Source organism: Lepidochelys olivacea (genome assembly GCF_965140295.1).
Source record: "Lepidochelys olivacea isolate rLepOli2 genome assembly, chromosome: 1".
Taxonomy (NCBI): Eukaryota; Metazoa; Chordata; order Testudines; family Cheloniidae; genus Lepidochelys; species Lepidochelys olivacea.
This window is the reverse complement of record NC_140411.1, coordinates 21327863-21472041: the sequence shown is the minus strand read 5'-3', so window position 1 is coordinate 21472041 and position 144179 is coordinate 21327863. Positions and strand designations below refer to the sequence as shown.

The following is a 144179-nucleotide window of genomic DNA, read 5'->3' as shown; positions in this document are numbered from 1 at the left end:
TAATCGCTGGTGACATCCATTCCCTGTTCCAAATGGCCTCTCTTCCCCGCCCCTCCCCGGAACAACTGAAAGCAACTGTAATTTTGTCGGTTGTTTTTCTTCCCTGTGGGATCTGGAGAGAAAGGGAGAGAGCTGCATTATTCTGACATTATCACTGTAACTGCCGAAGCCCAGGATTGCTGAAATACTTTTATTCTCCCTTTTGTGTTTATGCACAGATGTTGCAGATGATATTTCCTGAATTCCCCTGAAAAATAGAGTGTTTTTATCAGTATTCCCCAAGTGTCTAATACAAATGCAAATCAGCTGTGGGCGGTAAATGTTGTTTTGGCTTTTTATTGGCTGCCCAGCGTTAACTGGCTGATCTTTTCTCACTTCTCTCCTTTCACTCCATTTCCTTTAACCAATGTGTTTGAAGTGAGCTCCCTCCAAGGTTCTGAAATATTCTCCCTTTCCAAACTTTTTTTTTCTCCCTTTGGTCAATGCATTTGTTTAAGGTTGTTTGTTTATTAACCCTTTACAAGTTTTCCCCCCTGTGCAGGGTATTTTGAGCTAGCTTGGAATTCTTTAAAAGACTAACAGAATTCCAAACAAGACCCATTTGCATTTGATATTACTGGCTCATTGCCTGTATTCTTTACCACGCTCTCCTCCTTAGTTGAATCAAACAAGACTTCATGGCCAAAAAGACAGCTCCTGTCCCCATGCAAAGAATCAAGTTCTGAGAAAGGAGGTTGTTTCTGACCTCACTTACTGCTTCAAATGTGCTAAAGCTTTTCCAATTAAAAACAATGTGAAGAGCAGAATCATAGACAAAATTGTCAGACTCGGGTGTTTAAAATTAGGCTCTTAAATCCCTATTTAGGGAATTAAATATGTGTCTTGATTTTTCAAAGGTGCTGAGCCCCCAGTAGCTCTCCCTGAGATCAGGGGGAATTATAGGGGTGTGTGTGCAACACCTTTGTAAATTAGGCCAATGTTTATGTAGGTGCCTAAGCCCTGTGGTGGCTATACCTGTATTTTAAGCGTCCGCATGTAGATGTTGGTCCCTAACTTAAGCAGCCAGGTTTGAAAGCATTTGAATCTTTACTGTATTTTGACATTTCTTCTTTTGGAATTTTCAAGTTTTCCTACTCGCTCCAATTTACAAACAAACTCTCTAGACTGCCAGTTTCCCATTGTTTGTGTTTGTTTTTTTTTAGAAATGATTTTTTAGTTGTATTTGAAATCTCCAGTAGAACAAACATGCAGGTGATGTAACACGCATAATAGATCATTACAATGAAAGAAAAAAATTAAACATTAAAAATCACAGTTGCCTTAATGAGCAACATTCCGTTTTAACTCCTCAGGGTTTGTTGAGAGGCGAACAGTTAGTACACGGCAAGCTGGGGTGTAAATCTACCTCACACTCGCCTGCTGCACCCTAACCGTCCATGTGGACCCTGCTGCTGTGCTCTAAAAGTTCCGTTGTGTGCTTTGATCTCCTCTGCTTTGAAAGGGGAGTACTTCAAAGTGTGCTAGGAAACTTCTACTGAGTGGCAGCAGGGTCCATATGGACAGTTAGCACACAGCAGGCTAGTGTGAGGTAGATTTACCCTCAGTAAAATATAGTGTAAGGGCCTGATCCTGCGAACAAAGACGCTTAACTTTACTACTACGGATAACCCCCATGGCCCTGATCTACACCTAAATACGTGCTTAAAGTTAATCCCATCCCTATTCAGCAACATACTCTAATCTTGTGCTTAATTTTAAGCATATGCTTAAATCCCTATTGATTTTAATAGGATTTAAGCACATGTTTGAAATTAAACATGGGAACTGGGTCCTTTGCAAGTAGATCCAGTGAAATCACAGTATCTGCTTGTATTCTAAGGCCCAGATTCAGCAAGGTACTTAAGCACATGCCTATCTTTAAGCAGTTGTGTAGTTCCATTAAACTCATTGAAGCGAGGCTTAAGATACTATTCAACGTGACTACAGGTGACAAAATCTGACCCTAAATAAGAATCTGACCCACATTTCATGATGAAACATCTAGAGCAGTTGTTCTCAACCAGGGGTACATGTATCCCTGGGGATACGCAGAGGTCTTCCAGGCGGTACATCAACTCATCTACATATTTGCCTAGTTTTACAACAGGCTGCATAAAAAGCACTAACCAAGTCAGTACAAACTAAAATTTCATACAGACAATGACTAGTTTATACTGCTCTCTGTACTATACACTGAAATGTAAGTACAATATTTATATTCCAATTGATGTATTTTATAATTATATGGTAAAAATTAGAAAGTAAGTAATTTTTCAGTAACAGTGTGCTGTGACACTTCTGTATTTTTGAGTCTGATTTTGTAAGCAAATAGTTTTGAAGTAAGGTATAACTTGGGGTTACACAAGAGAAATTCCTAAAAGGGGTACAGTAATCTGGAAAGGTTGAGAGCCACTGAACTAGAGAATATCTATGCTGATATGTTCTGGGCTGATGCACAGACTTACACTGGGGTGGGGTGGAACCACATTATCCCTCCACAAATGCCTTCCCAAGCTTCTCATCACATATGTGATGAGCTCTCCTCTGAAGCAAGCAGTTCAAATGAGTTTAAGGACTCCTGACTAGGAGGTCAGGTGAGAGCAGGCTCTCTGCAACCTTTCCTCATGGCACATCCATGCAAGAGCCAGGCACAACTGGGCCCTTTTTGTTCAAGAAGAACACATATGTCAATTCCCTTTGCCTATCCAGCTCAAGCTGGCAGTGGGTCCTTTATCCAGTGCCTCATTTTAAATAGGAATGCAACGTCCCACAGTTATGCCATACATTTGAGTGGCTTTTTTACATCTCATGCCTGCTGCTTGCTATGTAGCTTGAAATAACCTTCAAATAAATCCAGAAAAGGCCATTTGAAATAGCTGCTGTTTCCATTGTTAATTATTGTTTTGAAATTCTATTTTAATAATATCTAGCACTTTAAAAAGGACTAATATTTATTTCACAGATGGGGAAACTGAGGCACCAGGAGGGGAAGTGACTTGCCCAAGGTCAGCCAGCAGACGAGTGGCAGACCTGGGACTAGAATCCTGGTTTCCATCCAGTACTCAAGGCACCTGGCCAATCCTTCAAAATACATCCTCCCATTCAGGTACTCTGAAGTTAAATGCAGCCTCTCTTAACAGCTATTTCCACTATCAGACTTGTTTTTCAAAGCAGAAAACTATCCAGAGCAGATTACTAGCACTTCCATGACAACAGCGTCTACACAGCTTGTTTTGTTACAGAGGCAAAATAGTGCTTTGAGGGTAGCCTCACACACCCCCCACATTTTCATAGGCTAATGGTATGGTTCTGTATTAACAAACCCAGAAATGAAGCAGTTAATGGCTCTACTGGGGAGGAGGAAATTTCTTGTAAAAATCCAGAATCTCATTAAACAATGCACCCTTTTATTTTTCAGCCTTGGAATCAAGCCTGGCTGCCCGTGTAAACAAAGAAAGGAAAGAATCACTGAACCAACCCAACACATAAAAAAGTGACCATGTCTGTCTTTGAAGGTCCCTTTATGTTGCTTGGAAAACTTAGGATTACAGGGGTTTTTGGAGTTTTTTTTTCTTTTTTTTTTTTTTTTTTAAAAGAGAAAGAGAAATGGGAGTTAAGGGAAACTTTCTCTTAAACGGAGCAGAAGTCATTAATTAAGTATCCCATTCATTCCTCTGGCACTGGCTCATCAATCAGATTTCTTATTAGCATTCTGATGACCTGTATGACCCCCAGTCTCTGTACTGTCTGCATGACGAAACAGACTATCAGACCACACACCAAACGGGGGAGGATTATTCTACAGTTTTCCTTGCTCGGGACAATGACTCAAGTTGTTATTTTGGTTTGGGGCATTTTAATAAGCAGGCCGGAAGAGAAGCCATCAGGTATTTCAGAGTCCGCTTAGAGAATATTTCTAGTGATTTACAGATTTATAAACTGCTCTAGTTGCAGCAATGTGAGAGATTGAGTAAGTGAAGTCCTGAGCACCAGGAACTGAGTACCGCTGAGATTAGACTAGAGGAGCACAATGGTCCCTTCTGGCCTTGGACTCTATGAATAAAAACTCTGTGCCAGCACAGTGTCACAAGAAGAGTCCCCTTGGACTTGGGTGATCTTCACAGGGCCAGAGATGCTGGCTTTAGGGCATCTTGAACATGGGTCAAGAGAGGCATGAAGAGTCCAAGGCTGTACAGGAAGTCAGCAGCAAAGGTGGGAGTAGAATGGCACCTAGTCCTGCACTCGAACCACTAGTTAACTTCCTTGTCGGAAAATTGATTAGCGCCTGAAAAATGCTGGTAGACCCCCCCAAATGGGCCTAGTTTTAGGGTCATTGGGCTGGGTTATAAGTACCACAAATATAGCAATCTGCTTAGTTTTTACTTCTTAGATTATTACAGCCATAAGTGATAAAATATTTTGAAATCTGCCTTACGAAAAGGGCATTTACTTGTAAAGCACGTAAGGGAATAATAATGATGATGATAATGACAGTGCTGTAAGTGCGCATTGTGCTTAACAGACAGTTCAACAACAACAGAGCCCTGCTCGCCCCAGAAGCTTACACTATAAGACACCACACAGCAAGGTTTGGCACGAAACAAAAGGCAGGGAAGGAGTTTGTTATGGCAGCAGGAGGGATACAGCAGTGAAAGATCATGAGACGCTCCCAAGTACATTTTGAAACACTTTATGCAGAAGTGCATTTTACAGATGAACCAATCAAATGTGAATGATTGTGTGTGTGTGTGTGTGTGTGTGTGTGGTTTAAGTGATGCTAGAAACAAGACCATGAACACATAGTATGTGCCTGAGTCTCTGGCTTGGGGTGAGCACGGATCTTTGGAAAAATAGCATGGACTTGTGGACCAAATCAGTGGAAATGACTGGGGGTATAATTCCATATGATGCCTACATTAAATTGTAACTTGAGCAGAGAGCATGGGAGGAGTGACCTTTATGGTGGGGTTAAAAGAACAAATCAAGTATTTTATTATTATTTATTATTTATTTTTATTTATTGGAGCTGATCATTTTTTATGTCAAAAATGACATATTACAAATGAAAACTTTGTATTTTTTTTTAAACGTTGAAGGTTTTTTTTCCAACCAAAAAGGAAAATTTTTTGTTTTTCATTCTCCCCCTATTTTTCTTTTCATTCATTTTTTTCTTTTTCCACCATTTTTCAGATACCAAATGGAAAAAAGGGAGGAAAAGGAGGAGGGAAAAAAAGGGAGGAAAAGGAAAAAAAAACAAAAACAGAAAAAGCTGGTAAAAGCATAGTGAAACTTTTTGAAATCAGTTCTTTCTGACAACTTTCAAAACTTGTGAATTTAGTTTTGCTTTTTGACCGGCTCTAATTATTAAAGGTTTTTATTCCAGCAGGTGCTACCTATCTACCTAACATCTCAGAATGTTTAGTGTATTTATCTTCACAACAATGCTTTGAAGCAGGGTAGTGCCATCAACCCGATTGTACAGATGGGGAACTGGGGCACTGACAGACTAAGTGACTTGTTCAAGGTCACACAGGAAGTCTGGGGGGAAGAAGAGAGGGAATTAGACACTGCAAGGTCTTTCGAGTTCCAGGCTAGCATCCTAGCCACTAGGCCACCCTTCCTCCTTGTGCTTTTAGACAGGGGGACACAGTCCCTGCCATGTACCTAAACAATCCATCCCCTGTCGCCCATTCCCCTCTGGCAAACAGAGGCTAGGACACCATCCCTGTCCATCCTGGCTAATAGCCGTTGACGGACCTAGCCTCCAGAAACTTATCCAGTTCTTTTTTGAACCCTGTTATAATCTTGACCTTCACAACATCCTCTGGGAAAGAGTTCCACCGGTTGATTGTGCATTGTGTGAAGAAATACTTCCTTTTGTCTGTTTTAAACCTGCTGCCTATTAATTTCATTAGGTGACCCCTAGTTCTTGTGTTATGAGAAGGAGTAAATAACGCTTCCTTATTTACTTTTTCCACACCAGTCATGATTTTATAGACCTTTGTCATATCCCCCCTTAGTTGTCTCTTTTCCAAGCTGAAAAGTCCCAGTCTTATTAATCTTTCCTCATATTAACAATGGCTGAGGGGAAGTGGCTGGGGAAGCAGGGTCCTAGACCTGCAGATGCAGGAAGTGCATACAAGATGAGGAGCATGGCACACTATTTGTGGTGCTGAAGAAAGTATAACCAGAGCTAATGGAAGGGGAAATGAGAGAGTGAGGGTGAAATGGGGCAGCGGATGCAGCTGCCCCATTCCTGGCTATTCAGTCCCCAGATCTGCCCAACGGGACCTCCACTTTCAGCTGGTTCTTCCTCTTCCCCCCATCTTGGGGTCTTTGATTTCCTAATATAGGGCCTTATCCTGCTGTAATAAGTATTCACTATTATAGTAGAACCCATCCTCATGTGAGCACAGCCTGCAGGGTTGGGCATCTGGCTGTTTTTCCAGATGCAATGAACAAGACATTTCAGTCAGTGGCAAAGTTTGCAGCTGATACAAAATTACTCAAGATCATTAAGTTCAAAGCAGACTGAGAAGAGTTAAGAAGGGACCTCACAAAACTGGGTGACTTGGGCAACAAAATGGCAGATGAAGTTCAGTGTTGATAAATGCAAAATAAGGCACATTGGAAAACATGCTCCCAGGTATACATACAAAATATGAGTCTAAATTAGCTTTTACCACTCAAGAGAGAGATCTTGGTCTCACTGTGGGTAGTTCTCTGAAAACATCCACTCAATGTACAGCAGCAGGCCAAAAAACCTAACAGAAATTTAGGAACCACTGGGACAGGGATAGATAATGAGACAGTAAATATCATAATGCCACTATATAAATCCATGGTATGTTCATATCTTGAATACTGGGTACAGTTCTAGTCATCCCATCTCCAAAAGGTTATATTACAAATGGAAAAGGTACAGAGAAGGGCAACAGAAACGATGAGGGGGGTGGAACAGCTTCCACATGACGAGGGATTAAAAAGACTGGGACCGTTCAGTTGGGAAACTAAGGGGGGGATATGATTAGGGTGACCAGACGTCCTGATATTATCATCCCCTCACTGGGATAGTTACCATCCCAATATTAGGGGGGTTGTCTTATATATACAACTAACACCCCCCCAACTGCCAAAGAAAAGTGTCCCAATTTTTCACATTTACTATCTGGTCACCCTAGCTATGACCGAGGTCTAAAAAGTCTTGACTGGTTTGGAGAAAGTGAATAAGGAAGAGTTATTTACCCCTTCTCATAACACAAGAACTAGGGGTCACCCAATGAAATTAATAGGCAGCAGGTTTAAAACAAACAAAAGGAAGTATTTCTTCACACAATCAACCCATGGAACAACAAGAAGGTTGCCAGAGGATGTTGTGAAGGCCAAAATTATAACGGTTCAAAAAAGAATTAGATAAGTTCATGGAGGATAGGTCCATCTATGGCTATTAGCCAAGATGGTCAGGAATGCAATCCTATGCTCTTGGTGTCCCTAAGCAACAGACGCTGGGACTAGACAATAGGGCAGGGATTGGCAATCTTTGGCATGCGGCCCGTAAGGGAAATCCGCTGGAGAGCTGGAATGGTTTGTTTACCTGCAGCATCCACAGGTTCGGCAGATCACAGCTCCCACTGGCCGCAGGTTGCTGTTCCTAGCCAATGGGAGCTGTGCGAAGTGGCGTGGGCCGAGGGATGTTCTGGCCGCCTTTTCCTGCAGCCCCCATTGGCCTGGAGCCGCAAAGCGCGGCCAGTGGGAGCTGCGATTGGCCAAACCTGCGGACACTGCAGGTAAACAAACCGTCTCGGCTCGCCAGCAGATTTCCCAGACAGGCCGTGTGCCAAAGGTTGCCGATCCCTGCAATAGGGGATGGATCACTTGATAATTGCCCTGTTCTGTTCATTCCCTTTGAAGCACCTGGCACTGGCCACTGTCGGAAGACAGGATCCTGGGCTAGATGGACCACTGGTCTGACCCAATATGGCTGTTCTTATGTTCAGAATGAAAACATTTATTTTAGTCTTAGAAAACAAGAAAGAACGAAAGTAAAGTCACCATGAGAGAGAACAATATGTACCTCTTCTTTGACAATCTGTGCTGAATTGAATACAAAGTGGCTTTCTGTCTCAGTAGGAAGCAGAGTCCTTAGATATTTACGATGCAATAAACAGCAAATAAAGGAGATCAGTTCCATAACTAAATACACATATACAGTGATTGGAAAGGAAATTAAGAGAATTACATAAATACATTGACTGTATCACAGAAATAAAAGGAATATAGTTCAGCTCTGCACTGCTGTCTAGAGTGGCTGAATTTTTAGTTTTTACGTTATAAAGTGTCTCCAGAAATCATACTTTCTCTGTTTGTAATAAGGGCTGGGAGATGTCTTAGCATCTGATACTCTTTTCATGGTTTTCATTAATCATTTCTGAACACAACTGGTTAAGGTCAGAGAACAGATTTTGGTGGAAAAATTGGCTGTGTCAGATAAACATTAGTCCTGGTGATTATCTGCCAGCAAATGTAAACAGGCTACAAAGCGATAAGAGAAGCTGCTGGTGCGAACAAGTCTGTTTACATTTTTGGCATGTACAGAGAATTTAATTTATTCAGGCTTTGAAAACAACATCCGATCACCATGTCGGATGGTCCATCAACAAATCAGCAATTTCCAACCTTCCACCCATAGAAACTCACTTCACAATTTACTGCGCTGGGTGGAAATGGAGGGGATATGGCCCTCACTCCCTACTTGAAGATTATAATTTGGCTTTTCTGTGCACTTTTTAGATGTATGGTGTAGCACGTATCATCTTATCTGCTTCTCTTTTGTAACATTATCTACCACATGCAACTCATCGATCTTCTCTTGCAGCTTTTATTTGCTTCTTCCTGTCAGCAAGGCCACTTGGTTGGAAAAATGACATCATCAGAGAAATATCCAACATTTTAGCTGATCTAAATTCAAAGTACACTCAACATTGAATAGCATGGCGAGGCACACAAAGACAACTGACAGTCAGACAACTGACAGTCATGGGACACAGAGGTATACTTCAGAGAGGAACAAGATTGATTGCTACTTCGGTTAACAAGGACCCATGAAGAGTAGACTTAATTGTACATATCTAAGCCAAACCTGGATCATTTTCTTTACCCATCACCTACAATGTTTAATGTCCTTCTGGATTGCCCAGCTTCAAAATACATCCCAGTAAAACTAAAAGGCTGTGTCTGACCTTGTATGGGTTCAAGAGTCTGGGAGGAAAGGGCAGTTTCCATCCCTCCTCCATGTGTACAGAGGACAGGCACAATCTTGGTCTTTAAACTCTCATCAGATCAGGGCCAACAGCAGTGGGACAGGGAAGGCAGGACTTCCTTCATCAGGACTCAGTCAGATCATAGGGAAAAGTGAATTCCAGAACCAAGGGCATTCCACTGAGAATGCATTCACCCCAGCTTCTGGATCAATAACTGGTTAAAAGATAGAAAACAAAGGGTAGGAATAAATGGTCAGTTTTCAGAATGGAGAAAGATAAAGAGTGGTGTCCCCCAGGAGTCTGTCTAAGACTGGGATTAGTGCTGTTCAATATATTAATAAATTATCTGGAAAAAGGGGTAAACAGTGAGGTGGCAAAATTTGCAGATGATATAAAATTACTCAAGATAGTTAAGTCCCAGGCAGCCTGCGAAGAGTTACAAAGGGACCGCTCAAAACTGGGTGACTGGGCAACAAAATGGCAGATGAAATTCAATGTTAATAAATGCAAAGTAATGCACACTGGAAAACATAATCCCAACTATGCATATAACATGATGGGGTCTACATTAGCCATTACCACTCAAGAAAGAGATCTTGGAGTTATTGTGGATAGTTCTCTGAAAACATCCACCCAATGTGCAGTGGCAGTCAAAAAAGCAAACAGAATGTTGGGAATCATTGACGAAAGGGATAGATAATAAGAAAGAAAATATCATATTGCCTCTATATAAATCCATGGTACGCTGACATCTTGAATACTGTGTGCAGATGTGGTCCCCCCATCTCAAAAAAGATATATTGAAATTGGAAAAGGTACAGAAAAGGGCAACAAAAATGACTGGGGTATAGAACAACTTCCCTATGAGGAGAGATTAATAATACTGCGAGTTTTTGGCTTGGAAAAGAGATGACTGAGGGGGGATATGATAGAGGTCTATAAAATCATGACTGGTGTGGAGAAAGTAAATAAGGAAGTGTTATTTACTCCTTCTCATAACACAAGAACTAGGGGTCGCCCAATGAAATTAATAGGTAGCAGGTTTAAAACAAACAAAAGGAAGTATTTCTTCACACAACGCACAGTCAACCTGTGGAACTCTTTGCCAGAGGATGTTGTGAATGCAAAGACTACAACAGGGTTAAAAAAAGAACTAGATTAGTTCATGGAGGATAGGTCCATCAATGGCTATTAGCCAGGATGGGCAGGGATTTTGTCCCTAGCCTCTGTTTGGCAGAATCTGGGAATGGATGACAGGGGATGGATCACTTGATGATTACCCTGTTCTGTTCATTCCCTTTGGGGCACCTGGCATTGGCCACTGTCGGAAGACAGGATACTGGGCTAGATGAACCTTTGGTCTGACCCAGTATGACCATTCTTTTGTTCTTATGTTGGAGGTCCAAATCTGAGGACCATCTGCTTGAGTGTTTGCAGCTCATTTCACTTGCTAGTTTGAAGCATGAAGACAGATGTACCTTTTAAAATGCACTAGACCCAAAGATGCATATACACAACAGGGAACGTTGACTGGGAAAAACAGTGTAACTGGCTTCCTACAAAAATGCTGATCCAACACCTAATGAAGTCACTGGGAGTCTTTCCACTACCTTCAGTGGACTCTGGATGAGGCCCAAAGTGCTGCCAAAGTAAAGACATTGTCAGAGCAGGATGGTTTCTATTGTTCTGTTCAGTCTAGTTTTAAATGTCCCAGGTATTATGGCTGAAGGTCCAGCCATTTGGAGGTTTTAGGCAAATGACTTAATGCATTAATCTGGATACATTAATCTGGATACATTAATCCTTGTCAAAGACCAGAAATGTCCTGATTACCAGAATGCTGCCGCATGGAATGAGCTTTAGGAATGCAGGCATCCCCCTACCCCTGCTTGGCTCTGGCATTTCCCTGGGTTGGTCTCCAGGTAGCTCTGTTGGCTCCTGTTTCATTAGCAAAGTGTGAAGCTGAATGCAGGTTAAGTGGAAGACATGACACTTTATTAAACTCAGTGGGCTGCTCTATTCCTGTGGCTGGATTACTTTCAGCCTAACTCCCCATGTTCCCTGGTCCATTGCTGTCCCGTCAATAACAATCCCTCCAGCGAACATGGGCCCTCTGACTCCAATTCCACTAGTCATGGTACAGCTCTTTAAGGCTCAGCCCCAGCTGCTCTTTGTCCTGGGTTGGGTGGATAGCGGAGCTGAGTTTCTCGCAGGGCCGGCTCCAGGCACCAGTTTTCCAAGCAGGTGCTTGGGGCGGCATTCAGAATGGGGTGGCAGCCCGTGTCCCACGGTGGCAATTCGGCAGCAGCTCCGCCGCTCTTCCAGCCACAGCGGCAATTCGGCGGCAGCGACAATTCAGCGGCGACTGCTTGGGGCGGCAAAACTCGTAGAGCCGCCCCTGGTTCCTAGCCCCGGGGGGCCTGCCGCTTCATGACATCAGCGGGGGATGCTCCGGCTGGGCTGTGGACCCCCTAGCTCCAGCTGCTCCTTGCTGCTTGGCTTAACAGCCTGCCCCTCCCCCTGTTCATAGGCCAGGGAGAGATGGTAGGACACTGCCTAGCATCATTCTAGCGGTAGCTCTGAGTCTAAGGCCATGGCTGAATTGGGAGACTACACTGTAGGCTTTGTTTCTACAATTGGAGTGCTCCCATCCAGTATTTATGGTTAGAGACTCTAAGAGACAGCACCTAAAGCAACTACAACCATGGAGACATATTCTTGAGTGTCTCCCCAAATCGGGAAATTAAAGACCCCAAGACGGGGGGAGAGGAAGAACCAGCTGAAAGTGGAGGTCCCGTTGGGCAGATCTGGGGACTGAATAGCCAGGAATGGGGCTGCTGCATCCGCTGCCCCATTTCACCTTTGCTCTCTCCTTTCCCCTTCCATTAGCTCTGGTTGTACTTCCTTCAGCACCACAAATAGTGTGCCAGGCTCCTCACCCTGTACGCACTTCCTGCATCTGCAGGTCTAGGACCCTGCTTCCCCAACCACTTCCCCTCAGTCATTGTTAATTTGAGGAGAGATTAATAAGACTGGGACTTTTCAGCTTGGAAAAGAGATGACTAAGGAAGGGTATGACAGAGGTCTATAAAATCATGACTGGTGTGGCGAAAGTAAATAAGGAAGTGTTATTTATTCCTTCTCATAACACAAGAACTAGGGGTCACCCAATGAAATTAATAGGCAGCAGATTTAAAACAAACAAAAGGAAGTATTTCTTCACACAAAGCACAGTCAACTGGTGGAACTCCTTGCCAGAGGATATTGTGAAGGCCAAGATTATAACGGTTCAAAAAAGAACTAGATAAATTCATGGAGGATAGCCATCAATGGCTATTAGCCAGGATGGACAGGGATGGTGTCCTAGCTTCTGTTTGCCAGAAGCTGGGAATGTGCGATGGGATGGATTGTTTAGGTGCATGGCACGGACTGTGTCCCCCTGTCTAAAAGCACAAGGAGGAAGGGTGGCCTAGTGGCTAGGATGCTAGCCTGGAACTCGGAAGACCTTGCAGTGTCTAATTCCCTCCCTTCTTCCCTAGGCAGGGCAGCTGTCTAAATGCAGTACCCCAAGCTGTCTTGGGGGTAAGTCCAGTCTTGTGAGGCACAGTGCTATTGTTTCCACACATAGCGCAACATAGACTTCATTATCTGTTACAGACCTACCCCACTCTGTTTCAAAGAGGGCAAGGTTTCTTACTACTCTGTCATCTCCTGTGCAATCAGGCACGGGCAGTACAGTTCCTCATTCAAGCTACCACTATTTCCTCATTCAAGTCCCTCTTTCTATGAGGCCCACAAAAAGTGAGCTGGTAAATTAAAGAACTACCAAACAAAACCTAAAATCACTGCCATGCCCCACCTGAGTTTTGCCAGTGCATACCATCTTAGGTGTGCCATATCATAGACAGTAAGCTTTTGAAGGCAGGGACTTTCTTTATATGTATACTGCTCAGCACCGCTTAGCATTCTTGGCACTCAGCTAATAGAAAATACTTTGGTCTTACACCAGCGTAACTGAGATCAAACATTAAAAAAAGCAAGGCAAGAAAAGGGATTAGGTGGCTCAGGTTATTAGTAATAAGCTAGTTTGCATTTTATCTCTATGTGACTGGTCTGAATCCATCTAAATTAGCAAGGGCACATAAGCGGTTACTAGCTGGCGGATGTGTGATGGCCTCTGTAATATAGGCTTAGTGATCTTTGAGTGGCTTAGACCAACATTTTCAAAAGTGGATATGGATTTTAGGCAACGGTACTGTGACACCTAGAGCCTGATGTTCAAAGGTGCTGAACACCTGTGGCTGCAGCTGAAGTCGATGGGTGCTGCAGGTGCTTGGAACCTCTAAAAAGCAGGCTCAGCATGTCTCCATGGGCAGCCAAAATCACTGGGCAATTTTTGAAAATTTGCCTTTCAGTCACAAGCTGTTTGAGAACTTTCTGCAGTTTGTAGTGTCAGCCCAAAGGAAACCACATGGATGGCAATTTGAACATATTAAGCCAGAGACTGCATCTTTCAGCATTCCCACTGATGTATGGTCAAAGATATGATAGCTTGCCAGAGAATCATTCGCGCTTGAGGGGGAGGAGCCCATGGAATAGTATTTAAAGTGTGGTCTAACCTTTTCTGCAAACTGAAAGCAAGAAAAATGCTCATAAAACTGCTCTTTGTGCACAGGAAGAAGTCGGTTTTTATACTGTTGCTAAGTTCCTTATTGTTTTCTGGCTGTTTTTTGTGTTTCTGTGGCAGCCTTTTCTGTGGGGCCCTTTCAGTGACTTGGCTATATTGGCCTGCAGATAATTAGATCAGTGCTATCATTTTCACTGTCCTTTTTCCTCTGGGCCTATTTGCATAATAATGGCAGTTTGTGTTACTCTCTCTCTCCTCTCTTTTAACAAGACACCATTTTCAAACATGAAATAATTCATTGAATAATCTATGAATGCTTTGGTTAAGAAAAGACTGAAAACATCTGGTTAAGAGAAAATATTTTCAGAGCTCCATATTTTCTAATCTAAATATAAATATTTTCATTAGCTATCTCTTTCCTAGTGAGTTTATTTTTGCTGTATTCTTATTATAATCAGGATGTATTTCCTATAATAGTAATAAAATGCTATTATCCTCTAACATTAATTTAATTTTATACATGTATATGTCATGTGTTACATGAAGAAACACAAACTCTCTGTATGTATGTATCATAATTTAATTTTTGTACAGCCAGTCACTTTACAGACAGGTAAGAAGTTAGGTTCCCTGCCCTAAAATGCTTTCAGTCTAAATAGATTTCATGAATAGGATGGGATAGAGACTATTTAGAAGGTAACTGTAGCCAATAAGGTGGTTTAGGACAGGGGTTCTCAACCTTTCTTTTCTGAGCCCCTCCCCCCCAACATGCTATAAAAATTCCACGGCCCACCTGTGCCACAACAACTGCTTTTCTGCATATAAAAGCCAGGGCCGGCATTAGGGGGTAGCAGGTAGGGCTGCAGGGGGCCCCGCAAAGCTACGTTGCTCAGGCTTTGGCCTCAGCCCCAGGTGGCAGGGCTTGGGGCCCCAGGCTTCAGCACCGCACAGCGTGACGGCAGCTTTCTGCCTTGGGACCCAGCGAGTCTAACACCTCCCCTGCTTGGTAGACCCCCTGAAACCTGCTTGCGGCCCCCCAGGAGGCCCAAGACCCCTGGTTGAGAACCGTTGGTTTAGAACAATGTTTACTGTGAATTAAGGCCTCTGTCTAGGGTGACCAGATAGCAACTGTGAAAAAACAGGACAGGGGGTGGGAGGTAATAGGCGCCTATATAAGAAAAAGTCCCCCAAAAAAGGACATCTGGTCACCCTACTGCTGTCCAACAAAGTACCTTGAGCACGAGCCTGAAATCCAGGGGCCACTCGGGTGCTTAAGGTTAGGTGTGGGCTTAGGTAACTTTCTGAATTGGGGCCTATATGATTGGGAGTTTTTAACTACACAGTTTTTAGGGTACAGGTTATTTGAAGAAACATGTCATGTAGAAGAGGGGAGAGATGTGTCATCCTCTCTCCGTATCCTGGCTAAGTAGAGAGGACCCTGAACCTGTCTCATTCCTGAAGATCCTACCTCATCCTCATGAACACTATCCTTGTTATAGGAGAGAGAAGCTGGCACCTATCCCTGTTCCTGAAGGGAGCTATAATCTCCACAGCCTTCCCTCAGCAAGTAACCTATGGTGCAAAAATAAAGGAAATTAATAAAATTGATGCCGATGGGCTGTAAGGGCTAAAAATGCACCCAGCTCCCCTGAACAGCGACAACCTGAGCTACTGGGAGTGTGGTGACATCTGAGGAGAGACAGAGAGGAGAAGTGGGAAAGGGCCCTAGCGACGAGGACACCAACTGAGGACCCAAGGTGCTTTTGGGTGACGATGGGATGGATGAGGGGATTCAGGGGAGACTGTGCTATGCTTGTGATGTGTGTCTTTCCTCCAACTCCTCAGCTCAGGGCTGCTCAGTCTCTTTACTGTCTCTGCTGACATATCTCAGGGTAGAAGGCTCCCAATGCTGAGAAGTCCATTTGGAAGGTATTTGTGACAGCACAACTGACCCGGGGGCTTGTAGTTGGTGAGTGCCATCCAAAAAACAGGCGGTTCTAGTTGTAGAGGGACATGGCCACAGTCAGTGCAGCCCCAGGACAACCGCTACTGTAGGGGGGTCCCAGCCACAGGGTTAAGCTGCGCTCCCATCGCAATGGAGACCCAGTGTGTGATTGTTGTGTCAGAAGATATATTGCCTCTGGCGAGTTATTCTCAAATTCCAAATGAAGGCCAGGTGGACCTATTTTGCACAAAAAAAAAGTATTTAAAATCTTTTGCGTCAAGCAGTTCAGTGCTCCAGGCTCTGCTGGTTTCCTAGTGGCTTGGTGAAGGTGGGGAGCAGTGACAGGGTAGCAGGAGAGCATGGTGATTAATCTCACATTAACATCAATGTGTCTCATCAGCTTAAACCTTGAAAAGCTCCCAGATACCATGTTGATGGGTGCCGAGCATATGGCTGTCATAGCATTAACAATAATAATGTTTGTAATAATAAGATATTTTCTTCGGGAAGAGCCCTGATTCATTTTCTTTCTTTCTTTTTTTTTTTTTTTTGCTTCCCCACTTCTGCTTGGCTGGCTACGGATCTGCACTCCTGACATTTGAATGCATGATATTTCAAACTTAACATTGCATTATTGTATATGTATGGACTACATCCTGGTGAGATGTTGTGCGGTATAAAAAAGTTATCAACATGAGTTTGGAATGGGCTGGTTACACATGAGTGGCAGTCATTTCCAGAACAGTCATTTTCCAGAAACTAGTCTGTAAGACTGCATATTCCCAGGAGGAATGATACCATGGCATGACTAACCAGGGGTGGATGCGTGAGTGGGGATTTGAGGCCACTCCCAAGTGAATGTTTTGCTCAGAGTCCATAGCTAATAAAGCAAATCCAAGAACTTGATAGCCAATAGAGATGCAGCATGGTTTACCAGATAGGGCACAAGACTGGGACTCAGGAACCCGGTGTAAAATCCTTACCCCACTGAAGTAAGTAGCAAAACTTCCATTGACTTCAGTGGGGCCAGGATTTCCCCGAGTTCTGTTCCCAACTCTGCCTCTGATGTATTTGCATGACAGTGGGCAAGTCGCTTTACCTGTCTGTGCCTTTGTTTCCTCTCTCCCCCTTTGATTGTCTTATCTATTTGGCAGGGCTGGTCAAAATTTTTTGCATGAAGTTTTCCCCTTCCCCCCCGGAAAATGGCTTTAAAAAAATTTAAAAACTGAAGCCACCATTGTAGAATTTTTAAATTTTTTGTGAAAGATTTCTTGATGTTTTTAATCAACATTTTAATCCAAACCATTATCAAAATGGGTGTCATCATTTTTATATACTGAACGCCAGATTTTTGATTAACACAAAATTTTGTTTACTGAAAACCCAGTTTCAGAAAATTCAGTTTATTTTTCTAACCAACTCTGCTAATTAGCTGGTAGGAACTTTGTGCCAGTGTCCATCTCTTACTCTGTGTTTGCACAATGGAGTCGTGATCTTGGCTGGTGCCTGTAGGTGCTACAGTAACACAAATAAAATAACAACACAATAATAATAATAATAATATACAGGTGCTGAATTACCTTTAAGGAAATACTTGCTGCTGGAGATTCACAGGTTAAGAAGTAATCCTACCTACTTTGTTGCTCGCTCAGTCTGTCCATCCATCTACTTATGTGGCCCCCGTCGCTGTCATAGAATCATAGAATATTAGGGTTGGGAGAGACCTCAGGAGGTCACCTGGTCCAATCCCCTGCTCAAAGCAGGACCAACACCCACTAAATCATCCCAGCCAGGGCTTTGTCAAGCTGAGCCTTAAAAACCTCTGATGATGGAGGCTCCACCACCTCCCTAGGTAACCCATTCCAGTGTTTCACCAACCTCCCAGTGAAATAGTGTTTCCTAATATCCAACCTAGACCTCCCCCACTGCAACTTGAGACCATTGCTCCTTTTTCGGTCATTTGCCACCACTGAGAACAGCTGAGCTCCATCTTCTTTGGAAACCCCCTTTAGATAGTTGAAGGCTGCTATCAAGTCTCCCCTCACTCTTCTCTTCTGTAGACTAAATAACCCCAGTTCCCTCAGCCTCTCCTCCTAAGTCATGTGCCCCAGCCCCCTAAACATTTTCATTGTCCTCCGCTGGACTCTCTCCAATTTGTCCACATCCCTTCTGTAGTGGGGGGACCAAAACTGGATGCAATACTCCAGAAGTAGCCTCACCAGTTTCGAGTAGAGGGGAATAATCACTTCCCTCGATCTGCTGGCAATGCTCCTACTAATACAGCGCAATATGCCGTTGGACTTCTTGGCAACAAGGGCACACTGTTGACTCATATCCAGCTTCTCGTCCACTGTAATCCCCAGGTCCTTTTCTGCAGCACTGCTGTTTAGTCAGTCGGTCCCCAGCCTTTAGCGATGCATAGGATTCTTCCTTCCTAAGTGCAGGACTCTGCACTTGTCCTTATTGAACCTCATCAGATTTCTTTTGGCCCAATCCTCCAATTTGTCTAGGTCACTCTGGACTCTACCCCTACCCTGAGCATAATATCTGTCTAAAGCATGTGCAAGTCGATGCAATACAGTGAATCACATTATAGACATCAGTTACCCTTCTGGGAATGACATCACATTTCCAAACTATCAGCCGTTCAGGCACAGCAAAGCAATTCTTTCAAGAAACCACTTTTAGGAGCTATGTCCAAAGAATGACAATCAAATAGGGCAGTGCCTGCACTTGCTCAGTAATACTGGCCTCAAGTTCAAGAGCAAATCTACCATATACTCCAGGTCAGGGTTTCTTTGCTTGACCCAGATTTTCCATTTCTAGTAGTCAGCATTAACAATCCAGCTCGTAAGCCCGTTTTCACATAGTTGGAGTTGCGTAACTTAGGTCAACTTAGCCCCTTAGTGTAGACCTGCCCTTAGTGTCAGGAATCAGGGAGTCAGTCTCCAGGCTACCTAATGAGCGCAACTGGCCTGCAGGAATCTGCCTGATTGGCTACACTGTCTGATTGGTTGGAAGAGTCAGCAGACCATGCCCATGGTTGGTCCCAGCCTTGCCCTTGCCTTGGATCCAGCCTTAACTCACTCCAGGTTATCCAGCTTTGACCCTTGGCTCCAATTTCTGACTTCTGGGTCTGATCCTTGGCTGCGATTCCTGATTTATGGCTCTGGCCTCTGACTCTGGCACTTACCCTGGGCTCCTAATTCTTGCTACCGACGCTGGCTCCAACTGCAAGGCATGACTCCTGCTCCAAGCACTAGGCATGACCATCCACATCCCAGTCTCTGACATGCAGCACATCTGAAAATCAGGTCAATTAATGGGGAATCCAGCTCTGAGATAGGTCAATGGAGAGACTTACATTGACATGGCTGGGAGCTAGATTGAATCCTTATTTGGGTGCCACAATAATGATTTAGGAGCCTATTAGGCTCCGGTTTGTGAAAGTCCTGGCCTAGCTGTATAAAATGAGGGAGTGTGATCTAGTCGACAGAGCAGGAGATTGGGAATCAGGACTTCTGGGTTCTTTTCCCACCACCGCTATTGACTCATTATATAAATTTGGACATGGCACTTAGGCTTCCAAAGAAAGTGTTAGGCAGAGTTTTGGGTGCCAGACTTGAGGCAACTGAGGCCTGATTTTCAGAGGTACCGTGGATCATTCACAAACCCTACTACCTGGAATTTGTGGGGGCTAAGCACCTGTAATTCAGCCCTTCAGTGCGTCATGTTATTCAGTGAGCCATGTTTTTGTTAAGCAGAGGGGTTTAGCGTCATCCCCCAGTAGTTAGTTTGGGATAAACAAGCCAGCATTTTACATTAATCATTGGATTTTTCATTTAAAATCATCCCTTTTTATTTGCTACCCATTAAAAAATTTACAATCTAAGCCACATGCAAACAACAAAGGTAAGGCGAATGGGTTTCATCTCACAGCACATACATTTACATGGAAAGCTATGAAACTGTTCAAAAGATAGCAAATTTCACAGGGGAACCAGGGGGTGAAAATGAAAAATTCTCCTACGTTACAAAAACGCTAACAGTGTCATATCTGTTTACAAATATTTATAGATTTTTTTCTAATGAATATTTATCCTGCAGCTGAATGCTGCCCTGGGAGCAGGATTTACAAATCTGTATTAAAATGAAGCAGCCAGATAAAATAACAATGATTCCAGCCCCTAACACTCTTTTTTCCTAAAGGCAAATGGTGCTTTTATGCATCTCTTTGGTGGTGATGGAGAGCCAATGGCTAGCCATCGATGCCCTGAATTCAATAAAGCAGCCCACAAAAGTTATCAAATGCACTATTTTCATGGCAGACATAGAATTTCATGGTTTTGTGACTTTTGTGACATTGTGATTTATACCAGGCCATTTATAATTAAGCCATGAATAATTATGCAGACTCAAAATGGAAGATTTATAAAATAAAGCCAATATGTTCCCTGAGTTTTTGTGTTGTTAAATAGTTGGGTTTTTTTTAAAGTCTAAACAATTTAAAGCGGAGAGCTGGAAATCTATTGAAGTGGCCTTTAAAATGTTTCTTAAAGACAGAGGATTTAAACAAAAGTTGCAATACAATGCAGGAAGTGAACATAAATGCTTCTGAAAGGAAATCCTGCTTTCCAAATAAAAAGTTCATACAACAAACAGGCAGCTACAGACTAAACCAATGAAAAGGACACACAGTTTTTAGATTCTGAAATTGAGGTTTGCTTTCTCACAAACTTTCAGGAAATGCGTTCTTTACTACTGGATGTTTCTTTTGATTTTATTCTAGGTTTCCCCTCTAATTTCCCAAGATAGATTTCACTTACATAAGAAAGTGTGACAATTAAAAGCATGCACTAAATACATGATACGGGCATGAACTAACAGATATATGACTGTTCGGATGACAGGGAAAGACACATGACTAAGATGGAGAGCCTGATTCACCATTATATAACTCCAGTTTTATGCTGGAGTTATTCTATTGAAATTCAAGGAATCATACTGGTGTAAAACTGCAGTAGCTCAGGGTGCAGGAGGGGACAAAGCTGTGTCCTCACTTGAATTATGGATTTTGCTCCTCACCAATAAGGCTGAATATTTTCCCTCAATAGAAACTAGCATGGGCTCAGTCTTACATTCTTTACTCAGGCAAAACTCCCATTGGCTTTAAGGGGAAATTGCCCTTGAGTAAGAGCTGCAGGATCATGCGCTATAAATCCTAGGTGACTTTACAAAACACTAAAACACACAGAACATGATCTTGCACTGACAAGTGGCTGCATTCTCTGCACACCCGAACATCCCGAGTCCAATGGGAATTTTGGGTGTGCAAAGAATGCCAAATGCCTTCAATGACCTAGCAGGTCTTTTTCACTTCTAATTCCCATTTACTTTCTTTTTGTTGTATAAAAGAAAAAAAAAAGGAAGTCTGGGACATAGGGCCATATTCTGACATCCTTATTTACATTACCCTTACACCTCGAGCAGTCCTACTGAAATCTCTGGGAGTTACGCAGAGTATCGGTTTCAGAATCTGGCCCAACATGAGCAATAGTGTCCAAACCTAGCCCTTATATGCTCTTCTTGATAGAGTTCTGATCATCTACATGGCAGTGACTCAGGTTTAGACTTTGTCTTTATGTGGCTCGCGCAAATGTGATGTGCCGCTTACAAACACTCGTGTCACCCGGGCACAAACATCCCTTTCCCTATTCTTCTGGAAGGCGTATGTTCTGGGAAAACATGAAATGGGCAACAAGATCAAAAGGGCCAGGGAAACTGAGACAATGGCACCCAGGTCCCTCAAAAGAAAAACAAATTTTCTCCTTGCATATTGTCAAGTCTGCAGTACAACCCCCCACTAACTTATCCTGAAAAGCTGATCCACTAATAAAAGAAAAGCGTATATATAAGTGATTGTTTGACTTTAATGGAGCTACACTGTTTTACATCACCTAGGGAATGAAGCCCATATATATAAATATATACATGCACTTTCTACTACTCAGGTTAAATATATGCCCTTCAGCCCCGTGGCTAACTTAGTAAAGCATTTTATTGTGTCAAATACTTTCTTTAGTAACACGAACACAAACCCGTTGGTTTTTAATTTCTCTAACTGTTGCAAGTATAAACTTCCTGCAAATTTTAGACTGTTTGCTGAGGTTCAATAAATGAAGATTTTTTAGGTCAACATTTTCTTCTGGCAGACTGAGCCTGAAGTGCACTTTATTTCCCTTTAATTTAACAGCTCCAGCAGCTTTTCCAGTTAAATCGACTGTTCATTATTGAGCCCCATTTATGAAGGGCTGTGCAGTGCAGTTTAATGAATCCTTGGCACAAAGCTCCCTTTCAGTGTAGGGAAAGAATAGCTGCCTATTTAGGTCCTGTAGGGCTGTATGTCAAAGGCTGCCCATAATGCTTGTCAGGGAAGGGCAGAAATTCCCACTGATATAAGAATGTGCAAGAAATCAACTTTCACAACCAACTAGCAGATTAAGACACGATCAGGAAATGAGGCTGTATACTTAGAACAGTGACACCTGTTTTGGTAGAGAGATTTTCCCATAACTTGATAACCACATAGGTCTGTACAACTGGGGGAAGGGGGGACAATTCCCTCCCTGCTCTGCCACAGAGAATTTCCTCCTTTAATGCTGCCTTGCTGAGGCAATGGTGAAACAAAAACAAGTGCCATTAATTCCATGTACTGAAAATACCACAAACGTGATACTTAAAACTCTCAGGCTCTGATAGGGGATGGTTCTGCTAATAAGGGGCCAAATCCTGAAGTCTTTATTTAGGGCCAGATTCTGTTACCCCTTATTTGCGTTGTGTAGTATCTTGCTCTGTGAGTCAATGGGTCAGACTAGGAACTCTTCCCTCGCATTAGTGGGAGTGACTCTCAGAAGTAGCCCCACTGAAGTCAATAGGACAGAATCTGATACCTGGTTTTATAAGTTTGGTTTTATAAGTCCTTACTCTATAGCTTCAGTGGGGCTACCCATGAAGGAAGGTGCTACTCAGCATGAGTAACGATGCCAGAATCTGGCATTGCAAGGCATTTGCTGACACCTCTGAAGCAAATGGCAATATCTGCTGTCTGCTCTGCTAAACTCAATGCTCAGTTTTTAAGGACAACATTGTGACTAAGGGCTGGATTTATGGATTGTGTGAGAGAACAGCTACACAGCAGCTGGGAGATAAAATTCCCAGCTCCGGTAAACATATCTGCACTAGCTCTGTTTGAGCCAGCAGCTAAAAATAGAAGTGTACCTGCCGCAGTGTGGGCGGCGGCTTGGGCATGTACCCAGCGGGGCAGGCGGGACTGTACGTGGGTGGCTAGTCTGAGCTACTGCCCATGCTGCCATGACCATGCTGCTATTTTTAGTTGCTAACTTGAGAAGAGCTAGTCTGTGTACATCTACCCAAGGTGGGAATTACACCTCCTAGCTGCTGTACCCTATGCCACTGGTCATTGTGAGTTACGTATCCCTCTCAGTGCTCAATCCACATAGGATGTGGCCCTGTTACAAAGCCAGACTCTGAAGCTGCAGACACTCATGCTTTTAGCTCTGGAGGTTCCCCAGTTCAGTCCCTGGCGTTGGCCAAGATGGCAGTCATCACAAATGCACATGTGGAGGTGACTAAGGGGGGATATGATAGAGGTCTATAAAATCATGTCTGGTGTGGAGAAAGTGAATAAGGAAGGAAGCATTTCTTCGCACAACACAGTCAACCTGTGGAACTCTTTGCCACAGGATGTTGTGAAGGCCAAAACTAGAACAGGGTTCTAAAAAGAACTAGATAAGTTCATGGAGGATAGGTTCATCAATGGCTATTAACCAGGATGGTGTCCTTAGCCTCTGTTTGCCAAAAGTTGGGAATGGGCGACAGGGGATGGATCCCTTGATGATTACCTGTTCTGTTCATTCCCTCTGAAGCACCTGGCATTGGCCACTGTCAAAAGACAGGATACTTGGCCTAATGGACCATTGGTCTGACCCAGTATGGCCATTCTTATGAGTTCATCTTAATATGTTTCAGCAAAAAAACCGACCCAAAAAACCAAAACCCCAAATAAAACAAACATAAAACCCCATCCCTGATTGGGTTCCTTGCACAGGAAAGATGCAAGATTTGGGAGGCCTCACACAGGTTGCACACCCCTTGCACAGAGCCCAGCTCCTATATGGGGCTTTGAATGCTGTGAGATGGGCAAGGGCCAGAGCCAGAGGATGTTCTGCTACATGGCGTCTCTGGTCCTTGTCCTCCCTCTCCAAACCCAATTCTTCTGGAGGTCAGAAGAGAGGACTAGGAGGATGGTGGCAGTGAGTCAAGCCATTAGGTTGGAGCAGTGGTTGTTTTGTGGCTCTCCTCCTGAAGAGCCAAAGGGGAAAGCATTCCTTTCACCAGCTTCCCTCCGAGCAGTTTCCTGCACCCAGCTGGATTATCTGGCTGGATTCTGGGGTGAATATTTGAATCAGAATACAGGACTTGATCAGCCCAGAGTGACATGGGAAAAGCGAGAAACATGAGACAAGCATTGGCGTGCATAATTGTTATTAAAGAGAGGCATTTTGCAGGAATAACCAAATGACTATTTCCTTCCCTGAAACATCATTTCTTTGCAAGTTGTTGACATCATGTCGTTTAGCAAATTTCCCTCCTGACATTGCTCTACTGGAGGTAATCAGCTCTGCTTCGAAGAACAGAAAGAATATGCATGTTTAATGCAATTATGAGGGGGTTTTAATCTCCAAATCTTGCCTGTAATACGTAAATTCTGCTGCTTAGCACAACTAAAAGCAAACTTTGGTTCACAGACAGGGTCATTGTTTTAATGCTCTGCAATTTTTAGGATGTAATGAAGTCTTCCACTAAACTGTATCTGCATTAGTAAAGCTGTTTAATTGAATGAATCCAGCCTTATAGAATCGAATCTCGGGCTTTCAGCCTTTCTTTCTGATGTACCGGATATTCAGGCATTCTACATACAATGCCACCCAAACTCATTAAAAACCCTCTTTAGCAGGGGCTATGAAATATTGCTTGGATAATGCTGAAGCAACTGCTCATCTCATGATAACATAATTCTCACTCTATTTCTGAGCTGTCTCATGTCTGTCTGAAAGGAAATTGTCCCAAACTGGACATAGTCCATACAAAAGATCATGGCCCTAAATTTCCCACTGTCTTGTGCCCAGTGCAGTGCAATGTTAGTGCCAGGTAGTGGAGACTCAGGCTTCCTATAATTCTTTTCCTGTTTGCTGAAAGTGTTACATGAAACCCATGGACAGGTTTCCTGAGAGCAGGAGGGAGGAAGAGCACACACGGGAGCCAACTCTTCTCTCTGCCATGCCCCACCAGAGCCCTCACTTTCTGTTCCTCTCCACCAAGCAAGCCGAAGGGGCATGTGGACTTACATTCTCAGTACACAAGCGTGATACGGCCGACTGTTCTTTAGTGGTTGAAAGTTTTGATTGGTTTTTGCAGTCATCAGAAAGTAGAGATGGGACAGCCCACCTTGAGAGATGAACAGTCCTATAGTTGAGGGGATAGTGTTGCAAATTGCCCAACTCTTAGCTCTCATCAGAGTTAATGGAAGTTTGAGTGACTTTTACTGCAAAGTCAATAACTACTGCTAGGATCTAAGATAGCTACAGGCTGAGCAGTCCCCAGCTTCACCTCCACCGAGCCCCAGCCTCCGAGCCCCTTCTGCATGGAGGCCAGTTGAAGGAATTCTGCAGGTTCCAAGGGATGGGAGGACTGGGCTGCCACAGTGAAGAATTTGCAAGCCTATGAAAATAGGTAGCTTAGCAATCAGTTGGCAGTGCTCGCCAAAGAGGCCTGGAGACAGGAATAAAACATAGAGGACTTGTTACAGTAGATAGTGAGATACACAGACAGAGATGTATTTCCTAAAGCATTCTTTCCAAAAAGAAGGGACATTACCACGATAACACCCTGGGCCAAGTTTCTGCAACCAGTTACACCAGTGAGATTCCAGAGTACTTTCCCAGCCCTAGCTCTCTGTGGGAGCTCAGGCAGAATATGGAACAGGGTTTTGTCATAGGACCTAGGGAGTGATGGGGCTGCAAAGGATAGCTCAATGACAAGGTGAATCATTTGGTATCAAATCCTATGTCTGTGAGTCAACCCATGGGCTTTATCCACAGCTGTGGCCTGGGCATACAGGAGCTATGTGCTGTTGCCTCCAGGCTGAATCGAGGACTTTACTTCCATGCAGAATACTTACACAAAAAAATCTTCTGTTCAGGTTTTGTGTGAGAGACCAGGATTTCACCCTCAGTCTGTATTCCGACAAATGCCTGCCGATGTTAAATTGGAAGCTCTTTGGAGCAGGGATGGTCTTTTTGTTCTGTGTTTGTACAGCATCGATCACAACGGCGTCCTGGTTCACGAGAGGCGCTTCTAATTGCTACCACAATACAGAGAAATAATATTAATAATAATACAGTTAATGGGAGTTTAGCGGAGTAAGGATTGCAGGATTTAGCCCTAATTTAAACACCATGATTTATGTGGTTTGCTTATGAAACAAGCTTGTTTTTGTGCATTTCATGGAGCTGGGTTTCTGAAATTGTTCTCATACCATTTCAGTCTGAACAGAAATCACAGAACTCAGCCATGCTGACCATGTGGAATTACCTGAATTGTACATAAAACTATTGTTTACAACCTACTGGCATTTAAATGATATCAGTCTGGGTTGCCTCTTAGAGGCAGTAGGTAGGGGGCTAATTTTAGTGAGAAGTTTCAGAATGGGGATAATCAGTGTTGCTGGACCAGTTTTTAGAGTGAGGGTGCTGAGCTGTGCCTCCCCTTACCCTTGTCCGCGCCCCTCACCGGCCCCTACAGCAGCAGTTTTCAAAGTTCAGGTCGCGACCCAGTACTGGGTCATGGAATGCAAGGCACTGGGTCGCCTTGCTCAGCACCCAGAGACCCTGGCGGCTAGCCAGTAAAAACTAGTAGTAAAACTAGTAGTCCCCACCTGGAAGCGGCCAGCAGCAGGTCTGGCTCGTAGGCAGGGGTGGCACGGGGCTCCACACTCTGCCCCCGCCCTGAGCACCGGCTCCACACTCCGGCCAATGGGATATGGGGGGGCGGTGCCTGTGGGCGAGAGTCGCGCAGAGCCGCTTGTGTACCTCCGCCTAGGAGCCGGACCTGCTGGCCGCTTCCAGGATGCAGCACGGTCCGTGGTGCCAGGACAGGCAGGAAGCCGGCCTCTGCACCCCGGCTGTGCTTCTGACTGGGAGCCGCCAGAGGTAAACCCACACCCCAATCCCCTGCCCCAGACCTGAGCCCCCCCAAAACCCGGAGCCCCTTCCTGCACCCCACACCCCTCATCCTCAGCTCCACTGCATCACGGGCATCAACAATTTTCTTCAACTGGGTCACCAGAAAAAAGAGTTTGAAAACCACTCCCCTAGAGCTAGGGCCAGGAGCCAGGACATGGCTGGGCTCACAGCTGGCTGTGGGGGTGGAGCCCCAGGCTGGGTCTGGGTCTGGCGCGGGGCCGGTAACCGGGTGTTGGGCTGGCAGCCAGGGCAGGCAGCCAGGACCCCAGGCACGGGTCCGGCAGCTGGGACCCCACGCAAAACCTAGGGCTGCTGCAGCACCACCCGCATCCCTAGTTCCCGCGCCTATGGGAGTAATTTCAGAAAAATCTGTGTGGAGAAACAACACATGTAGAAAGGCAAATACAATAAGCAGCAGTAACTGTCTGCAATAGTCAGAATGCCTGAAAGCCACTGTATAGACTGGATTGAAAAGCACTCTAGAATTTAGCACTCCATTTAGCATTGTACCTACTAGAATATCACTGAAAGCTTCACAGATTCATATGATTTATCTAAGGATGAGACTGTTCAGCAAGAGAGTTTTCTGAGGATTCAGAGCAAACATAGAAGGCCAAATTCAGATTTGGTGACCATGAGTTTGCTCCATTGATCTCAGTTGAGTTGCACCTTCTTACACGAAGTCAGAATTTGAACCAGGATATTTAAGGGCTTGATTAGTTTTAATAATGAAGCTTCCTCTGCTAACTATAATTAACATCTCTCTAGGCACAAGAACCTGAGGACTAGGAGGAGTGAGTTTGCTCTCCAAATTGGGTGTTTCCCTAGCTCTCACAGTTTGAGTGACTGCAAATTCAACTAAATGGCAACTTTAACAAATTCACAAAAAAATGGCAGATGAAATCCAATGTTGATAAATGCAAAGTAATGTACATTGGAAAACATAGTACCAACTATACATATAAACCGATGGGGTCTAAATTAGCTGTTACCACTCAAGAAAAAAGAAAAGGAGTACTTGTGGCACCTTAGAGACTAACCAATTTATTTGAGCATAAGCTTTCGTGAGCTACAGCTCACTTCATCGATGAAGTGAGCTGTAGCTCACGAAAGCTTATGCTCAAATAAATTGGTTAGTCTCTAAGGTGCCACAAGTACTCCTTTTCTTTTTGCGAATACAGACTAACACAGCTGCTACTCTGAAACCACTCAAGAAAGAGATCTTGGGAGTCATTGTGGATAGTTTTCTGAAAACATCCACTGAATGTGCATCAGCAGTCAAAAAAGCGAACAGAATGTTGGGAATCATTAGGAAAAGGACAGACAATAAGACAGCAACTATCATATTGCCTCTCTATAAATCCATGGTATGCTCATATTTTGAATACTGCATGCAGATCTCGTTGCCCCATCTCAAAAAAGATATATTGAAATTGGAAAAGGTACAGAAAAGGGCAACAAAAATGATTGGGGTATGGAACAGCTTCCCTATGAGGAGAGATTAATAAGACTGGGAGTTCTCAGCTTGGAAAAGAGATGACTAAGGGGGGATATGATAGAGGCCTATAAAATCATGACTGGTGTGGGGAAAGTAAATAAGGAAGTGTTATTTACTCCTTCTCATAACACAAGAACTAGGGGCCACCAAAATGAAATTAATAGGCAGCAGGTTTAAAACAAACAAAAGGAAGTATTTCTTCACACAATGCAGTCAACCTATGGAACTCCTTGCCAGAAGATGTTGTGAAGGCCAAAACTATAGCAGGGTTCAAAAAAGAACTCGATAAATTCATGGAGGATAGGTCCATCAATGGCTATTAGCCAGGATGAGCAAGGATTTTAAACCATGCTCTGAAGTGTCCCAAGTCTCTGCCAGAAGCTAGGAATGGGCGACAGGGGATGGATCACTTGATAATTACCTGTTCTGTTCATTCCTTCTGAAGCACCTGGCATTGGCCACTGTCGGAAGACAGGATACTGGGCTAGATGGACCATTGGTCTGACCCAGTACAGTATGGCCATTCTTATGTTCCCAAACCAAACCAAATTTACCAGTTTAACTTTTCTTTGGAAACGCTGACACATGAACTCTCTGTTAGTGAAGTCATTGTTTTCTGCAGAAACAAACTTCACTATAATTAGGATATGAAATTTGGACATTGCAATGTATTTAAACAATTGAGGATTTTCATTTTACTCTACAAAACAGTTTCACTCAATCCAAAATTCACTTTGAGCAGGCTCTGCTGCAATTGCTTGAGAAAGATTTAAAGAATTGACACTATGATTTTGCAGTGAATTTAGTTTAGTCCCTTTGACTCTCTCAGGATATACAAGATTTCCCATTTTTTTTAAAAAGTCTTAAATAATATGTCTTTACCTGTTTTCTTTTAATGGAAAATTAAATAAAATTTTAAAAATAAAGATTTCAAGGCAGATCCTTTTGTACTTGAACAGACCTTTGAAATTATCCTATTTTATCTAATTTTTTAAATCTAGACTATTTTATTTCCAATGCTGAATGGATTTAGGCACATGCTTAACATGTAGCTAGTCCAATTAAAGTTTCTGTAGGACTGGGGCCTTAGAGTTTTCCCAAGACCTGCCTAGACTTGGAAAATAAGTCATGTTTAAAAACATGTTTCCAAACACACTTTAACTAAAATGCTTTAAAACACTAGCGTAGATTAGTGTAGCTCCCCCCATCCTTGTTGTCACTCTTCACACAGAGAGACCCTTTTAAGCTAGGGTTACCAGTAAATACATATGTAATGCTGCTTTAGTGGCGTTTAAAAGCATGTTAGCTAACACGTTTATAAACTCAACCTGTTTCCTGGGCCACAAGGGCCTAAAGCACCCCTCACTGTGATGTCCAACCACCACACAAACAATAAAAATTAGCTCGGGATGTGCCCTAAATGACAGCTGCCATAAGCGAATGAAAACAAAGGGTTAACAATCAGCTCAACTCCTGGTCCCTCCTTTTTTTTTTTTTTTTTACAAACACGGCATCATTAGCCCCCTCCTCTTCCACCTCTTCCAAGAACTAATGAACTCCCTTGGGGAGGGGAAAGCAAGTCGACCAGGAGCTGGTGTAGCGATCCGTAGTTTGCCTTGGTTGTCCCCTCCCAGGCAGCAGCAGGACCAAGGGTTTGCAGAGCACCCTGGCAGGACCATGACACACACACACGGGGGGCACAGCGGACAACCTTTCACCAAGGGCAAAAAGTAGCTTCCCCGCCCAGGCGCTGAACGCACCAGCAGCTGCAGCGGCCGGGGGCAGAGGAGAAGGGAGGCGATGGCTGTGCAAGCTGCTATCCTCAACCCCCATCACTTCATCCCCTTCTGCTTCCCTGCCTCCGGGGGCCTGGCGGACTATGCTGACCTTGAGAAGAGCTACGAGGACGGGGCAGCCGCTCTCCTGGGAGGAGGCGGAGGAGTGGGGGGAGGAGAAGACCCAGGGGGTTTAAAAGAAGCCACCAGGGACCTGCTGAGCTTCATCGACTCGGCGTCCAGCAACATCAAGCTGGCCCTGGACAAGCCGGTCAAGTCCAAGAGGAAAGTGAACCACAGGAAGTACCTGCAGAAGCAGATCAAGCGCTGCACGGGCATCATCGCCCCCGCCCCGGCAGCGCCAGCCCCGGCCGGGGGCCAGGAGCTGCCCAAGCGGCCGGCCCCGCCGGCAGGGGCCGCCTCGCCCCAGCCCTCCTGCCCGCCCGGCCCCGGCAAGCCCCCTGCCAAGCGGGAGGCCTCGCAGGCGGCCAGCAGCCTGCAGAGCAAGAGCCTGGCCGCCCTCTTCGACTCCCTGCACCAGGGCCGGGCTGGCGAGAAGGGCCCGGCCGCCGGCGGGGGCGGCGGCGGGGGCAGCGGCGGGGGCGGCCCCCGCAAGGTGCCGCTGCGGAACCGCAACCTGCCCCCTTCGTTCTTCACCGAGCCGGCCGCGCCGCCGCCCCGCGCCCCGCCGCTCAGCGCCAGCCCCAAGGCGCCGGAGCCGGGTGGCGGCAGCCCGGAGGCGGCGGAGTTCTTCGAGCTGCTGGGGCCCGACTACGGCGGCCTCCTCCCGGAGCAGCCCCCCGCGCACGAGGGCTTCCCGGCCCGGCTGCCCCCGGAGCTGGGCATGGAGCCCGCCCTGTACGAGCCCCACCTCCCGCCGCTGCCCCCGCACCTGCTCGGGGGGCTGCTCTACCCCGAGCCCGCCTGGAGCCCCCCCGCCAAGAAGAGCTCCCCGGCGGCGGCTCCCTGCAGCAGCCTGAGCCTGCCCGAGACCTTGCGGCCCCTGCCTGCCCTGGGGGCCCCAGGAGCGCCCATCTACCCGGCCAGCTCGGACCCGGCCCCCGCGGGCGGCGAGGAGAGCCCAGCCCAGCTGGCCGCCGCCTTTGCTCCCTACTTCCCCGACTGCCCCCTCCCGCCGCCTCCTCCCATGCCTTATGAGTACAGCGCCGGGTACAACAGGGTGGCCTATTCGGGCCTCTAGGGGAGGCTCGGGATGGAAGGCTGGGCTGGCAAAAAGCCGAGATCACTTTAATTCCCCCTCCCTTTACGCTGTTTGATTTAGGACAATAAACTCAGAAAAAAAAAAAACGGGAGGGGAGGAGGGGGGCGCTGTGGAATGGGGATCGCACCCACTTAGCCCTTAATCCTGGGGCTGGGTTATAGCTGATAATTGATAACCTGATGGGTTTCCTTCCATAGCTGGAGTTTTTTGGTTTGGTTACTAGTCCGGATTCTTCTCTCCTATACACCAATGTAACTCCATTGACTTCAATACAGTCAAGGGCCTGATCCAAAGCCAACTGAAGTCAATGGGTTGACTTTTCACTAACTTCAGGGGGCTTTGGTCCAGACACTACTGGCACAGAGAAAAAGGTCAAGCTTTCTTTAGCTGCAATAAATTTAGGGCCAGATTTTGCCATAGAGCATAATATCTTACTCTGCTAGTAGTCCCACTGAGAATAACACAACTGTTTCGTAAGAGTGGCAGAATCTGGTCTTTAGGGTTTTATTTGCCTTCACATTCTGAACAGTCTCCCCTCTCCTTGTTCGGATTCTATCACTGCACATAATAAAAATGTAAACTATTTTATTCTTTCAGGTGTTTTATAGTGCACAGTAACTACATGTTGTTAGCATTATTTGAGATACGTTTTTATTTTACTGTAGGCAAATACAGTTGATTTACATTTCTTATGTTACATTGCAACGGGGGCTGCTTTTTCTTTAAAGCAGCCGTGACCAATTGTGAGTGACTTGAGTTTAAAAGTAAAACTCAGTCAGCTCTTACAGTGTATTTAAAACCTTGATCCACACTTGTGTGCGTCATAAGTGCTGGCAGATTTTCAACAGAGGACACAAACAAGTGCAAAAATAATTTTAAAAAGTCAAGAAAACAACAAAAATAACTATAAATGCTGTTACCAAATCTTAGTGTCCTGAAATTCAACAATGTGTTGCAGAATATTGCAAACAGCAATACTATAATAAATAAGTTAATTGATGGCATAATGTTCTGGACAAAATGTACTGTAGCAACCTGATTCCCACAAACTGTGTTGGATTTCTTTCAGGAATGTGTCAAAGCATTGAAAGTGACAGATCCGTTCTATTGTGTACAGGAGATTATTTGATAATCATTTAAATTATGTAAAAGAGTCTATGATGAGTCCTATAAAAATAAAGCTGCACAATAGCTTAAAGACCTGTGGCTGTTACTACTGTTGGAACGAAATACACTAGAGTCTCTCCCACATCTTCATTTTTGGTAAAGTTCATTCACTAGATTTGGCTGGCAGAATTTAAGACAGTCTAGTGGTCACTTTTCTCTTTCCTAAATCCTCTGAAATGCTGTACTTTACCCTCAACAACCTATTCCTGTTTTGTGTTCTCTATTGAGTGTTTCAGTAAGATACTGGAATGACAGGAATTGTAGCAAATTATTATAAAACCAAGGGATCAACATACTTACTTTCAGGAAACTAGTTCAACAGACTGTTAAGTTTCCTTTTGGGGAGTTGGTTGGGATGCCTATCTTAAAAGGCAGCTCTGGATTTTGGCTTTAGGCCAGTTAGAATTGGATTGTTTGTTTTTAAAATGGGAGTCAGATGGACAAGAAGTGTGAGGTATGGTGGACCAAATAGTACTCCCAGGGATGGCAAATCATTCTAACCTATGATATTGAAGGGAATTAAGAATAAAATGTCTCTTTCATTAACAAGTGCAAATACCGTTTTTAATAGAGATTTATGGTTAAGAACATTAAGATGTATGGAAGGGGAAGTGTGACTTTAAATAACACTTTGGAAATAAACGATTAGTCTTTCATCTAACTGTTTCAGTAATGGGCTTAATTTTACTTTTAAACAACAAAAATAATAGCTTATATTTATACAGCACCTTTCATCCAAAAAGATCCCCAAGTGATTTACAAATAACCTACCCATGTATACAGGAATCACTTCACTGAAAAGCAGGCACACTGGGCTGATATGAGGCATCTGTTTAATAACTGCACAGTGCTGTATTGTACAATGTAAATTCAATGCACTTTTAAAATATTGATTTTACTATAGTTTATTTCACTAAGCTTAAAAGAATGTATAAAAAACAATGGACAGCCAGTCCAGCCTATGTAGATAAATAAGAGAACCCTGACTCCTTGGTCAATTATAGTACAGAGTAGTATCATACTATGTTTGCTCAATTCTGTAGCCTTTACTTAGGCAAATCTACCGAAAAGTCTGGGAGTTTTGCTTTTTTCAGAGTGCAGTGTCAGAGCCAGTGTAACATCATGTAGTTACATTTTAGATTGTCAGGACAAGGTTGATTTCAATCCCATTTGAATTGGTAAATTTTCTACAGTCTGGTAATGGTTTTGTTCTATTCTCTGTATGTGATTTTGTAGCAGTTTTGGACCATTATGTTTCCTCTTGGGACACTTCAGATCTAATGGCCTTGCACTGATATATTTAGCATAATATTACTTTGTCACTGAACTTTCTGACTTGAGGCATGATCCTGAATCCTTTGCACACTCAACACTCCCAGCGACTTAAGGGAAATTTTGGGTGTACAAGGGAGGGTTGGCCCATTGACTTTAATACATTAATAAGGGGTATGTTTTCACCTGAACTTTTTATTGAGCAATTTTATTTGTCTCTCAGGCTGCTGAAACCCTGCATATGAAAATTTATAATCACTGGAATCCTTATACTGTTTCAGGCAAAATTCCCACTGACTTCAATGGGAGTTTGGAATGGACTTTGGAAGAGAAGAATTACAATATACCAGTTAAAAGAAAAGGAGTACTTGTGGCACCTTAGAGACTAACAAATTTATTTGAGCATAAGCTTTCATGGGCTACAGCCCACTTCATTGGATGTGTGGAATGGAACATATAGTAAGAAGATATATATACGTACAGAAAATCATGAAAAGGTGGGAGTTGTCATACAAACTGTAAGAGGCTAATTAATTAAGATGAGCTATTATCAGCAGGAGAAAAAACTTTTGTAGTGATAATCAAGATGGCCCATTTAGACAGTTGACAAGAAGGTGTGACGATACTTAACATGGTGAAATAGATTCAATATGTGTAATGACTCAGCCACTCCCAGTCTCAATTCAAACCCAAGTTAATGGTATCTAGTTTGCATATTAATTCAAACTCAGCAGTTTCTCATTGGAGTCTGTTTTTGAAGCTTTTCTGTTGCAAAATTGCCACCCTTAAGTCTGTTACTGAGTGGCCAGAGAGGTTGAGAAGGTACTGACTCTCATTCTCCATTGCCCTGCACCTTGTGTAGGCATGGACATCTGTTCAAAGAGGGTGTAAAATGCTGACTTTGTAGCATTTTACACTCATTTTGCACTCTGCCCTTGTGTAAATGACTAAACAAAATGCAGGGAGATAGAAAATCAGTCTCATTGGGTCTGATGCTCCTCTCACATCAGTGTGAGAAGCAACTCTGTTGAAATGAGTGGAGTTACGAGTTATGCTGGTATAAAACCAATGTAGCAGCCTGATCTTACTTCTACTGAGGTTATAAAAGGACTCTTTCTGTTGACTTCAGCAAGAGTTGGATCAGGCTCACTGAGCCAAAGCTAGAAACACTTTTCTCACCTTTTACTCAGTCCATACTCAGGCAAAACTCCCATTGCCTTAAATGAGAATCTTACTTAAGAACTTTGGGATTTGGCCCACTGAATATATTTTAAAATTAGTGTTCACTTACAGTGCTAATATATTTCTGGTATAGAAGTATTTTAGAGGTAATCTGCACAACAGTTATTGCAAAGCAAACTGAGTGTCTGACAACACTAAAGCAGCTAACAATGGTTGAGTTGATCTAAACAATTGTTTCCCCCTGACAAAAACCAAACAAAGGACTTCTATGCAACTTTAAAAAAAAGAATTGTGTGCCACACTGCATGCCTTGAAGTGAAGGTGATTGGATCATTTCCAGATTGAATAGCGCCACCTACTGCAGCTGAAAGGCTGTGTTATGTTCTCTGCGTTTTGTGTGGGCTTTTATTTTTGCAGGTTTGCACAAGCTTAATAATATAGTCATAATGTAAATACCATACAGAAGCCCCATTTACACTTAAATACTGTTGGGAAATTACTATAACTATTTAAAAGCCCAATATTGAGTGTTGGTCCAAATAAAATTTTTTATAACTGAACAGGGTATTGTGTCCAATATGCTTTTACAAGAAGTCACTGTCTTCTTTTTTGAGAACTAAAATTGATCCTTTTTAGCTTTTGTTTTTTTTAAAGAAGTATTGTGTTCCTTTTAATACAAATAGATAGAGATACATTTCCCAGCTGGTTTTATTCTTCACTGAAATATATATGTTTCCTTATGAGGATCTATTATTAAATCATCAAAATAACTTTTTTTAAAGAACTTTTAAAAAGGGCCCAGGTAATACATCAAATTTGCAAAGTTCTGTTTTGTGGCTGAAATATTTTATGCATGTTGTACTGTTTGACCAAAATCGTCTCTGGAAATGAATATACAAATGGGTTAATTTTTATATGCAGTAAAGATGATGAAATAGGTGCAAAATAATAAGAACCCCTTTATTTTTAAATGGTGGAAACATATTTTTCTATAATGATGATTGACTGATGAGACTAACAAAGGGATCACAACTAATATCGAGTGTTTTTGATATCCCATGATTTAAAAAGTCTCGGCCTTATTCAAAGCACATTGAAGGCAAAGGAGTCTTTCCACTGACTTCAGTGGGCTTTGCTGGATTAGGCTCCCTAATGTCTTGAAGACCTGAGGCTGAAATTGATCTGATGCATTCTAATTATTAATTTAATAATGAGTCATCCATTTAATGTTAGGAAAAAAAAGGTACAGAAATAATTGTAAAACATTGGTTCTTTGCCTGTGAATAAACTGGTTTTGGCAACAATGCACAAATGGAAGGTAATCCTGCAGTTATTGACAACAGGAATAATAAAAATATGTTGGCTGATTCTTTAAAGAATATGAGATGGATAAAAATTTAGTGACATGTAAGCAAACATGTTGGAAATATCAGGGGTCCAATCTTGCATGCCCAGGGACTGGTCTGACTGGAATTTTCAGTATCTCAGACCAGGGCTTTGGAGCGGAGCCAGGAGCTGGAGCGTGGAGCTGCAGGTTTTTTCCTGGAGCTGGAGCAGAGCCGGAGCACAGCTCCAAAGCCCGTCTCAGACAATCATGTCCTACCAGCTCAAGTAAGGTCTCCTGAGTCCGGATTTGTGCCCTATCCACCAGACCAATATTTTTCATCTATGTCAGGTGGGCAACTCCTCATTCAAAGTCAAACTTCACCACTCCCTTTCATTTACTATGAAAATGTATCAATGATAAGTCTAAGTAATTTATTTGTGTCTGTGTTTCGAGAGCTTGACGAGACTACTTGATCTTGAAGAGTAAGGGTGTGCGGGGAGTGGTGGAGCAATATTTTTTTTTTGCTTTAGATCGGAATAACATTTTCAATTTGAACACCCTCCCCCCCACCAACTTGGGATTCATGACCCACTGGTGGAGAAACTCACTAGACCATTCTCTCTGCCCCACTAAAGCTTGAGTAAGAAGAGCAAGATGTGTCCCTAAAAGAAGAATATGAGGATGGAGCTGAGCAATATTTCTACTAAATTTAAAAGGGGCCGTGTGTGGGATTTTTTCCCTTTTCTTTCAAAAAATCTGTGGTGGTGACATACTTTATTTGGCGAAGAAGTTAGGATCTCAAGGGGAAGCAAACATTAACAGCCTGATCTTGCACTCCCTGAGTGTCCATGTCCTCCATGGAATATTTGGGTGTGCAAAAAATTCTGGATTGGCCTCCAGATTAGGAAGTAGGGTCCTGTTCAAGCTATCTGGTAACATTTTCTGTAGTATAACCATTGACATGGAAAGGCTATGTTTCATGATGCTGCTTGCTGGTATTTTAAACTTCCATCCCTTGGACTCCAAAGTTTCTTTTAGACCTCTGGAAAAAAAAGTTGTCATCGTGCTAAGAAGAAAGCCTTTAATTGTCACTATTTGCAAATAGTCCCACCAGGCCAAGAGACAGGCTTTGCTAACCAGGCAGGAAGAACAGCAGAAAAGCCTACAGGACTTTATAAGAGAGCAGGCCAGCGTGCACCAGCAACTCCTGCAACAAATGGTGAGTCCCACAGTAGGGGAAGGCACCTGGCCGCCGAGCTGGGACTCTGTAAAATGGGGCCAGTGGATGACCCGGATGCCTTCCTTGGTACGTTCATGCGGGTAGCCACGGGTGCCGGATGGGATAGGGCTACCTGGGCCCTACGTCTGGCTCCCTACCTAGCAGACGAAGCTCAAGCGGCCTACGTGGCATCGAGTGATGAACAGGCCAGGAACTATGAGGCGGTGAGGGTGGCTGTCCTAGATCGGGTGGGTTTGTCGGCAGAGAAATACCGCCAAAAGTTCCAGTTGACCCAATGGATGGGGGCTGTGTGGCCCCGGGCATTCGTCCAGAGATTGATGAACGGGACCACCCACTGGCTGAGGCCTGAGACGCAAATGGTGGGGGAAATAATGGACACCCTAGTCCTAGAACAATTGCTACAGGGCCTCCCTGATACTATCTGATTCTGGGTCAGGCGACATCAGGCAAGTACAGTCGATGCAGTGGTCAAGCTGACCAAGGAATACATGGAGGCAGACATCCCCCAAAGGGAGGGCTGACCCTATAAGCTCATAGAGTGGGGGAAGAAATCGAGGGAACCCCTCCCTGGGAAAGGCCTGGAGAGGAAGAAGGAGGAACCCTGAGGAGCTCCCAATAGAGCCGGTGTGATCGTTTGTTGACAGTGCAGGCGGCCAGGACATGAAAAGGGAGACTACCCAGACATGGAATGTGGGTGGGATGAATTTTGTGGCTGGACTAATGCTGGAGGGCAGGAAAGGGGGCAGAGGTTGTCCACCATCCCGGTGAGGGTAGGAAGGAAACCCCAGAGGGGCCTGGTGGATACGACTTCAGCCTGCTTGCTCGTCCACAGGGGGCTGGTAAAACCGCAGTGGATAATTCCAGGTGCACGGATGGCCCTGGAGTGTATCCATTGGCAGGAAATACTTTCCGATGACCCAGGTGCCCCTAGAAGTGTGGGGCAGATTTAAATGGAACTGGTTCAGGTAGTAGAGGGGTTACCATACCCTGTTGTGTTGGGTACAGACTGTGGCCCTCTCCCTGGAAGGAAAAGGAAAGGTTCCCTGAAGAAGGGGCTGGGGACCCCTAGACTTAGAAGCCCCGGTAAGGAAGAAGAGCAGGGTCCTTGGGGAAGCAAACACAAAACCCTAGGCAATAGAGCCCAGGTAGGATAGAAAGAGGGGAAGGAGGTGCGGGGGAGAACATAAAATGGCCATATTGGGTCAGACCAAAGGTCCATCTAGTTCAGTGTCCTGTCTTTCAAAAGTGGCCAATGCCATATCCCCCAGAGGGAATGAACTAACAGGTAATCATCAAGTGATCCATCCTCTGTCGCCCATTCCCAACTTTTGACAAACAGAGGCTAGGGACAGCATCCCGGTTAATAGCCATTGATGGACCTATCTTCCATGAACTTATCTAGTTCTTTTTTGAACCCTGTTATAGTCTTGGTCTTCATAACATCCTCTGCCAAGGACTTCCACAAGTTGACTGTGCATTGTGTGAAAAAATACTTTATTTTGTTTGTTTTAAACCTGTGGCCTATTAATTTCATTTGGTGACCCCTAGTTCTTGTGTTATGAGAAGGAGTAAATAATACTTCCTTATTTACTTTCTCCACACCTGTCATGATTTTATAGACTTCATCTTCCTTTAGTAGTCTCTTTTCCAAGCTGAAAAGTCCCAGTCTTATTAATCTCTCCTCATACAGGAGCCATTCCATACCCCTAATAAATTTTGTTGCCCTTTTCTGAACTTTTTCCAATTCCAATATATCTTTTTTGAGATGGGGTGACCACATCTGCACACAGTATTCAAGATGTGGGCGTACCATGGGTTTATATAGAGGCAATATGATATTTTCAGTCTTATTATCTACCCCTTTCTTAATGGTGCCCAAAATTCTGTTAGTATTTTTGACTGCTGCTGCACATTGAGTGGATGTTTTCAGAGAACTATCCACAATAACTCCAAGATCTCTTTCTTGAGTGGTAATGCCTAATTTAGACCCCATCATTTTATATGTATAGTTAGGATTATGTTTTCCAATGTGCATTACTTAGCATTTCTCAACATTGAATTTCATCTGCCATTTTGTTGCCCTGCCACCCAGTTCTGAGAGATCCTTTTGTAGGTCTTCGCAGTCTGCCTGGGACTTAACTATTTTGAGTAGTTTTGTATCATCTGCAAATTTTGCCACCTCACTGTTGACCCCTTTTTCCAGATCATTTATGAATATGTTGAATAGATCTGATCCCAGTACAACCCCCAGGGGGACACCACTATTTACCTCTCTCCATTTTGAAAACGGACCATTGATTCCTATCCTTTGTTTCCTATCTTTTAACCAGTTACCTGTCCATGAGAGCACCTTCCCTCGTATCCCATGACAGCTTAGACAGAGATGGCCAGCCCAAACCTCTTAGAGGGAGAAAAGGGGCAACTGGAGCTCCCCACAACGCAGCTCCCAGGCGAGGAGACACGGACCCCGCTTGGTGCTTGGGAGAACCTGAGGCCCGTGGTGTCCTGGAGAAGATCGGGACTGACCCCCAACCCCCTACCGGAAGAAAAGGGGATAAAGGAGAAGGGATGCCCGCAGGGGTGCGACTGGTGTAAGGACCTGTGGGTGGTGGTAAAGCTATGGGGGCATCCACCCCCTGCAAAGCGTACTTTTTGAGGGTAGGAGATGAAGGAACCCCTCCGAAATGATTCTGGGGATCACCCAAAAGAAGGGGAGAGACTCCCCTGGACAAACCCCGCTGGCAGGGGGCGGAGAGGATGAGGAAGGATGAACCTGGCAGTTCATCACAGGGGAGGTGTGTGACAGGGTGCTGGCTAAGGAAAACTGAGCCAGGCCTCTGTCACACCAGCTCCAGTCAAGAATGGGGAATTGGAGCTGGCTGAGTAAGCCCAGGCCTGATTGGCAAATGGGGAACTTGTTAGCCAGGGGCCTCATTAGCCAGGGGCTACATAAAGGCTGTAGGAAAGAAGCCAGGGGGAGAGTGGAAAGGGAGAACCCAGGGAGTTAGAGGGCGTGGGAGTGCGTCTCTGTAAGACTGAGGCTATTTGTAGCTACAAGGTTGTGGGACAGTAAACTAAATAAAGAGCAGGGGTGATTGCACCAATGCAGAGGTCTCTGGCTGGTTTGTGGGCGCAGCAGGGGCTAGAGGGGACCAGCTGCATCTCGTTACAGGACTATTGGATATCTGGACTATCACCGGCAAGTAATAAAGTTCTACAGGCCAAATTCTGCCTTGAGTTCCAGCTGCATTGTCCCATTTCCTTCTGGGGGTTTGGCAGATGAAACTCATTCGATTCTTAGTAAACCATCCTGTTGTCGATACCCAGAAAGCAATGGAACCATGCTCTTTCTCTTAGCTGGGTGCGCTCTGTAGCACTGAAAGGAGAGGGCTCTGAATCTACGCAATGGGCAGATCTGAGAAGAAGGCCTGGTTGGAAATTTTAGGCAAAAATTAAATTTCAATGAAAAACAGAAATGAAAATTTTCATGAGACCCCCCCCCTGTTTTCTCACCAGTGGCTAAGTAATAAGGTGCCATTTTTACATAGTGACTTTTCATAGCGGAACCCCACTTTACAGATTAGATACAGTTGCCTCTAAACACTTTAATAAAGAGATATAAAGCAGTTACCAGCATTTGGGGTGGTTTTAACAACCATGCTTGCCCTATGAAGAAAACCCACTCTTCAGTTTGATAGCCAGACCTTTAGCTTCTTTGTCTATTCATGTGCCTGGGAGGAGTGATTCAAAGTTCGTCATTAATTAGTGATTTTATCTAGATTTCCTTTTCAGCACCAAAAGGTCACTGTGCCCTTGAAGTGCTGGCAAAACAAATGTCACAGGTTTGCACAGTAAGTTGAGGACCGTGACTAAGCAGCCTCTGCGAGTGATTTAAATAGGAGAGGAGTAATTTGGAGGAACTGGTAGAAAGAAATTTCCCACTGCTTGAAGTGGTGCATTGTGCACTGAACACACATCTGAGCTCCAGGGCTGATATAATTTATTATTATTGTTTATGGTGCGGTTGAGCTCAGAGGCCCCTTCTCGCTATCAGGGCCCCCATTGTGCTAGGCACTGTACAGATGCATAGCAAGAGACAGCCCCTGTCTCCAACAGTTTGGTGATTGGGATAGTCTGGAACAGCTGGCAAGGGTATGGACACTTCCTCTAGCCAGCTGGGGCAGAGTGCTTCCTGACAATGGAATGACTTTACTGTGATGTTGACCCTTTCATTAAGGCTAGACCATATAGTACTATCGAAAAACCGCTACCACCTCTTGAGTGCCAAATTCTCCAAATTGCTTCCTATGCCTTCTGGGTCCCAAAAGCCCCGGTTGTCCTCCACAGCTGCCAAAACCTCTAGCTCCCTTCTTAAGAGCTTTTCCAATGCAGTTAGGCACTGTCAAAAGAAAAATCTGTGACTCATTGAAACTTGGAGCAGCATAAGACATTGATTTTCATATCAAAATAAGTACATCACAATGGCTGAGTCAATGGGTCAATTATTCATTTTCATATTTGATTTAACGCAAATCTCAATTTTGAATTCACCTGAGTCTTCCACAGAATTTTCATTTTGCTGCATCACCAAAACCCAGGGCCTTGCCACAGAATTTAGTTTAAGCTTGCCACAAGGTACGTGAGCTGTGTGTACGTCACGGATTGTAGAGGATGTGGAAAAAATAGAAAGTGTGCAGAGAAGAGCTACAGAAATGATTCAAGAGCTGGAAAAAATGCCTTATAGTGAGAGTCTTAAACAGCTGAATCTATTAGCTTATCAAGATCAAGAGGTAACTTGATTGCAGTGTATAAGTACCTTCACAGGGAGAAAACACCAGGTACTAAAGTGCTCTATAATTAAGGCTACATTTTAGTCACGGATATTTTTAGTAAAAGTCATGGACAGGTCTCGGGCAGTAAACAAAAATTCATGGCCTCTGACCTGTTCATGACTTTTACTATATACCCCTAACTAAAACTTGGATGGGGGGCCACGGGTGCTCTGGGGGGGGAGGTGGTCCGGGGGCACCACAGGTGCTGGGGGAGGTGGCCCAGGACCCTGTTGGTGCTGGGGGCGTGGGGTGGGCAGTGGTGCACGGCCCAGGACCCCCAATGGTGCGGGGGGGTGGGGGAGAGCCCAGGACCCCTGCTGGTGCTGGCCGGGGGAGGATTGGCAGGGGCTTCTTACTTGGCTCCGCGTGTCTCTGCAGCTCCTAGGCGGTGGAGGGGTCAGGAGGCTCCACATACTGCTTCCACCACTGGGCCACAAGCACTGGCTGCGCAGTTCCCATTGGCCAGGAACCGCAGCCAATGGGAGCTGTGGGGATGGGGCTTGTGGGCACGGGCTGTGCACAGAGCTCCCTGGCCCCTCTGTCGCCTAGGAGCTGCAGGGCCATACCAGTGGGAGCTGGGGAACCCCCTACCCTGAGGTAAGTGCTCCCGGACCCCCGAGCCCCTGCCCCTAGCCCTGACCCCCTACAACACATCCAAACTGCTGCTGCTGGCCCAGGGCAGCCCCTGAGTCAGCACTGGCTGCTGCAGAAGTCACAGAAAGTCACAAAACCCGTCACTTCTGTGCCTCCATGACAGATTCCATCCTTATCTATAATCTAGCAGAGCAAGGCATAACAAGAGCCAGTGGCTGGAAGCTGAAGCCAGACAAGACTAAATTAGAAAGCAGGCATAGATTTGTATCAGGGAGGGTAATTAACCATTGGAACAAACTACCAAGGGAAGTGGTGAATTCTCAATTCCTTCATGACTTCAGATGCCTTACTGGAAGTTAGACTTTAGCCAAACACAAGTTATTGGATGCAATTCAGGGGTGATCGGGTGAAATTCTATGGCCTGTGTTTTACAGGAGGTCACACTAAATGATCCAATGGTCCCCTCGGTCTTAAAGTCTGTGAATATATGAGAATATGTGGTGTGCAAACCAAGATCTATTTAGGGATTGATACCACGCTCATCACCATAGGCTCCAAGCAGCTAAAATTAATTTTTTTTTAAAGAAAAGCAAATACAGCTAGACATGACTCAAAGACATTCTTGGATTGCATGGTGTTACTATGGGAAGGCTGATCAAAGAAGTGAGTTTCAGATCTTGCTCGGAAGGTGCTAAGGTTTGTGCTTATCCTGGCTGCAGTTCCATGGCTCCAGTGGAATGTAGCTATTGTGGGAAGTCGTGAGCACACAAAGTGTTGTAAGCAAGACACAAGAAGTAATTCTTCTGCTCTACTCAGCGCTGATTCGGCCTCAACTGGAGTATTCTGTCCAGTTCTAGGCGCCACATTTCAGGAAAGATGTGGACAAATTGGAGAAAGTCCAGAGGAGAGCAACAAAAATGATTAAAAGTCTAGATAACATGGCCTAGAAGACTGAGAGGGGACATGATAACAGTTTTCAAGTACATAAAAGGTTGTTACAAGGAGGAGGGAGAAAAATTGTTCTTCTTAACCTCTGAGGATAAAACAAGAAGCAATGGGCTTAAATTGCAGCAAGGGAGGTTTAGGTTGGACATTAGGAAAAACTTCCTAACTGTCAGAGTGGTTAAGCAATGGAATAAATTACCTAGGGAAGTTGTGGAATCTTCATCATTGGGGATTTTTAAGAGCAGGTTAGACAAATACCTGTCAGAGATGGTTTAGATCAGAGGTAGGCAAACTACGGCCCGCGGGCCACATTATGGGACTTTCGTGCCCAGCCCCTGAGCTCCTGGCCCAGGAGGCTAGCCCCCGGCCCCTCCCCTGCTGTTTCCCCTCCTCCACAGACTCAGCTCACTCTGACGCCAGAACAATGCTCTGGGTGGCAGGGCTGCGAGCTCCTGCTGGGCAGTGCCGCTGCAGAGCCGTGGCCTGACCCGGTGCTCTGTGCTGCGCGCTGGCGTGGCTGGCTCCAGCCGGGCATGCGGCTGCCTGTCCTGGTGCTCCAGGCAGCGCGATAAGGGGGCAGGGAGCAGGGGGGGTTGGACAGAGGGCAGGGGAGTTCAGGGTGGTGGTCAGGGGGTGGGGGTGTGGATAGGGGTCGGGGTGGTCAGAAGGCGGGGAACAGGGGGGTCGAATGGGAGCAGGGGTCCCGGGGGGGCAGTCAGGAAGGAGGGGGGGTTGGATGGGGCGGCAGGGGGCAGTCAGGGGTAGGAGGTCCGAGGGTGGTCAGGGAACAGGGAGGGGTGGATGGGGCAGGGGTCCTGGGGGCGCTGTCAGGGGACAGGGAACAGGTGGGGTTGGATGGGGCAGGAGTCCCGGTGGGGCCGTCAGGGGGCGAGAAGCATGGGGGGTCGGATAGGGGCTGGGGGCCGGGCCATGCCTGGCTGGGTGAGGCACAGCCTTCCTAACTGACCCGCCATACAATTTCGGAAACCCGATGTGGCCCTCAGGCCAAAAAGTTTGCCCGCCCCTGGTTTAGATAATACTTAGTCCTGCATTGAGTGCGGGGGACTGGACTAGATGACCTCTCGAGATCCCTTCCAGTTCTATGGTTCTATGAAAGTGAGAAGGTCCTACAGGTAATTTGGGTTAATTTTATGCAGGGCTTTGACAGTCAGGGTCAAACCCTTGACTCTGACCTGGTTTTCTACAGGGACCCAGGGGACAGAGCGGAGTGCTGGGGCTGAGGTGCTCTCAGCAAGCTGCACGGCTGAGCAGGAGGCGCTGCCGTGTTCTGAACCAATTGCTGAGTTTTAAAGGTCAGTGGCTTGAAACTGAGGTGCGGAGAACTACAGAACTCGTACTTGGGCGTTATGAATGCATGAGGCACGGTGCTTAAGTTTGAATTGGAGAGGAGGGAATGCAGCATCCTCTCCAGTCATAGAAGCAAACAGGATTTTTTTTTGTCTGTGCAACCAAGGCTATTTGGGTATCCAGAAGCAGGAAGTCACCCAGGTGAACACCCAGACAGCTCCCCCAACCTGGAGCAAATATTCACCAGCAACTACACACCACACTTACCCAGGAACCAAACCCTGCAACAAAGCCCGGTGCCAACTCTGCCTGCATATCTATTCAAGGGACACCATCATAGGACCTAACCACATCAGCCACATCATCAGGGGCTCGTTCACCTGCACATCTACCAATGTGATATATGCCATCATGTGCCAGCAGTGCCCCTCTGCCATGTACATTGGGCAAACCGGACAGTCTCTACACAGAAGAATAAATGGACACAAATCAGATGTTAAGAATTATAACATTCAAAAACCAGTAGGAGAACACTTCAATCTCCCTGGTCACTCAATAACAGACTTAAAAGGGGAAATTCTTCAACAAAAAACCTTCAAAAACAGACTCCAATGAGAAACTGCAGATCTGGAATTAATTTGCAAACTGGACGCCATCAAATTAGGCCTGAACAAAGACTGGGAGTGGATGGGTCACTACAAAAACTAATTTCCCCCTGCTGCTATTCATACCTTCTTGTCAACTGTTTGAAATGGGCCACCTTGTTTACATTGGCCTCATTAGCACTATAAAAGTGATTTCCACCTCTTCTTGTCAACTGTTGAGAATAGCCCACTTCCACCTTAATTGAATTGTCTCTTTAGCACTGACCCCCCACTTGGTAAGGCACCTACCATCTTTTCATATGCTTTGTATTTATACCTCCCTACTGTATGTTCTACTCCATGCATCTGATGAAGTGGGTTTTAGCCCATGAAAGCTTATACCCAAATACATTTGTTAGTCTCTAAGGTGCCACAAGGACTCCTTGTTGTTTCTCCCTAATCTGCTAGTCTATGTACCAGTCTGATAAATAGGCAAAAGTGGCAGACAGAAGTCCTCTAGAGCCCTCAAGTGGTTTGCTTTGAATACTACGGCCTATTTACTTTGAATGTTCAGTTCAAAATTAGCCATGAAAATTGAGGCTAGATTTTGATTTCAGTTACACCAGTGTAAATCTGAAGTAATTCTGCTGATGTGAAATAGAATTATTCTGGATTTACCCTGCCATAATTTAGATCAGAGTCAGGCTCTTACACAAAAAGTTCCTCATCACTGGAGTTATCTTCATATCAATTGAAAATACCTTACCATGTTACTGAGCTATAAAAATGCTAGCATGTAGTAAGTATACCAGTATCAGTGTGGCTATGCCACATGTGTTCCTTATGATGAGCAAAATACCTGGTGTAAATAGTTGCAACTCCACTGAAGCCATTAAACTAGAGATATCTGTATGCATAACTGATGGAAGAGCAGGGGAAAAGCAATGTATTGGCAGATATTTTAGCTAGAACTTTGTACATTAGGAAGGGAGATGGGGCAAGAAGAGTTAAATAGTTCTGAGTTTTGCCTTCCTGGGGAAAGACTACGATTGCAGTTGTGTTAACAGTAGATGCAAGGGTTTTTGAAAAGGTTGTACATCAAGACCAGCTTTACTAGGATGAAATTAGCATATGCTTATCTTTAAGTATGTGCTTAAATCCTACTGGCTTAATGCTTTTCTGAATCAGGGCCTTGGAGCAATTTAATAGCTTCTTGGATTCTGCTCAGAGTAATGCCCCTTTAAAATTTATGATGTATTGTCACTTTATATTTTTCTATCAATATGGGGAATTTTAACTTCTGTAGGAACTTTTTGATGTCAGTTAGGACTATGTTGTCCGTTTGTCCACTTTTCCTGTAAATACTGTTGTGCTTTCTCCCATGCCACTGCTTTTACTTGGGAACGCCCCCCAGCAATATTCTCAAAGCCATCACCTTATCCTCTTTTAAATTCCTCTTTAAAATTTCCTTTTGCTGTGATGCCTGCAATTCACTGCCACCTGGCACTGGTTAGGCTGGTGATTGGTTGAGACTGCTGTTATAACTAATTTATGCTTGCACACCTGTCCCTAATCTTGTCCTCCCACCTCCCGATTGTCTGTTTATTCACCTGTTGCCCATTGTCTAGATACTAGATTGTGCACTGACTGGGGAAGAGATGCTCTCTGTGTTACAGTATTTATTTGTGCAGTGCCTAGCACAATTGGGCCCTGATCCCTGGCTGTGGTGTCTAGCTACGATTCAATATCAACAATAATATTAATTGTTGTTCCTGTACCTTTTATATCTATTAGCTTTTTCAGATGAGAAAAGGTCCAGTTCATTTTTAGTCTGAGTTACTTTCTACAAGAGTTTAGTTGTTACGGTGGCTCTCCCATGCCTTACACCTTGTGTAGTCATTTAGGCTTGTGCAAAGTTATGTGTAAAATTCTACCCTATTAGAATGGTAACATTCTGCACCCACTTTGTACTCCCTGGCCTGATTCTTCACTGTCCTGCTTTGGGTAGCCATTTATACCTATGCAAAAGGGATGTAAATACTACTCAGGACATAGGCCCTGATCCAGCAAAGCACTTCAGCACATGCTTAGCATTAAGCATTGGAGAAGTCCCATGGGTCTGATCTAACTGATTGAAGCCAGTGGGATACTTTCCAGTGGCTTTAATGGCAATTGGCTAAGCCCCATTGATTTCAATGGAGCTACTCGTGTGTAAAGTTAAGCATGTGTTTTAGAGCTTTTCTGGACTGGGGCCATGCTGTTGTTGCAATTTGGTTCTTTACTGGAGGCTGCTAGGAGACTGCTATTTCTGTGTCTGTTTTTGTGCTAATATTGGTCTCAGAGCTTTTTTTAAAGCAGAAATGTGTCCTGTGGGTGTTTCTGTGGGTGTTCCACAGCTCCATGTGGGAATGGAGCTAGAGGTCTGTGCTTATGCAGTTGAGAGGTAGGTCTGTATCACATGGTGCTCCCTGTCCCTTTGAATATAGTCATTCCTGGTGAACAGGAGCAATTCTTTATCTCATCCCCTTGGTAAAGAAAGGTAGAACTTTACAAGCAGATCCATGCTAGGTTCAAACTGATTAGAAGCTTCCACTTACTTAAGCTTTCACCCATCTCACCAACTGTTTTCATCCATACCATCTCCAGCACAGACCTATATCTAGTTAGAAGTGGATACTACTCTATTACAACTGTTCCTATGTGTCTGCCTTTAATTCATGGCAAGTTGGGGGAGAGATCTAGATGCAGATTTGATGGAAGCAATTGTGTTATGGAAGATGCTTGAATTGGCTTTTCTTTTTTACTTCTTAATCACAATTTTCCTCAATATTATTAAAATACATGTGCCAGGATAAAATGTTTTACAAGGATTTCTGCTAATAAATTCCACTGGGATTTAGCTAAAGCCTAATTACTTCCTATAATTGGTATGTGCCACATTGGGAGGCTCAGGCTAACTGCTGATTATGAATTGTCCTTACTTTGCTAATGTTTGCATTTTCTTTTTGGCAGGTAATATTTACTGAGCCAGATGGTGGCCATTACCATATTCATAATGTTTTGTGTAACTGCTGAAAAATAAAATCGCATATGCACAAATGGAGTTTCTCGCCGATGCAGCTACTGCCCAAAGTGACTAGACTGTCTGGAAATTCGTAAGAACCTTTTCTAAGCTCCTACTTTCACAAGTGTGAGCCCTCACGTTCCAATGGTGGTGTGGCACATGTGCGTACCACCATAGACGCACATTAGTTTCCTGGCGGTGGCTTGAATTCTGGCATCTGCCCAGTCTCGTTTTAGTGGTGCCCATTCAAGCGAGAGTGGGATATTGATGATCTTGTGCAGTATAAGTCGGGGATTTTTTTTGCGTGGGCTCATGTGCTCTCAGACAAGCACAACTTGAGTCCCCAGAGCCTGCAGCTCCGAATGTCTCTTTCCAGAATGTTTACGTGACAGCTTATAGAAACAGGAAAAAAAACGTACCATGAAGCCATCTCCTACTTGCATGTCTCTCTGAAAGACGTTGTGTAAGAAGAGCTATTAGAATATTTGATGATGGGGCTTGAAGGTGAAGAGAACTTCAGTCTTTATAGGGATGAAGGGAAGGCAATGAACTGAGTCTACACGTTTAAGGGTAATATTTTGGCAGTGGAATTAGGGATAGATTGGACAGGAAAAAAAGACATTGTGGCAATCAAACACCAGCATTGAGAGGAAGAATGATTTTGCATTGAAGGTACTAGACTGGGATGCAGTGGATCTACGTTCAGTTCCTACTTTTACAACGTTGAGTAAATCTCTCCATTCCTTAGTTCTCTCTATTCCTTAGTTCTCCATCGGTAAAATGTGGGTAATCATACTTCTTTTCCCAACCCTTTGTCTGCCTTGTCTATTTAGACCATGAGCCCTTTGGGGGCAGGGATTATCTCCTACTGCATGGCAGGTACAGAATCTAGAACCATGAGTCATAGTCTCATATGGGGTTTTGGGGTGCTACGGTAATACCAGTAATAAATAAAAGTGGATCAGAAAAGTGTCTAAGCATCAACTGCGTATAGTTATGTGATATCTGGTTTCTTTTTTTCTGCATCACCTACATCTGTTACAATCTTGAACGCAGTGACAAGCAATTGCTCTTACATTTTGTTTTACATAAGGTTAGAAGAATGGACAGACAAGGTAATATATGAAATGGAAAATAACATACACCATATTTTTCTGGATGAAAATTACTACAGGAATATTGGCAAATTGTTTCCTTAAGGAGCATTTCAGTGTATCAAGGAATGTGTTTCTTATGCTGAAAGAGAAGGGATGGCTAAAGGAGGTTGCCCTCCTCCAACAGCTGTGAGAGGAGGACAGTGCTGTTCAGCTGAGAGTTTTCACTGTTGCTAACTTGGACAAGAGGCCATTTCTGGCCCTACGTCATGGGCGGGGCAAGAATGAGCCAAAGAAAAGAAAGACCGGTCACTGACTATGTGTTTTTCTCCGTTTAATAAACATCTATGGAAAGTTATGTACAGATGTCACGCAGCCGCTAGCTCCTGCCAAATTGCCATTGTAGGCCTTGGTTTTGCAGTCTTCTGGGTATCCCTCTAGTAGAGCAAAGAAAAGGCCGGTGTGCAGCAGCAGCACGGCATGCAAAAAAGTCTGCAGAGAGCCCGGTCTGAGAGGTGTGAGTTGCCTCATTCATCTCTAAGTTTCAACTCTGATGCCCATTGATGATGATTTAAATTGTTAACTATTCCGTTTCTCAGGTAAGAGTGGAGAGGGAGGTTCAGAGAGAGGAGTGGTGAAAGTTTCCTAAAAGTGTGTGTATGGGGGGAGTGGTGCCTGAACTGTTGCCCCGCCCCTGCACCGCCCTTTCCTCTGAGGCCCTGCCCCACCTCTTCCCTTGAGGTCCTGCTCCCATGCTGCCTCTGTCCCCTGCTCACTCCTTTCTGTCCCTCCTCCTGTCTCTCGCCCTTATGGCCAGTAAAAAGTGATGGGGCTGTAGCCCTTTGACCCTGCCACTCCTCCTCCCCAGTTCGGGTGCTCCAGCTCACAGACCTGCACAATTTACTGAGTGATGTCTCATTGTGGTGCCAAAATTGAGTGGCATTTAGGAGATTTATTTTGTTTTATTTTATTTTATTTACTCTGTATTTTTTTCTCCACTCAAGAAGGAGCCAAGCCCAAGGAGCCTAGAAGAGGCCATGGACATGTTCAAGCCTCACGGAGGGCAAGTCCAGCTCAAGGAGCTATTCTATTGTACATAGGTTCTTATATCATGCTCATCACTGAAGTATCAGAGCACATTCCAGGAGTGCATTGAGCAATGTGACTAACACCTGTCATTTGTTTGTTCTCCCATCCGCTCTCCTTCCCCTGGCTGTCCAGGCTGTGCTAAATGCTCCCACAGTTGACACCCATGCTGTGTGGAGGAGGAAGTTGCTTGATTCAGATGAGCATGGGGCAAGAGGTGGACCTGGTATAGGGATAGTAGATTGAGACAAGTAGCTGGTGGGGGTGGGGGGCAGACAGGGACTGGGAGTTCAGGTGGGGGGCAACTGAAACTGGCTGGGCAAGGAGACTGGAAAAAAGGAGGTAGTGGAGAGAAGGGAACTGGGAATGGCTGGGTAAAGAGACTGGGACTGAGATGATAAACATGAGGATTGAAGACTTGGATTGGCTAGGTCAGGAGAATAGGACTGGGATGAAGAACCAGGAGTGGGAAAGAGGCAGGATTGAAACAGGGACAGGTTGGAGGTGACAGGGCAACAGGGGTAAACACTGGAAGAATGGTCAGAAGAGTTTGTGCTGACTAGAGTACACTCCCCTCCAGAGCTCAAGATTCTTGAGTCTTACGTTTCCTCTGTCCTCAGCAAATGTCTGTGAAACCCACTGGCAAAGTGTGTGTCTTATCTCCCTATATGGCTGGTCCACATAGAGGATGACAACCCACTGTTGCTATCAGTTACTCTGTTGACTGCCCTGGAAAATTGGATTCTATCTCTGCCTTGGCCAAAGAGTCCCTGTGGGATGCTAGGAAAGTCACTTAAACCAAACTTTTTAGAGGTGACCATTAATTGTGTGTTCCTCATTGTCTGGCTGCCTGACGGGAGACCCTGGGGCCTGATTTGCAGAAGTGCCGAGCGCTCCCAGTGGCAACTGGAAATCAATGGGAGCTGTGCTTTAAACATATCATGTGCTATATAATGCTTTGTACTCCGCAGGTGCTAGATGTCTCAGATTGGGCACCCACAATTAGTGGACACTTTTGACCTTAATCTCCCTGTCTCAGTTCCTCATCTGTAAAATGGAGATAACACCACTCCCCTCACCTCACAGGGAGTTAAAAATAGAAACCAATTAATGGTTCTGAAGCACTCAGGTACCAGAGGGATGAATGCCATAGGAAAGTCAATGAGAAAATTATGAATTCTGTCTTCAGAGCAGAGATTGAACAGTGTGCAGTAAATATGGTTTATGGGAACACATCGAACAGTGAGGATACAAGCAGATACCGAATAGCTGCTCATTAAATAAATCACCATCCATTCCATGGACTGAATGAAGCAGGAGGAGTCCTATGGAAAAAGTAGTATTTGAGCATGTAATAAAAAGATTGTATCATAATGAGTATGCACAAGGGGGCTGAATTAAGGTTGCACAGATAACCTAAATTCTGGCATTTCCTAACTATTCAGTGCTCAACTCTGCAACCTTAGTAATGTTCTTTTAACATAGTTTTTGTGTGTAATAAATAGGTGTATGGTATTTGCCCATTTAGCCTGGGGCTTTAACAAATGCTGTTCGTCTGCAGGTATTTTACATACAATTTCTTCACTGTCAGAGGCATAAATACATTTGCAATTCCCTGCCTACCATTTTTTTTAACGTTATTTTGACTCAAATTTGAATGTATGTTGTGATGTTCATTGTTATGAAATCGTGTGATTGTACAATGTATAGAAATTGTTAGCCTGAATATGTAGCTCTGTTGTGTAGTAAGAAATCGGAAGCAGAATTATTTGGTATTAATAGATTCTACATAGTGTGTCAAAGTTATATTGTGTTGAAAAGTTACTGATATGAGAAAAGTGCATTTCAAGTTTTTATTCTGTGTTGATAAGTGTGCAATTTTTTGCAGTTTTGAGGGTGTAGAGTTAAGACCAAGTGGGCATAGTAAATCAGTTGGAGAGAACGATAGGTGGTTGTGTGGCAGTGTGAAACTGACTGACTGAGTATCCTAGTTTGATCTTCTCTTTCAGGAGATGGACAAAAGTCAGGTGACTGTATTGTGACTTTTTTAGGTCTGTCCCCAGTCTTTGATCCCGCTGGCCATGAGGTACTGCTGGTACAGGGTAGCAGCTGAATACGCATCAGCTAGATTCAGCTACAGCTAAACAGATTTATTGTCTGTCTGTCTGTCTCATTAAGGTTCTTCTTCTTCTTCTTCTTCTTCTTCTCAGAACCTACTCTTTTTGTGACCTGTGTTGTGTTATACAGGTCAGGCTAGGTGTTCCCTTCTGTCTTTAACATCTATGAATCATTGGTAGGCACGCATCCTGTGGTCTCAAGAGGCCATGGGTATGCGCCTCTGAGTAGTAAAGAATTTACTCAGTTATTTTTATGGCAGCCATGTCTGTGGCTGAAGAGACTCACTTGAGAGAGACAGTCTCTGCCACAGCTGACACATTTGAAGGTGATGTTTTGCCCCTTTGGACTCTGCCTTCTGCAAGCTCTTTTCTCCTTTGCTAAGCTGGCTGGCTTCCTCTTGTAACTCCGGAGATCTTTGTTAAGCTCGTTTCCAAAGGCTGCGGTTCTGAGTGTGATCATCCCAGTTATCCACGTCCAGATTCGTTTCTTCGAGGTCTCACTTGCTCACACCCTTGAAATGCAATTTTGGGCACTGTTTGGGTCTTTTTCCAGATGCCAGTTCGCTATAGAGGATGTCCTTTGGAAATGATCATCATTCATTCTGCTCACATGCCCAAGCCAGAGGAGGCATCTCTGTTTGAGGAGTGTTGGTATACTGGCCTGATTGAGCATCTCAATGCTGGTGACTCTGTCCCTCCAGGAGATTCCAAAGACTCGATGAAGGCAACAGCATAAAGTATGTGTTTTACAAAAAGTAATTTGCTTTTTTTATATATATAAAAGTGACCATTGTATCCTATCTCCAGCAGATGGTGCTAAAGTCTTAGTATTGTGCTTATCAAATAAGTCGTAACAAAAATAAAGCATAAGGCTTTGCTAGAATACAGAAAAATTAAATATGCGAACAGAATAGTGCCACTTATTTTCAATGGATACCCTAGTTATATGGTCCTGGTTGCATATAATAATATTCTAAGATATTTTCACAGATGTGCACGTTAGGGGTCAGCTGCTCTTACTCTTCAATATCAACAGTATTTTGCAATTCTACAGCATCTTCCATCTGGACATCCCAAAGTTCCTCACAAACAGAAACTTATTTAACCACACAATGTGCCAGAGAGATTGTAACAATTTCTCATCTCCCTTTCTACATGTGTGGAAAGCAAGGCACGGAGGGTTATCCACAATCACACAGGAAGTTTTGGGTCAGGCTTTTCTGTCTCCCAGTTCTGGCCTACAGGATAATCCTTTGTCCCTTAGGTCAGAATCCTTTCCCCAGTGCCTGTAAAAACAGTCAGAGGAGTCTGATCCATATGACATGTCAGAAGTATTGAGCCCAGTCACATGATCCAACTCTGCCATCAGAGACTGAGACTTTATACCCTGACGTGAGTCACTGATTCCATTGGCTATTATTACAGCGCTCAACCTGACTAGCTCAGCTGAGTACTGGGGAACGCTCCCAGTGGAAGAGGGAGAATCTTCTTATCCAAGTCAAAGAATGGTAGTGGAGCCACTCCATGCCGAGCACCAGGGTGGATAAAAATAGCAGCATTTAATTTTATTAAAAAATCCGATTTTTAAAATTTAAATTGGACTTTTTATTTAAATGAGAAACAGGTTTATTTATTTAACAAAAGCTATTTACAATGACATTTGAATTTGATAGCCTAAATTTATAATCTATTAAAATCATTTACGTTAAATACAAACAATAATATTAAGCAGTACATATTTACCTCCAAGCTTTAAAAAAGTCATACTGCTGAACTGGCAGTAGTCACTGGCTAACCACCTGAAACCCTGTTTGCTGAAATACTAAACCAGCTTTTGACAGCAGTAGCCTCCTCTGCAGGTGCAGTGAAAATATTTTCTTCATTTCAGTTTATTCAATTGGTTCAGTTCAGTGACTAGTTCGTTTAGTTCTTTCAAAGTTAAGAAGTGAGTTGGGAGTTGAAAAAGCAGTTTCCTCTTCCAATCTATGAATAAGCATTCAGTGTGAGAGGATGAGAGCTAGTAGTTTTAAAATCTTGAAGGACATAGTGATCAGAAATAATCAGTTCAATGACAGATAATACTTCCTTTGTCTAATAAGTCAGTTAGTTTTAAAAGCAAAACATGTTCTGATAAACTTTTTTATGAACTTTTTTTCTTGTATATCCAGCACATTTAAGGGTAAAAATCTGTTTTTGGTCATTTTTAACTGAATTTGAATTTTCATCCAGACAGAGCTTGACACAAATCCCAAGTAAAAACTTAATCATAGCGTATGCTCCTGATTAGCAGAAAAAAACACCACATTTAGTCTAAAGGCTATATTTAGTTGCAAATCATCACATTTTAATGGTTACCTACCAATGAGAATCAGCATTTCTTTAAAAAATATACTATAAAGTATAAATGAAAACGTGATTAACATCAATGACTTAAATCAAGGTTTCAGTTCCAACACTCCATTTAATACGCAGTGCCCAGGTAAGGGAAGTATCAGATATTAAACTGATAAGAACAGATACTTGATTTTAGCCAAGCCAAGAAGCAAACAATGATAAAAACTTCCAAGATCTTCACGTCTTAACTAATGTAACATCAACCACTGAAGGCTCCCAAGAAAATGATAGAACAAACCTCTTGAACAGTATTAAACAAAATCTTTTAATAGGGCTATTAAGAACAAGTATCATAGCTGAAACAGTTTTAAAATCTCATTAACATTTGATGATATAAATTGTTTGTTTACTTTTTGTATTTCACTCAGCTAGGACAGTGAAATCTCTCTCTCTCTCTGCTATCTATCCTCTGATACTTATTACTATTGTATCTGAGTGTCTAACTTTTCACTTCCCTTTACACTATAATATCAATTTCACAGTGAAGTTCCTTTTTTTTTAGTAAACTGGTTCCATTGAATAAAGACATTTCTGTTCCTCTCTCATAAAACCCTCTAGGTAACAAAACCCAAAAGTGAGACCTACATTTTTTGAGAGTGTCCCTTTAAGCCCCACTGTTCATGAAGACTTCAAATGGCCAAATCTGTCTTCCCCAAAGTTGTTAAAATCAGTTCCAGTCTGTTTCAATTTAATTGTCACTTCCTCCTTCCTTTATATATGAGTAAACAGAAAACAACAAACAGCCATGGAAGGAAAATTGCTAGGATTAATTTACTGTACAAGTGAGACATTCATCATTTTCTGAACTTGGTTCATTTGGTCAGTAACAACGAAGCATGTGGGACTAAGTATGGGATGTGCTAAGACCCTGTCAGTGCACCAGATGGCTAGCATTTCAGGCACGGATAGAACACTATATGTTGCTAAAACCTGGCTTTGGGAGCTGCATTCACCCTTCACGATACATTAAAAGGCCAATTTCCCCATGCTGATAGTGTTGTTACCATGCTGGCTTGAGTCCATCACTTCAGAAGTGAAGAGCCACTCCGCAATTTCAGTCCACTTATTTTGTGCGTCCAGAGCTGCCAGACATTTCAGACATTCTGTCAGTCACTGATTTCCTGTCTTCATTCACTACTGCAGCCATTACTTTCCATCTTGGAGCCAGCCTGGGCATTTTTGAGCTTCGTGTATATTTCCAAATAGGATGGACACATTTTGCCCAATTGCATCTTACTAGCCACTTTCTGGTATGAGCCAAAGTGCACACAGATGGAATTAATGGGCTGAGTTCTCTTTTAATCTACATCAGAGGAACTTGTTAGAAGTGAGATGTAACTGAGCCTAGCATTTGGCCTCATTATCATTTATATTATGGTAGCATACAGAAGCCACAACTGTGCCAGCAGCTGTACAAACACATAGGAGGAGACAGTCCCTGTACTGAAAACCTTACAGTCTGACTAGTTCAGACTGATAAAGGGTGGGATGGGACACAGAAGCACAGGGAAATGAGAGTACATGCCAATGTTTGCATAGCAGGCCTGTGGCAGAATCAGGAATGGAACCCAGGTCTCCTAAGTCTCAGTCAGACCTCTGTCCATGAGACCATGCTATTGCTTTCTTGCCTTATGTGGTCACCCTCCAGCAGCAGCCTTACGTACATGAGAAATACAGTGAAACCTTGCACTAATGACCATGTAGAGCTGGAAATGTGCCCAAAGATCCCAGTCATGAATTGGGGTTGGGGGGAAGATCTATTTTGCCAGACAGAAAAGAACAATCCAAGCCCAGATGTGTGTACAGTATTGCAGCCAAATCATGGATAGCACCTATGAAGAATCTTTATGGTTTTTATCCTGTACCACCACCAGTCCCACTACTGTGTCCACAAAGGGCCAACCACAAGTTAGTCCTCAATGATTTTTATCTCTTTTAAAAATGCATGCCTATAGTTCAAATACAATTAGTAGTGTTTAAATGCCGGCACATGTCACTGGAAGCAAAGGACAGGTCCTCCCAGCTAACATTTATAATCCCCTTTAGGATGCAGTGATGATTTTTTGTTCCCCATCAGACAAATCTCTGCCATGTCAAAGGTCCTGTAATTGATCTTTGTCATTAAATTCAATAAAGCCCAAATTTACAGATCTACCTGGTTTCAGGCTAATGTAGATAAATGAGGTTCATGGTAAAATATTGACTTTTTCTTGCCACCTATGCACCTCAGCTCTTTATGCGTGTGATTAACATACAAGAAAGGCTGTAAAATCAAATAAATGGCAGCAAGGAGCAACACGTTTTATGCTCCTTAAATGATATATGAGGTGTAGCTATTTATAGTCAGGTGGGGGGTGGGGAAATGTAAATGTCAGTCAATTCTAGGAATGCTGATACAGGAGATTTGGTGTGTGGGGGGGAGGGAATTGATATTGGTGTGAGGAAACTTCTGTAGTGGAAGCCAGAACAAGATGTAGTAATGTAATACTCATTTTTTTCTGTGCCCACACCATGGTATATATCAAATACTGCCAAACACTGAATACAAGCTATTTTACAGACATAAGAAACAAGGTACAATGTTTTAAACAGTGAGGATAATTAGCCATAGGAAAAGTTTACTGAGGGTTATGGTGGATTTTTCATCCCTGGAAATCTTTAATGAAGATTGGATGTTTTTCTGGAAGAAGTGCTCTAGTTCAACTACCAGTATTGGACTTGTAGAAGGAACTAATTTACTCCTATTGTCTGTGTTATGCAGGAGGTCAAACTAGATGCTCGCAGTGGTCCCTTCTGGTTTTAAAATCTGTGGACTGAATTTAATACATTCAAATGGAAACAGAAAAGCACATGGTATTGCCATTACACTGTTATATTATTAGGAATGGCTGCATCCACCTTAAGGGTGGATCCTCAAAAAGACATGATACCTTCAAGAAAATATATCCATAACTGAAATGCTGACCTCATTAACATGGCCCACAGACAGGGAAGCCCTTAAATACAGACCTAGAGCACAGAAAAACTATTAATTTCAAGGCAAGCACATTGTTTTATTCCAAGCCATCCTTATTACCTGATTTTCAGAGGCATTAAGCATCCCATTGAAGTCAGCAGGAATTATGGGTGTACAGCAGTTCTGACAATCAGGCCTTAGTTGTCTATTTTCAGTATGGCATAACCAGATCTTTTGGAGAGTCTGAAATGAGTCCTTCTCTTCATCTCCATCAATGTAGTTGGGAAATTTACATCACTAGCAGACAGGAAGGATGGTCCAGTGCTGAAGTTTCCCTTTGTGAGTGTAACGAAGAGCTGAAGCTCTGGGTCTTCTGCGATTCCTGGTGTGCAATCTTAACCTGACACAAGAACTGGATGAATACACTGATGGTATTATACAGCCTGGAGGCTTGATGCTGGGCATCCCTGTTTTAGACCTATTAGACTCTGGAATGGCCCCTCAAAGGAGGTCTCTTTCCTTCTGTGTTCTTTTCTATTTGTTAGACTGTTTAAATATTTCATGAAGGAAGTGGGGTAGAGGTGCAGAGTCATATCTCTCTAGTAGAAAGGGGTAGACTCTAGGATATCCTGGGGATGTCATCATGGGAGTCTTTGTTGTTGTTTGCCCTTTTGAAGTTAGTACAGGTAGAAATGATATTGCCAGAAGGATGGTCTTGTGGTTAAGGCATCTGACTGAGACTGAGGTAAATCCTCAGTTCTGTCACAGACTTCCTGTGGGTTTTGGGCAAGTCACTTAATCTCTCTGTGCCTCTGTAAAATAGAGATGATAATATTCTTCATGGCAAGGACCATCTCTTACTATATGTTTGACCAGTGTCTAGCACAGTAGAGCCTTTATTTCAACTAGTGCCTCTAGGTGCTCCCAAAATACATATAATAAATGTCATGAAGCCAAAGAATCTTTCATCAGTTCCTATTTTATCCCATCTTCAACAAATGGCTATATGTACATTTTGTTCATGAACCTCAGTGAGGGCTGAATGGGTATAGACATGGAGAGTCTGCTCTACTAGAGGGATGGACTTTAGATCTTGTCCTGTCCCCACCAGCATGTTCTAGTGAGCCCTGAAAACATTTTGTTGTTTGTTCTTGGATGAAAAATAACAAAACTCTGACAGTATTTCAAGTGGAGTTTCTTTATTTCAAGGACATCATAAATTCCTTTTGGAGATCCATTGACTCAGTTGCCTAAGTCCAATAAATTATAGCAGATAATTAAGCTATTCGTTTTAGTTTCTCTGCTGTCTTTCCAATGTCCTTGTGGATCTGATATAGCAAATGTATTTTCAGTTAGAAACTTGTATAGCCAGCTGCACCATTATTTTGATGAGGGTTTATGCAATTGTGTCTTATGAACATTCATATATGAAAGTTACTGTAACTTGTTCAATTAATTTAGCAGTCCCCTGATATATTTTTCTCTCTGGTGTGGAGAAAGGTCCTACCTGTGCCTAGCTTTTGATTCATTGCAGCTATCAAATGATTTAATTACATAACTCCCTCGAATGAATGTATTTGATGTATGTATCACAGGGGTGGGCAAACTTTTTGGCCCGAGGGCTGCATCAGGGTTGCAAAACTGCATGGAGGGCCGGGTAGGGAAGGCTGTGCCTCCACAAACAGCCTGGCCCCCGCCCCCTATCTTCCCCCTCTCACTTTCCTCCCCCTGACTGCCCCCCTCAGAACCTCTGACCCATCCAACCCCCCCTGCTCCTTCTTCCCTGACCCCCCCAGGACCCCACCCCCATCCAACCCCCCCGTTCCCTGTCCCCTGACTGTCCCGACCCCTATCCACACCCCCACCCCCTGACAGGCCCCCCAGGACTCCCACGCCTATCCAACCCCCCTCATTCCATGTCCCCTGACTGCCCCCCCAGAACCTCCGCCCCTAACCGCTCCCTGCTCCCTGTCCCCTGACTGCCCCCTGGGACCCTCTGCCCCTTACCCAAATGCCCCCTGCTCCCTGTCCCCTGACTGCCCCCTGGGACCCCTGCCCCTTATCCAACCCCCCCCCCCACTTCCCACCCTGTTACCATGCCACTCAGAGCAGCAGGAGCTCGCAGCCCTGCCGCCTGGCTGGAGCAAGCCATGCTGCCTGTACTGCCCAACAGGAGCGGCGGGCCAGAGCGCTGGCGGTGCGGTGAGCTGAGGCTGTGGGGGAAGGGGACAGCAGGGAAAGGGGCGGGGACTAGCCTCCCCGGCCGGGAGCTCAAAGGCCGGGCAGAACGGTCCCATGGGCTGGATGTGGCCCGCGGGCCGTAGTTTGCTTGCCTCTGATGTATCAGATATTCTCTGATGCTCGTTGCTGTAGTATCTAAGCACCTCATGATTGTTAATGACTTTATCCTCATAAGACATCTGTGAGGTAGGCAAGTGCTCTCTCCCCTCTTTTACTGGTGGGGAACTGAGACAAACCTGTTGACTTGGGGGCTTTGGATCAGGCCCTAAGTGGCTTGCCTAAAGTCACACGGGAAGTCTGGACACAGCTGGGAAATGAACCCATATCTTCCAAATCTCAGTCTTGTGCTTTAATCCCATGACCATAGGAATGTTTTGGACTCAGCTGTACACAATCCTTTGCTTTCTTTTTTAGATGATTGTTGTCCTTGGTTAGTTTCTCAAATCATTACCATTTTTATAGTGTCCGGTTTCATTCTGTCTGTACCTAGGCTTCAAAGTTCTGTGTTGAGGCAGTCACTGCTAATGCTTCATGACTTTTAGCACAAGCAACTTGGTGACCAGAGGGCTACCAGTGACCTTTACTGTGAGCAGATCTTGAGCTGTGGTGTGACCTTCAGCTAGCAGACCTACCGGCAGAATGATCTGGATGTAGCCATAGCAATATGAACAGAGATAGCTGAAAAAGTAGCAGCTGTTAATGGAAACTCCAATTATGGTTTCATAGTTAAGGCTGAGCTGAGTTTTTCCTTTAAAGGAGGGATTCAGCCAACCACTCTGTTACGTTTGAAGAGTACAATGTATCATCCCCATATTTGCAGCCCTTGCTCTTTGAATGAATTTTCTGAGAATTCTGGTTGATTTGTTTAAGAATTAAAATTAATTAGTGACAGGTAGTGACACCATGAGGAAAAAGATGTCTTTAAAAATTAGTTTAAACTAATCTGAGACTAACCACACTATTATGCACTAATCGGAATTGTATGGTTATTACATGGCATCGCTATAAGGCGGAGATAAGGCTGTTTCAGTGCCCTGGCTGTGCAGTTCCATACCTTTCTTTAGAGTTTAACCTTCACTCTGAATTTTCCAGTTTCGTAACGCTTGTTTTTCTAGAGAATCACAACTGCTCTGTAACGTTAACTTAGGGTATATCTGGGAATATTTGAGGTCCTTTTTTTGAATCACTGCAGTAGCAATGCTTGGGTTCTTCTTATTTATGTGCATTTCAGGAGCACGTAGAGCGGGTGGCAGAGATCAGGGCTCCATTGTGCTGGGTGCTATACAAACACACAGCAAGACACCGTCTTTTGAAGCACCTACCGTATAAACAGAGAAGACAAACAACATTACCCGCCCCACCCCTGACTCCCTTCCGTGTGGCTCTTCTGGCTCTCACCCCTGTTGCAACATGAGTTCTGGAGGAGCTGGCTGCCATTTGTTGAATCCCCCTGTGGCTGCCCAACGGTAGTTGCGGACAGTACTTTGCAGGCCCCAATGTCACTTTCTGTAGCATTAGCTCTCATCAGGATATACACAAGGCAAGGGAGGAGATGCTGCAGAAGTGGTGGCATTCCTGCCCTTCAGTCTGGGCAAAGGGAAAAGCCAGTGGGGTGGGGTCTTCAAAGAGATGTTCCAGCCCCATAGTCCCCAGAGTTCCATGCCCTTGGGCCTGCTCCACTAGATTCCAGTCTATGGATTTCCTGTCAGTTTCTCATCAAGTACTCGGGGGACAGTGGGAAAAATGAGAGAAGGGCACCAACTGCAAAATTCAGATAGAGATCTGGGGTCATATCCTCACCCGGTATAAAGTGGCATAGTGCAGTTGAACTCAATGAAGCAATGCCAGTTTCAACTAACTGAGAATCTGTCCCCCAGAATTTTGATTCCTCTAAAGTTTGCCCTAGGAGGGATCAGCCTCAAATTTTCTTTCTGGATCAGGGTCAGGTTGTGAACTATCCTAAAGTTTAGGGTTTTTATTTAGACCTATTTTGTAATAAAAACCATTAGGAAAAAAAATCATCCCTCCCAGTAAAACCTGGAGTTTTATTCATTAGGGAATTTCAGTGTCATGTATGCAGAAATTACATAAAAGGTGTTCCATGAAAATCTAGTGAAGTAGCTCCCAACAAGAGCATTTTAATAAAACAGTGGAGTTGTTTATCACGTTAAGTTCATTGTTGATGTTGGGAAACTAGCCCAAATCTGAGCTCTGAAAGTCTGATAACAGGGAGGGGAAAAATAGAGATGTGTCTTGGAATCCACAGACAATAACAGACAGTGAAGGAACCCAAAGATAAGGGGGAAGAAATATTGTTAACCAAGGGGGATGGCAATTGTTTTCCACTAAATTAAATATTTATGGGGCTGGGATTTGATAACATATTGTTTAACGAGGTAAGGTGAGAAGTGTTTCGGTTTTCATGAGATGGCCATATAGATAAATAGGCTGCATGAAAGAATTATTTATCATAAGAAGCTTGACATGAAAATTCGGATGAATTATAAGAATGTTCTAAAGCCAAGCTAGCATTTCTATGGTTATCTGTCTACAGTGCTAAACATCAATTTCCCATTAGTTCAGTGCTCCTCTCGCTCCCTGCATTCTACATCCAGGGCCCACAGCTCTTCCCATCCACAATTCAAATGCTACAAGCAGGATCTAAATCTTTCATCGGTAGGAGGCTTAATATTGAACTCTAGAGAGATACCATATACAGACCTTCTGCCATTTATGTATTAATGCAGCACATCGGGAAATAATGGCACTCAGCATGCTTCTAAGCTGCACCCAGAGCCAACTGCATACAGGAAGGATGGTTCAGTGGTTAGAGCACTAGCCTAGGACTTGGCAGATCTGCATTCAGAGGAATTATTTTATGTGTCTGCAAAGAAGGCACATTCTCACCTGGAGACAGGAACACATACAGGTGAACCAGTCTGCAGTGCTCAGCTTGAATTGCTTCTCAGTCAATTGAGCTGTTCACGTGAGGTACTGTGGTGAGAGGGAAATGAGAAATCTAGCTGAGTGGCTATTTTATTAGCCTTTTAATGCATCACTCAAATTCTGATGAAGAATAAGCATAATGTAGCATCGCTCACAGTGTATCTGTTGGACTCATGTCACAACAATTTAACAGAGCTAAGGCATTTCAAGTAACTAGGATGAAGAGTCAGAGGGAAGCATCCACCTTGCCAAAACGAAAAAATAGCTGGTAAAAAATAAGGCCAAAATTGGACTGGCCCAAATAGGATCTTAGACTGAATTGTGATGATAAAATGAGTGTCTCATTCAACAAGGGAATATAGCTGAGATAAACTCAGCACTAATTCCTTTCTATCCATCCTTCTATCTACTCTCTATCAAATGCACGGCTCCCATTTATAGGAACTTTCCCCTCCCTAGTATGCCTAAGTGGAGTTGACCCTTTAAATTTGGCAGAGCCAAACAACCACAACCCTAATGTAGCCATTTTGCAACTGGTTGCTGCATCTCTGTCTCTTCCATCTGATAAGTACCTCAGATGTTTTTCCCACTCTTACTGCTCACAAGTAAATTCTGTTAATCTGCTACCTTCTTAGTACCAAGTGTTTTATCTGTGCAGGGTCAGTTATGGACCCAGTCGTAATAGCTATTGAGAACCTTAGCACTCATTAAAATAAAGGATAAGCAAGGATGCTCAGCATCTCACAGGATTGGTAGCTAAGTGCCCTACTTTGCACAGAACAAGTTCTCTTTAAATAAATTAAAAAAAGACCCAAGTGAATAACATCACCAGTAAGAAGAAAAGGAGTACTTGTGGCACCTTAGAGACTAACAAATTTATTTGAGCGTAAGCTTTCATGAACTATAGCTCACTTAATAAAATGTTAAAATGAGACAGTGTTCACCCACTGGTTTATCTTTAGTTCAATGCTTTTTCCTAAGAGCAGTACATCAGTAACCTGCAGTATATTCTAACTGATTGAATAAAAAGTTATATTTAATTGGGAAATCAATGAGTAGGAATAGGGCACGGAGGTCATATAGATTGTAGCATCCTGACCAATCTAACTCACTTGCCCTTTCTGTTGGTCTTTCATCATTGGATTTTACTTGCCAATTCCTCAGAGGTCTTAATTGTGGGCACAGCAATTTGTCTTCAAATATCACACTACTGTGAAATCTATGCATCAATAAATACAGCTCAAAAGCTGTTTTCCACACTGCTGGAGAGTTAATTGGTTCCATGGTTAAAGCAAATGCTGTACTTCTTCACATTTGCGGGGATTTTTCAAGGTCTTCAAGTGGCTGGAGGCCGTACATAAAGCCAAATTAAAGGAAAATATTGCCTTTGAATATAAAGAGACGTCCGGAGCAATCTTCTACATTTTATCTGTGCAGAACATTCTGTGCTGTACTGCAATCAAAGTACTGTTTAGAAATAAAAGAGGACATTTTTGAAACCATGGCTATGCTAAAGGTGAGCAAAGCAGATATAACCACTGTTCATTTTTTACTTACCAGCTTAAGTAGCACCTGATGTACTGAGTGCAATGAGTGAATATTAAAATTGTAAATCAGTCCAGCCCAGGAATGATGTCTGTTCAGAATAGAGTAACTAAAACACTAGTCCATCTCATATGTGTTCCTTCCAACATAAGAACAACCATACTACGTAGCCTGTCTCCAGACAGTGGCCAATGCCAGGTTCTTCAGAAGGAATGCACAGAAAAGGCAATTATCACGCGATCCAGCTTCTGGCAATCAGAGACCAGAGATACCCAGACCATGGAATTGCATCCCTGACCATCTTGGCTAATAGCCATTGATGGACCTATCCTCCATGAACTTACCTAATTCTTTTTTGAACCCCATTATAGTTTTGGCCTTCACAACATCTCCTGGCAATGAGTTCTACAGGTTCACTGTGCATTGTGTGAAGACATTCATCCTTTTGTTTGTTTTAAACCTGTTGCCTATTAATTACATAGTGACCCCTGGTTCTTGTGTTACGGGAAGGAATAAATAACACTTCCTTGTGCACTTTCTTCCCACCAGTCACGATTTTATAGATCTCTATCATATCCCCCCTTAGTCTTCTCTTTTCCAAGCTGAAAAGTCCCAGTTTTTAATCTCTCCTCATATGGAAGCTGTTCTATATCCCTAATAATTTTTGTTGCTCTTCTCTGTACCTTTTCCAATTCTAATATAGCTTTTTTAGATAGGGTAATGTGATGGGGTGTTTATCCCACACTTTCCCTGAAAGGGTTAATGCAGATTGAGAAGAGGGCGAATTAACCCAACAGATCACAGCTGATCACAGCTGAGGGAAATTAGGTGGCTAAGCAATCCCCTGACGCAGGGAGGGAGCCCATCTGAGGTGGAATGAGCTGGGCTGGATTTATAAAGCCAGGAAATCAGAAGCAGAGGGGGTTGCAGGGAAGTAGTCTGCAGTCTCTTCCTGGGTGAAGAGATGATAGAGGCAGGTAGCCTTTGGTCAGTCCCTGGGAGGAGGGAGTTTGGGCTTGCAAACCCAGAGGAATGGGGAGAGCCAGAAGAGGTTCAGGGAAAGGCAGCAAAGTCTAGGAGGGAATAGACCTTGGCTGCTGACTTGAGGGTCCCTGAGCTGGAACCCAGAGTAGAAGGTTGGTCTGGGTTCCCCTACCAGCCACAGAGGGAGTGGCACCTGGGGCAGTGAAGGGGAAGACTGCCTGAGACTGCTGGTGAGAAGAGTCTTTAACTCTACCCCAGAAGGGAGAAACATGGTTAGCAACTTGACTGGAGGGCTGAGTCACAAAGAGGAGGCAGCAGGTCCTGGAATAAGAGAGGGGACGCAGACAGCAGCAGCAAGGTGTGCAGCGAGCAGCCGAAAAAGGCCTCAGACCTGAAAAAAGCCAATTCCCAGATTGGCTAGGAGGAGATGCCACCTGTGTTGAGTGGACCCCATCATAGATGGCCAGAGCTACACAGCAGAATTGTTCCTGGTGTAGTGTGGCTGCTGTCTACCTTGCAATGTAGCTACTGTAAACATAGGGCTTGACTGTGCCTTGAGGGATCAGTCTGTGGCAGAGGGACAGTGCACAGCTGTGTAAGACATTGTAAGGTGGAAGGAAAGACCCTACCTTGTGGTTATGGCAATAGACTGGGCATGAGGATATCTAAATCTACTTCCCAGATCCATCACAGGCTTTTCTTGTGTGACCATAGAAAAATCACTTAGGGCCAGTTTCTGCCACATTACTCAGTAGGACTGCTGTGCAGTGAGGTACTGCTGTGAAAAAAGGTGGCAGAATCCGGCCCACAATCTCTCCCTGCTTCAGTTTTTCATCATTAACATGGAGATAATAATGCTCCCTACCTTACAAGGGTGTTGTCAGGATCAATCATTAGCATTTGATGCTCTCAGTTGGGTCTGCTGAAGCACCTAGATAGCTAGGCAGCCACATTGGATGGGACTCCCAAAGGTATTTAGGTGTCTAACTCCCATAGATTTCAATTGGAATTAGGTGCTGAAGAACTTTTGTGACTCCCACCCATTGTCTCCTGGCAAATTCAGTTTTACTGTCCCATCCTTGTAAGGGTGTAGCGTGTGCTTCTCTACAAGCTGCTGTCAGAAGGATGATGGGGTGAGGTGGGGGGCAGGCATCTGACTGTGGAAGGACATATTGAAATAATCTTCATCTACCTGAAAAATACTTGTACAAATAAATCTGCTTCCTAATGGTCTGAGGCACATGCTGTAAGAAGCCTGTTCTCTGAGCCAATCAGAGTGCAGACTTGAATAACAGTGCAGTCTAATGCATACATATCCAGAAGACAAATTGATTATCTCTACATCAGTCATTGGGTATAATGGAAATAAAGCTTCTGTAATAGAACATTATCACAGGGTTCAGTGGCTCTGGCTTTTGGGTTGGTTTTACCTCTGTATTCATGCAACAGCTGGGGATCCAGTGAGGTAGACCATTGATATTATCGTGCCCCTTCCTGTGCTAAAGTTTGACAGGCCTGAAACTAATAGAATATTTTTTCCCTGATCCAGGTCCTAAAACCAAACCTAAAAGCTATTCTGAAGGATGGTGTCTTTCTAAGCAACTGTAGTGAAATAGCAATTGTACAGGAGCCGCATCCCTGCCTGCCTCCTTCTCTAGGGCAGGAAGGGTATGAAAATGTGCAAGAAACCCAAGAATGGAATTAGTCTCCTTGTCAATGTATATTAAATGCCCTGCAGAGTAGAGAATGACATACAAGCATGCCCTTAATTCACAAATAAGCCCAGTGCGTTCGCAAGTGGGTTTCTTGTGGGTGTTTTTCAGGCAGTGAAGCTGCCTTTACCTACATTGCAACCCTAGCTTAGGAGGCGCTGTTAGGTTTGGTGCGTACACAAGATGTGCCTGCAAACAAATGATCCACTCAGAAAGTACCTTCGTGAGTATTTGTGGTTCGCATGTTGCCTCTACTCACAGAAATGAATGTGTTCTTAAATTCTATATGTGTAGACTTTACCTGATCTTTGCTGGCAGGTGAAGACCCACATTCACTGTGTTTTGTTCTTTCCCCAGTCACAGGGTCTTATTGTTCTGCTAGTTTTATGGACCTCTGAAAAGCAGGCAGGTTTGTAGGTTTTGTGCAGAGTGCAGCTATTACCTATTTTCATTTTGCCAATGGGGATTTGGCTAAATTATCTCCTTCCAGCACATAAACTGTAACTCTGTTCTTTATGCACATCACTGATGTGCTGTTGAGGTTTCGTCCTACAAACACCAGAGAAGATTGTCTTGTGACTTTGCCCTGAGCAAACTGACCTTACTAAAACTGAAGCTTCACCTTTGTGGACATTGCTTTAGTGTTTTCTTTCTGAAAGTAATTTTCTTTCATGAGTAACAAGCTGTACTCATGTATTACAGCCCATAGAACTGGAATCTCTAGGCAAAGTATCCTGTCTGGTTGGGGAAAAAGCAAAGATTAAGTGTTCAATTCTCAGTTACACAGTGTAGATCTGATTATTGTTCAATCAATTCACTGGTTTTGTCTTCCCTCTGACTCATGTTCAGTAACGTTTAACTATATTATAAAGCGCAGCAGTTTAGCAAGGGAAAAATAAGTATAGAAAAGGGCCGCATTAGTGTACAAACGTTTTCTCTGATTGTAGTGTGCGGTTTCCTTTTGGATTTCATGTGTAATTAAACATTCTGCTGAAATGTGCCGCTAGATGTGAATAGTGATGAATTTAATAAGTTATTTTCCCCTTTGCACAAAGTGCAGGGTTAGGCTGGGCCACTGCTTGAATTCCAGTCCAGGCTGCAAACCCCTTGCTCCCTCTGAGGAGGCATTACTCACATGAGTAGTTCTATTAACTTCAATGGGACAGTGGGTGTGAGGGACTGCTCTTCTTAGGGAGTAAGGGATTTGTAATCTGGCCTTTAGAAAGAGGTATTCTCCCTCCCAGCTAGGGGGTACTTTTCTGCTAGAGGGGGTGTTCTTTTAAAGCCTGATTGCAAAATGCCTGCTTATATTGGTGATCAGTGACCTGCTCAGATAGTCCTATTGACTGCAAGAGAGACTGCTTGCGGAAGAAAGTGTTCACCCGTATGAGTAAGAGCTTCCCAGTTGGGCCCTACATTTGCAAAGAGCTTTGAGATGAAAGGCACTATAGCCATGCCTTGGACATTATCAATATTTCCTTTTAGGAATTTTAATGTTACACAAGTGAGCATTCAGCTGATGGTTGGATCAGAATTCTCCGAGCACAGTATTTATGTTAGGCTATTTTGGCTCCTAATAATCAAACCTAACCAAGGGAATACAATTAGTTGGCCTGGGTCACTTCAGGTGAAAGATCTTTGTGACCTTTTCCCCTTTTGCCTTTTTGTAACAATCAGAGCCTTGCTCATTTTTGAACCTTTGAGCTCACTACTTACTATATGTTTCTCATTCCTTCAGGGGCCCCAAATCCATCTACCTATCACCTCATCCACTTTTACATCCCTCTTTAAAACTCACCTCTGCCATGATGCCTAGAAGACAGTGCTAGCAGCCAGGCAGGTCCCAAGCCATGACTAACGCCCATCTTGCCACAATACAGTTATTTTATTGTTACCTCATTCTAAAATATATGCTCTAGGAATTATGTTGGGGAAACTGCATGGCCTGTATTATGCAGGAGGTCAGATGAGATGATCACAATGCTCCCTTTTGGCTGTGGAATATATGAATCTATTTTCAAGAAGTATTTGTACCAGCACCTGGCATCCAATCCCTGAGCAGGGCCCTGAGGCAGTACCTTAATACAAATAATGATGACTGTGCTTCTATGCAAGATCAAACGGGGGAAGTGGGAAGTTAAACTATGGGAGGGGCAGAAACTCATCAAGAAGAAAGAGAAAGATTCTGACATGAGCGTCTAGCACAGGGCAAGCATGGCAAGAAAACTTGATGTGTGATCCCATGCTGCCACGTTGGAGGAAGATCCCCCTCCTAAAAGCTTGAATGAGGGGCAAGCATTAAGATGCTTAAGCCATCCCTGCTGCTGCCTAGGATTGTGATAGCTGCAATTCCTCATGTCTGTTGACAATAGTGGACCCAAGAAACTTCAGGAGCAGGGGGCACCTGCCTTGCCAGTGAGCTTTAGATAATAATGCCACTTTTGACTTCCATAGCACCTACTGGCCAATAAGCTCACAGTTTTTTTACAAAAAAATAATGAATCCATCTTGGCAATTTCCCAGTGAAGAACAGTAGATATAATGGCTGTTGTTCTCGTCTTGCAGATGGGCAAACTGAGGCAGCAGGAAGGTAAGGCCAACATCTTAAAAGGTGGCTACTTTAGAACTGGCATTGTCAGTAACCTAACATGGATGGAGGAAACCTCAGATGACTAGCTCCACTGAACAATATCTAGTGGAAAGTTTCTTCTCAGTGGCGTGGAAGCTCCTCTCTTGTAACTACTCTTATAATTGGTGGACTCTGGATGGGGAGGTTTGGATTTGTAGGTGTTACTGTAATACCTGTAATACAAATAATACTTGAAATCTATGTGAGTATCTTCCACAGCTGTATTTACAATCTAGCTAAACCATGTGCAAACATAACCTGGGGATGGGAAGAGACCCAATCAAGGCAGCTGAGAGAGTCAATATAGCCGGCTCTGTAGTGGTTCCACAAAGTTTGTTTGGATTTTTTTGATGTGAAAAGGAATAACAATGTTCAGTTGTGTTGTTTGATCAGATCCACCTGAGAAGAGGGCTAAGGCCCTGATCCTGCACATGGAGTGATGTGGGCAGGCCCCATTTAGGAAGCATTGTTGGTGGAGAGGTGGAAACATGGCAGATCATGCAGGGAGGGGTTTCCAGGAGTACTGGGTAATGTGGAAGAAAGTCCAAAGCCAGAGACTTTTACAAACTCCCCTTTGTGCCTTCAAAGATCTCCCCCATGATTAATTGCATAGCTTGGACGGCATGGAGAACAGACAGAAAAGGGATGAGAGTAGGAAGGGTAGGTGGAGGAGGGGCTGGGTACAGTAGGGCAAAGAGGGGCCAAAGAGTTTAAATCTGATACAGAGGGTGATGGGTACGTGTAACATATTAGTACGGGTACAGAAATCATCATACCCAAAAGTGAAATGCATCCTCCTTAGGCAACTGAAACAATGGGGAAATTCAGGCAGAATAGAATTCCTTTGCTAGCTGAGACCAAGACAGGGCAGCACTAGCTTTTTCAGCTGAAGAACACGAGTTGAACAAGAAATAAAAAAAGAGCGCCATCAGCAGGCTGCATCCCAACAAGTTGCTGTCATTTTTTTCTAGAGCAGTAATGAAAGAAAATGAGTGGACTTCGTTTTAAATAATTGGGAATCAGCTGGGCAAGTGAGCAAAAAAAAAAAAAAAGGGTGGGATCATTTTAAATGCCTGAGTGGCCGCAGGGACTTGTGGGTTAATTATTACATGCGGCAGAAGAAATACCTGGTTTCTAATCCTTGCTCTGACAGCAGCTTGCTGTTTGTCCTTAAGCCGATCATCTCACTCTGCTGATGTCATTTCCCCATCTCTAAAATGGAAATAATACTCCTTTGCAGGGAGTTGCTAAACTTAATTAAAGAGGGCCCCATTCTGCTACCCTGACTCATGCTAAGCATAGTACCTTGCTTGACAAGTAGTTAAATTATTCCAGGAGCAAATTACTATTCAGTGTGTGTGAGGGACAGAGACTCTAGTCCTAGGTGTTCAGTACAAATACAACCTCAGTTATGCCAAATTCTCCATCTGAGACAGTGTCATGTCCCCTGATGTCTCTTAATGACACTGAAAATTCTTCCGATAATTGAGGCGGTAATGTGCTATTTTTAAAGGAAAGAATGAATAGAAATGATTCATCTACACCAGCGTCTTCCAAAAGGACATCAAAGGTATCACTGTCACTGACATAATTTTTGTCAATGTATAATTTCCCCCTTTCTCAGGACATAATAGTCCATGTCGCTTGGCTTGGGGACACTGAATCTAGAAATCATTGGACAACAGCAGATGGCATGTCATTCTACACTTGAATAATCAATTTCAGAGTTGCTCTGCACCTTGACATGAGCGCATTCCTTTTTATTTCTCAGAAGTCCCATAGATTTTTTTTTTCAATTGGATTCAGGTCAGACCTTTGTTCGGGCTGTTAAGGGAAATTGATTTTGTGGGGGATTCTGCTAGTGCTGTAGAATCCTGACACTACAGTCAGATATACACAATTGAGGAAATAATTACAAATTTATTGCTACTTTAATGGGACGGCACGTAACTGCTCTTGTCCAAGAGTGAATGGTGACTGAGTCTGCTTCCCTCTAAGGTACTGCAGACCTTGATAGGGTGCAGCTTATGCACTGCCATGTACTTAGCCAGATACTCTGTCCAATGAATAGGAGATGGAGTCTGTCTCTCTCCTTCCTCTGCTCATGGGTGAGTGGCGAAAAGTATTTGGAAAGGGTGCACTCTGCACTGGAATTGGACCCTAGATCTGGGTAGGCTGATCAAGGAAGCATATGCAGGACTTACTCCCCATCCCTGCCCTACTTGGCCAAGTAAGACAAGGGGCCAGTCTAGATTTAAGCAACCACTTCAGTACAGTATATTGTAGCAATTCTGGTAGCGTGTGTGAGAGAGGTAGTGGTCCTTGCAAACAGTGTCCTTATAGAAAAGACCTATAGGATTTAATAAGAGTGAAACCAATAGCATTCACCAGAAATTGTACTGAAAATGTACAGAATTTAATTGAGAATAAGATCACTTCTATAGCTTGTGTGAGTCATCCTGTCAAATTCTGTAGCAGGGATAGAATTCTCTATTCAGGTCTATAGGATGGCTCAAGAGGCCTATATTTCAAATTAAAATTTTATAGCTCTCCCCCCAAAAGAGGCAATAAGTAATAGGAATCAGGTTTACCAAACCCTGATGAGTAATGCCATGTGTTGTTGTTCATTGCAGAAGGCACACAAGTACTTTATAGAAAAAAACCTTGTCATTGGGTCTGTACAGCCCAAAAAGCAAGCTAAGGGGTAATGCAGAAATGGCCTGCCTGCTCAGTCAGAGTTGTTTGGCAGCCCCACAGCAGCTGTGAGGTTAAAAGGGCAGTAAGGCAGGAGGATGGGGTGGCTACCAGACAGGCTGGTGAGAAGCTGCCAGGGAAGCCAACACTCCAGAGAGAGAAAAGCAGAACAAAGAGGCTGGAAAGCCCAGCCCACAGAGGTATGTAGCAGCTCAGGGAACAGCCAGGGATGTGAGAAGGATTAACTCTAGCTCCTCTGACCAGGGCCCTAAGCTGGAACCCAGTGGAGTCAGCAGGCCTGGGTTCCCTTACCTCTTTGCAAGACTAACAAGGAAGAGTGCAAATGGCCAAGGGCTACATGTGTTAGACAGAATTGCCTTTTGGGACTTTTTCCCCATGAAAAGCAGTGATTTAGCTGAAGGACTAGGCCACGTAGCACTGTGCCTGGATGCGTGGAGGCACATTAGAGGCGAGAGCGTGCTTCTACAGACCTCTATAATAGGTCTGTGATGGGGTATACAAACCCCACAGTGGGATGGAAGGACAATACTAGCCTCACCCCTCCAATCCTGCAGAGCATGTTCCAGTTGGATTCAGGGTTGAAAAGGGAGCAACCCAGCTCAGAAGGAGGAAGGCTGGGGAGGAATGCAAAAGGGGCCTCCCTGAAACCTCAGGACTGCATGCTGATCCTGGTTGGGGCTGATTTTTTGGTTTCCTTTTTATTTCTTTTTCCTTATCTGGAGCCAGAAGCAGAGAGAGCGGTGGCAGAATTTGAGATTCAAATCTCCCTGTACCTTTTTGAAGCTTCAAATAAACTTTTCTGCTTCTCCACCCCGTTGTGATTATTGGGTGCAGCACACCGGGTAACGAACCAACTCAAGCTGTTGTTCAGCCTCTCGGCACTGGGTGCTGGCAACAGTAGGAAGCAATCCAGGGAGGGAAACACAGAGGATCCACACCCCTCCAGGAGTCTATGCTGCTGACCCTTTTAGGGCTCTGGATCTGAGCCCACTGGAGTGGATGGACCCAGGCTCCCGTACCCCTGCCCCATGACCGAGTGGGTGCTGACTTGCTATTTGTGTGGCACAGCTCACCTGTTGTACAGCCCTGACGGAGATATCTATTATGAGAGCTGTCGTGGTGGCCGTCCAATGGACTGAGAAAGACAGGTTGCTTAGCAACGGTGGTCTTCTGATACATGTAAAGATAAATTGTATGTGGTATGTGTGAAGACACTTTGGGGAAGGTCTCTGAAGACAGATAATTGCCTCAGAGGAGGGATAGCTCAGTGGTTTGAGCATTGACCTGCTAAACCCAGGATTGTAAGTTCAATCCTTGAGGGGGCCATTTAGGGATCTGGGGCAAAAATTGGGGATTGGTCCTGCTTTGAGCAGGGGGTTGGACTAGATGACCTCCTGAGGTCCCTTCCAACCCTGATATTCTATGATTCTTGGAAGTATGGTCTCCTTTATGGGTTTTACTGTAATCATAGTAACACCAGATCTCACCCGGAAGATGAGGTGGAACAGATTTTCCTTGATCCACTGTGGGGGATATTGGAAGTCAAAAGCTTGTGGATTATATCACACCATGCTATTTCCTCCCAAGCCAATTTTATTTCTCCCACCAGAGGTAGTCGTATAGGGAATGTGTGCTTAGGTTAAGGGTAAAGCTACATTTTATTAATGGTAGTTGGTGATGACACTGGTGTGGCTCTGAGCCTGGCTAAGGCAGTTATTTCTAGCATTGTTTCTAGATCTGGTATCAGCTCTTCTGTCATCACTACTTTAAATAAGTGTAGATACTGGTAACACACTAAAAATAACATGGCTGTGCCCTGAACAAAACATATATCTCATACCCAATGGAGAAAGTAAGAAAACAGCTGAAATATTGGTGGTCCACACCAATTAATCAGAGTCTTGCCCATGGCTCCTTTGTTGCAGATGATTACAGGTGTATCTGTATGTCTGCATGGGACCAGACACTCAATTCTAAATCACTGTAGCACCATTGAAGTCAGCAGAGGTATCTCATTTTACACCACATGACTCATACATGGACTTTGGTCTCAACCACATACATTTCTTTATCTACATCCTTGGAGCCATACTGTATGAATCCCTTTTCTTGATCAGCAGATATTTGCATGGAAGTCCCCACTGGAGTCAATTTAATCAACATAATATGTTCATGCCCTCAAAATAGCTCTTAAGCGGGATGTCTTTGTTACAGCCTTTACACAGAGGTGAATTTTACCCTTGAGAGTGATGCCTTTGAACCTTCAGAAATGCTATGGAAGCAAATGCTGTAGGTTATTCTTTCCCATTTTTATATGCCTGAAGTGATAGTTCACACCCCTGCCAGAGAGGCATACTATGCTAAAAGCAGGGGAAGCTGTAGATTAAAATGCATCCATAGACTTTGAGGTAATTAGTTTGGCTTCCTCAATGCCTTATTTTGCCAGTTTCTCCAAAGCCACATCACATTATTTTAATAATGTAGACACTAGGCTGTGTAATGATGATAAATTTGGAATGGATTCTCTTGATGCAGCATGTTTTATTTTGATTTTCTGGTCTGTCGTAGGCTTCATTGATTGTCTAGTGGCATATTGCTTTAAGACACTTGCAATTTAAAGTTGGAATTATTATGTTGGCCTGGTATTGCTCTTAGAGTGAATGGTCAGGAAGGCCTTTTATGATAATGTTCTCTCACAATGGCAAAACAAATATTGTGAGTAGATAAAGGATCTTCCAATAAGTGCCCTGTCCTGAGTGAGATTTAGGGAGATTAAAGGTTTGTTAGACATCATCATCATGCTTAACATTTTGAATTAATTGCCTCCAGGTTGGCAGAGGAGGTATACAAGCATAAACGCGCTGTAACAGAGGTCCATTGTTTCAGGCTATCTGCAGACTCAGGAAGACAACACTACATTTGTTACCATTGGTTCATATTTGGCAGATTTACTTTGCAACCATATGGGGGAGAAATCATATAATTTGGGGCAGGGAAGGAGGAAACTTCAACACTGAAGCAGAGTTATGCGTCAGGGAAAGACTCTGTGGCAAATTTCATAACCACAAAATAGCTGTATAAAAAGGGACCTAGACTTAGGGTATTGAGTAGATCCCAATTGCCTCTAGACTAACCAAAAGAGTATATTCTCCAAAGCCAAAATGTGATCACAAGCGAGAAATGGCCCATAAAGGCTGCAAATACTGAAAGACGTGAATGAAGAGGCAGGCACATATCTTTGGTGCAGACTCCCAAATACAGAGGAAAGCAGCACGAAGGGACAAATTTTCAGAGGAGCTAAGATCCAGCTTCAAAATTAGCACTTTTTTCATCACTGGAGTGAACTGCAGGTGGAAATCCATATACCGTGGCCAAGGGGCCATATAAGAACCTAGGTAGAAAGTGATGCAAAAACTTAGATTTCCAACTACCTGCTTTGCTTTCATTGTCAGGTAGTTAAAAGTAAAGCTGACTGGAGGAGAACCGTTTTGTTTTGTGGCAACTTTCAAGGTTTCAGAAAAATGAATAAATAAGTTGTAGCCCCAAGTTCAGAACAGAACTTTTCATCCCACATCACCCTGAATCAGGGTCTTGAACCTGGGTTTCCTACATCCCAAACCACTCTCCCACTCTTTTGTTTCTTCTATGAAAGCTTTATTGAAGTGGTTCAGCTTTGACGAACCACTTTCAGCATATTTTGGTGAAATTTCTTTTTGCCAAAGATGTTCCGACCTGCTCTGGTTAGAAGTAAAGGACTCAGGTTTCTGCTTGTAATTCAGCTGCAGCTGCGAAACTGCAGCCTCAGAATGCCCCTATAAAAAGAGAAGCTGCTTTTCAGGAACCTTCCACTAGCACTGAACAGGAAATGAGCCTTGATTCTCTAGACTGTGATCAGCTGGCGGGAAGCCAGAATATAGCTAAATGTGCCAAAATCACCTAAATCTGAGGATTGAGTTTGTGTGGTCACAGGCTTGTAACATCTGATCAAAACTTGTATGTCACCATAACTTTGTCATGATATTAAAAATAAACCTAATTGTAAATGCTGGAATTGTGTGAAGAAAAGTCACTGGATCAGATCATTTTCTGGTATAAATTGGCATGGCTTTATTGACTTCTGTGGAACTGCTGATTTCATACCAGCTGAGGACCTGGCCTGCAGTTGCTTACCAAATGAGAAAATGTCCTCCTACTGTTAAAATAGTAGCAAAACAAATTCCATTGCTTTGAATCTAGCAAATGAAGGGAAAACTGCTGAGGATTTCTTCACCCTTTCCCCTCTCCACTTTATATTCTAATCTAATGGCTGGCTGAATGAAATATGGAAACTGTCAGGGATATAATGCTGTTGAGCAGATAGGAAAAAGGTTTCTGCATTTCACTAGTAATCTACTAGAGATATCTGTTGCCGATAAAACAATTGGCTTTTCTTTTTCTTTTGAGCTGACACACAGTTCTTTCTAACTCAATACAGGTGTTTTATTGCACTTACTAAAGATATCAAGGATATTAAACAGCAATGCATAATTTACAATAGACTTTATAGACAACCAAGTCATTATAGCCACTGCTTTCTGGAATGTATTTATTACTACTTTACTACCTGCACTAGTAACCGCATTGAACTTCCAGTACATCTGTCTGGTGAAAAAACAGAAGGAAAGTAGACAGGGGCTGAAGGAGTGAAGAGAGAAATGGAGAGAGCTGGATGTTCTTTGGACACTTGCCAGTTTACCTCAGATACATAGATATGGTTACCTCATTGGCTGTAGGAAATGCTTTAAATATAGAGAGGACAGATGGTGCAGTGGTTAGAGAACTAGCCTGGGAAACCTGGGTTCAAGTCTCTCCTCTGCCACCAACTTCTGGATGACCTTGGGCAAGTTACATTCTCTCTGTGGCTTAGTTCCCCATCTGCAAAATGAGGGTATTAGCGCTGCCCTGCCTCACATGGCTCTCGTGAGGATAAATACCTAATGATGTGAGGTGCTTAGATGCTACCATGATGGGGGCCAGATACATGCATTTAACTTAAAATTTAATTAGAGCTCGTTTCAGTCTAGCCCTTAGGTGAGACTGCAGTGAGGGATTGGAGCACACTCCCCGCTCTGCATAGAGCCTTGGCAGAAGTATGAATACATATTCTGTGATAGCGCCCGAAGGCTCCAGTTGGGATTGGGACCCTGCTGGGCACTAAACAAACATGGAGAGAGACAATCAGAGGGCTGGTGGTGTCAACAAGGAAACGAACACAACGCTGACGGTTTTCTTCATGACATGTTTTGGTGCTGGGATTTTTTGTGTGCTTTCGAATGGTGGAAAGGGGTGGGCTGAGGGGGGAGGGCAGGAATGGAGAGTTGATAACCTGAAACATATCAGGTACATAATTAAAATCACACATATCCTCTTATTCATACATGGTCTGACTTTAAGAGTTGCCTTGCTTTCTCAGTTGGTCAACGAGATGGGATGGTGATCTGCAACATATAAGGGCACAGAGGAATTGCATAATTGTCAAACTGGAAATGAATGGTGATCATCTAGACCAGTGTTTCTCAACTAGGGGTACACATGTCCCTGGAAGTACTAGAGGTCTTCCAGGGGTACATCAACTGATCTAGATATTTGCCTAATTTTACAACAGGCTACATAAAAAGCACTAGCCAAGTCAGTACAAAGTAAAATTAAATAAACAAAGATTTGTTTATACTGCTCTGTATACTAGACAGTAAAATGTAAGTACTATATTTATATTCCAATTGAGTTATAATTATATGGTAAAAAATGAGAAAGTCAGGAATTTTTCAGTAATAATGTGCTGTGGCACTTTTGTATTTTTGTCTGATTTTGTAAGCAAGTTCTTAAGTGAGGTGAAACTTGGGCACAGTACTCTGGAACAGTTGAGAGCCACTGATCTAGACCAGTGTTCTGTAGTTGCCAATGCTGGATGCTTCTGAAGAATATTGACTGCCTTAAATTGACAGGGTAGATTTAGGCCCACTGATTTTCCACGTGAGGCCCTGCCACATACTTTATGAACTGAGAATGAAAACACAATGGATTTTATGACCTTTTAAAAAAAAAAGATGAAAACAAAGAGAGTTTGCCAACCTTGGCTGCAGCTGACAGGAAACACAAAGATATCCAGAAGCACAAGCTGGGAATAACAGAGGAGGAAACAGTGACATCTTGGCTCTCTGGCATTCTTCATGGAACCTCCCCACGCTCCAGCCTCTATGTTTTGACATGCATTTCCATGTTATCCTGCGTATGACATGTCCTGCCACGTCACTGTAGCTTGCCATCTGTTGCTGGGCAACCTGAGATGACGTAAAGGCAGAGTGAAATAAATGAGTGACCAACTGAAAGAAAAAAAAAATCTATATTCTGCCATACCTGCATGTCTGGTCCGTGGGCCCTAACGAAACCAGGGAAGTGGTACAGAAGTAATGATGACTGAGGTATGTCCCTTGGCTGTGAACTTGTGGCTAGCACAGTTTATTAACATTTCCTAGAGTCACATCAAAGGTGTGAGACTCTTGAGATTAGGATGCCGGCAGGGGTTGCCTATTTCCAGGAGTATTTTAGAATGAATACACTTTTTCTCCAGCAACACACATTATTATTTTGCAGTCAGATACAGTAGATTTCCTTCCCAACATGAGGAGTACCACTGACAATGACTGGATTCCTGTATAAAAGACACTCTCACCCTTCCGGAGACTGGAATATTAAGTTTCCCTGTAAGTTATTGCTATGGTGTATAGCAGGGGTGGCCAACCTGAGCCTGAGAAGGAGCCAGAATTTACCAAAGTACATTGCCAAAGAACCACAGTAATACATCAGCAGCCCCCATAAGCTCCCCCCGCCCCCAGTCCGAGCGCCTCCCACCCACTGGCAGCCCCACTGATCAGCGCCTCCCCCTCCCTCCCTCCTGCCCCGCAACTCCCAATCAGCTGTTTCGTGGCATGCAGGAGGTTCTTTGGGGGGTAGAGGGAAGGAGCGGGGCAGGGCCTGTGGCAGAGCCAGGGGTTGAGCCGTGAGCTCCCCCCGGCACATTGGAAAGTTGGCACCTGTAGCTCCAGCCCCGGAGTCGGTGCCTAGACAAGGAGCCCCACATTAACTTCTGAAGAGCCACATGTGGCTCCGGAGCCACAGGTTGGCCACCCCTGGTGTATAGCATCTTTCATCTGTGGACCCCAAGTAACTGATGAATCTTCACAACACACCTGTGAGGCAGATGAGCATTTTTACCCCTTTTACAGAGGGTAAACTCAAGCACAAAGAGGTAAAATGGGACTGGCCAAGGTCACACAGCAAGTTGGTGACAGAATTTGGAGTAGAATGTCTGCTCTGATTCCTTAGCCACACTCCTTCCCATAAGAACTTAAAGGCTTGATTTTCAGATGTGCTGTACACTCAAACCTACAGTGAAGTCAATGACTTGTGTTCTGCTCCTCTGAAAATCAGATCTGAAGTGTATTCCTTACCAATAGTAATCAGATATTCAGCTGGCTGTCTGGCTAAGATTCAAAGACAGTTATCGTATTCCTTCCCAAGTATACAGCAGTAGTTCGGTACCTATGTGAGGAAAATGAGATTTTCATTATTACCTCTGAAATGAGGATGAATCAATTCTCTATGCCCTTATGCTGAATATAAACAATATTTAATATAACTAATTTTCTACTGTGGCTGACAGGTAACTACAGCAAGAGCATAATTAAAAAGAACTGCAGGGAGATTTGCCTTTATTCTTTAAAAGGGCACAACTCCTTTCAGGAAGAATCAGCTTTGACAGTGTGATGGTACGATGAAAAATTCATACCTTCCCCGCTGTTAGGTTCCCAACATGAACATATATATGTTGGCATACTTGCTCGTGGGTGTCAATGAAATCTCAGTCTGAAGCCTTCCTGTTGAAACGTATCGCTCTGGATGTCATTATCTGTGATGTCCTTCTATCTGATTTCACACTGGTTTTGTTCCTGAATCAAATGAGGCAGCTGCATTTCTAAAGGCTGTTAACTTTGCTGGCATTGGTCCCCCTCTGGAGATTTGAGCTTCTTAAGTGCTAATTCTCTTAAATTTAAGGTGCCTAGATCATGCTGAATTGATCAAGCAATTAATTGATTGCTGAAGACTTACCTGAAATAGCAAGTCAGCTGTTTTTCTTCCATATCAATTACTGACCCTCTTCCCTCCCCACCAGTACACCTCCAAAATATGGAAGTAAATTATAGCTCAGTAGAAGTAGGTGTTCTTTGGTGCCTGACTTTGTTTCCTAACTCAAAAGAGAGTGCAACTTTACTTCTAACAATGGAAAGCTGATGGATGGATGGGGGATGTAAATTGTTATTGTCCATTGTAAGCAACACAAATATCCAGTTACTGTTAGTAGGGTGGCTAAAACTTTAAGCCTAATTGGATTGTGCTGTGTTGTGTTGCTCAGGGTTGATGCACATTATCTTCCTGCCTGTCATCTGATAACAGGAGCTTGTCTCTTCTGACACCTCAGGAAGCTATTTCCCATATTGCAGCTGTTTCTTTGTGGGAGTGGCTGGAGAAAGCTGAATGGCCCTGTGATATAAAATATAGGAGATGGCAGGTCAGATTTACAACTGAAATGATTACAGATTCAAGGGTTTTCACTTTCAGTCCCAAACTAATTCAGAAGTTTTGGCTTTACAATGACTTCCAGACATCGAGCTCCAAGAATCAGTATTGATGAGTGGGAGTTTGTCAGAGTGCTATTTTCTTGATGCTTTGCAAGTCAAATTAGCTTACTGCATTTTCTATTCTCCGAAGTTGCAAAGCAAGTTAAAACTAACGTAAACCAAAAGCTCAACATTCCCAGTAGTAAAAGACTCTGAAGAGAACAACTCCAGTATGTTTGAATACTATATGCACCTGATCCAAAGCCCAATGAAGTCAGTGGGAGTCATTTTTTTTTTTTTTGGAAAACCATTTGGAAAGAAATAGAGAGAGAATTCAAACAGGATGTAAAAAGACGTGTATTGGGAGCCGGCCTTTTAAAAAGATTCAAATAGAGAATAAGGAAGCTACTCCTATTCTTGGTCTTTATAGCACAAAAAAACAATCTTAACCTTGTGGACTCATGCAATGATTCCTACTGTAGATCACTGGGGGGCGGGGGGAGGGAACTAATAATTTAAAATATCTAATAAGGGAACATTTCTCAAATTTTATGAGAACAGTGTGTATATATAAATAATAGCAGTTATGAGATCTATGAAAAGGTGGTACAGGCTGAGGCCCATGCCCGAGCCAGAGCACAGGTTGCCTATACTGCCCCAGAGAACGATTGGTTGCAAACCTTGTTTTCAGGCTGGGGTTTGTCGTCTTGGCTTGGTGGTTTATTTAGCCTGCTATTGAAAATTCTCTTTCCTGTATTGCTTGTATTACTGGTATTATGCTGTGCGGTATCATGTGTCAGGGCCCTTTTGCAAAAGTTAATAAGTCATTCTCTTCAGGGCTATCACAAAGTGCTTATGCAAAGTCATATTGTAAAGAAATAAGTAGCCCAAGTGAGAAAACTCAGAGCCAAGGCTGTTGAGTGTTCTCAAAGCGGGGAGTTGTTGTGGACACTGGGGCATGGCCACTAGGTAACTCGAGGGGATGGAAGACCACGAGTGTCGATGAAGCCCCCTCACACTAGGCCCCGGTGTCCTTGGCCCCCCCTCCTGCCTGGAGGCACTCGCAGCTGCTCTGCGTACTAGGCCCAAGTGTCCTTGGCCCCCCCGCCTGGAGGCACACACAGCAGTTATGCTGAAAATCTGCAACAGTATGTTGCAGAGTCAGACTGCCTGAAACTAAGCAAGGCCAAACAGGGGAGATATGGAAGAACAATGCTGAATAAAGCAGCTTTATGTATAGTTTAACAAATGATAGAGAGAATCAGGGAACTAGCTGGGAACTGGATTGGCTAGCTATATGGATACTTGGAGCAGCTTGCTATTGGATAAGTATGCTGGGAAAAAGGATGTATAAAAGCCTGTGTAACTTCCTGCTCTGTTGTACAGGATTTGAGATTCAAATCTCCCTGTACCTTTTTGAAGCTTCAAATAAACTTTTCTGCTTCTCCACCCCGTTGTGATTATAATAATCAAATTGCACCCCTCCTCCCTTAGCTTTCCTTTCTTTCTATTTTCCTGAGATTCTTTTCCCACCACACCCCCACCTCTTGGAAAACATTCACACACACCCACCCACCCACGTTAAGGTTGTTTACATTTTGAAAAAGGGAAATGTGAATGATATAACAATAAATGAGAGACAAGGTGGGTGAGGTAATATCTTTTATCAGACCAACTACTTCTGTTGATAAAAGAGACAAGCTTTCGAGCTCACACAGAGCTCTTCTTCAGGTCTGTGTAAACTTAAAAGCTTGTTTCTCTCACCAATAGAACCCACCTTGTCTCTCTAATATCCTGGGACCAACGTGACTACGCAAACACCGCTATATGCAATATGTTGCTTAATATTGTTAATTCTGTATTAAGATATGTAGCTATACATGTCAAGACAACATCATTGTAATGTCTTATTGTAAATCACCCCAAAATATTAATAAATAAAATCTCCACCATACCACCATACCGCCATCTCCACCCTCCCGCCCCATTGACTTTAATGGCGTTTGGGATAGGCCTTTGACGAACTACTTAGAGAGAGATACCATGAACATGTTGTGACTTTGGTGATGGGTGCTTAGAAATGCATAGATAGATAATTAATTCTAGGGTTAATTTAGGTGTATAATTTGATTTAGTACATGTGTAACCCATGTGCATAATAGGGAGATATCTCTTTAAGAGACCCACTGAGGGGAGGTAGGAGTGAGCTGTGTCTGGGTCATTGTTGCTAGGCAGATTAACCACTCCACATCCAGAAGCTTCTGGAATTGGGTGTGGTAGTTTTGGGTCTGCTCCAAGGGTTCCTAGTTGCTGGGGTCAGACTCCAAGCAGGCAAGCAGTCAGGGCAGCTGCTTTGCACAAGGCCATGTGCCCTGTGTGGGTTGGGAGAAGCTGAGCCCAGGAGCAGGAAGCAGGCCGTTGTCCCTAACTCTGAAGCATTTTGCAGCAGGGTTTTCTTTAAATGACTGAGTGATCGGTTAATCAGTTAGCTGACTGGCTAGCAGTGATTTCAGCAGAGGAAGAGTCTGCATGGATTCCAACTGAAGATTCCTACACGCAAGTGGAGGGAAGATGTTTTAGACTCAGCAGGCTGTATAGATTCAGTGATCAAAGACGTGGTGAACTAAACCTAAGCTTCTGGGAACTTTCAGTTTCTTCTCACTGTGTTTCTGAGGGGACTGAACTGTTCAGATTTTAATTTGTTTTCTTTATTTGTGTTTATGTATAACAGTGAAGATAATGTCTGGATTATAAAATAGCCATGTCATGCTGGAAAGAGTAGAGTATTTGTTTCTTTATCATAAGATTGTATAAAGTTATTTAATTAAATTCACTTCTTTAGTTCTTTTTGGGAGTTGAATGTGGGGAGGTTGACCCTGTGCAATCCTTGCTGAAAATCCTTAGAGACTGAACTCTGGGTCTCCGGCTACTTTCTATGGGAGTTGTTTTTCTTTTTTTAAGGCACTGGAGGTGGGAAATGAAGTGAACTCTAGCCCACCCAAAGGTTACACATGTATCTATCATGAGAATAAGGGCTTCATTTTCAAACTTGGATGTTAAAAGCTACTCACTTAAATCCATATTTAGGCATGACAATAAGTGGTCATGTTTTAAAAGGTACTGAGCAACTGTGGTTCCCACTTTTTAGGTGCCTGAATTTGGTCACACAGGTCTGAAAATATTGGTATAAATTTCACTTTATATCATGTGTCTGCTGGTTTGGGGAACAAATTGACATCCTGCCCCATTTCTTGAGCCAAATGGAAAACAAAACTTTAAAGCTTCTGAAAAAAAGCTGAATTAGTTACTTTTTATTGTTCATTATTTATATATATCACCAAAAATGTACTAGGTATTTTAGAGATAGGTTATGGGCCTGTTTCTCCTTTCATACTGTAAACAAAGACTAACTCAAAGTCAATAGTTCTGATTCTCCTTACACATAAATGGATTTACTCTCAATTAACACCATTGTAACACAAACACTAGTTTAAATGAGAGGAGAATTAGATTCAGGGTCTCTGTCCTAAAGATCTTACCATATAACCAGAAAAAGAAACAGACGTGGGATGAACCTTAAAAGTGAAGTAGTTGAGGAGAGATGTTCCACAAGTATTTTCATAGATTCACAGACTTCAAGGCCAGAAAGGACCCTTGGGATCATCTAGTCTGACTCCTATATCACACAGGTCACAGAACTTCCCCCAAAATAATTCCTACAGGAGATCTTTTAGAAAAAACATCCAATCTTGATTTTAAAATTGCTGGTAATCAATGGTTAATTACTCTCACCATTAAAAATTTACACACTTTACTTCCAATCTGCAGGTGTCTAGCTTTAACTTCCAGCCATTGGATCACGTTACACCTTTCTCTGCTAGACTGAAGAGCCCCATTATTAAATGTTTATTCCACATGTAGGTACTTATAGACTATAAGTAAGTCATACCTTAACCTTCTCTTTGTTAAGGTAAAATTATTTGAGCTCCTTGAATCTATCACTAGAAGGTAGGTGTTCCAATTCTTTAATCATTATTGTGGCTCTTCTCTGAACGCTCTCCAATTTATCAACATCCTTCTTGAATTGTGGGCACCAGAATTGGACTCAGTATTCCAGCAGTGATTGTACCAGTGCTAATTACAAAGGTAAAAAAATCTCTCTACTCTTACTCAAGATTCCCCTGTTTATTCATCCAAGGATCACATTAGCCTTTTTGGCCACAGTATTGCACTGGGAGCTCCTGTTATGCTGATTATTCATCATGACCCCCAAATCTTTTTCAAAGTCACTGCTCTTCATGATAGAGTTCGCTATCCTGTAAGTATCTCCTCTGTTTTTTGTTCCTAGATTTATATGTTTACATTTAGCTGCATTAAAACCTATATTGTTTGCTTGCACCCAGTTTATCAAGTGATCAGATTGCTCTGTATCAGTGACCTGTTCTCATCAATATCTACTCCTCTCTCAATTTGTGTCACCTGGAAACTTTCAGTGATGATTTTGTTTTATTCCATGTCATTGATAAAAATGTTAAATAGGTTAGGGCCAAGAACTGATCCCTGCAGGACCCCACTAAAAGCACATATTGGTCAATGATGATTCCCTCTTTACAATTACATTTAGAGACCTATCAGTTAGCCAGTTTTTATTCCATTCAATGTGTGCAATGTTAATTTTTACTGTAAAGTTTTTAATCAAAATATCATGATACCAAGTCAAATGTCTTACAGAAGTCTAAGTATATTACATCAACACTATTATCTTTATCAACCAAATTTATAATCTCGTTAAAAATCAAGTTTGTTTGACAGTATCTATTTTCCACAAACTCATGTGGATTGGCATTAATAATGAATTAAAGGAGGGTAATATAATTAACTGAGTCCTCTATCAGCCATTCCATTACCTTGCCTGTGATCTATATCAGACTGACAGCCCTAAAATTACCTAGGTCATCCTCTTAATCCTTTTTAAATATTGGCATAAGATTAGCTTTCTTCCAGTCTTCTGAAATTTCCCGTGTTCCAAGACTTATTGAAAATTAACATTACCAGTCAAGTGATATCCTCAGCCAGCTCTTTTAAAACTTTTGGACACAAGTTAATCAGACCTGCTGATTTAAAAATGTCTAGCTTTAGTAGCTGCTGCTTACCATCCTCCTGAGATACGAGGAGAATGGAAAGTGTTGTTATATGATATGACTGCGTCTGTTTTTCCCCCAATACAGAACAGAAATATTTTTGAACACTTCTGCTTCTCTGCATGTTTGTTGATAATTCTATCATTTCCATCACAACCCAGTACTTATGCTATAGTTCTTTTTGTTCCCAGTACAGTTAAAAAACACCTTATTGTCCTTAAGTCTGCTGGCCATATATTTCTCCCTGTGTCCCTTTGCTTCCCTTATCAATTTTCTATGATTCCTACCTTCTGATTTATATTCATTACTATCAACTTCCCCATTCTTCCATTTGTTAATATATTATTTTTTAACCTTTTCTAAATGCCTTCACTTCTTCTCTAAACCTGATCGATTTTTAACCAATACAGTTTTTTTCTTTAATTGTGGGACAATGATTTTGTTAAGTCCATGTTGCTTTTGCATCTAGTTAGGATCAGGACTGGAATGCTGAAATGCTATGAGAAATGCATGTGCTTTCAGTACTTCTGGATGTGACCATATTCAGAAGCACTGGAATTCTTTCAAGAGCATTCCGGCTTGATTTTTACAATCTCCAGAGGATGAGGTGGTTCCAATAAGCATTTGAGTTTCTAGATGCTTATCCAAATTGAACCTGAACTCTAAACCTTTTGTGCTTTGCTCAACTCTGCTTTATATTTGAAGTGAAGAAAGAAGGGCTGTTTCATTAGCACTTTGTTCTGTTTCCTCGTCCTGCACTGTTCAACAGAACTAATATGAATGAGATTTTAAAGGTGGAGTCTGTGGGTCTGACAATGGATCCAGGGCCGGCTCACAACATTTTGGCACCTGAGGCGCGGAGCTCAAATGACGCTCCCATGCCCCCTTGCTTGGGCCAAAACTTTGAAAGGTCTCAATTCTGCCTTCTTCCTGTTCTACTCCTCTCATGGTACATCTCTGCTACCTACCCCAATAAAGGAGAACTAACAATTTAAAATGCCTTGTTCAAAAATTTTAAGTAACACTTAACTTTCGAACGCCTGAACAGCAAATGTAACTTTTCTTGTCTGCATAGTAAACACTGGCATTTTTATCTGTTTGAATAACCAAAGTGGTGCTTTCCATGCCTTCTTGGTTGCAAAGATTTGAACTGCTTCCTGAAGGTCCACAGTGTGGGCCAGCTCATGCTCTATTGAGATGGTTGCAAGGCCAACCAGCCTCTCCTGTGTCATTGTGGAGTGTAGATGTGTTTTTATTAACTTCAGCTTGGAGAAGCTGCATTCTCCACTGGCAACTGTTACAGGAAGTGTTAGAAGTATGCACAGCACAACAAAAGCATTTGGAAAGAGGGTGGTCATCTTATTTGTGCACATATATTTCAGAACAGCCTTTGAAGTTGATCCTGCTGAAGTGTATCTTGAAAGGGCTTTCACTTCATCACCTAAATCACTCGCATCAATATCGCGCATGTCATCAGGTGTCACTAGTGCCCTGCATTGCTGGTGTAGGTCTTCTTCAGATATAGTGAGGAGTTTTGGAATATCATACAACATCCCAGATATACTGCTGTGTTCCCTGAGCTGCATGAAATGTTCTTCAACTGACTGTATTGCACAATCTAGCACCTGGATAAAGAATTCAACTTTGAATTGTTGTTTGCGGTCTCTTATGGGATTATCCCATGCCTTGTAGTCAAAATTCTTCTTCAGTGACTCTTGTATTCTTGAATGGGTGGGAAAATAGCTTCAGTGTGAAGTTCCTCTGCCAACTTCTGTGCACTCTTCAGAACATTTTGAAATCCCTCATCTGACCAGTAAGAGTGTAGGCATGATTTTGCTTTGTCCAGTTGTTCCATTGCTCCAGATATATCAAGGTCAACACCTTGAAGTCTCTTGCTTACTACATTTATTTCAAACAGTATGTCATGCCACAACACTAAGCCACACAGAAATTTGAAGTTATGTATGTTTCCGGTGATTCTATTTTTCTCTGCCACTGTTCTCCCATGAGCAGTTCCTGTCATAGCATTATCCTTCATAATGGCAACTGTGGCATCATCTACCTTCCCAATTTGGTGTTTGATTGGCTTTATCGCCTCCACTCAACTTTCCCATCATGTGGCACTCAGTGGTTTCAGTGTCAGAGATGATGTTCCCAGGTGTTGCTTCAAAATTTGCCATCGATGAGTTAATGCAGAGAAAAATACATAGATGCTTTGAATTACATTAAAAAATTCAGCAGCCTCACTAGGAGCTGATGCTGCATCACTGACCACCAAGTTCAATGAATGAGAACTGCCTGGGACAAAAAAAGCTCGAGGGTTTAACTCTCGGATCCGTGTCTGCACTCCTTTGTTCTTTCCTCTGATGTTGGCACCATTATCGTAGCCCTGACCTCTCATGACAGCTATCGAAATTCCCGTATCTTCCAACTTTTTAAGAAGCACATTTGTCATACCAGCTCCTGTAGTATCATAGAACCATAGAATCATAGAATTATAGAATATCAGGGTTGGAAGGGACCTCAGGAGGTCATCTAGTCCAACCCCCTGCTCAAAGCAGGACCAATCCCCAATTAAATCATCCCAGCCAGGGCTTTGTCAAGCCTGACCTTAAAAACTTCTAAGGAAGGAGATTCTACCACCTCCCTAGGTAACGCATTCCAGTGTTTCACCACCCTCCTAGTGAAAAAGTTTTTCCTAATATCCAACCTAAACCTCCCCCACTGCAACTTGAGACCATTACTCCTTGTCCTGTCCTCTTCTATCACTGAGAATAGTCTAGAACCATCCTCTCTGGAACCACCTCTCAGGTAGTTGAAAGCAGCTATCAAATCCCCCCTCATTCTTCTCTTCTGCAGACTAAACAATCCCAGTTCCCTCAGCCTCTCCTCATAAGTCATGTGTTCCAGACCCCTAATCATTTTTGTTGCTCTTCGCTGGACTCTTTCCAATTTATCCACATCCTTCTTGTAGTGTGGGGCTCAAAACTGGACACAGTACTCCAGATGAGGCCTCACCAATGTCGAATAGAGGGGAACGATCACGTCCCTCGATCTGCTCGCTATGCCCCTACTTATACATCCCAAAATGCCATTGGCCTTCTTGGCAACAAGGGCACGCTACTGACTCATATCCAGCTTCTCATCCACTGTCACCCCTAGGTCCTTTTCCGCAGAACTGCTGCCTAGCCATTCGGTGCCTAGTCTGTAGCGGTGCATTGGGTTCTTCCGTCCTAAGTGCAGGACCTTGCACTTATCCTTATTGAACCTCATCAGATTTCTTTTGGCCCAATCCTCCAATTTGTCTAGGTCTCTCTGTATCCTATCCCTGCCCTCCAGCATATCTACCACTCCTCCTAGTTTAGTATCGTCCGCAAATTTGCTGAGAGTGCAATCCACACCATCCTCCAGATCATTTATGAAGATATTGAACAAAACCGGCCCCAGATCCGACCCCTCGGGCACTCCACTTGACACCGGCTGCCAACTAGACATGGAGCCATTGATCACTACCCGTTGAGCCCGACAATCTAGCCAACTTTCTACCCACCTTATAGTGCATTCATCCAGCCCATACTTCTTTAACTTGCTGACAAGAATACTGTGGGAGACCGTGTCAAAAGCTTTGCTAAAGTCAAGAAACAATACATCCACTGCTTTCCCTTCATCCACAGAACCAGTAATCTCATCATAGAAGGCGATTAGATTAGTCAGGCATGACCTTCCCTTGGTGAATCCATGCTGACTGTTCCTGATCACTTTCCTCTCATGTAAGTGCTTCAGGATTGATTCTTTGAGGACCTGCTCTATGATTTTTCCGGGGACTGAGGTGAGGCTGACTGGCCTGTAGTTCCCAGGATCCTCCTCCTTCCCTTTTTTAAAGATTGGCACTACATTAGCCTTTTTCCAGTCATCTGGGACTTCCCCCGTTCACCAGGAGTTTTCAAAGATAATGGCCAATGGCTCTGCAATCACAGCCGCCAATTCCTTTAGCACTCTCGGATGCAACTCATCCGGCCCCAGCTTTTCTAAATAGTCCATAACCACCTCTTTCTCCACAGAGGGCTGGCCATCTACTCCCCATGTTGTGATGCCCAGCGCAGCAGTCTGGGAGCTGACCTTGTTAGTGAAGACAGAGGCAAAAAAAGCATTGAGTACATTAGCTTTTTCCACATCCTCTGTCACTAGGTTGCCTCCCTCATTCAGTAAGGGGCCTACACTTTCCTTGGCTTTCTTCTTGTTGCCAACATACCTGAAGAAACCCTTCTCGTTACTCTTGACATCTCTTGCTAGCTGCAGCTCCAGGTGCGACTTGGCCCTCCTGATATCATTCCTACATGCCCGAGCAATATTTTTATATTCTTCCCTGGGTATATTTTTATACTCAATGTCAATAAGTTCTAGAAAATGCTCTCTGACAGTCACCATTGCAGGGACATTTTCACTAGGTTCTGTTGTTGTTACAAAACGCACCATTAAAGTCATTTGTTCTGTGTGGCTGATGTCAGGTGTGCAGTCCATAATAACAAAATAATATCTTGCTGTCTTCAGATCTGCCACAATCTTCTGTTTGACTTTTGTTGCCAGTAACTGTATGATCTCATTTTGAATTGTTTTTCCAAGGTAATGGTGTGTGTACATTTCTTGCATGGTGACTCTTCTTAGATGCTCCTGGAGTACAGCATCAAACTCAGCCATCAGCTCTACAGTTTTAAGGAAGTTTCCATTGTATGGCACGTACAGCTGATCTGAAGTGCCACGCAGTGCTAGGTTTTGGGTAGCAATCATTCTCACAATGGCAATGAGCCTTTTCAGAACATTTTGCCACTAAAGAGAGTTTGATGCAATCTTCTCTTGATGCTGATCATCTATGGTGGCCTTTAACCTTAGTCTCATCTCAAGCTCTTTCCACCTATGGAATGCTCTCTCGTGATTTTCTGCCTTCTCATGGCATGCCAGATTTCTAGCCAGATTTTTCCAGTCCTTTGTTCCTGTAGAACCCAATGTGGCCGGAACATTAGACTGGGAGAGTTTGCAACAAAAACAGTATGCAGCATTCTGGGTTTTTGAGTACATAAGCCATGGCCTCTCCACTTTGTCATCATTGGGGATTTCACGCCAGTAATGTGTTGGATGGAAACTTCTATTTTCATTGTCTTTGGGGAACATGAAGTTTTTCACTTGCTGTGGCCCATGCAGTACAAGAAAGTCCCTCAGGCTACTGCTCAAGTGGGTCCACAGTCCTGGATCATCTAGACTTAAGGAACTAAACTCAGCAGCAGCTGTTTCTTGCGCCTCCACCACACTCTTCTCTGATCTACACTTTTCTTCAGGAATGTGCATGGTTACATCCATTTGAGATGGAGATATGGATGCTGCAGTAGCTGCCAGGTCACCTGCACTCTGACTAACTGGAAGATCAGGTATCTCCTCACCACTCACATCCTCACTGGGGCCGGAAGGTTCAACATGAACATTTGTGTCTATGTATCTCAGGAGAGCTCCTTCCTGCTTAGATAGAAAACCTTCATTTGCTTGCTTTCTTTTTCTGAATACTGCCCCAGCATCCATGACTGCTGTTCTATGCCAGCTGTAGTGGCTCTCAACACCCAATTGAAGGGGACAAATAAGCAGGCTGGTAGCAGGGCCTGAGTGAGGGAAGATATCAGCGTCTTAAGGGCTTAACTGGCTCCTACTACTTCAGTTGACTGCCTGTTCTCCTCAGGTGGGTTCAGGGAAGCAGCAGGAAACAGGAAGCTCCCTGAGAAGCTGGTGTTAATCAGTCCAGGGTCCTGGGGGTGCTAGAGAGGTACATAATAGGCTCCTCCTCCTCTCTCTCCCTGCAGCTCCTGCTGCTTTCTGTTATTCCCTCTCACCTTTTCTCCTGCCTGCCTGTTATGTCTCTTGTGCCCTCCTTCTCCAGCACAGCACTCCACCATCTCTGTGCATCCAGAGCAGAGAGAATACACCTGCACCAGCAGCAGACACAATTTTCTACAGTCTTGGTGCTTGTGGCGCCCTCCATAGTCTGGCACCTGAGGCAGCCACCTCAGTTCGCCTCATGGTAAGGCCAGCCCTGAATGGATCCTTGACTCATGCGAGAAATGTTTTACACCCATTCTGCATATGTGTAAATGCCTGCACAAGGAACAAGATAGCGGAGAATCAGGTCCCCTGTGAGGAAGGGCTCTGACCCTACACCACTACAGTGTAGGTCCCACTAATCAAATGCATCCCCTTCTTGGTGATGCGTAATACGTGTACTTCTTATTTTATATATCATTATTTTATTCCCTGCCTTCCTCAGGAGCTCCAGTTGTGACCATGCATAGTGAAACATCACCAGTGGCAGCAACATGTCAAATGTGCTTTTATTGTCCTGCCAAAACAGGTCAATTTGTTACTGGTGTGTGACAGTTTAATCAGTCCTATCCTGCTGTCCATGCCTGTCCTTCACTTGTGACATCTAATCTAAGGTGAGCAAAACACAATAAGAAATGGCCTACCTCAAAACAACTTTTCAAACTATATTTGCTGCTTACTCTTCCAAATATAGAAATGACCACATATCAATAAGATGGGGCTAAATCCTGTGTCTGGGCTTCATTTACAGCCCAAATCCTCAGCTGTGAAGTGATTGTTGCAGGGAAAACTGTGTTGTTAGCCTAGCTACCTCCCCAAAATGCTTTTCAGGACTTCTGTGTACTGAGCCATAGGAAATGTGTTTCCTCCTGCTCTCAGAGCAAGAGAGCAGTGGGGGTGGCTGTGTGGTGACTGTATGGATTCTTCTGGGCTGTTAGGAATGTTGGCCCCATTATTTTAGGTGCTGTACCAACACCAAAGAAGGCAGGGTCCCTGTCCCAAAGAGCTTAAAACCTAAAGGCCAAATTGATGAGACGACCTGTGTGAGTGTCTGGGATGTAGAGAGGGGAGGAGAGGTGAGGTCAGAATCTGAACCCTGATCCAAATTTCACTATGGACCGTTGTTCTAGGGTGAGATGAACAAACAATCCCTGATCTGAACAACCCTGAACTTTGGGTGGTCAAAATTTGAAACCAGATTTGGATTTACAGCTCTGCCCTGTTTCTAATTTATGTCACTGTATAGTAACAATTTAAGCGGAGAAGGGAGAGAGTAGGTACCATGTCTAGCTAGGACCATGAAAGAATGAGGCCACATTTTTGGTCTTGGTGTTTATGTACTTAAGGTGTAGTGGTAGTTGTTACGAGCTGCATAAAGGAAGCCATATGCAGTGCTCAAGAAGTAGTAGTTTTATTGGTTCTTCAAATCCCAGAAACTATACTCCATACTCCTGAGCACCACCTACTGGCACTGTATCTGAAACCTGTTAAATAACTGTTTACATCTATGCAGACATGCAGCACTCCTGTAACAGCCACATCCTGAAAGCATGTTAAAACAATGTTAAATGGAGGCTTTTGCTTAAAGGGAAAGTTAAAATGGAAAGAAAAGTTGCCAACTGGCGTGCTGGGAGGAGCTGTTCATTGTAGCTCACATCTGGCTGACCAGCAGCCCCATTCTGGGAAGTCAGAGAGTGGGTGGGGATAGGAAAGTTGGATCTGGGAAGGAAGAAAGGGAGTGAGACACAGGGGTTGGGACTTCCTCCTTTTCTGTGTCAGCTATTGGACAGTCAGAGAAACCCAGTCCAAAGGAGGAGGTCAGGGCAAAAGAAGATTTAGAACAGCTCTGTACAGAAAGGAAAGCCGGGCTGGGGAAGCTAAGGAAGTTACTATATACAAATGTTTGTCTCTTCTCAGGCAATTTTTTGTGCCCATATATCCCACTCCTCCATCTAGAAGGCAACATGTGAAACATGGACCTTGGTAAAGAGATGTTATTTCTCTGAGATAATTTCAAAGCTTTGCTCAATAACAAACTTGAGGAGTCTCACAGGGGAAGAGAAGTGCATCAAAGGTTAACGGCGAGTGCTTGGAGTCACCTCAGATGTGCAAATTGTGTTGTCATCTTTGGTGAAATCCCAGGAGAGATGGAAACAGCAACTAGGAAGAAGTTCACAGAAAGTAATTAGAAGCTGTTGCAGAATGTCAGAGGACAGCTTGGACTGAAAAAGAAAATTGTAGCACAGATACACTACCTGAAGTTTCAGTTAGTCTTTGCTTGGGAGTAAAGGCCTTAGAGTTCTCTGTCTCTGAAACCATAAAAAAACTAGGAGTACTTGTGGCACCTTAGAGACTAACAAATTTATTTGGGCTTAAGCTTTCGTGGGCTAAAACCCACTTCATCGGATGCATGCAGTGGAAGATACAGTAGGAAGATATATATACACAGAGAACATGAAAAAATGGGTGTTGCTATACCAACTGTAACGAGACTAATCAATTAAGGTGGGCTATTATCAGCAAGAGAAAAAAAACTTTTGTAGTGATAATCAGAATGGCCCATTTCAAACAGTTGACAAGAAGGTGTGAGTAACAGTAGGGGAAAAATTAGCATGGTGAAATAGTTTTTACTTTGTGTAATGACACATCCACTCCCAGTCTTTATTCAAGCCTAATTTAATGGTGTCCAGTTTGCAAATTAATTCCAATTCTGCAGTTTCCCATTGGAGTCTGTTTTTGAAGTTTTTTTGTTGGAGAATTGTGACTTTTAGGTCTGAAATTGAGTGACCAGGGAGGTTAATGTGTTCTCCAACTGGTTTTTGAATGTTATAATTCTTGACGTCTGATTTGTGTCCATTTATTCATTTGCGTAGAGATTGTTCAGTTTGGCCAATGTACATGGCAGAGGGGCATTGCTGGCACGTGATGGCATATATCACATTGGTAAATGTGCAGGTGAACGAGATTCTGATGGTGTGGCTGATGTGATTAGGTCCTATTATGATATCCCTTGAATAGATATGTGGACAGAGTTGGCAATGGACTTTGTTGCAAGGATAGGTTCCTGGGTTAGTGTTTTGTTGTGTGGTGTGTGGTTGCTGGTGAGTAAAGCTGATAATAGCCCATCTTAATTGATTAGTCTCGTTACAGTGGTATGGCAACACCCATTTTTTCATGTTCTCTGTGTATATATATCTTCCTACTGTATTTTCCACTGCATGCATCCGATGAAGTGGGTTTTAGCCCACGAAAGCTTAAGCCCAAATAAATTTGTTAGTCTCTAAGGTGCCACAAGTCCTCCTTGTTTTTTTGCTGATACAGCTACCACTCTGAAACCTCTTTTCACACTTCTGTGCTTCTTCCTCTGAAATCCAGAAAGATGGCGTAATTTCCGTTTACTTGGGGATTTCTACCTTCCTAGTTACTGGTATCTGAGCCCCTTCTTTCCAGCTGGAGGGTTGAGATGGGTGAATAGGCTGAATCACCCCCCATTCTAATCCACCCACACCAACCAGGGCTTGCATATTTCAGATTCCCAAATGTGTATCTAAACGTTACCTTTGTCCACCTCGGTGAGTAGTATTGAGACTTATAGCTTATTGGTGGGCTAGTCTCGAGAGGCTAGTTCTTTTATTTTCATGTAGTGATAGAATACAATAAATCCAAGGAACTTTTTTTTTTTTTTTTTTAAATTTCAAGTTACTCTGTTATTTTCTTAGCTAACATAGAATGCACACCTGAGAGATCAGGAACTTTCAGTCATTGTTCAAAATAAGGAGACATCTCTCAGTCAGACAACCATGGAACTTCTTCTTTTCCACTTGATTAGCAGCAATAAAAGTTATTTGATCTTCCCTGGGTGGTTTCTATAAGTGCTCTAGTTTATGTTCCTCCTTCACTGGACAAAAAAAGATAAATGTTGTTAATCTGTAGGATACAAGGACACAACATGAATATAAACTAAGAAACATCCCATTTGATTAGGATTTTTGAGCTGTGTCTTTTGGAGTGCAATTCACAACACTGGTGCAACATTCACATAGCCACAGGCTTTGTGTAGATGACAATGAAGGGTTGGTGCATGCAGGCCATGGCTGCCACTTCTACTCTATGGCCCATGGGCTGTCGTAGTGTTGGATCATATTAAAGAAGTTCTGTATTAAAATCACAAATGAGTTTGATTCCCCATAGTTTCAATTCCAGGGTATTACTAATTAAGAGGTCTCTTGGTTTTTGGTACTGTTTCTCTCCCTCTATGTGTGAAACTTGCAAGCTGCTAATTGCGTTAGTACATTCTAAGACAGAGTCTGTTCTCAAAGCAATTCACACAGAGAGACTCAAAGCAATACTCTGTAACAACAGAAACAGCACCCAGAGACTCCCTGCCCTTTTGTTGTATGGTGATTAAAATAGAGATAGAGGATGTATGTGGATGGATGCTTGGTGTGGATAATGACTGAATGATCAGGGAGGTGCCAGCCTAAGAATCCAGTGTCTATCGGCTGAAGAAGGCGTCAAGTGGAAATAACCAGAGGACCCCCGGGGGGCAGACTGGAATCCACCCAACAGCCTCAAGAATGGGAGAACCAAAGAACAAGATAACATCTGGCAGCACGGAGCTGTCAGAAATGTGCCATCTGCTGATTGATTCAGCAACAGCATGATGAAGCAATTCCCATAGACTGGCATAAGAAGAAACTCCTATAAAAATGGACTCTAGAAAGTGAAAACTTTGGGTCTGATTCTGCAAACCAACTTCTAGGAGCATCAGATGAGCATCTGACAAGGCCCTCCTCATGTCCAGGCCACCTGGCCAGTGGCTTGGCATGAGCAACTCTAAGGCTGGTAACTATGATAACTACCTTGCAGAACCTGTGTGTGTATGAATGAATGTGTGAATAAATATGAGATTGAATGGAATGTTATAGCTATAACTAACTGCTTACTATGATTCTTTCTATATTCACAATAAATGTGGTATTTTGCCTTTTCCCCTTTAATATGATCCTGCTGGTTTTTATTTTATTGGTATAACAGTAGTAAATGGGGAGTCTTCACATTCCCATAAACTAGCATAGTGCCAGGGGATCTATACAATTGGTAGAGCCAATGGTCATGTCACTCCTACTCTCCTGCCCCCGATGTATCAAGGTCATTCCTGGGATAGGCCAGGGGAGAAGTTTGCCAGAGAAAAATGCCAGCTCCTCTGTCTGCGGAGTTGTGCTTTGCAGCTTGTGTGCCAGCAGGGGGATTTGTGTGTGTCAGGATGTAGCCCTCGAGGCTCTGATCCGTAGCCCAGCACCTGCCTGGGCAGCTGCGTCGCTCCAGGATGGGCATGGGAAAGGAATTCCCCCACGGTAGGCTGTGAAGTGGCTGTGGAACACCTCCTCTCCAGTGCACTGCCTCTGTGAAGGGTGGGGAAATGGTGAGAATATTCTGTTCCTCCCTCTCCTCTCTGCCCCCAGCCTTTATCTGTCTCCTTTGTTACAGCTTTCAGGAAGCTCTGCACAGAGGTCTCTGTTGCCCAGATGTGGTGTTGTCATATCTGGGATTGCTGTTTTTCTTAAGCAGGAGGCAATCTTGGACAGCGTATTGGACCGGGAGTCAGGAGACCTGGGCTCCATTGACAGTTCTGTGCCTGAACCGGCTGTGTGACCTTGAGCACCTCGACCTCGGTTTCCCCTTCTATCCTTTGTGTCTTGCCAGTTTAGAGTGGTAAGCTCGTTAGGACAGAGATTCTCTTACTATGTTTGTATAGCTGCAAGCCCTAATTTTGCTTGGAGGTTCCAGGGACCACTGAAATACAAATAATACTTAATTGAGGAAAACAGCTACAAACTACAGACCCAAACAAACAAGCTGCCACAGTTTGTGTCTTGGGTTTGTCTCCCTGTTTACCAAGGACCACACCCTGCCGGGTTCTGCATACAGCACACAGAAACAGCAAGTGACTGAATAGAGGAAGAGATGGCCCCATAGTTAGGGCACTAGGTGGGGGCTTAGGAGATCGGGCTCAGTTTCCTGCTCAGGCAGAAACTGCCTGTGTGGCCTTGAGCAAGTCCCATACTCTCTCTGTGCGTCAGTTTTCCATCCGTACAATGGGGCGCTGCCCTCCCACCCGGGGATGTTTTGAGGATGAATACACTAAAGATTGTGAGATGCTTGCATGCTGCAGTATAGGGGCTCTGTAAGTACCTAAGACAATTCTACACAGACTAATACTCTGTGCCATCTCAGTACAAAAGATGTGCACCCCCTAATTCAGTGTCCGTGTCCCCCACCGTGTTAATGGTTCTACACTGGTTCTGCCATCAGGGGCCGTCCGTGTCCTTGTAAAAGTAGACAGGACCTTCCACCCAGGGAGTAAAATCTCTGCCTCTTGTTTGTCAAAGCACCACATCAAAATTTAATATTGTAAATTGAAAATGACGTTATCTCCATGTACTTCTATAACAGGGGAAGCTATCTTAGAATGAGATTTCTCTTCATGAAAAATCAGCCCTCCTGATTAATCTGGTATTGACATTTAGACATCATGATGCCCCTTTAGGAATCTGTGATGTTTTTAGGCAATTTCATATTGTTTAATTTACATTTATTTTTAGCAATAGGAAGGCAACTGCTTTTTTCTAAACAAGGATCCAAAACAAAACAAAAAAATCATTCATCCATTCTGATGGTAGCTGATCTTTCTATTTTCATTATACTTTTATGAGATGAGCTTATTAAAATATGAAAATAAAGCCAAGCCAATCCACCATGTCAAATAAAATGCACCACTGCTTTTTTACTCTCCATACAGAGAAGTTTTTGCATCATGGTACCTGGCTTTTTAAATTAAATGTCAAATACCATTTTGGCCCCCTAGAGACTTGAGCTTTGGGGCAAAGTTCAGACTTGTTGAGTACAGACTTATATTTATCTTAATGCTTATTATATATCTAATTACTGTAACTGTAAAATGAATAAATATTGGATTTTAATTTTGTACTGTTCAGGTCTAGACTGAAAGGAATTTCACTTCTTAGTGCAGCCCTTAGGAGAGCAACAGAGGTCATATATATATTAAGGGGAGTGTTCAGCTAAAAATATAAATGTCTTCTATGGAACCAAAAGACTACGGAATCGCTCTTCCTCTCAGGTACTTCTATGCCCCCCATCATCCTAGTCTGTGAGCATCTGACAATCTTTAATATAGTTATCCTCACCCCTGTGAGCCATGGAAATGCTATTACCTTCATTTTATCAATGGGGAATGAAGGCACAGACAGATGAAATGATTTGCCCAAGGTCCAGAGGTGAAAGTAAGCCAGTATGGTCCGGTACAGCGTACCGGCAAGAGCCAGTGTGCCGTGCCAGACCGGACCGGCTTCCCCAGGCTGGCGCTTTAAAGGACCTGGGGGTCCCCACAGCGGCCGGAACCCCTGGCCCTTTAAAGCACCGCCCGAGCCCCGCTGCCCGAGCTCCTGGGGTAGCAGCGGCAGGGCTCCAGTGACGCTTTAAAGGGCCAGGGGCTCCGGCTGCTGCCGGGAGCCCTGGGCCCTTTAAAGCGCCCCCCAAGCCCCGCTGCCGGAGCCCCGGGGTAGCAGCAGCAGGGCTCCGGTGGTGATTTAAAGGGCCCAGAGCAGGGCTGGTAGCTCTGGGGGTGATTTAAAGGCCCCAGGGCTCCCAGCCGCAGCTGGAGCCCTGGGGCCTTTAAATCTTGATTTAAAGGGCCTGGCCCCGCCTCTTCTGGTTGAGGCCATGCCTTTTCCGGTCAAGGCCACACCCCCCTGCTCAGGACTCCTGAGTACCGGTAAATCCTTTCACCCCTGCCAAGGTCACACAGGAAGTCTTGGCGGGGCAGCAAGGACTTGAGTCCTGATCCATCTTTCCTCTCTGTTTGACATGATTGTCTCCTGCTAGGAACTGGATTGTGGGTGGTGTATTTATGCCAATGAACTTGGTGCTCAGTTATTTTTTTGGAAAAAATAATAGTTTTGGTCCCACCTCAGTTTTCTTTCAGTCTGTGACTTGACTTGACCAAGGACATCCAGTAAGTCAGAGAGGGAAGTGCAGTTATATTGCTCGTCCACGGTCACACAGAGCTGGGAATTGAGACTGGGAATTGTGACTTAGTCTGCTGTTCTAGCCACCTGATTCCACCCTGTCCTTTTAAGTCTGTTGGAAGATTTTAATTGGAACAGTCCATTCTAGGGCAAGAGCCTCATCTGGTGTAAATTGGCTTAGCTCAATTAGCTTTTATGAAGCTATGCTGAGTTACACCAGCTGAGGATCTCAGTCCCAATGCCTAAACCCAGAACCTCATTTTATAGTTTGCATCTACCCCTGCCAAAGGACTCATTGAATCCTGCAAACTAATATTTATTTTTAAGGTTTAAAGTCAAGGAGGTCATTATTGGCTAATACCTCTTGGAGAAAACAGAATGACATTATTCTGGCAATATCAATCTTAATGTGATGTGCTGTAATTTATTGTGTCAAGGACAGTATATTTCTAATATGTTAACTTTAAATAGCCACTTAATGCAATTAGTGCTGTGTTGCTAATATAGTGAACACTTTTTTTGGTAATTATATCATCTCTAATACAATACAGATAATGGGTTATTAATGCAGTAATTTGTTAGCATCAAGTAAAGCAGCAGCAGAGCAATAAACCTGGCTTTAATTGCTGCAATGTAGCATTCCAGTGCATTTAGGTTTTTTACACTGCGATTCAATAAGTTCCTTACACTGAGACTACAAGCTACTGCTTTGTTCTGCCTAACCTGATAAAAAGATAGGCTTCAGCACCCTTTTGGTGATCTTGATGTCCCCCTGCCAGTAATGTGGGTTGATAATTTTCTCTGTTCCCCACTTCCCCTTAACAGGATGCACCAGGTCTCCCTCTAACTGATGAAGATTCCTGTCTGCGAGAATGGTCGTTAAATGCCTTCAGTTCAAGGCCGCCGTAGACTGTCTCTTTCAACTAATATGAGGTACCAAAATAGTGAAATGTAATGAGATAGAACAACCACATGGATTGTCTAGAAAAAAGTACCTAAGAGGATAGTTAAGGTGAAGTGTCAATCACTTTGTTTGCAGCTTGTAAGCTTCCATCATCATGTGACACTATGGAATGACAAGAACATACCTTGTGCCAGGGACTCACATTTATACCTTTGGTTTAACAGGTAGGCGGAAAAGTAGCGTTGAAGGTTGTGGAATCCTTTGTTAGGGTCCCAGAATATAGCTTGTGGTCTTGTATTTTTTTCTATTAATATACCAATTTGAAACAATGTTTTATTTTATTTTTGCATCAAACGGAACAGGGAGTTTAGATGAGTTTGGATGCATTTTAACTTGGCCAGGCAAATGAAATGTCACCAAATTCCTGAGAGAGTTATCTTCGAGGAATGCAATTGTGACCCCCCCTTTCTTTTTTACCTTTGTGGATCATGTTTTAGATGAAAATTTCATCAGGCAAAATACCTGTTCATTTTCTAGTCCATCCAGCAAAATGAGGTCTACTCATGACACAGTTATATAGGCCAGCTGCCTGGTTTGTTCAGGCTACTTTGCACTACTTAGTGATGTGGCGAAAGAGAAAGGCAGGTCTGCAGTTGCTTTGTCACCAGAGTGGCATAAAGCAGTTGGATTGTACTAGAGAATGCAGCCCAATAACTATGAGCCTGAGTTCAATGGTAGTCTTGCCTGAGTAAGAACTGAATGACCAGGTCCAGACTGTTGCTTCATTCACTGACAGAAAAAAAGAGAACCCCCTCTGATTTTTTTGTGCATGTTCCAGAATGATAATTCAGTGTAGTAAGTGAGATGTGGAAGCCTCTAACCACTTACCAAGCTATCATCTGAGGTGCTCATGCTATGACATCCCATTTCTGTTATGAACAGAAGGGGTCTGGCTGCAAAGAATTCTGAATGAGGGGTCTTTGGCCTAGGAACTTGTTTCTCTCCTTAGTCCATTGGAGTTCATATCTAGTGATGTTTGAGAGATATCGCAAGACCAATCTGTCTTCCCAAGTTCTTATAGAAATGGGAGACTGAGTGGCTGGGGATGGAAGTCTGGGATGGGATTTTTTTCCATGTTTGGTCATGCTGTTTGTTTTGTTAGGATCAGGGAAGAGGCTTCAGCTGTAGGAACAGCATGGGAGGAAACATGGGAGTGCTTGTGAGAGGTGTTTATACAAAAGAGGAGTGAGGGAGTGGAGTTAACAGTGCACAGGTCACAAGCGGGGAGTAGCCAGTGTTGACAAGACAAGAACATTGTAAGGCCATGGAGGTCAAAAATAAAATGTGGAGCCATGTAAATGTATCATTGATCTGACATTTCTTTTGTAAAATGTTGGTTGTGCCACTTTGCAATGCCATTTAAAATCTGCAATACTACAGGTTTGGAGTTTCAAATACCTAGCAATAATAACAATAACAGATTGAATTTCTAAAGTGCCTTCCATGCAGAAGGATCCCAAAACGTTTGCGGTGCCTCACTGGGTTGGCAGTCGTTTGACTAATGGCACTGTCAGTTTCTCCGATGTAACCAAAATGAGAGTGAGTGACTCAGATGATGTTTCAGATTCCCTCAAAATAGGCATCACCTCCAGGGATAATGAAGTATCAGGGACAGGGTTAGACAAGCTCATAACCAGTCTCATAAAGGGGTTACTTTAAATGAGAACGTGGAGCTCCCCATGGCAAATGCTACACACCTGCGTCCTCAAAATGAACCTTATAATTGAATTTTCGGCTCTTCTCAGCTCCTTTTTGAATCTTTCCCCATCTCTGAGTTGTAGCTGTGGCCCCGGTCTCAATGTGAGCCATCTGTTCCATTTCTAACATTAACATCCTGCATCATACCGTGTATGATGCCCAGAAAAAGCTATAAGATCACTTTGTCCTGGGAGCAAACCTTACATTTCAACAAAAGGTTCATCTGTCACTTAAAACCGACACCATCCCACACACACATACACACCTACCACATTAGAATATTTATTAATAATCAAGCCTTCATGTGTTTGACAAGCCAAACAAAATTAACAAATCTATGTGACGCGTTCTAAAGAAGCTGAGAGAGAGGGTCAACGTTACTTCTAAGAATTACGGTGCTCACGGTAGTCCATTGTAGCAAGCAATGCATTTTTCAAAATAAGTATTTTATTTTGATTTAACTCCTGGTGTACCCTGTAATGTAGCGCCAGGCTCCAAACCGAGTGGCACCCGAGAGAGATAGGTTCACTACATGCTAAGCCATTTCAGAGACATTGTAGGCACTGATGTGGTACCTAAAACCATATTGATCACATTGTGCCTAGTGCGTAGCATGTAAAGGATTAAAATTGTGGCCCTGGGTCCTCAATGTAGGCTCTCTGGGCCAAGGACCATGTCTTATTTTGGCTTTGCCTGTTGTGGGTGCTGCGGTAAACATATATATAACCGCACAGACGCGCGCACGCACGTACACACAAAATACATTAAAAGAGCATGATTAAGGTCACAACGTCCAGCACTCAGGTTAGGAAATGTCAGAATAGAGGTTACCTGTGGAACCTTAATTTTGTCTCCTTGTGCATATACATTATAATGCGGTCTTTAATGACATGGTTGCTTACGGCTGTACTCTTGGAACTAAGGCACCAAGAGATTAAGGTCAAAAGCATCCGCTAAGTTTGGTTGCCCACTTTGAGATGCCCAGGACCTGATTTTTCAGAGTACTTAGCATTACACAGCACTTTATATGTCCAAAGAACAGGTCCCATTGACTTCAGTTGTGGCTGTGAGTGCTCAGAACTCACTTTGGGCACCCAGAAAATGAGGGGCACACGGTTAGTGACCACCTGTGAAGAAAGTTAGGTTTAAGTGCCTTGCTTATCATCACACAGGAACTATATGTAAGAGGCAGAGCTAGAATCCAGTGAAGCATTCAACTGTCTAAACGATCAGACCCTCCTTTCTCTTCACTACCCACCTTCCAACTTCTGCAACAAATGAAGGCAGAAATCCTACAGACAAAAGCCTCCTTCACTACCCAACCCTGATTTATCTCCAGAGCAGGTCCCTCTTGTGCACTGCATGAGACAAGAGTTCTGTTGAAAAATTAGTCGGTGATCACATAATTAAAGACTGTATTATAATGTGTACACGTGAGGGAGCAGAATTAAGATTGCACAGGTGACCTTAATTCTGACATTTCCTAACTGCTGAGTTCTTGACTTTGCAACTTTAATGTTCTTTTAATGTAAATGTCGTGTGTAATTTACTAGGTTTTTAAAAGAAGCAACCTGAAAAAAACAGACACTCAATCATCTGGCATCATACTGACAGCCATGTGGATCATCATCAGGCCTGGAACTTCTAGATCTATCACAAACAGAGCTCAGTCACTTCAGCTAACAGAGTAACTGATTTCTGTAGGTCATTGCATCTGTGGACCAACCCAAGAGGGAGATGAGGTACACACTTTGTCAGTGGGTTTCACAAATATTTGCTGATAGCAGGGGAATGGTGAAACTCAGGAATCTCGGGTTCCATTCCAGGCTCTGGAGGACCGTGCGCTCTAGTGGCCAGATGGCTCTGCCAGTTTCCTCCAAGCTTGACCCCTTCTGCCCCATCCTCTCCAGCCTGTCCCTGTCTCAGTCCTATCCCGCACCCCTATGCTTCGGTCCAAGGCTACAGGGGTGGAGCTAGATTTTTCCCTGTAATAGCTGCTCCAGACTGGGGTAGGGCCAGGCACCAGAATGGAGAGCAAAGAGCCTGTATCTCATGAGCTCTCAGTGACCCCCCATGCTGGTGCCCAGGCGGCATGGAGGAAGAAGCATCTGATTCAAATGCAAAGAGGACAAAAGCTGGACCAGGAAGAAGGGAAAGGAGTAAATGGGACAAGGAATGTGGTGAGAGTGAGACTGGAGGGCAGGGGGAGAGAAACGGGGACAGGGTTAGGACTGGGAACCAGGGAGGAGAAGGGGGGGGAGAACTGGGAGCCAGTTGGCAGAGGAGGATGGAATAGTTAGATTGGATGAAGAACTGGAGATGGGGGCGGGGGAAGGCTGTGACTAGCTGAAGAAGACTGGGACTAAGAAGCAGTGTGGTGGGGACTGCGGGTCGGGGGGAGGGGAGAGAGAGCTGACCTTTTAGAGCGTAAGGGATTTGGCCTCTTCTGTTGTGGGTGCTGCAGTAAACATACCAACAGTGTACACTGAAAGTAGTGGGGTTGACAGAGACATGGATGGTGTGAGAGATGGGGCAGAGCCAAACCTTCAAGTCCCAACACCCTTCAGGTCTGAAAGTTCACCCCCTACTATACTGTTCCATGTTGAATCCAGAATCCAAAGGGCCTGTTTCTGGTTTTCTGAGACTCCAGTTTGAGCTGGCAGAAATTTACAAGAAAACCTTGGGAGATTTTGGTGTGCTAGATTCCAGATCTTTCTCTCTGCCCCATATATCTCTGTCTGTCTACCTTATTTTGTCTAGCTCTCCTTATAGTGTGCCGATCACTGAGACATCTGTGTTCTTAACCCTCACCCCCATCACTCCTGCTCTGATCCAGTTGCAAATCCAAATTTTTGCCTAACAATACAATTGTCAAAATGACACAGTGACTTAGGAGTCTAGGTCCAATTTTCGAAAGTTAAGTGGGAGTCTAAGTCCCATTGACACCTAAGTGCCGAAGTCTCTTTTGAAACTAGGACTTAGGCTCCCAAGCCACATACATGCTTTTGAAAGTGTTACCCCAAATCTGAAACACATCCAGATCTGAACACTATGTCGTTGGTCCATCTCCACTGAATGTAACAACCAATGTGTCTCCTCAGATTTAAGTGAGATTCATATTTATGCTGTACTATGTCCATGATTTTATAATTTATACCAGTTGGAGCTAGATTTTTCTCCTTAATTAAGAAATCATGTTGGCTGCCATTTTACAGAATGTGATTTACTCACCGAGAAAAGATAAAATGTATCACAACAAACTAGGGAAATGCAACCTAGATGGAGCTACTATAAGATGGATGCATAACTGGTTGGAAAACCGTTCCTAGAGGGTAGTTATCAGTGGTTCACAGCCATGCTGGAAGGGCATACTGAGTGGGATCCCACAGGATCAGTTCTGGGTCCAGTTCTGTTCAGTATCTTCATCAGTGATTTAGATAATGGCATAAAGAGTACATTTATAAAGTTTGCGGATGATAACAAGCTGGGAGGAGTTGCAAGTGCTTTGGAGGATAGGATTAAATTCAAAATGATCTGGACAAATGGAAGAAATGGTCTCAAGTAAATAGGATGAAATTATCAGTTGCACAGATACAAAATAGGAAATGACTGCCTAGGAAGGAATAATGCAGAAAGGGATCTGGGTGTCATAGTGGACCACAAGCTAAATATGAGTCAACAGTGTAACACTGTTGCAAAAAAAGCAAACATCATTCCGGGATGTAATGAGCAGGAATGTTGTAAGCAAGACACAAGAAGTAATTCTTCTGCTCCACTCCGGGCTGATTAGGCCTCAGCTGGAGTATTGTGTCCAGTTCTGGGCGCCACATTTCAGGAAAGATGTGGACAAATTGGAGAAAGTCCAGAGAAGAGCAACAAAAATGATTAAAGGTCTCAAAAACATGACCTATGAGGGAAGTTTGAAAAAACTGGGTTTGTTTAGTCTGGAAAAGAGAAGACTGAGAGGGGACAAGATAATAGTTTTTTCAAGTACATAAAAGGTTGTTACAAGGAGGAGGGAGAAAAATTGTTCTTTCTAACCTCTGAGGATAGGGCAAGAAGCAATGGGCTTAAATTGCAGCAAGGGCGGTTAGGTTGCACATTAGAAAAAACTTCCTAACTGTCAGGGTAGTTAAGCACTGGAATAAATTGCCTAGGGAGGTTGTGGAATCTCCATCACTGGAGATTTTTAAGAACAGGTTAGACAAACAACTGGTAGGGATGGTCTAGACCAGTGGTTCCCAAACTTGTTCCGCTGCTTGTGCAGGGAAAGCCCCTGGCGGGGCGGACCGGGTTGTTTACCTGCCGCGTCCACAGGTTCGGCCGATTGCGGCTCCCAGTGGCCGCGGTTCGCTACTCCAGGCCAATGGGAGCTGCGGGAAGCAGCGCGGGCTGAGGGACATACTGGCCGCCTCTTCCAGCAGCTCCCATTGGCCTGGAGCAGCGAACTGCGGCCACTGGGAGCTGTGATCGGCCGAACCTGCGGATGCAGCAGGCAAACAGGCCTGGCCCGCCAGGGGCTTTCCCTGCACAAGCCGTGGAACAAGTTTGGGAACCACTGGTCTAGGTAATACTTAGTTCTGCCTTGAGTGCAGGGGACTGGACTAGACCTCTCGAGGTCCCTTCCAGTTCTGTGACTCTATGATCATTATACAGAGCCCAGATTGACAGAGGGTTGAGACAGGGCTACCTCCATGACTGCTGTTTCCATTTAGATTGGAGTGACTGCATTTTTCCTGATGTACATCACCCCCTTCACAGAGTAGTTCCAGGGAAAAGAAACAGTTTTGTTCCAGTGTATCCACCAGTAGCCTTAGCTGCATGATAAACAGAAGGAAAAAGAAAACTTTGCTAGCTGGCAAAATAGGGAAGAGACATCAGGCATCTATTCACACTTCACTCCTACCACAGGTATGTTCCACAGTGTCTGCCAGGCCTGAGCGATGTGGAGCTACACATTAAGCTGAAGTTACGGGTTGTTTTTAGTGCCTCAAACCAAAAGGCTTTAACGAAGAAATACGCTGTGTCAAAATAAAGCCTTATTGGAATTTAAAAATAACTTACTTGTTACAGAACTGAACAAGACTGTCAAAATGCAATGGGACAGATCCTCAACTGGCATAATTTAATGTTGTGTGAAGATATGCTCTTATATATACAGTAGATCCCTTTTGCCATCTTCTGTAGCGCAGCACAAAATGCATGGATCTGAAAATTGCATATTTAAAGAAAGGGTGCCTTCTGGGGATGAGCTCCTGCCTCATAGGGACCCGCCAAAATGTGACAGTCGGGACATGCCTAGGGGTAGCTCAGTTATAGCAACTTGTCTTCAGAGCTCTGCATGGGGCTGGCCCAAGCTATCAAAGGGATCGCCTCACTCTGTGTGATCACGACTTCTCGTCACACCTGTGGTGTTCTGCTGGAACAATGGAACTGCCAGCTTCGAGAGTGAGACTTATGCATGTTGGAGACAGCTTTCCTGATGACTGACCCACTACTGCAAACTTCACTTCCATTAGAACACCCATGAGTCTCACTGCGTTCAGACTGAAATGTCAGAGCCATCCCTTTCTTCCTCCTAATTGATCTATTTCAAAGGGTTTGGTCCAAAGGAGCTAAAAGAGCATAATGCAATAATTGCTGCCTAAGAAACTTCTTCAAAATGTCTGCAAACTGATTAAAACTTTCATGTTATTTTCAAATCCCATCCAGAGACTTAGAAATACAATTAATATTTTGTAAAGTTAACAAAGGTAATTAAACCCATAGGAAACATCAGAAATGGGGGATAGTTGGAAAATAGGCAAAAGCTCACTGTGTTTATAGAATTACTGAGAGGAGTGGAAGAGGGATTACTGCAACAGACAGAACGCAAGGCCTCAATAATAATGATGATTAGATACCATGATGATGGCTGTGGTATAAGAACCTAAAAATAATAGACCATTTTTTTGTTCTATGTTCATACAGCACCTAGCACAATGGGGGCCTGATTAATGATTAGGGTTCCTATGTGCTATGGAAATGCAAATAATTAATTATAACAAGAACAGAGGTTGTGAAATTTTTGGTGCACTTGAACCCATCTCTGATTTAATCTATATTCTCTCTCTCTCTCTTCCATACATTAAAATATAGACAAGTAACTACTTCAAACCACAGTTCCTGGTCCAGGCACTTGATGCAATATAAACAGTCCATGGTTCAAGTACTGCCCCACATGGAGACAGAGATCTGTCTGTGTACAGAGAGCTCCTTGCAGGATCTGGGCCCCCCACATATTATAAACAAATAATAATTAACCCTAAATAAATTAATCAGATGTGGTTTGGGACCAAGATGTCATTAACCTCAGCTGTCAATTACCAGATGATGAACACTTGGTATAGCATGGATGCAGGCAGCTGATTGACAGATAAGTCTAGTACATCCAGGCAAGGACATTCAGTCTTCTTGAGGAATTCTGGTTGTTGGAGGTTGCAGGAAGAGTTTTCTGAATATTATTGGTTACGAAGAGAGTCTACTGGCTAACGAAAAACAGCCCTTTCTCAGAATAAATATATTTTGGACCAAGAGGAGGGAACTTGAAATAAAATAGCATCCATCCATCCACCCAAGCATTTATAAAAGGAAACCCAGTGAGGGCTGGTCTGTACAGTTTCATGTACCTATGCCACTGTGTTGGTTAGTGGTGTGATATTTTTACTGAAATAGTTATACCACTGTATCTGAATCCACATTAGGGGGTAAAGCAGACATGCCAAACCCATGGAAAAAACGCAGAAATAGGGCTTGTTTTTGGCTTAATTGGCTTCTGAGTTGCTTGTTGGCTAGTTTTTGGCTTGTTGCTTGTTTGGCTTGTTGCTTCTTTTTTTTGATCAGCTCCCAGCAAGCAGGGGTAAGTGGGTGCAAGCAGGGGCAAGGGGAGCAAGCAGGCGCAAGGCGGGGAGAGAGTCAGGGATGCACAGCGGGCCCACCACAGTCCCAGACTGCATGCTGGGGGGATCTAGTCACATAGAATGTGGGGGTTCTTAAGGATTGGCTTGTTTTGGCCTTGTTTTGAAATGGGATTAGCTTGATTTCTGGCTTATTGTGAAAGCTGGGGTGTTTATTTACCTCGTGAAAGTTGGCAACTGTGGGGTAGAGCTAAGTGAAATTCAGAATTTCCATCCTGCAAGAAATTTCAACATTTGCTGAAATTTCTAATTTGCAGAATGGAAATGGTGAAACATCTCTATTTAGAAACATTGAGCTATTTCATTTCAATATTTTTGATCTAAACAAAAGTAAAATTGAAAAGTTGTTTTGATTTATTGAACTGACCTGATGCACTTAGTTTTGACTCCATTCTATATTGAACTGCATTTTTGCAGTGACACATTGCCCCATGGGTGCTGTAGTTTGAGATTCTCATGTAAACTTTACCCCAGTGGGCCAGGTTCCCTGGCTGCATTATATCTCCCAGGTTGTACCTGGAGTCACGTGACTCCTAGGATTCACCACACTGCTCACTCAGAGGAAAATCCACATTGAATTATGGGAGATGTATCCTCCAGGGATCCTGGCCCATATACAAGAATAGGGGCCCAAACTAGCACTCCCATAAGGCAATGATTTTACTATACTGTGAGTGTGGGTACCATCACCACTAACCATTCCGGTCAGTCTTTCTCTAGCCCAATGAATCTTTAGTGATACAAAGTGGAACAGCTCCAACAGCAGACAGTGAAAGACATTCAATGCAGAACAGCCAGTAGCCTTGTGTTTAGGGCACTTCCCTGATGTATAGAAGACCTGGATTCAAATCCCTGCTTCAGGCAGTTTATCCTGGACCTGAGAAACCTTCCTGGTGAAGGTTTTGTAAAAACTGGCTCTTTCCCATGAATGCTTTCAGTGACCAACCAGCATTTTATGACAAAAAAAAAAGTGTAATTGGAAAAGTCTTGAACAGCTTTAATTAATATCAGTCAATGTCTATTAAAACACATCATTTTGCAGAGAAAGACACACTAGCTTTTAACAAGTGAACGGTATTAACTCCTTGATATTTAACAATTTTATCAAAAAGGTGAATAACGTTTTGTTTGATCAAAATATTCAGGCTGGCGTTTAAAGAGATCATGAGACATGAAGCATGGCAATAATGTGAATCTCAGGTTTTTAAGCAAAAAAACTTGACTGGTTTTAGTGTGTTCTGTGCACCTATTATCTGAAAAGAGTAATCAAATTATGATTTGTTTAGTTTTAATATTCCATAGCACTGACTGGAGGAATTAAGGTACAATGAATATATATTTAACTGTCTAGAAAAAAAATAAAAAATACATTTAAACAATGTGATGGTACCATAGTAGCTCTGAAATAGCTTTTACCTGGCAAAAGTACTGACAACTAATTGGCATTAACTAACTTAGCTACCATAATTGTAATCTAGGGAAATCACTACACGAGAACTAAATTTCTAATGATATGCCCCATAAAATTTCTTAATGAAGCTTACTGTTAAATCATCTTTTGGAATATTCTTTTTTTTCCTGAAAAACGAAATAGTTTAGAATAATAGAAAACCCTTCTCACAAATTACATCCTGTATGTCCATCTTTCTGTAGAAGTGGCTTAGCAATATAAGGACTGGCACTTGGCAGGTCGAACTTCAGCAGGGCCATTTGAGCAATGGTCTCAAGTTGCAGTGGGGGAGGTCTAGGTTGGATATTAGGAAAAACTTTTTTCACTAGGAGGGTGGTGAAGCACTGGAATGGCTTACCTAGAGAGGTGGTGGAATCTCTATCCTTAGAGGTTTTTAAGGCCTGGCTTGACAAAGCCCTGGCTGGGATAATATAGTTGGTGTTGGTCCTGCTTTGAGCAGGGGGTTGGACTAGATGACCTACTTAGGTCTCTTCCAACCCTAATCTCCTATGGTTCTATAAGGAAGTAGTGAGACCATTAACCTTGGGATTCAAGAGACCCAGGTTGAATTCCCTGATCCATCACAGACTTCCTAAGTGACCTTGAACTAGTTGCTTAGTCTCTCTGTGCCAGAGTTCCCCATCTGTAAAATGGGGATCTTTTGTCAGACACAGCAAAACAAGTTGATTTGTTCGACAACAGGGGGAAGACAAAGTATACGTGGCTATCAATGTCCCAAAAGCAACCGTCAGAGTAGATGGAGAAACACTAGAAGAAGTAAGTCATTTTACCTATCCAGGGAATGAGATGTCACACAACGAATACCAAAAGCATCAAACAACTTTCATACATTTGAGAAGATTTGGCAAAGTGGCATGACTGGCACTGATACAAAACCACAATCTGTTAACATTGGCATCATGTCGGTCCTCCATTATGGATAAGAGTCATGGAAATCTGCAACAGAAATTGATAAGAAAATCAGTTCATTCCAAAGTAAATGCCTGCAGAAGATCTTTAGAATCCATTGGAAAGAATTTCTTGCAACATCAGAATTCTAAGGAGAACAAACTAAAGCAACAAACACGGATAGAAGAAAACAATGGACTTATTTAGGACATGCCTTAAGGATGGCACCAACACTACTTCCATGTCAAGGGATAACATGGATGCAACCCAGAGAAACACTACACAGAACAATAGAGAAAGAAGCCAAATCCATCAACATGACACTCAGAAGCCTGAACAGACCAGCACAAGACTGAAGTAAACGGTGGAAACTGCTGGATGCCCTGTGCACCTGAGGGGGGCGGGAGCGGGGGTGGAATAAAGAAAGTTCCCGACCTCACAGTGATGTTGTGAGGTAAATTAAAGATTGTATCACACTCAGGTACTTTGTTAATCAGGACCTTATCGCTACTTAAGGTAGATAGACATCTTTCCGAGAAGAATGGTTTTGTAGTTTTCTTACGTTATGTATAACTGATGATTCCTTCTCCTTTCCCCACCTCCTTTCCTCTTTCTTGACATAGTGTTTTATAGTGGTTAGACTTATTGAGCAGGGAGACTTGTGGATTTGGTTTTCAGCTTTTTGCTTATCTACCTTACGGAAGTCTTGTGAGAATTAGTTCATGTTTATAAAAGTACTTTGAGCTCCTCACATGAAAGGTGTATATATGTGTGCAAAGTAATATTTTTCTTGAAAGAATTCTGCTTGTACAGGTACATTTCCAAGGATATGGAATAATCTGTCATAATGCCTTTGTATAATCAACTGGCACTGTGCAATTCAGGAATATGAATCTGTGAGCTAAGGGTTCTGGTGCAACTGGACAAGCTATTTGTAGTGAATAATTTATTTGTTGAGTTTTTAGCCCTTTTTCTAGTTGTTGTTAATTATCCTTGAACATAAGACAATTCATGGGAATTTGTCTGAAATATTCCATATATGTTTACAGATATTTCAGCATGTGGTTGTGGCTAGCAAATGACATGTGCTTTGCTTCATATATTACATATTTGCAATTAAAAATCCATGTTCAACCAATCCATTTGGAAGGTTGTGATTATAGCTTGTTGAATAGTAAGAGTCTCATCAATTTTAGTGGGCTTTGGACCAGGCCTTTAAAGACTAACAAGAAAAAATGTCTTTCTTTCTGTCCCTTTAAGACAATTCTTATTGTCTTTTCTTCTCTCCTTTTGATCAAGTCTTCATTTATTCCAGGAGATTCCACCATAAATACATCTAAATTCCTTAATGCCAAACGGCTCTGAATAATTTGTCCCAATTAATTACATCCTGGAGTTGTTTTCAAAAGCTGGCATCATTCAGTAACAAAGCTGTTAGCTACTTATTAAATGATATAATCCTGGATTCTGTAAAGGAGATCAAGCATTTAACTAACTTTTGTCTATGTCCAGAACACATCAAAGAGTTGATATTTACACTGAAACCCTTCTGAAATGCTAATGCAAATCATTAACTCCAACCTGCAGACTCCATTCAAATTGTTAACCAAAGCCTGCAATGTCTGGAGAAACGAAACTGGAAGTTTTTTTTAATGAGCCTTTTCTTTGCATAGCTTAAAACCATGGTTTAATCTTTGGTCTGTATTTTGGTTAATCTAAGTTACAATTAAATGATGAGTGAAATTGTCAAACTTTTTCAACACCACCCAACTTTTTGCCATTTTGTTAACTATTTCTTTCAGCAGACTACATAACTTTTAACAAGGATCCCATCCTATTCTTTACTTCCCAGAATGCCAGTCATCTTTCCTGAATCTCTAATGACTGTGCCTGGACTATTCTCATTCCACCACTTCATTGCTTTCATTGTTTGCTCCCTTCTTTAACACAGGGCTTTGTGGGTACAGTAAGCTCATTAAATAGCTCTAAAAGTCTAGTAATAACATACCTATTGAGTGAATCATTACAGACATCATGTGAGAAGTTTTCCACTACAGCTGGGTGAACTGTTTGCAGTGAATAATTTATTTGTAAAACTTAACCCTTCTCTCCCTACCCACCCCCTCCACTGGGTCTCATCCACTATAATTACAGTTGCAAATCAATTTTCCATTTAAATCCACCGTTTTTACACGCTTAAATTTTCAGGAACCATGTCCTTATTTTATCTTGAGAGGAAGGATGGACTTTCTATGTGACCGGGAAAATCACTTAGCTTCTCTGTGCCTTGATTACCCATGTGTAAAAATGGCATGTTCTTGTCTCCCACAGGCCTTGTACATGTGTATAAATGCATTAAAGATTGCGATGTGCTTTGAGATCTACTGGCGAAAAGTGCTATGCAAGAGATAGGGATGAGCAGGTCCTCAAAGAATCATGGAGCAGGTCCTCAAAGAATCAATCCTGAAGCACTTGCATGAGAGGAAAGTGATCAGGAACAGCCAGCATGGATTCACCAAGGGAAGGTCATGCCTGACTAATCTAATCGCCTTTTATGATGAGATTACTGGTTCTGTGGATGAAGGGAAAGCAGTGGATGTATTGTTTCTTGACTTTAGCAAAGCTTTTGACACGGTCTCCCATAGTATTCTTGTCAGCAAGTTAAGGAAGTATGGGCTGGATGAATGCACTATAAGGTGGGTAGAAAGCTGGCTAAATTGTCGGGCTCAACGGGTAGTGATCAATGGCTCCATGTCTAGTTGGCAGCCGGTATCAAGTGGAGTGCCCCAAGGGTCGGTCCTGGGGCCGGTTTTATTCAATATCTTCATAAATGATCTGGAGGATGGTGTGGATTGCACTCTCAGCAAATTTGCGGATGATACTAAACTGGGAGGAGTGGTAGATACGCTGGAGGGGAGGGATAGGATACAGAAGGACCTAGACCAATTGGAAGATTGGGCCAAAAGGAATCTGATGAGGTTCAATAAGGATAAGTGCAGGGTCCTGCACTTAGGACGGAAGAACCCAATGCACAGCTACAGACTAGGGACCGAATGGCTAGGCAGCAGTTCTGCAGAAAAGGACCTAGGGGTGACAGTGGACGAGAAGCTGGATATGAGTCAGCAGTGTGCCCTTGTTGCCAAGAAGGCCAATGGCATTTTGGGATGTATAAGTAGGGGCATAGCGAGCAGATCGAGGGACGTGATCGTTCCCCTCTATTCGACATTGGTGAGGCCTCATCTGGAGTACTGTGTCCAGTTTTGAGCCCCACACTTCAAGAAGGATGTGGATAAATTGGAGAGAGTCCAGCGAAGGGCAACAAAAATGATTAGGGGACTGGAACACATGACTTATGAGGAGAGGCTGAGGGAGCTGGGATTGTTTAGCCTGCAGAAGAGAAGAATGAGGGGGGATTTGATAGCTGCTTTCAACTACCTGAAAGGGGGTTCCAAAGAGGATGGCTCTAGACTGTTCTCAATGGTAGCAGATGACAGAACGAGGAGTAATGGTCTCAAGTTGCAGTGGGGGAGGTTTAGATTGGATATTAGGAAAAACTTTTTCACTAAAAGGGTGGTGAAACACTGGAATGCGTTACCTAGGGAGGTGGTAGAATCTCCTTCCTTAGAGGTTTTTAAGGTCAGGCTTGACAAAGCCCTGGCTGGGATGATTTAACTGGGAATTGGTCCTGCTTTGAGCAGGGGGTTGGACTAGATGACCTTCTGGGGTCCCTTCCAACCCTGATATTCTATGATTCTATGACCCTGGTTTGAAGTTCAATCATAATTTTTTAAAGCTTGAGCAAAATGCCTTTCACTTCTTAAGCCACAAGCAACAAGCTAAACACAAACTCTCACTGTCAAAATCTTCTTGCTACTTTTTTTTTTCATGAGGAAAACTTAAAAATGGCTGAACTAGGAAAATGTAAATTTGGGGCAAAACTCTGCCATCTGTGCCTTGGCCTTGGTCTGACCTAAAGCCCATTGAAATCAGTGGAAGTCATTCCACTGACTTCAGTGGGTTTTGGGATTGGGCCCTGACAGAGCATCGCACGGCACTCACCCAGGAGCACAATGCCTGGCTAAGTGCACTTAGCAATGATCTGTGCGCCAAAGGGGAAAGATCAGCAAGACTAAGGGCGCAGGCAGGTACAGCACCTCTCTGAGTGCATGCTGCTGTCGAGGGCCAGCCAGATGTTCGAGTAGTCCACTTATTGACTGTAGTAATGAGTGCTGGTGAATGGGCTGCATCTCGGCCTCCCCAGACCATTTTGCTCTATGCAGAAAGAATGACTGAAGGCCCTTTCGTTCATCCACTCTACCTCATTATCTGGATCAGAGGAGCAAGGGCAGAATTTGGGGTAAAAAACCCCCAGCATCATAACCCTGATCCCTAAGCAGGGTTTGAATTGAACTTGATCAAAGCAAGCTGGCTACAACTCAGCAGCAGCACCACCCATAATCTCTTTAATGTTCTTAGGTTTTGCTGTGTAGTTCAATCCACTGCAGGCTAATGAATAGCATTTCAGATACATTCAGCAGTTCACAAGACTGTGACATCTAATGTCAATGCCAATAAACCTGTCACACACACATATTGTGTTTGAGGCAGTCGACTGAAAATTGATTGTGTGACTTGGTTGAATATAAATCACATATTTATTTACCCTCAACTGTGGACGTATGATTAGTCTATACATATTCATAAAATATTGGTTAAGGAAATTAACACTTGCCCATCATAAATTACAGCTAGGAATAATTTGCAACAGAGGGAAAGTTGAGAATGCATTTTATTTTGGAATTGATTTGATATGTTGCGTTATTTAACCATTCCTAAATAATTTTAAGCCATGAATTTAAATACAGTACAAAACCCCATGGATGTCCAAAAGACTTTTTTTTTTAAAGGCTTTTTTCTTCCATTTACAATTGCCCGTTTACATATATGTTTTAACTGACCAATCCAGAAAAGAATTTTTAAAGTCACATATTTGTTGAGATTGGACCCTGACAGTGCCTTAAGCACTTCCATTGTGGGAATAAATTATTTAGGACCAGATTCTGATACCTTTAGGCATCCTGCGTGGTAGCTTACTCCATGAGAGGCCCCTTTGGTTTTAAGTTCCGTATCTTGGACATTTAAATACCTTGCCAACATCATAGGTCTGTGCCTGCTCACACTGGCTCAAACTGTGGAGCCCTTATCCTGTTGAGTGCTTACTCATATGAGTAACCTTTTTTCAGTATGCAGTGCTTTTTGGAGCTATGTTGGTCCCAGGATATGAAATACAGGGTAGGTGAGGTAATTTCTTCCAATGGGCCAACTTCTGTGGTGAAAGAGACACATTTTCGAGATTCAAAAAGCAGACCTGAAGAAGAGCTCTGTGAAGCTTGAAAACTTATCTCTTCTGCCAGCAGAAGTTGGTCCAATTGAGGATATTACCTAGTTGTGATGGTGCCAAATTATTATGAATTGCTGTGACTGATATGAATAAATGTGGTAAGCATGAGTTTGGTATGGCTTGGTATGTCTGAACTTGCTAGAGGATTTTGGGAGCAGGATTCTCTTAGCATTACATAAATGATGTGGAAAACTACTGAAGGTGCTGGAAGAGCACTGGAATGGTTAAAATAAGCTTGATATATGTGTATGTTTCAACATCAAGCTTTGGAATATCAGTAGGGGAATCGGCCCACAAGTTAAGGAAGATGTAAAAACAGTGGTGAAAGAACAGGTTAGGGACTATTTAGGAAAGCTGGACATCACAAGTCCATGGGGCCAGATCTAATGCATCTGAGGGTGCTGAGGGAGTTGGCTGATGTGATTGCAGAGCCGTTGGCTATTATCTTTGAAAACTCGTGGCGATTGGGGGAGGTTCCGGACGATTGGAAAAAGGCAAATTTAGTGCCCATCTTTAAAAAAGGGAAGACACAGAATCCGGGGAACTACAGACTGGTCAACCTCAACTCAGTCCCTGGAAAAATCATGGAGCAGAAATCCATTTTGAAGCACTTGGAGGAGAGGAAGGTGATCAGGGAACAGTCAACCTGGATTCACCAAGGGCAAGTCATGCCTGACCAACCTGATTGCCTTCTATGTCAAGATAACTGGCTCTGTGGATATGGGAAATGTGGTGGATGTGATATATCTTGACTTTAGCAAAGCTTTTGATACGGTGTCCCACAGTATTCTTGCCAGCAAGTTAAAAAAGTATGGATTGGATGAATGGACTGTAAGGTAGATAGAAAGCTGGCTAGATTGTCGGGCTCAATGGGTAGTGATCAACAGCTTGATGTCTAATTGGCAGCTTTTATCAAGCGGAGTGCCCCAGGGGTCTGTCCTGGGGCCAGCTTTGTTCAACATCTTCATTAATGATCTGGATGATGGAATGGATTGCACCCTCAGCAAGTCTGTGGATGACACTAAGCTGGGGGGAGAGGTAGATACACTGGAGGATAGGGATAGGGTCCAGAGTGACCTAAACAAATTGGAGGATTGGGCTAAAAGAAATCTGATGAGGTTCAACAAGGACAAGTGCGGACTCCTGCACTTAGGATGGAAGAATTCCATGCATTGCTACAGGCTGGGGACCAACTGGCTAAGCAGCAGTTCTGCAGAAGAAGACCTGGGGATTACAGTGGACAAGATGCTGGATATGAGTCAACAGTGTGCCCTTGTTGTCAAGAAGGCTAACAGGCTATTGGGCTGCATTAGTAGGAACATTGCCAGCAGATCGAGGGAAGTGATTATTCCCCTCTATTTGGCACTGGTGAGGCCACATCTGGAGTATTACATCAAGTTTTGGGCCCCCCACTACAGAAAGGATATGGACAAATTGGAGAGAGTCCAGCAGAGGGCAACGAAAATGATTAGGGGGGTGGGGCACATGACTTATGAGGAGAGGTTCCAAAGAGGATGGAGCTCGGCTGTTCTCAGTGGTGGCAGATGACAGAACAAGAAGCAATGGTCTCAAGTTGCAGTGGGGGAGGTCTAGGTTGGATATTAGGAAAAACTATTTCATTATAAAGTTGGTGAAGCTCTGGAATGGGTTACCTAGGCAGGTGGTGGAATCTCCACCCTTAGAGGTTTTTAGGGCCTGACTTGACAAAGCCCTGGATAGGATGATTTTGTTGGGGTTGGTCCTGCTTTGAGCAGGGGGTTGGACTAGATGAGCTCCAGAGGTCTCTTCCAACCCTAATCTTTTATGATTCTTCTGTGATTCTGTGCAATCAGTGGGCTTGGTGTGAGCTGACATGGGTCAAAATGACCCTTTCTGGATGACATCATGCTAAGAGCTTAAGTGAATAATTGATTAGAGGGTAAATGTTGATTGAGATTTGATCTAGGTCTGTTCTGCAGCCCCTCCTTCCAAAATATTAATTACAGTATACCAGTAATGAATGCCCACAAGGCATATTCCTGGGATATGTGACTCCTTTGAGAACAAAAGTTATAAATGCTAAGCAAAGTAAATTAGTTAAGTGAATCCCCCAATTAACATCTGAAGAGGTTCAAGACAGTGAGACAGAAGTCCTCGGGGCAACCTAGACCCTGCTTCGGGGGACATTTAACAGACCAAGTACCTAAAAGGGGAAAGAAGAGAAGAAAAGACGTCTCCATCTAGAATTGGCAGATATATCTGCCTTGTTTGCTAATCAGGATACTGTGTAAGGTCAACATAGTTACTGAGGGTTTTTGCTTAGGGAGTTAAGGCTTAAGGTTACATAGTACATGTATTGTCCTATAACTACTTGTGTGATTCTTTCTCAAATAAATTACTGTACATTAAACATATGAGTTTCCAAATTATCACTGGTACCGGTAACATCCTCCTGTGAATGCACCAGTGTTGAATTTTAAACCTGGTTCATGCTGGGCATCAGATTTTCACTTTCTGGACCCTGTACTGAATAAATGCAGATTGATGTGGAGTGACTGAAATGATGTTTTTCTTTTTTTCATGGACATACATTCTGAAAAGAAGTACTATGGTATGTGAGTTTAGATCGCAAACACAAAACAGCTTCTCTGTGAAAAGCCTGAAGAACACAGAATTGCTGTTAGGTCTGACAAAATAACATATCTGGCTTAGTTGGTGATCTCTGAAAAAGAGTTTCTAGGGTATACGGAATAATGAATATTCTTCATTAATAATTGTAAAATAGGGAAATGTAACGGCACTTGCCTCTGGCATTCCTGAGGCATTTAGATCTCAGGAGTGTTTTCCCTTCTGATTCAAGGTGCCTAATGACCAAACACAAAAGTGTGCTTAGATTTCTATCCCAAATGCCCACCCACTTTTAAAAAGTGAATTCTGGTGTCAATCGGAATAACTCCATTGACACTGGAGCTACACCAGTTTCCACAATTTGAGGATAGGGCCCTAGCTTTGCACCTTCAACCAGCATCCTAGATGTTCCATCCATGCTGAACTCTAAAGAGAAGTGCCTGAGGAAGTCACTCCCATTTACTGGCTCTGTGGCTGGCACAGTTTAGGAGTGCAGTGTAGGTAAGGATGCTGAGAAGGCCTTGGATAGTGCCTTCGGTTGCTCATCAGCAAAAGCTTGCTCCTATTCCCACTGAAATTGGTGGCCAAGCTCTCCATGAGTTCACTGGAGTGGGTTCAGGCCCCCACAGCCTCTGGCCTGCAGTGAAGCCCTCCAGAAGAATAACAGCAGAGGTGAGCAGAATCCCATGGGTTTGGCCAACAGAGACATGGAAGGGGGGGTGTGGCTCTGCTCCCATTTCCCTCCTCTGAGCCCCTCCACAGGTTTCCCAAACTGGAGGTTCAGAGAGGGGACAGGCGAGGTGAGAATGGCGATGGCTGCTCTGTGTGGCATTCCTCTCCATACTCCTGCAACCCCGTGTCCCTCAAAACCTATGGGACAAACCAGGACTTGTCACTGCAGACTGAGCCTGCAGTGAATCATATAGATTCTCTCTCTTGGGGAGGCCAGTAGGAACTGTGCTGAAAAGGGGCTGGGGGCATTTTGGGTCAGTTCCACAAACCAAATGATTTCAATTCACATTGAGCTGACCTGAAACAAAATATTGTCTTTGGTTTTTCCCAGCAATAGGTGGATTTTTTTTTTTTTTTTTTTTTTTGCTGGGGAGCAACTGCATTTTCTGTTGAAAAGTCATTTCAGTGGAAAATGCCCAACCAGCTCTAGCCAATATAAATGGTCACAGGGTCCCAAAAGGAAGAAATGCAGGTGTTTGCCATCAGAGTGATAGGTGGTTGGTACACACGAGTTAATGTGCCTGGGTCCTGTTCTAAGAGTGGAAGAATTGCAAGCTTCTCCTCCGAGGCCCATAAAGGCAAGGTGCGTGCACTTGATGTGGGTACACGCATAGACCGGAAAGAGGGCAGTGGGTTAAGGGCATTTTTTCTAAATGTTCTAGAATCATAGAAATGTCGGGCTGGAGAGGCCCTCAAGAGGTCATTCAGTCCAACCCTCCTGCATTGACGTTGGATTAAGTATACCTAGTCCATCCCTGACAGGTGTTTGTCTAACCTGTTTTTAAAAACCAGAGTAAATACTCCCAAGATTAGTGGTTAACATTGCAGTTAAATTCCCCAACCAGTCACAAACTGAGCTTCTGATCCCCACACTGGTTATCAAGAAGCAAATAAAAAATAATAATAATTAAAAAAAATCACATAGCTCCCTTATTGCATTCCAGTTCTCTGGTTCCCAATCAGCATCTAGGTCCAGTACAGTGAGAAGCTATTTTAAAACTCTGCTCACTATACAAAATGTTCTTCTGAACACCAAAGTGCCAGCCACATTACCAGGCCAATATTAGGTTGGATCTTACCCAAAATACCATGACGCTAGCCAATCCTTTAGTGTCTAAAAGAAAAGGTTTATTATAAAGAAAGAAGAAGAGAGATGGTAAAACAGTCACATACATACAAAGACTTCAAAGTCCATATATCAGGTTCCTAGCAGTATTGGTGAGTTTGATGGCTTGAAAGTCCCTCTGGAATATATCCACAGGTTGAATGGGTCATTCAGTCCTTTGTTCAGAGTGTCAGTTTGTAGCAAAGTTCCTCCAGAGGTCAGAAGCAGGATTGAAGACAAAATGGAGAAGATGCAGCTGCCTTTTATAGTCATTTGCCATGCAGCTTCTGTTTCCTTTGTTCCAAACAGAAACTGTCCAGCACATGGAACCATAGAGTTCTGTCCATAGGCATGCCTTGCTGAGTAATAAGGTGTAGTCCCTGATCCTTTCAATGGGTTCATTGTACAGTTGATGTCACTTGATGGGTCATCAAGCAGGCTAGGCAGCACTGATGCCAATCTATCTGGGGGTGTAATCCGGATGCACAGCACAAGTTTGAAATACAGATATACCCTATATATCTATAACTCATAATACAAAGGTGATACAAACATATAAACAAGATTGTAATACTTGGCAAATTGTAACATTTTCACAGATACCTCACATTGCATGCCCAGTCAGATTCTTTGTTATTTTATAGTATCGGTGTCAACAATATCATAAAGTGTCTCCCAGATTCCATACAGCGTCACACCAGGGAATAGCCCCAATTCTGCCTGTGGTAGCCAGCCACCCATGTAGCTGCACTGGTGCTGATCCCTAAATGGGGACAAGAGTAAATTGAGGCTTGCACTGATTGAGCTAATTGGGGTTGACCCTGATTACAGGGAGAACTGAACCTTGATTAGCTTAATCAGTGTGAACCTCTGCATACCCGTCTCTACATTTAGGGTACATCTTCACTGCAGCGTTCGGCTGGTGATTGGCACCTGGGCTTGGCTAGCTAGGGTTAGCCTAGCTGAGGTGTGAGCAGCCACTCTGCAGAGCCCTGCTCATGGATACTGCACTCCCCTGGGTGTGTCGCTAAGACATCTGGACGCGTATCCCATGGTTCCCCATGCTGCAGCCAGCTGAGCTCTGTGATTCTTCCCCAGTGGATGGTGGGAGACCTTGTGTGTCCGGGCACAGAGGGAGAATTGTGGGAAAGCATTGGAGAACAATCAGCACTTGAGTGATTAGCCTGTGTCCTCCCTGCAAAGTGGGCAGGTTACCAGCCCAAATGAAATTGGAATCTGGGCTCTAACCCACATTCCCTGCCATACCAGAGGCCTGAAAGCACCACTGAACTCAGGAGAGAGGGTTGTATAGGTGGACAAGTGGGGGATTAGAGGCAAACCCAGGCTAACTCTACAGTGAAGACAGACCCTTTTGGGGTCAGCAACAGAACTGTTTCACCCATTGCCAACCGGTCACGCCTGTGTTTAGATAAAGCCATGGATGTCCACAGTCCAGCATTTGTCAAAACCATCAGCGTTACCTCCTCTTCTGCAGTCAAGTGTTTGCATGTCCATTAATTCTGAGGTCCTTATATCATTCAGTTCAGTAAAGGAGGAATCAATTTCCCAGCTGGGGTTAAAAAACAAATGGCTGAAATATGCAGTCAAAACACATCTGACTTAGACTCAAAAAACCCTTGGTGAATAAAGAGTTGTTCAGAAGTAACTTGGTTACTCGGGTGTGCGTGTGTTCCTCTCCGTGACTCTGTGGGAACTGTATGCTGTCAAAGCCTTTTGAAGTATGGGTGGGGTGGAAAGCTGATAATCTTGGAAGACACCAAAGTAAATGGATTAGCATATGTCTGCAATCAAAAGCCCATAGGGATCCTGTATTAGGGATCAGAAATATGATAACTTTTGTATACACATCACAACAGAAGGGGATATAAATTATCCTAGCAACGCTAATGGAAGTTGGCCTTACTTTGCGGAGACAGAAGGGATGTGTGTGAGGTGCAGGGCTGCTTCTCATTTCTATGATTGAGGTGGGATTAGGGGAATCAGTTTAGCTTCTCTGATAGGAAAAGGAAGGGGTTTAGTCTACTCCGGTTACTTTTAACCAAACATTGCTGCTATTTTACAAATAGTTACAACTCAGGGGAGTACAAGGATTACAATTGTGCCTGGCAGTGAGAATAGTGATATTTCTCCCCCCGCCCCCTTGCACACTTGCACAGTGGTCAGGCAGCCTAGTCATAATGGTTTTATTTCTACTTTCTGTTTTCCTCCTTAAATCAGTTCACTTTTTTAGAACCATTGAGGCAGAAGGCTCTAGTTGGTTAATTTGGGGAGGCGTTGTCTGTCACAGGATATACACAGGGCTGTGTGTGGCTGAGTTTGGGACTTGACTGAGGGTGAATTAGCGAACGCTCAAGTCAGAGGTGACACTGAGGGAAGCCTACCGAGGGTGTGGTGGGAGGCTCAAGTCTCAGTTGACTACTGAGCAGGTTCAGTTGCACTTCTCTTCTGTAAAAGTCCTAAAGCCACGATTTCATCCACATACCAACATACAGTAATCTTGCCCGAGAGCTGATGAATGCACTGCATGATCCTCAACTGGGAGGAAGGGACAGAATTTCCTAACAAGCTGCAGATGGCAGAAAGCTTTTTTCCCCACTGACGCAGCCTGATGATCCAGGCTTAGGGATGAGTCGAACATCTGTGCTTTATAAGACAATTGCAATCATTGCTGTCTCATATGGTCCTTTGTTGCTTCCAGTTTAGAGTATCACAATTTGCTCTGCATGGGGCTAACCTTGAAGGTTACTCAGAAATTCGTGTAGAACGTGACTGGCTTTGTAAATGAACTACAAGGAGCCTATGAAAACTCTCCTTGGCTTGCCATTTCCTTCTGGCTGAGATTCAAAGTGGTGGCTGAGCTCTGCCTGGGATCCTGGCTAGGGGAAAGACTTTGTTTTTTTCTGTGTGACAGATCTAGCCTCTGGATCTGTAAGAGTGGGCCAGGAGCTTGGGCATTCTCTAGAGAGAGCCCTTGGCTCTGGACCTTGCCTCCCTTGCTGGTCTTGCAGAACTAGAGTAGCCTTCAGGCTATGGAATGAGGCCCAGCTCTTCTCTTAGGCTCATGCCTGAGGAGGGTGATTATGGGGTTACTATGTAGTTTGAATGGCCATGAGAATTTTTCAATATCAAATATTCTTAATCACAAATTTATGGGCATTTTTACAAATCAATAAGATTATTGTAAAACAAAGCCGTGACAAGTGAATTGATGTTTCATTTGTGACTCTTGAATGCTTCCTGAACTAATAGCCTGGTGTCCTCTGAAGAGGCCATTGCAACATTCGGTTTGGCGTTTCTAGATGCTACGTCCATGCAGCATCCCCGGAAGTGTGAAAATTGTAACAACCCACTTTACCCCCTTTAAATAGTTTTTCTTTGAAAAAGTGTATACCATTGAAGAAGTCAGAGAATTTGCACGGAGGAAATGGCAAGATGGATGGTAAACCCTGTTTTTCTGACAAATAATGACCAGAGTTGTGCTTATAATACTGGGGAAAAGAGAGAGCTGGAACTCCTATCATTATCAAACTAGCTGAGCTATCCAGCATGAAGAAGGGAAAGTGAAGGAATGCTTTCAAGCAGAAAAATAGATAATCTCACATCCCGGGTTAAATGGTTGGGACAATGTATGGGATATTTAGAAGATAGACAGTTCACTCTATATCACAGCTTGAGGCCTTCAGCGTTGGTTTCAAGTAAAACAGTAGGATGCCTGGCCTTTGCCTTTCAATTTCTAGTAATGTCTAAGATAATCCAAATAGGCATGTTTAACAAGAGATGGTGAAGAGTTGCTAGGAAAGAGAAAGAAACCTGATACTTGAAATATGTAGTTTAATTTGTTTTACTTGTCCTGGGAAGAGCTGAAATCCCTGTGTGGGTTTTTTTTTAAATGTCTGTGAGATATATTTCTATACATCCTTTTTTCAGTCTTAAACATTCAGAAATGTCATTCTGTGGTTCAGTTTATAAAATCGGTAGATCAAATGAATTTCTAAATGGGCTCATAATGAGGAAGCTCCAGCTATTCTTTTCTGTTTAGCATTCTGCTGAATGTATTTAACACTGGTTTCCTATGAGTTACACTGTCAATGGGCCTAATCTTGCAAGGTCCTGGGTACCCATAACCCCTATTTATTCCCACTGAAATCAATGGGAACAGAAGGTGCTGAGCACCTAGCAGGAGGCACTTGGTATAGTACTGGGCATTAGGCAGCTATTGATCGTTTTCATTTTGACCTGTTTGATATATACAAAAGGTGCCCCCCTCCTCCTCTTCTTACTCCCACTGAAGTCCGTGAGAGAGTGGCTTGTAGAAAGACTGCAGGATGGGGTCCAGCATTTCCCTCTTTGCAATGTATCACTTCAGGATGTCTTCATTACATACAATGTTCTTAACACAGTTCCATTTCTTTGTTTAATTATGGCCTGATCCAAAGCCCATTAACGTCAGTGGAAAGACACTCATTGACTTCAGTGGACTTTGCAACAGGCTCTTTATGTTTTGTCAAGTGCTGTCAGTTCCTCAGACCAAATTTACTCCATATGATCCCGATCTGTAATTCATTGCACCTGCGCAGACCCCCGTTGACTTCAGCAGGACTCCATGTAGGTGCAGCAGTCTGCCTGTATGCAATGAATTGTAGGGTTTGTGGGGGTCTCTGTTACTATTATTATTGAGCCAGTCCTGGAGGTGTTACTTGAGCAAACCTCCAGTGGAAGTCAGTCAGACTTCTGCATAAGTCAGGATTGTGATTGCTCAGATATGCCACAATGGGAGAAAAACTCCAGTTCCCATTGTAAATATGAATCTACAGTAACTCCTCACTTAATGTTGTAGTTATGTTCCTGAAAAATGCGACTTTAAGCGAAACGATGTTAAGCGAATCCAATTTCCCCATAAGAATGAATGTAAATAGGGGGGGTTAGGTTCCAGGGAAATTTTTTTTGTCAGACAAAAGGCATTATATACATTTTAAAACAAGCAATTTAATACAGGTATTAAACAGGCTGGAAGCCCCCGTATCAGTTCCCCTATGCCCCCCTGCAAGTGCCTCCTGCCTGCCAGAGGACCCGGCGGATCAGCACCTTCCCCCTGCTCCCCCCTCCTCCTGCCCGTGGCAATCAGCTGTCTTGCGGGGTTCAGGAGGCTCGGGGGAGGAGCGAGGACGCGGTGCGCAGCCTCCCTCCTCCCTCCCCGGCCTCCTGCCCGTGGCAATCAGCTGGTTTGCGGCGTTCAGGAGGCAGGGGAGGGAGGGGGAGCCTGCGTGCCGAGTACTCGCTCCTTGCCGCTCCCTCCTGCCTCCTGAACCCTGCAAACCAGCTGATTGCCACAGGCAGGAGGTGCGGGGAGCAGGGGGAAGGCGTTGATTCACGGGGTCTGCCGGCGGGCGGGAGGTGCTGGGGGGGGCGGGCGTAGGGGAGCTGATAGGGGGGCTGCCAACTGTGGACAAAGTAGGCGGCCAAACGACGTTATACCAGAGCATTGCACAACTTTAAATGAGCATGTTCTGTAATGGAGCAGGGACGTAAGATCGAAACAATGTTAAGTGAGAGGACGTTAAGTGGGGAGTTACTGTAGTTGGCTGGTTTACTATTTTGTGAACTGGAATTAGAGTTTTGTGCTTTTGCTTTTATGTAATGGAGAATCCCTTTTCCCTGTGGCTCATGGTCTGGAAATAAGGGCACGAGGTGTAACAATATAAAAACTTTTATAAACACTAAATATTTTTGTCTTCAAAGCACTTTGAAAACCCATAACAAAGATTTTCAAAAGTGACTAATAATTTTTGGGTGCTTAACCTGTGGCACCATAAATGGGCCTAAGTTTTAGAAAATGCTGAGCGCTCACCCTCCTGAAAACTTTTTGTCTCTTAAAGGTCTTTCAAGCAGAAGTCGAACTGGGAGGGGACAGGAAGGTGGTGGTATTTTTCTAAGCTCCACCCACAAAACAAGCAAGTCACAAAAACGAGACATTGCTCAAGGTAGATTGTTCAGATGTTCAAAGTATGATGATGTGTGCTCTCTGAGGTCTGCTGGGCTCAAGGTCTGCTATGCACCGTGGCATTATTTGCTTGATTGAGGGGGAAAATGGTGTTATCTTCTAAATGCCACCCACCTGTGGCACCAAAACAAGATGTTGTTCGCTGTACATTGTATGCAGATTTCTGATCTTCCTTCTCCTTTTTAACATGCTGTCAAGGCTGATTCCCCACTCTGGCACTTCGAGTGCAGAAGGTGGGGGCCCGCAAGGATTCTAAAAATTAATACTCGCTACTCCAGGCTTGTATTAAACTCCCAAGGTTTCAGCTTCTCTCTGACCTTGGATGGGTAGATGCTCCCACCACCCAAGTGCAAAAAACCCCTTTGGACCCAGGAAGGCGCACTTGGGAATTCCTCCCTTTGGGGTACCCTCAAGCCCCCCCGCCTCGGAAAAGCTGAGAAAGAAAACAAAGGAAATCAGCTGTTGTCACCAGCTAATTAAACAACATATGCACAAACCTTTTAGGACACAAAAATAAACAATCGTGTTCTTAAAAAAGGTAAATGTTATTAAAAACAAAAAGAAAGAATATACATCTGGAACTTAGGCTATTGTCAGATTTAAAAAGAGCAAATATAATAATTAAGCATCAAGAATGGTTTTCTTGAGGTCCAGCTTAATGGTTACCAGCAAAACAAAAGCATTTGGGGGTTAGCACAGAGGAGTTCACAAGCCAATAAGAAACAAAATAAATAACCCTAACTGTGTCTTTCTAGACATTCCCTGATTTACTTACATATCTGGGGTTTAAGATAAGTAGTCTCTAGGTATGATGTGATGGTTTTTCATAGCTGGCTTAAAGCTTCCTACAGCATAGTTCAGCCCTGTTCCTGCCCTGTGTCTCGTCTCTCCGGAGAACAACAGACAGACAGACAAAGGGAATTTTTTTTCCCAATTTTAAATAGCACTTTCAGGAAATACCTAATCAGAATGATGGGCTAATTTCTCTCATGTGCTGATATCTGTTCAGTGCAGGAGATGTGGGAGGGAGGACTGTTGAAACTGGCTCTAGCTCCCTGATTCTCCACCTTCCACAGTTCAAACTCTAGCCCCGGCATAATTTAAAGCAGCCTTGTGTGCCGCTCTGACATCTTCCAGCTGGCAGTAATCCTCAAGGGATGATCTATCCGCTAAGAAGTGACAGAGAGCATTAGTGCTCTGGCCACATCTCTCCCACTGATGCCTCCTACATTGTGGTTGGCAGTCGGGGAGGTGTGCCATAGGTGCTGTCTATGCTGACTTTATGCTAGCTGAGATCTTCCCCTCAAGGAGAATGATCAGCTGGCCAAATATAGCAAGAATCTGGTTGCTTCATGTCACCTGAGTGGCACAAAAGGGGCTAATTGTAAGAGAGAATGTGGCTTTACATCTTCAGGATAACTAAAAGGAAGATGGGAATATATCAAAGAAGTCTTAAATGGATATAGTTCTTTTCCATCTACAGAAAAAGGGAAGTACTAATACCATAATATAATATGAATTTATCTCAGTTTACTGCTGGCCAGTCAGCACTTAGAGCCAGCTGTTATCTTTCCAGCCTTTTAGCCAAAAATGTAAAGGGACACCTCCTCATCAATTATTGGGAGTGCACATCATCCACCCTGACTGAATTGGCCCTGTCAACACTGGTTCTCCACTTATAAGGTTACTCCCTTCTCTTCATGTACTAGTATATTTATGCCTCTGTCTGTAATTTTCACTCCATGCATCTGAAGAAGTGGGGTTTTTTACCCATGAAAGCTTATGCCCAAATAAATCTGTTAGTCTTTTAAGGTGCCACCACACTCCTCGTAGTTCAAACCCCAGTGTGTCAACCAAAGAGGGTGGCCATCACATAAACTCTTTCCATAATGTGAAAGTCAAGCAAACTCCTTCATCCATGCATTTTTATCAGAATAATCTGGGGAAATGTGAACCTAATGGAGGGTTTTCAGGACAGGCAGAGGATGGCTAAAGTCCTGCAACACTGAGGTATATGGCAATTAGTTGGTTAAGTCTGTGAGTCCCCGTGGCTGACTTTGGCAGGGGAAAAATGCTGTAGTATGGAGCAAAGGAAATAATCTTTACTTTGGACATTCAATTAGATTAAACTGAAGATTAAAAATTAATGAGATATATTTAAAAGTCACGGGAGGCCAAGAATTTTCTGGCAGACCAGGTCTCCAACTCATTAATGATTAAAACATATGTTTTACTTCATCACTGGAGGGAGGAAAAACTGCATGGCAAACAACAAGGTTAGAAATAAAGGCAATGCTACCATACCATGCTATAGGAAGACCATTGTGCCTATTCAGGAATATCTTGAAGGCTCCAGAGGGGCTGGCACCTATCATATTCTACCATATCCTAGATTGCACCAGGAATGCCTTTGTACATGGAAAATGAGACTTGTGCATAGAAAATGATCACAGGGACTAATGGAAGTAAGTGCTAGAAAATTTAGTCCTTGATAACTGAGCTAGTGGGACTCAGGTCTGAATGGAGATGATGTCCTTGGAGTCCCTAAATGGCTAAAAGCAGCCTGATGCCAAGAGATCGAGAGTTGGGCTGTGCATGATGCTAAGGGATTAGGGATTGGCTGTGCATGGTACAGAGGGATTGGGGGAGTAATGTGCCTGACCTGTTGCCCCAGATTTGTGGGGTGTGTCTACCCCAGAATTTGATCAAGCTATAATTGCAACAATATTGTGCGCATTCAGCCACCATGAATTAATGAAATAGAACACCACATAGTTAAGGGTTAATTGGAATAAGCAGAGCTTCTGGAGACAAAGTCAAAATTAGCTGTAGGCTTGCAGTTTTTGCTAATCAGAATGGAAGGAGTGGAGAAAAAGAGTCAATAATTTAAGACTGAAAGAAAATAAGTGGATGGAAACCTTGAATTTTGGGTGCATTTGATATAGAAGCTTATTATGATTAAGATTGTTAGGAATGTTTGTTGATAAGTGGTTTATTGAAGTTAGGAGAGGTGATGACCCAGTAGAGGTCACTTTTAGCTGTGTGTTTTGTAAAAGTTAGTTAAAAAAAGACTAGATAATAGAGTGTAATTTGGAGCGGTCCTCTGAAGCTATCTTGAGAGACCTTTTTCCTGACACCTTACTCCCTGGCGGGGAAGTGACTGTCCATCATGGGCCTGCTGTAAATTACTCAATACCATTCTAGATTCTAGGTAATTATTTGAGATGTTCTAAACCTGTTGATTATGTCTCTGTATGTTTAAATCTAATAAATTGTAGTTTTAGATAAGAGCATGCTTACTTGTATTAATCTTTCATCAGACAGAATTGCTGTGTTTCCATTGACACCACCTGGAGTGAAACAGTTAAGTTACCACTGCTTTGGGTTCTGAAAACCGTGGGTAACAAACCAAGTGCTAACCTGTACCATAGCAATGGCGTTTGAAGACTGCTTTGAAAGTGTTTCTACCAATGCAGCAAAACTTCAGGATCAAGCCTCATCTGGTCATCCTCCATCTAATGGTAAGGCTGAAGATTCTGATTTCTAGGTGGAGCTCTGTCAGATCACAGCAGCTGACTGTCAAATATTTTGAATACCCAGTCTTTGCCATGGTTTAATTGCTAGAGGGAGACATGCAGTGTTGTGCTATCCACTGAGATGCAGTGGACTGCAGATAATGCTGGTTTCCTTAAAGGCTCCTTACTTCCTAAACTGCACCTTTGGTTAAGACCTGACGTTTACAGAGTATATGTAGACAGGCACACCAGCTCACGACAACTTGTCAGGGGACTCTTCCTTGGCCAGCACCACGCTATTCTTGGTTTTGTGTTTGAAAACGTACTAGTGGGATACAGAATGCATATAATGGGGGGTTGGGATGGTGGAAGAACCTCAGGCAGGAGGTTTGGGGATAAATCCACACTGTGGACTCGGTGTTTAGGGCCTGAAACTGGAGTTCTCTGATGTGGGTGTGCTACAGCTCTCCTATCCCCTCAGGACTAGTCAGGATAGCTTAGTTCCCTTCAATAATTTTTGTTGCTCTTCTCTGCACTTTCTCCAATTTGTCCACATCTTTCCTGAAATGCGGCACCCAGAGCTGGACGCAATACTCCAGATGAGGCCTACTTAGCATGGAGTAGAGCAGAAGAATTACTTCTCATGTCTTGCTTACAACACTCCTGTTCATACCTCCCAGAATAATGTTTGCTTATTTTGCAACAGTGTTACACTATTGACTCCTCTTTAGCTCATGATCCACTATGACCCCCAGATCCCTTTCTGCAGTACTCCTTCCTAGGCAATTTCCCATTTTGTATGTGCACAAAGGATTGTTCCTTCCTAAGTGGAGTACTTTGCATTTATTCATATTGAATTTCATCCTGCTTATTTCATACCATTTCTCCAGTTTCTCCAGATCATTTTGAATTTTAATCCTACCCTTCACCTGGGGGGTGGGTGGGCTCGGGACTCCAGGCTTCGGCTGCCAGGCGGGGGCTCGGGGCTTCTTCCCTGAGGAGTGGTGTGCTTTAGCCCCACAGGTAGGGGAGGACTTATGGCTTCTGCCCTGTGAGGTGCTGGGGCTTAGTGCTCAGCGCTTTAGCCCTGTGGGTGTGGGGGAGCTCGGGGTTTCTGTCCTGCAGGGTGCCGGGGCTTGGGACTCTAAGATTTCTGCCCTGGGCCCCAGCCAGTCTAATGCCAGCTCTTCTTTGTGGACCCCTCAGAGTAAACTCATGGTCCCCTGGTTGAGAAACGCTGATCTAGTCTGATTTGTGTAACACAGGCCATAGAATTTCAATTAGTAATTCCTGCATCTAACACACGAATTCTGGTTGAGATAGCACATAGCTTTTAGAAAAATATCCACTCTTGATTTAAAGACATCGAGTGCTGGAGAATCCACCATGTCCCTCGTAAATTGTTTGAATGGTTGATTACTCTCACTCTTACTTGACACTCTCACTTAAAACAATAGTGCAATTTTTATTTATTTTTTTTTCTTGTCTGAATTTGTGTAGCTTCAGTTTGCAGGTGTTAAGCTTTCTTCTTCATTTCCATTGCTTTGAATTGGTTTGGAAGCAGACACCACTGAGGAGGCTCTACACTAATGGCTCCGGAAAATAAAACCCCAAAGCTGCCATCTTGCCCGACACACCAGGGATGAATTGGGGACATCCAGAGCTAGAAGCATGAGCAGCTGTAGCTTGAGATAAAGAACCAAGGCTCTGTCGCTGAGGGCTGTAACAACTCATGTCCTCTGTGGTTTGGCACAGAGAACTCAATACACTTCCTCCATGAACGTGGTTCCTGAGTGTTTTCTGTTTGACCTGCCACAAGGTATAGTTTTGATTGCTGTGAAACCATAATCTACATCAGGAGTTCTCAAACTTTTTCTCTCTGAGGTCCCCCACCCAACAGGCTATAAAAACTCCAGGGCCCAGTGGGAGGTGAGGAGGGGGGTGGTGGGTCGTGGGGCTCAGAGCTTCTGCTCCGTGTGGCTTTAGCCCTGTGCAGTGGGGTGGGGCTTCTGCCCTGGGCCCCAGGCAGTCTAATACTGGCCCTGTTTCACAGACCCCATGAAACCAGCTTGTGGCCCCCTAGGGGGCTGCAGACCCCATTGGTATTTTTTTCCAGCTGGATGTGCAGACTGATAGCCATGCCTCCTCTAGCTTACAAATTATGCAGGACTGAGTTTGGCCAATGTTTAGGTGAGAGACCTCAAAAGATATAGGAGATGATGCTTTCTTTTGAGTCAGTACTGTCCCAGATTTTGGAATCAAATTGGCTGATGGAGTGCACTCTCTTTTGGATAAGATTTAAAACTAAAGTCTTTGACCCTTTGTAGTCAAAGTCTCCATGGCATTTTTCTTCAGCATATGGAAGTTTGATCATTGTCTTGGACAAATTCCAACTTGAATGATTAAATTTTGCTTATCTAATTTGCATACTCTACCGGATATAGTATTCTTCTTGCCCAGGACTGCTGTGTAGCATCGAAGTATTATGTTAAACAGCTACCGTGCTCTTCTCCAGAAGAGACGAATGCAAAAGCAATATAACTAGAGCCCTGCAAATCCACAGATATCTGCTTCATATCCGCTGACCATTTTTGCGGATAGTGGATCAGATGCAGATACAATCACGCAGGGCTCTACTCACTGGTGGCGCCTAGCCCTCAGCATCTGGCTTGGGCAGCTGGGAGGGCACAGCGCGCTCGGGGCCAGTGGCAGCCGCCAGTGGCTGGGGCTGGGTGGCAGGGGCTGTCCAGCAACCGTTAGCCGCACCGTTTTCTGTCCAACAAGTTGGGCCCCTCGGCCAGTGCCAGCATCCCCACTGTGGTCTGGCCTGGCAGCACTGGCCGCTCTCCCAGTCCTGGGCCTGACCACCTGCTCCTGGGCAGCAGGGCTCACCTGCGGCCATGGGGAGCAGGGCTATAAATATAACTGCAGTTTAAACATCACTGAGTATCTACAGTCCTGAGTGAACCAGTGTCTAACCACAATGGTGGGAAGAAAGAGCTAGCTTTAATGTAATACCACCAAGCATGGCTTCTTGCACACAAACGTACAAAGAAGAAAGAAAAATTGGCCTCTGGCAGAATGTGCATCACTTAGGCTGTTCCGAGTCCAGATATTAAATGATGCTGACACACATGACTATAATGCCCTTTCAGTATAACAGCAAAATATATATGGATACCAAGAGCAACCCTTGTTATAGCATTTTAAATAGGAGCTAACATAAGTCAAGTGAATAGTACAAAGTTGAATTTCTCTAAGAATGTATTCGTCTAGGACCTTTCCACCATCTGAATTCCAAATGAGATTCTCTGATTTTCCCTGCAAGGCACTTAGCTAACTCTAACTCCCAGGAAATCTAATTTTTAATGGAAAATATTGCTATCGTAACATTTTCAGTAGTGACAGGTTTCAGAGTAGCAGCCGTGTTAGTCTGTGTCCGCAAGAAGAAAAGGAGGACTTGTGGCACCTTAGAGACTAACCAATTTATTTGAGCATGAGCTTTCGTGAGCTACAGCTCACTTCATCGGATGCATTCAATGAAGTGAGCTATAGCTGTAGCTCACGAAAGCTCATGCTCAAATAAAGTTGTTAGTCTCTAAGGTGCCACAAGTCCTCCTTTTCTATTTTCAGTAGTAAGTTTACTCTGAAGGAATTCATTGTTAAACAAGTTCAAGCAGTGTGCAAAGCATGGTTCATTGAATCACACACATTAGGGATTGAAAAGACAGATTTATTAGGACATCTGGTCACTCCTGCTGTGGTGTTTAATGGTCACTCACTGCTTAAGGTGCTTGCAATAGATCTGGTTTATTCTGTATCTTGTTCCAAACTGGCTGTGCGTAACAAGAGCAAACTGTGTCTGGGAAGCTCAGCCCTTAAAGTCACAGTCCCCAATATCACCCTTCCAAGCTAACATTTAATAACAGTAATATTTAAAAACACAATTAACTAATACACAATTACCAATACTTATAACCATCCTAATAACTAAACTTGCTAACAGTGTGCAATTAGTCCTTATGGCGCCCTGCATTGTTGCTTGGACCTGCAGGCTCCCTGAACATCAGCACTACTGCTGTCAGCAGGTGGCAAGTCCACTTCTGGTTGTTCCATGTTCTATTTGTTGCCTGTATGAGACTTTCTTGGGCAAAGTTTCAGAATCAGTGCCCCTTATCTCCCTTCCTCTGGGGTTTGGAGGAGGCGTTGCCCTCTCCGCAGTAGTAGATGTCCAGCTGTACGACAAGCTCATACAATCATGGAGCAGCTCCTAGTGACATCACTGCTGTTCATGACCATTACTTCCCATAATAGAGACACACTGCATCATTTTCATGAAGAGATGGGAGCTCCTGGGACTCCAGATTAGACTGATTTCTTGTTTTGTTCTGCCTGATCTGTCTCTTTATACATGTGCAAGTCCCCAGTGACTCTGACATTTCTTGTGTTCAGTTTTCTGCTGAAGCAAACATCAGCAGGGGACATCCTGTGTTTCATTGGTGCCATTTTGTAATGTAACTGTGGTAAATTTGGATCAGAGTCTGACTCTGCAGGCTTTTTTAGAAGGGGCTTTATTATTTTGACACTGTTTTTCCCCAACCTGTTGGATTCGGGATAATAGAAAGTGGCTGTTACATGTCTAAACCTGCACTTCATTGAGACGTTTTAAACACATGCCCACTGAACTGTGGCAGAGGTTACTATGTCAGGAATGCCATGTCTAGTAGAAAGAGAATTGACAAGCGCAATCCCCTGTTTGTTTAGGTGTAGTAGGCACATGGGACCCCACTGACAAGCGAGTGTTGAGAGAATGTGGAATCGGTCAACGCTACGCCCAGCTGATGTGGCAACTCATGGTGTCGGATGCCATCAGGTGGTCGAGGGACACATCACCAGACATCGGCAATACGAGGAGCGATGAGCTGGAGTGCCAATGAGAAGCACAGTCGGGAAAGTAACTGAAATACTTCCCTGGTGGATTGTATTTTCTAACAGACAACTTACCCTAAATTCTCAATTACTGAGGGACAATCTTCACTCATTCATATATTTGCTTTCCACAACCAACTCTTAGTTTAACGTTTCATGAGTAATGTACCCGAATAATTGGATGCTAATATCTAAACTGTATTGTTAAATTTATTCACCTAAATTTGGGTTATTGCTGATTATGTACTTTATGTACCGGATGACTTTTAAAACAAACTTTGTATTTGTGGATAATCTAAACACTAAACCCAGATGTACAGACACTTATTTCTTAACCTGTGTATTCTATTATTTTTAACATTAGTTTTAATAATTTTTAAAAATTTTTTAGTAAGTCTCTCTTCTGAATGTCTTTCTTTTTCCTGGCATCCACTGATTGCAGATACAGAGTGAAGTGCTGTGTAAATTTTCTCCAGTCTTTCACATTTCTAGAGAGTTTCAGCACTGTTCCATTCTTCCACTCAGGATTTTCTTAACGTCTTTTTGCTCTGGATTGCATGCGGTGCTCCATGATCACTCAATACTTAAGGTGCTTGCAAGAGCTCTGCTTTATTCTGGGTGGTTGGCTGTGCCTAAAAACAAGAGTTTTGTGGTGCCCTGCATAGACTTTCTGTCTGGGAAGCTCAGCCCTTAAAGGTGCAGTCCCCAATACCACACCTGCTGCCAGAGCAAAATCCGTGCTTGAGTACATGTTATTTATTTAGATGACATTATGCATATAAATATAGTGATTGCTTGGCTCACACATGGTGTAAAACACCACTTCAGTCTGATGTTGCAAGTTGCCACCAGGCTGATGAGTGACCATTGTCTTTGCCTTTGCGGTGTATTAATGCTGTATATTTTTGCTGATACCTTGAAGCAGAGATGACACTGGAAGGTTTCCTAGTGTTCTATGCCTGGTATGGGTTCCAGCACTTGAGAATTAGTGTATTGCTCAGTCATATGGCTGTTTGTAATCCCCATAGTTATTGTTACAAGACCTATCTTTGGCCCATCACTTTAGTATCTGAGTTCCTTATGAAGAATATGGTGCACAAAGGAATAAAGAAATGCATATGGGTAAAGAAGTGAATTTCACGGACAGACAGCCCACAGATCAGTTTCCTAAATTGTCTGTGGTTATACCAAGGGGCCTCTGATCTTGAAGCAATTTGCTGTGTTCTTACATGACACTGTCACTACTGAATGAAATAACTTGGTTGTCACTGTTTTAGTAAATATTAGCAGGCTCATGCAGAGGTTTGACTGCATGAGATTTGCAGACTCAAGAGTAGGTTCAGATAAACATCTCAATTTTTGGACGGTTATCAAATCTGAACCTAAACTATGGATTGCTCATGTTTTGCTCATTTCTAGTAAACTTGTCAAATTTGGAGGCGTGCTGTCATGTTTGAAGATAATGCATCTGCATTCTTCTGGAGCAGCTCATGCCATGTCACAACTAATTATAAACAGCATGCCAGTTATTTTAATAGCAGCAAACAGCCTTTCAAACCAAGTTTCAGGTTTCTGTGGAAGTCTGTTTTAGATGATGCCTTTGTTGAAGGTGTTTACTTACCTCAGCAAAGGGAAAAAGGGCTTGGAAAGAAGAAAAGATGTCAAAGGCTTAGAATAAATCTTGACTTCAGACAGAAGCACATCATGTTCTGAAAGTGTTTAGCAATTAATTATATATACATACAATCAAGACTACTTCTAATAGACAAGCCTCTGTCTTTAAGTGAACTCATTAAAGTATTCACAAGAATTTCAATATATTTCTTTTTGACCTATAGTTGAAGTCACCTTTAGGAGACAAAATATTTGTGTTTGGTCCCTTGGATGTTTTCTTAAGATAGATTTGTGTGTGTGTGTGTGTGTGTGAGTGAATTTATACGATGCTCTTTGTTTGAGTGCCTAACAAAATGTAGAAAAGTTATGAAGAATGATGTGGTCTAACTTAAATCCTTCCCTTCTTCCAGGAGAGAGTGACTTTAAATCTACCTACTTCTCCTTTTTCCCCTCGTCTTTTTCTCTGACCTTCTTTTTCTAGTTATGGGAACTCTAAATTGAAGAATTGAGTTTTTTCAATTGGCCCTGAAAGTTGTGAGTTTCACTGTCACTTGGATCTGTGGAAATGAGTTCCATGGTAGGGAGCCAGGTGCCAACTAAGTCTTTTTTCCTGCCTCTCTGACTCCAACCTCCTCTGGACATTTCATCCATTGCAGGAGCTGAGGTATTGATAGTTGTGGACAGCAGGCAGTCACGGTGTTCCATTTAGCCATCAACAGAGCCATCAACTGGCTGTATAGCAATAACCCCATCTTTGTGCAGACAAGAGATACAAATTCAGCTCCTCAATGGGAGCAGATTTCAATCCAGGGCAGGGCAGGTATGAGCAAGACTATGTGACTGATTATATTTTATACTTTAAAGACTAACAGATTTATTTGGGCATAAGCTTTCGTGGGTAAAAAACCACTTCTATGGGATCTGATCACTGTATGGGGAGAGGAATCCGTGCTATCAGAACTCCGTTCCAGTTTTCCAAATGCCAAAACATTTGTCAAAATCTCCCAGGGCATGAAGGACAGAGGCCATAACAGGGACCCAAAGCAATGCCGCGTGAAACTTAAGGAGCTGAGGCAAGCCTACCAGAAAACCAGAGAGACAAACAGCCGCTCCGGGTCAGAGCCCCAAACATGCCGCTTCTATGATGCTGCATGCTATTTTAGGGGGGTTCAGCCACCACTACCCCAGCCGTGTTGTTTGACTCCTTAAATGGAGATGGAGGCAACACGGAAGCAGATTTTGGGGATGAGGAAGATGATGATGATGATGAGGTTGTAGATAGCTCACAGAAAGCAAGCATAGAAACTGGTTTTCCTGACAGCCAGGAACTGTTTCTCACCCTGAACCTGGAGCCAGTACCCCCAAACCCACCCAAGGCTGCCTCCCGGACCCGCCAGGCGGAGAAGGGATGTCTGGTGAGTGTACCTTTTAAAATAGTATACATGGTTTAAAAGCAAGCGTGTTTAATGATTAATTTGCCCTGACATTTGTGGCTCTCCTGGGTGTACTCCCAAAGCCTTTGCAAAAGGTTTCTGGGGAGGGCAGCCTTATTCCATCCACCATGGTAGGACACTTTACTACTCCAGGTCAGTAGCACGTACTCGGGAATCATTGTAGAACAGATCATTGCAGTGTATGTTTGCTGGCGTTCAAACAACATCCGTTCTTTATCTCTCTGTGTTATCCTCAGGAGAGTGATATCATTCATGGTCACCTGGTTGAAATAGGGTGCTTTTCTTAAGGGGACATTCAGAGGTGTCCGTTCCTGCTGGGTTGTTTGCCTGTGGCTGAACAGAAATGTTCCCCGCTGTTAGCCACGGTGAGGGGGGAGAGGGGAGGGGCTAGCCATGTGGTGGAGGGAGGCAAAACGCGACCTTGTAACAAAAGCACGTGCTATGTATGTAATGTTAACAGCAAGGTTTACCGTGAAAGAGCGTACCCATTGTTCTATAAAATGTGTCTTTTTTAAATACCACTGTCCCTTTTTTTCTCTCCACCAGCTGCATGTGTTTCAAGGATCACAGGATCTTCTCCCTCCCAGAGGCTAGTGAAGATTAGAAGGCGAAAAAAACACACTCGCGATGAAATGTTCTCTGAGCTCTTGCTGTCCTCCCACACTGACAGAGCACAGACGAATGCGTGGAGACAGACAATGTCAGAGTGCAGGAAAGCATAAAATGACCGGGAGGAGAGGTGGCAGGCTGAGGAGAGTAAGTGGCGGTCTGAAGACAGGGCTGAAGCTGAAAGGTGGCGGCAGCATGATGAGAGGAGGCAGGATTCAATGCTGAGGCTGCTGGAGGATCAAACTAATATGCTCCAGCGTATGGTTGAGCTGCAGCAAAGGCAGCTGGAGCACAGACCGCCACTACCGCCCCTGCGTAACCAACCGCCCTCCTTCCCGAGTTCCATAGCCTCCTCACCCAGATGCCCAAGAACGCGGTGGGGGGGCCTCCGGCCACCCAGCCGCTCCACCCCAGAGGATTGCCTAAGCAACAGAAGGCTGGCATTCAACAAGTTTTAAACTTTTAAAGTGCTGTGTGGCCTTGTCCTTCCCTCCTCCACCACCCCTCCCAGGCTACCTTGGCAGTTATCCCCCTATTTGTGTGATGAATTAATACAGAATGCATGAATGTGAAGCAACAATGACTTTTTATTGCCTCTGCAAGTGGTGATTGAAGGAAGGAGGGGAGGATGGTTAGCTTACAGGGAAGTAGAGTGAACCAGGATTTCCAGGTTTATGGATCTTGGGTAGCAGATAGAATACCCCAGGTGTTGGAATTGGAATTGGAATTAATTTGCAAACTGGATACAGTTAACTTAGCCTTGAATAGAGACTGGGAGTGGAGGGGTCATTACACAAAGTAAAACTATTTCCCCATGTTTATTCCCCGCCCCCAACCCCCACTGTTCCTCAGACGTTCTTGTCAACTGCTTGAAATGGCCCACCTTGATTATCACTACAAAAGGTTTTCTTCCCCTCTTCCTCCCCCGCTCTCCTGCTGGTAATAGCTCAACAGAAACCACTAACCCAGGAACCTATCCTTGCAACAAAGCCCGTTGCCAACTGTGCCCACATATCTATTCAGGGGACACCATCATAGGGCCTAATCCCATCAGCCACACTATCAGAGGCTCGTTCACCTGCACATCTACCAATGTGATATATGCCATCATGTGCCAGCAATGCCCCTCTGCCATGTACATTGGTCAAACTGGACAGTCTCTATGTAAAAGAATAAATGGACACAAATCAGACGTCAAGAATTATAACATTCAAAAACCAGTTGGAGAACACTTCAATCTCTCTGGTCACTCGATTACAGACCTAAAAGTGGCAATTCTTCTACAAAAAAACTTCAAAAACAGACTCCAACGAGAGACTGCTGAATTGGAATTAATTTGCAAACTGGATACAATTAACTTAGGCTTGAATAGAGACTGGGAGTGGATGGGTCATTACACAAAGTAAAACTATTTCCCCATGTTTATTCCCCCCCGCACTGTTCCTCAGATGTTCTTGTCAACTGCTGGAAATGGCCCACCTTGATTATCACTGCAAAAGGTCCCCCCAGCCCCCCCCGGCTCTCCTGCTGGTAATAGCTCATCTTAAGTGATCACTCTCCTTACAGTGTGTATGGTAACACCCATTGTTTCATGTTCTCTATGTATATAAATCTCCCCACTGTATTTTCCACTGAATGCATCTGATGAAGTGACCTGTAGCTCACGAAAGCTTATGCTCAAATAAATTTGTTAGTCTCTAAGGTGCCACAAGTCCTCCTTTTCTTTGTCCTAATTTATACTGATGCAAATGAGAGAAGGGATCCTTCTCTGACCTAAGGAACAATCCAACTCACAAAGTAATCCAGCTCCCAGGCTTGTTTTTATGGGTCCTACACATGCCTATCACAACATATGGTGTACCTCATCCAGTGCAGTAAATGCCCCAATAGCAACTATGTGGATGAAACCAGACAATCACTACACTCTTGAATGAACTCACACAGGAGAATGATAAAAGACAAAAACACACTATCACCTGTGAGTGATCACTTTTCACAAAGTGCTCACTTTCAGGGTTGCAAACTCTCATGATTTTGTCATGAGTCTCATGGTAATTATTGTTTTCCTTAAAGCCCCAGCTCCTGGAGTCAAGTGGATATGTGATCATTTCAGCCTTTATTATTAAAGAAAACGTAAGTTTCTAGCCATCATGGCTGTGGAGAAAGCTTCAAAATGTGATTCCAGTGCACCCTAAAACTCAAAAAACAGAACACGGAAACCCCACCCTCCAAAGCTATTATTTTTACAAAATCTCATGATTTTAAAGTCAATCTCATGATTTTTGGTAAACCTGACTCACGATTTTTGAATATTTGGAGTCGGCAATACTGATCTCTGACCGATCAGTCCTCAGTCTCAAAGGAAACTTGCACAACATTTTCAAAAGATGAGCCATTCATCACTTAGCTAGACACTAAAAATCATGGACTGAATAGAGACACTGGATTTATGGTTTATTAGAACAATCTATAACCCACTAAGAACCCCCTAGCTGCATCTCCCGCCCTTTTCTTTCCTCCCTATGACTGGAAGGTGTTAACAGGCCACTTCACCTTGAATGGTCCCTTGAAATGTGTGTTAAGTACTTATGCTAAACAATCTGTTCTGCCTTGTACTGTATTTAGCTGTGACACTGAGTACATTTCCCAGACCTGAAGAAGAGCTCTGTGTAAACTGGAAAGCTTGTCTTTCTCACCAACAGAAGTTAAGCCAGTAAAAGATATTACCTCACCCACCTTGTCTGTCTTGGATAAAGCAGACTTCCACCCTCATATGTCACACAGACAAATTTCTATCCCTGACTCTGACATAGGCAGGGATCATGTCATCACATCTTTGACTTAAATAGAATTGTAACCTCAATCTGATCCATGTGTTTCTT

At 43.5% G+C, this 144179-nt stretch overlaps 1 protein-coding gene and 1 long non-coding RNA gene across 3 annotated transcripts; both read left to right on the top strand.

Annotated features, from left to right (window-relative positions):
- The first annotated feature begins 30193 nt into the window (after positions 1 to 30193).
- FAM181B (family with sequence similarity 181 member B) lies at positions 30194 to 32888 on the top strand. Its single transcript, XM_084642978.1, has one exon. It carries the CDS (start codon positions 30494 to 30496, stop codon positions 31667 to 31669), a length of 1176 nt encoding a protein of 391 aa, XP_084499104.1. The 5' UTR covers positions 30194 to 30493; the 3' UTR covers positions 31670 to 32888.
- A 21013-nt stretch (positions 32889 to 53901) lies between these two features.
- LOC311514922 lies at positions 53902 to 137905 on the top strand. Of its 2 annotated transcripts, XR_014709977.1 has the most exons (5): positions 53902 to 54239; positions 102158 to 102265; positions 132497 to 132697; positions 134192 to 134510; positions 137456 to 137905. It is a non-coding gene; the product is annotated as an uncharacterized lncRNA (long non-coding RNA). The 2 variants fall into 2 exon arrangements; XR_014709978.1 differs by lacking the exons at positions 53902 to 54239; positions 102158 to 102265 and adding an exon at positions 131461 to 131641 and having other exon boundaries at positions 137456 to 137899.
- The last annotated feature ends 6274 nt before the right edge of the window (positions 137906 to 144179 follow it).

Coding starts and splice junctions, on each gene's coding strand:
- FAM181B (XM_084642978.1), top strand. CDS start 30,494: ATGGCTGTGCAAGCTGCTATCCTCAACCCCCATCACTTCATCCCCTTC.